General features: G+C 37.9%; 4 protein-coding genes and 1 pseudogene across 6 annotated transcripts; 2 read left to right on the forward strand and 3 right to left on the reverse strand.

Moving 5' to 3' along the window:
- The first annotated feature begins 6,048 nt into the window (after window positions 1-6,048).
- On the forward strand, window positions 6,049-11,425 carry LOC149014235 (ATP binding microtubule motor family protein). 2 transcript variants are annotated; one of them, XM_089156361.1, is made up of 7 exons: window positions 6,049-7,209; window positions 7,442-7,715; window positions 8,177-8,227; window positions 8,319-8,411; window positions 9,281-9,646; window positions 9,728-10,420; window positions 10,882-11,425. In XM_089156361.1, exons 1-7 carry the CDS (start codon window positions 6,401-6,403, stop codon window positions 10,990-10,992), a joined length of 2,397 nt encoding a protein of 798 aa, XP_089012487.1. In that variant the 5' UTR covers window positions 6,049-6,400; the 3' UTR covers window positions 10,993-11,425. The 2 variants fall into 2 exon arrangements, with proteins under 2 accessions (XP_089012487.1, XP_089012488.1); XM_089156362.1 differs by having other exon boundaries at window positions 10,948-11,422.
- An 8,056-nt stretch (window positions 11,426-19,481) lies between these two features.
- LOC149014236 (protein MIZU-KUSSEI 1 pseudogene) lies at window positions 19,482-21,099 on the reverse strand (annotated as a pseudogene).
- A 1,464-nt stretch (window positions 21,100-22,563) lies between these two features.
- On the reverse strand, window positions 22,564-43,914 carry LOC149014237 (uncharacterized). Of its 2 annotated transcripts, none has more exons than XM_089154707.1 (9): window positions 43,784-43,914; window positions 38,729-39,126; window positions 38,418-38,499; window positions 38,174-38,249; window positions 35,457-35,537; window positions 29,317-29,453; window positions 24,614-24,863; window positions 23,827-23,890; window positions 22,564-23,598 (listed from the first exon to the last, which is right to left on the reverse strand). In XM_089154707.1, exons 2-9 carry the CDS (start codon window positions 39,063-39,065, stop codon window positions 22,928-22,930), a joined length of 1,698 nt encoding a protein of 565 aa, XP_089010833.1. In that variant the 5' UTR covers window positions 39,066-39,126; window positions 43,784-43,914; the 3' UTR covers window positions 22,564-22,927. The 2 variants fall into 2 exon arrangements, with proteins under 2 accessions (XP_089010833.1, XP_089010835.1); XM_089154709.1 differs by having other exon boundaries at window positions 43,780-43,914.
- Window positions 43,915-62,032: 18,118 nt separating this feature from the next.
- PPC4 (phosphoenolpyruvate carboxylase 4) lies at window positions 62,033-120,138 on the forward strand. Its single transcript, XM_089156224.1, has 20 exons — window positions 62,033-62,260; window positions 62,471-62,634; window positions 62,793-62,907; window positions 63,009-63,086; window positions 63,206-63,274; window positions 63,364-63,442; window positions 63,587-63,663; window positions 64,011-64,106; window positions 83,042-83,183; window positions 84,571-84,702; window positions 85,913-85,986; window positions 86,080-86,367; window positions 87,009-87,134; window positions 87,238-87,339; window positions 87,426-87,572; window positions 96,492-96,590; window positions 96,729-96,817; window positions 97,818-97,944; window positions 98,031-98,237; window positions 118,839-120,138. The coding sequence occupies exons 1-20, from the start codon at window positions 62,105-62,107 to the stop codon at window positions 119,661-119,663; spliced, it is 3,192 nt and encodes a 1,063-aa protein (XP_089012350.1). The 5' UTR covers window positions 62,033-62,104; the 3' UTR covers window positions 119,664-120,138.
- Window positions 120,139-122,846: 2,708 nt separating this feature from the next.
- Window positions 122,847-142,022, reverse strand: LOC149014239 (protein Dr1 homolog). Its single transcript, XM_089154932.1, has 6 exons — window positions 141,792-142,022; window positions 141,619-141,684; window positions 131,537-131,626; window positions 128,016-128,110; window positions 123,595-123,663; window positions 122,847-123,490 (listed from the first exon to the last, which is right to left on the reverse strand). The coding sequence occupies exons 2-6, from the start codon at window positions 141,671-141,673 to the stop codon at window positions 123,326-123,328; spliced, it is 474 nt and encodes a 157-aa protein (XP_089011058.1). The 5' UTR covers window positions 141,674-141,684; window positions 141,792-142,022; the 3' UTR covers window positions 122,847-123,325.
- Between the last annotated feature and the right edge of the window lie 2,157 nt (window positions 142,023-144,179).

Consider the following 144,179-nt stretch of genomic DNA (forward strand, 5'->3'; position numbering starts at 1 on the left):
GATAAATCTCATATCATTGATAATATATTGAATTATATAAGGAGATTCATATCCAACATATATTCTCAACTTTATTTGGGAACTCATCTTTGTGCACTGTGATGGAGCAATTAGAACATAAGCCGTACATCCAAAAAATTTTAAGATGATAAATATTTTACTTCTGACCATAAGCCAATTGTAATAGGGAGAATTTATGACAACCTTTTGGCCTGATGCATACAAATGATGCTTTGTTCTCATAAACAATGGTTTAGCTATTAATTGTAGATATTTAATAAATAATTTTATCAAACCATTTTGGATATAAACATGAGCAACAGACTATTCAACTGTGATCTCAGTTGTTATACAATAATCATAAAACCTGAGATGTAAATTCACCAGCATTATCAAGATAAACTGTTTTTATCTTATAATCCATAAATTATGCTCTTAATCTCATTATTTGAGCAAACAATCTCGCAAACACCAAATTGCGAGTTCATAATAAACATATATAGATGCATCTACTAAAATCATATATTATCTGAATGGTCCACATGATGGGTGAATGGGCCCATGTATTTCACCATGTATACGTTTCAAAGACGTAGAATGATCAATCTCAACTTTAGCTGGTGAATATCTAATAATAGATTTTCTTTTGAGAACAAGCAACACAAGAAAATTCATTTAATTGAAGAATCTTCTGGTTCTTCAATAGATGACAATTGAATTTTTAATAATTTTTCGCATCATACTTGATTTGAGATGGTCCAACCGGTCATGCCAAATAATAAAATTATTGGAATCAACGTTCATTTGATTTATCCAAGCATGTGTTTCAACCATGCGATATTCGTGTAGTACAAATTGAGAGAAAATATCTAATACCTTTGTATAGATATTCACTTTTACCATTATTTGTAATCTCAATCTGATAATCATTTTGACAAATAGCTTCGAAACTTAATAAGTTTCTTTGAGACTTACTTCGAAATAATGAATTATTCATAGCCAATTTTATCTCCAATATAATAATAGATTATTATTTCTGGAGCTTCCAATCAATGTTGTACTACCAAATTTTTTTTATATAAACATTGGCTTCCGCATCATCAAATAAGAGAAATATGTATATTTTTCTCTCAGTATAATATGCATCACAGCATATAAGAAAATATTTACATTATTTATCTAAATGAAACAAAATACATCAAAAGATATATAGAAATCAATAAAAATAAATTAGAAATGAAAAGTATTAAATTTAAAATAAACTAACACATGAAATGAGATTTGAAGGTAAAAGAATTACAAAGTAACATAATATCAATCTTATTTTTATTTGAACTCCAATAACATAATCAAATCTTCAATTATTATCTTCAAAGGAGTTTGCAGCATCTAGATGTGTAGTATCTGTGAGGCCATCAAAATCATTCATTTTATAGGCAAAAATTGCTCAAGTATCATATTTTAGAAAACCCAATTTATCTCCACATTATTTTTTTTTTAATTAATGCTTGACAAAGCTTAATTAAATATTGTGGAGTACAATAGATACATGTTTAATGGCTTTCATACCATATCGATAACAAATATTATCTTCACTCCTTGAAGAGTTATATAGAGAATCTTTATTATTCTCTTATTTATTTCCACCGTAATGACGGTAATTATTTTTTCTTTTGCTTCATCTACATCTATAGTATGACTATGGACTATAATTTTGCCTTCTTTTAGGCTTATCATGAACTACTGCATTCCTTACAAAAAAAAAAAAAAAAAAACTACTGCATTCACTTCAGGAATGAAGTAAAAATAGGACGAGCTTCATAAATTTTCATTTATAGTCCATTATTTAACTCAGCCATAAAAAAAACATTGTATTATTAAGAGTATTTTTTTTAACTCTTTTTTTCATGTATTGCTATTATAATAGCACATTTGAAGCATAAAAAATCATTTTCATCAATAATATTTTTTCCATATAATTTCACTTGAGAACTAATTTTAAAACTGCAGAACTGTACTTATTTACAGTTTCAAATCTTGCAACTTCATGTGCATTTGCAGAACTGTATTCATTTACATTTTCAAATCTTGCAACTTCATGTGCATCTACAAAACCGTACTAATTTACAGTTTCAAATATTGAAATTTTCATATGCATCTGTAGAACTGTATTCATTTACAGTTTTAAATCTTGCAACTCCAAGTGCATCTGCAGAACTGTATTCATTTACAGTTTCAAATCTTGCAACTTCAAGTGCATTTAACAATATTTGTGGTGCAAAGTTAGCAACCATTATATAGAATAAATAAAACCAATTGTTAATGACAAACCACAATTGTTAAGGCAATCTAATATCTTATTGTTTGTTTGATTCTTAGATTCAATAAAATACATACATTTTTATCATGATGCACTTACATTTCAAGATGGACAAGGTAAACTCCATTGTTTACAAAAACGTGCGAGGATGTCAATCATTCTTTCACTTTGGAATAGAAAACATAATGATACACAGTCTGCTGTCTTTCTTCTCAAAACGCAATACTTCGAGCGGAGTCGTTCACAATTACTTCAAGCGGAATCTTGCTGATAACGTTTTATAAAATAAAGAAGATATTGGATACAAAGAAGAAAGACAAGATGAGTTCAATCAGAACTAGTCCATTCAGTTGAGTCTACAAAGAAATACAATATATGATTCTTACACACAATAAGATATTCTTAATATGGAATGATAGATTACCACCTAAGATAGAAGGTGCATAGAATGGAAATATTGATTGCCAACATTGTGTGTTGAGATCATTGTAATCTTCAATTAAGATGGGAATGTGAATCACCAAGATTGTATGCTGAGGTGGTTGAGATCTTCAATTGGAAGTACAATCTCTTTGGGGGTAATGAACATCCATAAATAAATATTATTTATAACATTTCTTTCAATCTTTTCATTTTTTTTGCAACAAAAACATCGAGAGGGATATCGATATTGATTTGAAAGAGAGAGAGAGAGAGAGAGAGAGAGAGAGAGAGAGAGAGAGAGAGAGAGAGAGAGAGAGAGAGATTGAGTTTTATCAAGAGATGGTCACTCACTATTGCCATTTTTACTGGTTTGGTGTCGTCTACTTCTTACTAATTAATTAATTAATTCAATTTAGAGACGTTCAAAAAGCCTCAAACCTGGGCTGAGATGCAACTGTCAGTTGTGGGCAATCACAACCATAACCTTCTATTTCCTCCCTAATCGATGGTACAACCATTACGATTTCTCCATCACCACCGACAGAAGAAGATGTTGAATTTCACCATCGACCAAGGAAGCAACATCCCAAGATACATAGGGTAATTCAGTGCCCTTCAATCACTGAACTCCCTTTTCATTCATTGCATATTGCTACATGGATAAGAAAACCGATCAAAATTGTAGGTGGAAACTTATCAATCCATTTGTCTATAAGTCCACTCCAGAAGGAGTTTGCAAGTTGAATTATATAATCATGACTTAACAGAATTTTCTAAGAGAGTGTACCATTGTGCCATTTTAAGAGACGTTTTGGGGTGTCTCTCTGTGAACGTGATATATTTTTTGGATTGCCTGTGATTTTTGCTATACATTTTGGGTGTTACTCAAAAATTTCTCAAAAATTAAATCGAATTCATATTTCATAATCGAATTTCAAAGATGACTTGGATTTGATGCAATGTTTAGACCTAGCTGCTTTGACAAGGAATTTGCCAAAGAGTTAGAATCCCTTGAATAGAATTAAACACAAGTGATTTAAAAACATTCTTGAGGTGAATGCGTCCAAGAAGATCCACTCGGATGCAAACTTAGGGCAAGTAGAGGACATAATATGCTAAATAACCTCTTCGGCATTAGATTCAACACTAAATTATCGAGCGCTTATTCTTTTTCACTTGAAGAAGACTTGCACGTATTGCATCAGCCTTGGCTACAATAGTTGAATTATAAAGAACCTACACAAATAGGCAATGATTAGACCTCTACAACCGTTCCTTATGATATTGCCATTACCCCCCCCCCCCTTTTTTTTAAGTCTGAACGTAAAAAAAAATCACAACTAACCTTAAACCAGTTTTGGGGAAGAAGATACCGTAAAGAATTACTAGTCAGAAAGGAACAAGAAAATCTGAATAAATCTGCACTTTTTTTCTTGAAATGATATTGGCAATTGAGAACTCTTCAAATGCTTTATTAGCCACTCTAATCACCTCATAATTCCACTACAGGCTTTTAGAAACAAGAACATTTCTTAACTTTCATATATGCTTTGAGCACAAGGTTTTTTTTTTTTTCAATGAATCCTTTTAGGAAGAAAATAAAAGTAGGATATGATGCCCCTATACTTAAATGGCTCAGTGGTAGACCATAGAGGAGATTATTATTGGTCATGTTAATTTTTCAGCTTTAGTTGTAGCTTAGAAGTTAATTTAATAGGTTATAGTTCATGCACCACAGCACCAAGGTGTAATCATGTCATGGACTTCACAAGAGAAGGGGGGAGGGGAGAAGAAAAGAAAAGATAAGAAAAGAAGAGAAGAATTTCAGGGAGGGAAATGATGGGAGAAATATTTGGGTCACAATACATAAGCATAGATGGTCATGATGAGATTTAACATTACATAATAGGAGAGAGACCCTTAATCATCATTAAATGAGATGATTGTGTCTTCACTCAACAGATTTCCCACCAACATTCTATATTTCTTTCTTCAATACTAAGAGTATGTGTTCATAAGCCAAACCACAAACAGGATTCAACTTCAAAGAAGCTTTCTTGTTTTTATTATATAAAAAATCGTATCAAGAACATCACACATTTTTGGGTTTGATTGATTGATACATGACTATACATATATTGAGAAACCTAACCTGATCATTTTGAATATCTAATAAATGAATTTCAATCTTAATTAGAAAAATAAATCTTAATTTTCTATTATAATTATAAGGATTCATGTTCGCCAAAATCTCTCCTAACTAACTAAAGTAGCCTTTGTGCAGTAAAATATCGAAGATATTTTTTTACAAAGACAAAAATACCCCTCCAATGGTGCGAGGTATCCATTATATGCTTTAACTTAACAAATGAATTACAGTTCCAGATGATATTAATCTTAAAATCAATTAATGTTATGGCAATGTTTTATTTATCAATTTCTTAGTAAATTGATTTCATGTTCTTTTGATTGATTTTTCTTAAATAAAAGGATACAATAGATACTTTACATTATTTGAAAGATATTATTTTTGGGGTATTTGAATAGAATCAAAGAGTCAACAAAAGACAAAGAAAGTAACCAAGTGGGGTTGGTCCAAGTGGTAAGCAGTTTGGTTCGCTTAAGCAAGGTTTCGGTATGAAATCCTTGTGGATGCAAAAAATCCCTACTGGGAGACTCACCCATCTCAGTCAGGTATGCGACTCGGGTCGAACCACCGGTTTATAAAACCAGGGTTGGCAAACCAAAAAAAAAGAAACAAAGAAAGTACACGTAATGAAAGTCATGAAAATCCATTTGAAGGTTGGAAGGGTATTTTTGTAACTTGTTAATAGGTATTTTGATTTGTTTTAAAAAATATAATGAAGGGTTTGGTTGACCATATAGAAGGCATTTTTTTTAAGAAATATAGAAAGCATAAAGCAAGATAAGTTTTTTTTTTTTTTTTTTTTTTTTTTTTGGGTAACCCAGATAAGTTTTTCTTTACCAAAAACAAAAGAGAAGCAAGACAGGTTTTTGGATATAGGCAAGCCATGGGGTCCACCATCACTTTCGGGTGCTCAGCCAATGAGGAGAAGTCAGGATTAAAGAATCAAAATATCCTAATTTTAATAGGAGTTTATCACCAGATCAACCAGAAAAAGCCAATTTATAACTTTCTTTAATAAAAAAAATGATTATGAAAAGAATAGATAGTGGGGACCACATACAAAATAAATTTGACCGTTTGGCACTGACACGTTTTGACCGTTATAAACACCTTCCAGGATTTCAAAATGTCTCTTCCCTCCCTTCGTTACCAGCCGTCAATTTCACCTTATCATCCTACGGCCCACCTTTCCTCTGAAACTAACTTCCCCATTTCCCTTCAACCTCCTCTCTTTCTCACCCGTTTGACCTCCGTTGCTGCTGCTGCTTTGCTACTACTTCCAGTGCGGGGTTCTCTCTTCTTTGACCTCTCGAAATCAAATTCTTGACTTGTTTTCCTGGTTTTACCTGAGAGATCTTTCATTTCTTGGCATTTTTTTATATTATTCTGTCAGTTTGGCCATCTGAGTCTTGAGCAGAAATCCATGGCTTCTGTTGTAGAGGATGTTTGAACAAATTAGCTTTCTTTTGTGTACATAGGTGTTTCTTTAGTTTTTCTTTCTTTCTAGAATGCCCGTTTCAACACGTTCACAGATCTTCAGTAATGAAGATGATTCGACTGCAACAACCCAGCGAGCACGATCCAGGACCCATCAAGAAGATCCATCTCCGCTGAGGAACCCACATCATAGGTTGAAGGAGAAGATGAAAGCTCTCACACTCTTGTACGAGCAGCACAAAGCGGCTGCTACTTTACAGAAGACCCAATCTGAGAGAACAGAAGACAACCGCTTCTTATCCCATCCAGGCGTCAATCTTTTAGGTTCTGATAAAGACCAGAAAGAGCAGAAAGAACAGAAACCCTGTTCAGCAATGAGAGAGAACATGATACTACCCAATTCAACTGTCACAAGGACTTTCGTGTTGCCACCGCCGAATGTCTCCAACATTTCTGAAGATTCCAAAGAGAATATGGCGATGGGAGGTACTGATCGGATTGTGGGTTTTACTTGCCCTAGGAAGGAGATGGATTCGACAACTAAAGTGGTGAGAAAGCTTTCCATGGGAGGTTTGGCTCCTCAATCGGAACCGAGAGACCTTGGAAGGACTAAAACAGCTCAAGAATTAGAGACCATTTCTGCGAAATCTGGGATTGGTAGCCGTATTCTTGTTTTTGTTAGGCTTAGACCCATGGCAAAGAAAGAGAAAGAAGCTGGTTCACGGTGTTGTGTTCGGATTGTTAACCAGAGAGATGTTTATCTTACAGAATTTGCATCTGAGGTGGATTACCTCCGGTTGAAGAGACTAAGGGGACGCCATTTTACCTTCGATGCTTCATTCCCAGATTCTACCACCCAACAGGAAGTTTACTCAAAAACGTGAGTTTTCCTTATATGCTCTGTTTGCAATTAATTTTTGCAGAAAGATTAAACCTTTACTATTTGTTGCTTCAGTTCACTGTTACTCTTTCCATATCAAGGGCCAAAATCTCTACGAATATTCAAAAATGCTTCCAACTTCTGCCCTGATCTTCATTTTCATACTCTTGTAATATTTAGGTAAAGCCTGCCAGGAAAATTAATAGAAGTTGTTGCCTATTTGTATGTGCAGGACAGCTGAGCTTGTTGAAGCAGTGTTACAAGGGAGGAATGGGTCAGTATTCTGCTATGGAGCCACAGGAGCTGGAAAGACTTATACGATGCTTGGAACAGTTGAGAACCCAGGGGTGATGGTTTTGGCAATTAAGGATCTTTTTGCTAAAATTCGTCAAAGGAGTTGTGATGGTAACCACGTGGTTCAGCTTTCTTACCTAGAGGTCTATAATGAAACAGTAAGGGATCTGCTCTCCCCTGGAAGGCCTTTGGTTCTTAGAGAAGATAAGCAGGTATTCCTTTTATCTTAATATCACTTTCATTTGAACAAAACAAGTATCACTTTCCTTCGAACAAAACAAGTATCACTTTCCTTGTTAAGTCATGGTTATTTCAGTAAGGCAGTTAAGCATCATATTAGTTTAGTTATCTACTTTAGTGTATTTTGGTGATAGAAGAAGTCTTCATAGGCAAGTGTTTCAAAGCCTGAAGCAATACCAGTAATCTTTGTTTAAGATTTTCGAGCTTATCTTATGATTTGACTATGGATAATTGAAAATGTTGCCAGAAATCTAAATCAAGATACATATCCTCTTTTGTCTTACCAACCCACCCTATGGTTTGGTTTGGATGCCTTGGGATGTCTAAAATCAAGAGAGGCAAAATGGGATTCCCTTTTTTCCCTTGACATGTTGATTTAAAGTCACAGTTTTGGATCATGGACTCTGAAGCAAAACTATTCTTACTGCATCAGGGAATCATGGCAGCAGGACTCACTCAATACCGAGCTTACTCAACAGATGAGGTACTTCTTCCGCTCAAATTTTTCATGTCAATGCTGACTGATCTAATGTCAAAAGTAACAGGATGGAGATTTTTGTGTTGTGTTATGACAGGTAATGGCATTACTTCAGCGTGGAAACCAAAACCGGACAACTGAACCAACTCGAGTGAACGAAACATCTTCTCGTTCTCATGCTATCCTGCAGGTAATTTCAAAGGCTAACCTTGAAGTAAGCCAACTTCTTTGTTCACATTGTACAAGATTTAAGGTTGAAAAAGGGTATACATTCATTATTAAAGAGAGCTACCATTCAAATCGACAACCACCCTGTGGTTTTAGTAAGAAAGGATTTGATGTTACACGTTTGGATCCAAGATCTGCTTCATCAATTCCAAGATCTCATTCCCTCAGAGCCACTATGATATTCAATTGACAAGTACCTAATGTTATTAAAGTCCTGCTTATAGAATATCTTAGTAGTGAAGTTCATAATATGAATTTGTATGTCATCCTGCTGGCACTCTTTTAACTCAGAAGTAATGCTCATACTCTGTGATTTGTAGGTCATCCCTCTGATTATCTTATCAGTTATCGTGTGGTCATTTTGAAATTTTAATAGAATGTGCCTTATGAAAAGAAAAATGGTTTGACAGTTTATCATCTTATGTTGGTTCCCATTATGTGCATCTGGTGTTTGGTTATTTAAGTGAAATAAAACTGTGTTCTAAAAGAGCCAGCCAGCCATTTCCACACAAGAGCTTTGGGTACTTTTATAGTCTTTGCTCCTTACAAAGTAACTCAGCTGAACATCACTTCAAAGTAAACTGAATCTTCAAGTGGATTGGTTGTAAAATGTTGTGATAAACATAATTCTGGTCTTGAATAGCGTATCTAAATGACCAAGAAAATATGTACTGATATGCTGAAAACAAGAAGTTTGTGAAAAGAAATAGAGTGAACATAAAAATATTAGTAGTTGTTTCTCATGGACATATTTTGGTATTTGATAAGGTGGTTTTTGTTTTTTCTCTACTTTGTAAGTTTTACATGTCATCTTGGCTATATGACATTTAGGTCATGGTAGAATACCGAGTGAAAGATGCTGCCATGAACATTGCCAATAGAGTGGGAAAGCTTTCATTGATTGATCTTGCTGGATCCGAGAGAGCTCTTGCAACCGATCAGCGAACTCTGAGGTCCATTGAGGGTGCAAACATAAACCGTTCTCTTCTTGCACTTAGCAGCTGCATCAATGCCCTTGTTGAAGGCAAGAAACATATCCCTTACCGTAATTCTAAGCTTACCCAACTCCTTAAGGACTCTTTAGGGGGAGCATGCAACACTGTCATGATTGCCAATATAAGCCCAAGCAATCTTTCATTTGGTGAGACACAAAACACCCTTCACTGGGCTGATCGTGCCAAGGAGATTCGAACAAAGGTTCTCCTTTTAACCTTCTAGTGTCATTGTATGCTTCATTATTGTGATAATAAAGCAATTGAAAATCGTTCCCTAATGCAGGCATGTCAAGCAAATGAAGAGCCACCTCAAGTACCAGAATTGGAGACTGATCAGACAAAGCTTATACTTCAATTACAGAAAGAGAACCGTGAGCTGAGAGTACTACTGGCCAGCCAACAACAGAAGCTACTAGCTGCCAAAGCACAGTCCTTGGCAGCAAACTCACCTCCAACTCCCTCATCAGTCAATACACTTCTGTCTCCGCCACCGTCTTCAGGTCAACCAAATGAGAAACGACGACCCAGATCCTCCATCTTAGCAGGGAATTGCTTCAGCACCCCAGTGTCTAAAAGGAGAGGAGCTGATGAGCCAGTCCGGGAGCTCCAGAAAACTGTAAAGGCATTGGAGACTGAAATTGAGAGGATGAAGAAGGAGCACCTTCTACAGCTAAAACAGAAAGATGATTTCATCCATGAACTGTCACGGAAGTGCATGCATCCACCACATGGAGCGGGAGTGGATGGAAAGAAGAGGATAGTGACAAGGGCCAGCTTAAAACCAAAGGAATCAAATGAAGGTGAGTTGAAGAGCCCAAGTTACCGTTTTCTATCCCCAGCGCCAGCGGCTAAGAAACGGACCTTCTGGGATATAACCACAGCCAACAGCCCATCAGTTACAAAGTTGAACAGCAGAAAAACTAGAAGCCATATTGCCAGTGGACCTCCACCAGCAGCTCCTTCAATGCTCCTCCAGGTACAGTGAATTCTTTTTTCTCTCCTTTTCCTTCAGTTTCTGGAAAATGCTTGGACAACTAGTATCACAAAATCATCAAGATTGTTTGCTGTAATTATGTGCCTATCCCCTAACATTTAAATTGATTTATGGCCAATCTATTGATCCGACCGGACCCATCAAGATTGTTTGCTCCATTTGTAATGGCTTGCTTCAATGTCCTTACCAGTGTGTCTTTAGAATGTGAACCCAAATTATTTGTGGATGGATGGATGCTTTGGTTCTCTTCAACATGAAGAACAGGACTTGTTTTTATTGTCATTCACAGTGAAAAAAAATACTACAAAGAGAAAACAATATAGCCCATCACACTGTATAAAACAACACCCTCTTCTCCTCCCCCCACCACCAAGCCCAGCTGATATCCCCGAGCACTCTTTTGTCTCTATGTATGTGAATTCTTTTTTCTGCAACTGATGCAGCTTGCGTATCCATGTTTCTGCTTTCTTTTGATGTTTGCACCGCATGTCATCAATTGCATCCTTCAGCCAGGATTTGCGCGCCAATTGCCTGAACCTCAAAAAAAGCGATGAAAGATGACAAAGAGGAAGATGACCAGTGTTTTTGTTTCGTTGTCGTCCTCTTCATGCTCAAGCTGGTGGTCTCAGATGGAAACAGAAAGAATTTCTTCATGCTCAAGCTGCCACCTGACTTTGTATTTCTAATTTGTAAATCCAAGAAACTAAATAAGGGTGTTTATTATTTATTCTCGTGTAATTTTTCTCATTACCATTCAAACTTCAAAGTGCCATTCCATTATTTCTCTGGTATGTTAATTTTCTTCATGAAAATAACCTACTCTATCAAGAGCAGAGAATTTATTATCATCTTTATCAATAAATGATACCCATGAGTTTGGTGGGTAGAATTAAGGACAAGGAGGATTACTGGATTATTTTGAATTTCATCGAGACAATCCAATTTCGTACTTATTCTACTGCAGGAAGTTGAAAGGTTAGCCATTTTCTTGAACCATCCATGCACACATTCACACTATGGCAACCCCCAAGATCCCCTACCTGGTCTGTGAATCCCCAACAGGGAAAGGAACCAAACTCATATTTCCTACACCTTTCTAGGTTTTAGGATGATCTTTGGACTGGGGGTGTGAATGGACCGGATTTGGATAATAATGGGATAGTTGTTTTTTAAGAAGATTATTTTAAATGGGCACGAATACAAATTGCATACAAGTTTTTGACTACCTTTTTACATCTTTACCATTTTATTTGTGAGGGCTAGGTTTGAAATTTAAGAATTTAGCAACTTTGATAACTATTTTAGTAGAATATATAAAAAAATAATCACATATCACGGGTAAAAAATTTATAAAAGAAGAAAAATAAATATAAATAAGTAACTTAATCGGATAATTTTATCGGACGGATAATAATCAATAAGAAATGGATATATCATATCCGCATCCTATTAGTAATTAAATGGATTTGGATACCCCTAAACGAATGCGGATGCAAATTCGGATGTGGATTCCGGTTATCCATTTACACCCCCTACTTTGGACTCCCATAGCATGTTGATACGGACAAATAAGATCAAACCTGGTTGAGCCAAGTTCGGGTCGTGAACCTCAGTTGACTCACAATCGGGACCGGTCTTGACCTGGTCTTAACAATCATAAAGGAAAGAGCCGTTAGACGATTATAAGCCACGAACATGATCCCGAATCTTGCGAGATACGTAACCAAGTTAAAGGAGGCAACTGTCATTAAGACGGAGGGGAGATCGTGCCAAAATTATTAACTAACCATGACCCTGAATATCAAGGATAAAACCCTACAATCGGACGGTCACTAATAAAGATTACAAACGTATCCAACGACCGAAGATCAAAGGTAAAATCTATATAAACAAGTAACCTACTCACACATGAGGTATCTGAATCGTTTTCTTTACATTTACGTTCATTTTATACTCTGCAATTAGCCAGAGTCGTGTGATAAGTCTATTAGCTGACTTAGCCTTTGGAGGTGGCTTCCCGACCCTGCAGTCGGGCCATTCTTAACATTGTTTTGCAGGATCGTTCATAGATCTCAAGGCTCAGCAGATTTTGGACGCATCACATGTTGTAGGTGATTGTTCTCCCCATGGAAGGATCATGGAAGACTGCAACCATGACCTGTTGTATCCGTTCTAATTGTTTTCTCACCCGAATGGATGAACCATGACTTGATGTGATCAGTATCACTAGCACCAGCTTAACTTGGAGACCAGACTAGTAACCCACCTTTATCTTGATCTAGTCCAAGAGTTTTCACAGCGATTTTTGTTTGAACTTAAAGAGTTAGAATAGGATAGTTGAAGCAAGAGGGATAAGTTTAGACCTTAATAAGAGAAATCTCGACTGATGTTGCTTTTTTTGGTAATTTCATTGGCCGAAGAATAATTTTGTGCTCTCCACTCTAATAGGTTTTGGTTACTTATTTTCATGGTCTTTGTGGTTCCTCCACTATCATTATCAAGATTGATGCTTAGTTTTATGGCCTTTATGTTAGACCTTTTAGGGTTTTCCTCAAAATTTTAATCAATAATAAAACCATGTAGGAACTAGAATTCGATATAATATATTATGAAGTATTAAGCATACCTTACAGCAGTCGTATATTGAAGAAGATTGATGCAAACTCTAAATGCCAAATTTGCAAAGTGACGAAGCCTTCTCCAATCTCCTTGTCTTTCTACCGTACATATTTCTTGTGGAGAGAGAAGAGAACAAAAGAACTTGAGAGATTTGAGGGACCCATCATAGCTATTTATAATAGCAATCCCAAACTTTAGTCAACTTCCACAATGTACCGGTTTGGCCCATCTCAAACTTAATGGTAGTGCATCGGCCCGATGTGTTGAGACCCCCATCAATTATTGATCCTAGTTATTAATCCAAGCCCATATATTGCCTAGGATAAACCTAACACTTTATACTAGTATGGGAGCAAATGAGGACAAAAGACAAGGATTTCAAAATGCTTGGGAATTTAGGATATATATTTGGAAAAAAAATTTTCATTAATAAAAATTCATTAACGAGCAAAGGGGGAAGGAACAAAATTACAAGAAAAGGGCAGATCCACACAAAAGCCAACAAGGCCCCAAAGCAAAGAAAAGATAAGCATTGACGATCAAAGCCGAAGAGCTTAGCGTGGCTACTCCTCTTATGACCCCAAAGCTGAGGAGACAGGGTTTCGAAATTAAAAGAACACTCAAGCTTGACATTGCAAGCAAGGTTTAAAGTATCCCACGATACCATACGATACTAGCCGATACGTATCCATAATTGACCCAACCGATACGATACATCTCGATATGTCTCTCTATTGATTTACACTAAAATACATTAGTTAGAGCAATACAATACTCGATACAGGACGATACGTCTCTTAAAAACACGTTACCGATACGATACTCGATACCGATATTTTAAACCTTGGTTGCAAGAAGCAGCTTGCTCGCTGTAATCAATGCCATCCTCAATCACAGGAATTGGAGCTAAGAGAAGAATTTTGGACAGCAAGTAAAGGGATGAAGTGAGGGAAGGGTAGGAATGGGAAAATAAGAAAGGAATCAAGCCTCCTACCCAAAAAAAACGAAAGAAATCAAGCCCATTTGGAAATTACCTAGATATACTAGATCAGAAAATAATTTACAAAACTAACAGGTTGGCTTTGTTTTACGCTTACTTTTCTTGTAAATTTACTTGTTTTGTAAATATTTTCTTGATCTTGATCTGCTACATCTTTCTTTCTTTTTTTTATTTATTTTTTATTTAAGGATAATTGGATGATAATATTGGTTGCAACTTTGACAACATGGATGAGTCGTGCAACGCCTTTCTTTTTCCTTGCCATTATTTACGACAAGAGATCACTTTCCATTTTATCGCAAGGCAAATTCCAATGGTTTGGCAGATTCCCTAGCTAGGAAGGCTCTGTCTATTCCGAGTAAAACAGTTTGGTCGTTATCCGATCCCTGATTGTGTAGTGTGTTGCCAACTAGGTGATTTCCTCGGTAGTTCTTTTGTTGTCTAATAAAATATTTATTTACCAAAAAGAAAAATTCAAAAAAAAAACATACACCAAAAGACATATTGACTCAATAGGAATTTAGGATTTTTTTTTTTATAGAGGATTTTTCTTTTTGGGGTTCACTAGGTGCTAAGTGCTAGTTTTCCATGGTGGTATCTTTTTTTCTTTTCTTTGGTAATTGTCCTATCTCTAAGTGGAAACCATCCCCTAATACATAAACCACAGGATCTGACATTGCATTGTTCTTGGTTCTAAATAGAAAATCCAAATTCTTTTAAATCATTTTGGGTCCATATTTAATTATTTATGACTTGTTGTGTGTTAGGTCCACCGGTGAAGAAATTTGAACTGAAAGGGACTAAAGTGGGTTGGATGAGGCTTTTTAAAACCCTAATTCAACATTAAACCCCCTTTAATTAAACCTAATCTGGCTTTGACCTGTTGTTATAACCAGCTGACCATGGGTTAGGTGGGCCATGCCGGGGAGAAGAAAAAGAAGGACATGAGAGTTGGGCTGGGCCTGGCTGAGCCCAAAGACTCAAACCCTGTTAAAGCTCAGGACAAATGTAAATAGTTGTGTTTCTAAAATTAAAAAAAAAAAAAATACTAATGCAAATAGCATGACTACATAGAACCCTGAAACACAGCAAGACTATAGAATCATTCCTTGATCATCTCTTTGCAAGTTGAATTCATCTTGGTTTGATTTGTTCTTTTAATTAAGAAAAATTTTTAACACCACACCTAAGTTACTCCCTAAAATTTATGCAATTTCCTGAATTATCTAATTTTTATCAATTAAACTCCCTATAGATGAAAAATATATTAGTGACACCCCTTACTATCATAATTAAATGCTGATGTAAGTAAGCTAAGCTTTCAAAAAGACAAAAATACCCTTCAATGAAAAACCCTATGCTCCACTTGTTTGCAACCACACCTTTTCTTCCATTGTAGCATCTTCATGATTTATATCAAACGAATATATTTTTCTGTTTCCCTCTCTTTTGCCATCTTCTTTCCTCAGAAAGTAGGGATGATATTACAATAAAATAAAAATAAAAAGTAAAAAGAACTAACGAGACTAACGGTGTTAGTAATAAGGGGCTTTGATTAGTTGATTGTTAAACTAAATAACTCTGGGGTGCCATGAAAATTTTTCCTATAATTGCAAGCGTATAAGGGCATTCTTGTCTTTTTTAAACAAATGAGTTCGGATATCTCACACTTTCCAGTAATTAAGTTTAGCGTATCCCATATTTCATAAATGTTATGTTTGCAATACCATCTCTTATTTTTCTTTTCTTTTCTTTTTTTCCCCTTTTATATTTCTAGTTCTACCTATGGGGATGTTATGTTTTGTCACACTCTTTTTTCTCTCCCCATTTCTACTTGATTTCTCTGACTAGTTTGCAAAGCATCCACTACAATGGATAGGGGAGTGGAGGAAAAGAGGATGGAAAAACATGTAGAGTGACCTTGGGGAGAAATATGAAGAGAAAAGCGGAACCACTCATTAGGGCATCTGAATATATGACCCTCTTTGTCCTAACATGAAGCCCATTACAACTTTTGTAGGGGAAAACTTTGTGAAAAAAAACACTAAGGCACCTTAACATGAGGCATCTCAGCCAAGAGTAAATCCCCTTGTGTAATGATACTATTTTCTTTTAAGAAACCTTTTTTTACATGATTCATCATATGAGCAAGAGATTGTTTTCCAAACACAGCTCCTGCACTATCATGGGCAACAATGAGAATGTATATACCGGCATCAATACGAATGAGATGCTTTATTCTATCATTAGGATGTTCTTTATTTCTAATAAAGCAAGTTAAAGAAGTATTATGTGACATATGATGTAATCAGGATTCTCGAATATCACTAATCTGACACCCCTTCCATTACATATTTAGGAGAAAAACTTACCTCTGAATACTGACAAAGGACCCCCTTTGAATGGTGACCGAGGGTCAAGGTCGATGGGAGAGGAACCAAAGTCCATGTGATGTAAGTGATATCCTAGGGACATAGAGCACCCTTAGGCCGCCTCATATGGTGTAATGAAGTGACCAGCCTATTCCCTATTCGCTTTGGCCCAATGCTACTAATAGGACCATAACAACCAAGCAACAAACCGTTGCCGCCTTCCTATATAATATTATTAGAAGAGATAACAATAATGTCCAACTAGGTGTCATAGGGGAGTTTGGATCACCTCCCTGTCACAATAGCACAATATGCACCCCTGACATTTTTTAACCACACATATTACGTGGGACCCACACTAAATATTGATAAAATAATCTAAATGTAGGGCTCCCAGTGGGTCCTACATAGACCTCACACAGTATCTAAGGAGTATATTGTGCTCCCCTGTCAGGAAGTGATTTTGATTCATCATAGGGTTGCAAACTTGTCCACTCTCTTAAGTTGGGATCTTTTACCCTATGCTCTTCTCATACTCCTCTACCACATGTATAAGAGACCTCATTTCTAGTCCACTTTGATAGTATTTAGAGGTATACCCCTTTCCTAAATGTATAGTGGAAAGGTGTAAAATGAGCACAGTCCTAATTTCTAAACTTGCAAAGAGAGGATTTAGACTCCTCTCGTCACCCACAATAGGGGGCAAATGAATCATTCTTGAGTGACGATACACATCTCAATGATCCAAGGACTTCTATGGGGATATTCATGCTTGATTAGGTCACACACATCTAAGAACTTATTCAATTAGCTATCTAACATGTATACTGACAACATAATCACATGATGAAACTTCCTAGAGGCTAGGCTTCTTGGAGTTTTCCTATAAACAGGGTAAACAATAAGGATTTTTATTTCTTCTTTTCTTTTTTAAAAGCACACAATAAAGATGGTCAAAATAAGTCTGTCACCTTATCACCCCTTAAATGTTCCAATTTAGATAAAAATAGTGTAACTTGCTTGTCCTCAGATTGTAGATGAAGGTTGGATTCTACCAAAAAAAAAAAAAAAAAAAAAAAAGATGAAGGTTGGATAAAGTTATAAGCTGGGTAATGGGTCTTCATTTCCATCCCTGTTAAGTAGGAACATTTTTGTTTCTATGTACACAAGGCTCCTCTGATGTAATAAATAACATATAAACACAGGGGGTACAGATGATTTAAGTGGAAAATTAAAGGGAAAAAGACCAAAGAAGTACTTTTCCCAGGTTGTGCTACTATGGAACTAAGAAGATCTGAAATTAACTCACAAACCAACAAAAGAGAAAAGTGTGAAATTGGGAATGGAGTAGAGATTAGAGAAAGGATTGCCTTAGAAAAGATAAGATATGTAGTGGTCCTTCCACTTACATTAACAAATCATTTCTTAGTTAACACATGTTCTTTTAAGATTTGTTAGCTCACTAACCTTAGATCTCAACTTTTTGGCTTTTAATATTACAAACCCACCAGATTACAAAACCCTAATCTTAAGCACAATGAAAAAACCAAACCAAAATAAATGCTTGGTTTAATCTTAAACTCAGATGGACCATTTTGGTCTAAATGAATCAATGGAAGTACACCAGAGAGAGGAATATGTCCTGTATGGGTTTTAGTACTATTGCCCATTTTGTTGTCTCATTTTAGCATCAGAAGCTGTAGGGTGGACATGACATATGACACTCAGAAACCTTCTCCACACCTGAAAATGACAATTTATGCACAGTGTTGGATGACTGGCCACAAAATCTGGGTTTTCTTTTGTTTCGCACTTTCGCTCTGGCTAGTGCCTAGGGCATTTAATGAAGCAATAATATATTTGATATGAATTGATAAAGCTGTGGTGCAGCCTGAAGCCTAAAATCTCCTTCAGCCAACAAACTTTGAATCTTTTGAAAATCATGAGTTCAATCAGAGTCTTGAAAGCAGTGAAAGTAATCCCAATAAGATTTGAATGTCTAAGCTGTCACCAACAGCCTCTGTGTGCTCTCTGCTTTTCGCCCTTTCTTCTCTTTCATTTTTCTCCCTATCCCTGCAGATCGGCAGCCCACAGCAGAGAATTTTGAAATATGATTGATTAAAGCCATGAAACAAGGAGAAGGTGTGGGACTATGTTCCCCAGTCCTCTTTTTGGTTTTTCTCTTTCTCACTATGAAACTCAGTAGAACAACAGAAGAGAGAATAAAATTTATTAAGTAATTGGAATTTGGAATTTTCAAAGGTTGAAAGTTCGGCTTTAAGTACCCTTTTAATCATTTAAACATCTTGAGCTTCACAAAAGAAGCCTTAAAAAGCAAGTATATGGGACCTGAAGTCATGTGGATGAGTCCAACTTGAATGGGTGGATCCAAGGCCAGGGTCTTTAAAAAGGTCTAGAATTTAATGAACTGGGCCAGGGTCTACAGGCAACAACATAGACTGCCCCAAAAAGTCCATTGATTTGGAATCTCTCTTAAAGATCATGCAAGATCATAAGATCAGAATCTTTCCCCAATCCCATGGTGGAGTTTTTCTAACTTTCATGATTGTTCTATTCTCTCAAAAATATCAGCAGTGGGGTTTGCTTGATGACCCATTTTCAATTTATATGATTTCAGAAATGATGAATGACTCTTCTTTTTCCAGTTGAGTGCTCATAATGCTATCTTTATTCATCAAATAAGGCTAGGTGCTAATAATGCAGCTTTGAATGTTTAATGATTCTTCCTTTTCTTATTCCTCCTCCACCCCTCTTTAACCAAGTTTATCACTACACTAATTTATGTATTAAACATTGTTTATACACTTGTACAAACAAAAGAAATACTTATGAAAAAAGACATGGCCTCCAAGCTCTCTGATGCTCAATGTCTAACTTGTAATTGTACATGTATTCTGTTTGGTAAATTGTGATAGTTATGTGGATTAACCTTGTTTGTGATAACTTGATGATCGATCAATCATCCATGAACACATAATAATTTAAAGCTTAAATGAGCCAGTAGTTACAAAGGTAATACTTAAAAGCTATAGAAAAAATGAGTGTAAATGACCAGTTGTTCTATGTTTTTAACTTGCTACAGAGAAAAGAGCAGAATAACCAAGGGAAATTGTGTAATAAAAGATCAAAAATGGAGAGGACAATGATCTTGCAATTACTCTGTTCTCTCTTTCAGAGGACAAGAAAAGGAAAGACCAGCTATACATTGATTGATGATATACCCCACAACCCACTTATGATAATCCCATGATGCTACTGCTCTTTAACCAAGCAACTGCAGTACACTACCTAAGACAGACAAACCCCAAAACAGAAAAAAAAGAAAAGAATCAAAAACATGGTCTCTGCACTGGGTAGAGAACCAAACCACCATCTCCATGGCTTCTGAAGGTAAATACTAAAACTAATATAATCACATCATATTACTTAGATTTTGAGACTACCCAGTCTAGATGGCTCAACTGATTAGACTCTAAGCAGGTAGATACTGAGCTCAGGACCTCCAGTGCCATCTGGGTTCATCATGTAGAAAGCTTCAGAGTCTCTGGAACCAACAACTCTCTCAAACTTGGCTCTCATATACATCAACTCACCTTCAGACCCAGAAGCTCCATTCCCAGGCAAAACACCAGCACCCATAGAAATGGGTTCCACAGATTTCAACACCTTCCAATCCTCTACTCCACATTCACGCCTCACTGCAGAACCACACTTCTTGCCATTACAGTATGTCCTCCACAGAGGCTCTTCCAGAAGCTTTACACCTCCTTTCTTCTCCTCCACTTTCTTATCACACTCCAAAGCTATACGGACCAGCCCTGATGCCATTTCCCTAACTAGACCACTTGTCGGAGTTGCGAGTTCGATCAAGAAAGCTGGTTGCGACTTCGGATCCTCTTGGAATGCGAAATGTACGTGGCCCCTTCGGTAGCCAAAGAGAGTACCCACCACTCGACTTCCGAGCCCAGATGAAAACCGTGAGCGGTTCTTGCCGAGGGCGTTGAGGACTGAACGGAACCTAGCTACTGTCACTACCGGCATCTGCCTCTTCCTGGTTGTTGGTGCTGAAGCCGCAACTGTCGATGCCACTGGTGGTGCTGAGACCTTGGGTTCTGAAACTGGTGTGGGTAGTGAGATCTTTGGGTCTCCTTCTTTGTCTTCTTCAGAATAACGATGGGAAGAAGCGTTGATGGTTAAAATTTCTTCTTCACCATCTTCGTCTTCAACCTTTCTTCTCCAGTGGAAGTGTCTTCTGGAGAAGGAAAAGGAGAAGGAGGAGTCATGAGGGGTCTTGGCCATGATTGTCCTCATCTGAGAAAGCTAATCAGAGAAACCCAACTCTTTAAGATAGTGGTGAGAGAGAAAGAAAGAAAGAGAGCGAGGAAGAAAAAGAGAAAGACAAAGATAAAGAAGAAGAAGAGAATGAAGATTTGGAGATTCTGTTTCCTTCTCATTTGCTTTGTGGATTATGTAGGAGGAGGGTTCATTTATTCTTTGCTTCTAGTCCTTTTTGTCAGGCCCTGTGGAACTGTGAGATTGCTAGAGAATCCTGACAAAAGGAAGGTGAGCAGACCCACCTAACTATATTGGGAAAATAAAGAAGAAAAAAAAACAAATAAAACAAGGCAAAATCAGATTACACTGCGACAAAGAAAGAGAGAGAGAGACACACAGAACTACAGAACTACAGAAGTAGCAGAGAGAGAGAGAGACAAAGAGAGAAGATAAGTGGAATCTGAGGAGACAATATTTGTGTCATTTCTTTATCAAATGTGGGGAGTGTGGGACAGGGAAGGGGGGAGTGGGGCAGGGAGAGAAAGAGAACCTTGACTGACTAGCCTGAGCTGCATTGGAAACAGTTACGAGCAGGTAAAGCTACACCAAACCGTACCCAACAGGGTCTACCACCACACCTCTCACTCTCTCTCTCTCTTTAACCCTTTTATTTATGGGTCCTACTCCGCCCTCTTTCGTTTCTACATCTCCAGTCCCAAGTCCCCACCATCATACAATTGTACTGTTTCTGGCTACTTCTCTCTGCTACCTGAATTCATATTCAAAACCCACATTCCACTTAAGAACTCAACTTAGGAGGAGTTCTTCTTACTGCCCACTTCTTACAAATCAAGGTTTCATCAAGCACTGCTCCTACCCACCACAGTTTCAGGCATTGATACTGACCTGGGTTGCCCATATCGGTTTGGATAGAACAGTACATTCTACCTTTCTTTATCATTTAAATTTCATTTCATGTTGAGATATGATACGTCCGTGATTTCCTAGCAAGGGTGTCCCTGTCAGTTGTCTGACAAGAAGAATCCATTCCCTGACTCCATACACTCTGTAGATGAAGCCATGGCTTTTGTATGCACAACTTTAATATTCAGTAAATTTCACTCTAAACAAAAACAGAGAAAAAAATATATCCGTTGGAAGTTGGAAGAGAGACCTTCTCCCAACCAAATGGATGGGTTAGGTTTGGTAGCTAAGATGATCTTAGCTTATTGACCTTTGCATCAACTTTCCAAAAATTGCTTACTGACCTGTATACCTGTCTACACGTTAACAAGCCCCAAGCCCAAAGGCCCAGAACCACCAACCTCTGTTTTTTTTATTTTTGTCGGTAAACCTAACAGAATTCTTCGAGTCTGTCCATGTCAAGTTAACAAAACCCAGACCTAGAGAAAGCTTACTTGATTGTGTGGCTCCTGCACCACAATGAATTTACTATCCCAACAATGTTGATGTTGATGTTGATGCTGATGCAAGCACTGTCATTGGTTCCCCATACTAATGCATTACTGCCTGCCTAGACAGTGATCTATCATCCATTATAGAAATATATTATTTTGTATCACCACCACAAGGATTCATACATCAACAACCCCAGAGTCACAAATCAACATCACCGACCTAGATTCACAGATCAACTAACATAACGTTAACAATCTAACACTGACGAAAGAAGAAAATTGTCTCAAGGACATGAGAGTTTCAGAATGTCATCCAATATAGCCACGTCGGATGCCTGACCCAAAAAATTAATGTTGCCTAAGGTAACAACAGTAACACTGCATCTAAAACAACTTTTTTTTGGGTAAACAAAACAACTACAATCAAAACATGCTCTACTAGCACAGACGTTTGTTAAGATACCGATACAAGGCCATATTCCAAGCAGAAGTAAGAAACAACACATGCCTGCAAAGGTAAAAGGAGGGACCATCTCAATTCTACACCCATTTGATACAATAACCATCCACAAATATGAAATGTGAATTTAAGAAAAGAAGAAAAAAAATCACGGAAGTACCACTTACAAGTTCATCTTTCGATGGTACAGAGATAGACTACATTTTTGTTTGGTATTCAACAAATAATCCAAATTCAGTGCTTAATAAAATGAGATCGAGTACAAATGAACTACAAGCTACATCTGCAAGCTGACTCTATCTAGGGTAAAAATGAAACTGGCTTTCATTGACGATAATTTTGATGATGACGGTTATACCTTTCCCTCCCATGTGAGGAAGAGTTAAAGCTGGAGTATTGACTTTCGTTATTCCTACTCTCAAAAGGAGGGGTGCCGTAATCACGCGGTGACAACATTAGATTGGGGGATGAATATGCCAAAGGACTATGATCAGGGGAACCTTCATAAAGCAAAGGGTTCCTTCTGCCGCTTTCAGACAGAGACCTTCCGAACAATGGGCTTCTTGGTATTGAAATACCTCCAGGGTTCTGAAACTCACTTGTACTACCAGATATAGAGGGAGTGTCACAGCCGAGGGGGCCATCATCTCTATGATCCCTGGACCATTCTTGATCATGGATCTGCCCTCTTCTGAAGCCATGATGTGAACGATATGACCTGTGGTGCAATCTGTTCCTAGAAAAATCAAGACTTGAACCCTCTGGAGGACCTGTCCAACGTCGTTCCTCTGCATTCACAGGTATTGGAGCATTTATTCCTGGAAATTCAACAGTCTTCTCCAACTTTACCCGTGGTGCAATTGGCTCTTGATCCTCCTGTCTTTCAAGGATTTCCCCGTCCTCCTGTTCCAGCTTAATTTCCCCATCAGCAGATATTTTGATTTCTTCATCAGCATATATTTCAATCCCTGACGACTGGTCATCATCTACTGGCTCTAAAAAAGGTCAACCAAGAGAAAAAACTAATTTAAGAACATATAAGAGAAGAAATACAGTAGAGTATTGATGAAGAGGAGGATGGCATAAAATCCAAAACCAAAAATATCCAGCATATGTATTCCTGAAGAATAGCATTAATGCTTTCTAACAGTGTTACTCGTAATATTACTACTAGAGAATAAGGTAAAAATAAACAAAGCCTGAAGTGAAATTGACACACTTACCAAGATATCCTGGTGGATACCCCAGCTCACGCATTCTGAACAGCCATGGAGGTGGATCAAACTCCTGTATAAAAGCAACCAGAGATCTAAAATGATGGAGCAGAGCAAGAGAAATGCTACAAAGTATTTTCCTTGATAACTTAGTTATACAATCATCTCAGGTTTGTCAGAAGTAAAATATGATCTTCATACTGATTATCTTCAGTGAACATACAGATACTTCCCTTCCCAATGAAGGTCTAATAATTGCTAACCCAGTTTTGTTCCTCAACATAAGATACCCCTAAAAGTAGGATATGAACCCAAATACAATACATGAGTCATTTATTTTGTCAGCTAGTACATACAAGACATAGTTGGCTGATCTGGGCACACACTGGAACAAAATCTCCAAGGTGGAAGTAATTGACCTCAGCTCCCCCAAAAGACGTCATGGTTGGCAAAGTGATGGTTTCTCTGGACACAAAACGTCCATTTATGTTCATAGTAATCTTCTAGGAAACATGAAAAAGAAGATGAGCCAGCCATTTTGGGTAACTTTTAACCCAAAATTTAACAAAATACTTACAACCAACTATTTGACCAGGTCTTAATGTCACCATATGTGGCTAAGCGACATTTAGAAGGATTTGCCAAATAAGAAGGGGAAATCTAAACCCAGCTATCCCGGGTGCTTCATATACCTGATGCTAAAATACCTAAATATAGCCAAATTCATGGAGACCAAAAACTACAGAAAATTCAAAACAATAAACAGTTTTCACCAAGAAAGGATGAGTTAACTTACCTCAATACCCAGAGCTTTTCTTGCTGATGCACTGAGAATACCTGGTCTCAGACCGTCATACTTCCCACCAGGAGTATCTTGATAATACCGGGTCAACTGACGAGGACCACCAGTCTGATTCCGTTTGGAGTTGTGCTTCTGGCGAGCACTATTGACAGCATTGTTGTCACGGGGCTTTGAGCACTCCTTCATAGAGTGATTGTAGGACCCACAATTGAAACAGCGTGGGGTCTCAAATGTTTCCAATCCACTACAAGATAAATAGAAAAATGTGTAACCAATTTGTTGAATATAAGATTAGGGATACGACCTTAGGCCACCCTGGGTTGAAATTTGGATTTCAGCCCTGGGTTCCGTATCAGCCAAGGGCCAAAACAAGACAACTCAGATTTCAGTCAGTGATGACTGAGATTTAATTCCTAGCTTTACTTTATAGGTTGGTACTACAAGTAATCATTTGATACACAATTTGGAAATACAAAAGCAATGGTGGACTAAGTCTGTTTCATGTGATTAACGCAAAAAAACTTGGAAAAAGGATAACAAACGTGAAGGGCGAAGAATTAAAAACAATTTAAGTGGTTTGGTAAACACTGAAATGAGTCTCAGTGTCCAGCAAAGATACAGGATCAAGAGCTTGCCGTGAAAGTATATCAAATACGTGCGTGTCTGACAATTAGCTGGAAATGTCAACACTAAGAGATCAAGTGAACTTTGATTATAGCATGTACAATTACATAACTAGCACAAACATATGGACTTCAGTGAAAAGAATGCCAGAAAATCTTTTGGGTTCGCTTAAGATTTTAATTGGAAACTGAAAACGATAAGAAAATACTAATCACTCAATATTGCATCAAATTGCAATCACCTGTAAGGTGAACAGGAATTAGCACTGCCACATCACAGAATGGCATTGGTTCAAGTAATGATGGCTGCATTCCACTCCATGTGTTATACGTGGTGATCCACGTAACTAATAGGATCCCCCTCCCCGAAGTTGGAATACCAAAAATAAAATAAAATCTGCATTAGATGAAGACTCTGACCCTTCAAAGGAGAGTGACATGAACTATGAGAAATCATGTGATGCCATTCAGAAGGTACAGTGGATCAATGCGGCAAAAAATACTTAATGTTGGCCTGTCGGTGGGTTCTATAGACATTAGGCTTCTATTTTTGGTTTATTGATGTAAGGAACCTAATTTATAAGCCATTGAAGTGAGGGCAATGCTAGTCCATGGAATTAGTAGTTTAATTCGGTATTTAAGCTAGTGTTTGAGTTAGATTAGGATACTAAATAGTCAGATAGAATTCTTCTTGATTATATGCACTTTTTTTAGTCTTTCAGAATAAAAGAGTCCGTTGAGCGCCTCAGCGCTATGTCATAATAGATCCGAACATTTGCCCCGGATTGACATCCATATCATGATTGCCAGGAGTATTTAGCCTTGCAAGGTGGTCCTTGCTGATTCACACGGGATTCCACGTGCCCCATGCTACTCGGGTCAGAGCGTAGCTAGTGATGCTTTCGGCTACTAGACTCTCGCCATCTAGGCTGCAGTACTCCACCGCTTTGCCTAGCAGCACATCTTCTAGTAAAGAATAAAGAAAGAGCTTCTTACGAATTCCCGAAGGATTCGTTACAATTCGATCCAACAGGGTTTTAATAAAGTCAAAATGAGACATTCATAAATCGCTCTACCATAGTTCTTAGCAGATAACCCCAATTTTGGTTTAATAGTACATCCCAATAGGGGTCGACCATATCTGTTCAATTTATCCCTCTCAACTTGGATACCACAAGGCGGGCCTTGGAAAGTTTTAGGGCCGAGTTGAATTGCAATTCAATTAAGCAACAAAGAGTAACTGGATTACAAAGTATCCACTATCGGGAATTCGAATTTGACCTCCCTTCCATACCTCACCAGCAGCCGCTAGCACTATACGTCAACTAAATTGCATCTTCCTCTCCGAGGCTACGAAAAGGAAATTTTGGAACACCAATAGGCAATAAATGAAAGAAAAGGGGGTTAAGTATCATACTTCACTTTAAATTGGAAATGTAAGAATGTATTGTCTTCATAATATTGCCGCTTGTGGTGGAACAAAATATCTCTCATTTCCCCTTCAAATATATTTTTCTTTTTAATTTTCGAAGGAATGTTGTTATGTTCCCTTGAATGGCACACCAATCCTATGAATCCAGTACTATAGTCTAGCGTACCTACCTATCTATATCTATAGAATATATGTACATGGCGACTCATTCAGGAAGAAAAAGAGTGACTTAGCAAGTCTAGGGTAAGGTAAAATGGTTAATGGGATTGTTTGAGCAATTCACGCAATCGTTGACCTCTTGCCAATTGATTCTAAGTAGCTTTATCGAGATCAGAAGCGAATTGTGCAAAGGCCTCTAACTCGGCAAATTGAGCTAGTTCTGACTTTCGTCCCTACTCGATGGGTGGGTCTTGCAGTAAAGCTCCCTTTTGCCTTTGTACTCAAGGGCCAATCTCCGTCCGGCCCGAGGAAACCTTTGCAGGCCTCCGTTACCTTTTAGGAGGCCTATGCCCCAAAGAAACTGTCTACCTGAGACTATCCCTTGGCCCTGCTCAAAACTCTTATTTTTTTTATTCTGGGCCACGAGAACTCTTTGTTGCAATCTCTATCTTTCTACCTATAATAGGTATTGGTATGGATTTACCTGGGCAAATGCATGATTTCCTTTTAGTATTTATGGGATCAGGTCTTATACTAGGAGGTCTGGGAGTAGTATTACTTACCAATCCCATTTTTTCCGCCTTTTCGTTGGGATTGGTTCTTGTTTGTATATCCTTTGGGAATAATTGTTGGAGACTCAAATGATGGATATGCAAGCATGACAACTTATATGTTGTTCTATATCCCCATGAATCTAGGAACTTTTGCTCGCATTGTATCATTTGGTCTACGTACCGGAACTAATAACATTCGAGATTATGCATGATTATACACGAAAGATCTTTTTTGGCCCTCTCTTCAGCTCTATATCTCTTATCCCCAGGAAGTCGGGCTCCTTCCCCTTCTTCAAACTCCGATTCATATTTTTCATATAGAAATCTCTGATCAACAATAGAACAAGATCCATTTTGCATCATATCTAAGAGATTCCTTGGTTCGGACTGAAGAAGCAATGTCACTCAATCATTATCAAACTGACTGCAATCTTTTTCTGTCCGTGAAGATCCCATCCCAGAGCCAATCAAAAATTTTGTTGAATTTTGCATTCTTTTCTATTGATTTTCATTATACAATCATCTGATGGGGTATCGTCCGACTTGTATTACAAATAATCGCTGGAAAATCCTTTGATAAAACTGATTCCTATTTCTCAATGATATCCCACGATCGAGACAATTGGCTGAATCCCATGAAACCATTTCATAGAAGTTCATTTGATCTCTTCTTTTTATAAAGCAAATCGACTTCAATTCTTGAATAATCCACATCACTTTTGGTTCTATTGTAAGAAAAGATTAGTAGATCTGTTCCGCCCAAAATGGAAATGGGCTGGGTTTATGAACTTAGAATCTAATGATCGAGTCGATTCCTTGATTATAAGTCAATTCCTTGATTATAAGTTCATTCCATACCGGACCAGACCGGAATAGGGTTATGTACATTCTCATTATGAGAAGGGGTCATTCGAGCGTATGTAAATAGAGACTATGTTAACATATAAATCCCTACGTCGTTACATGCCATTTAGGAAGGATTTAGGAGTCTATTTATGAGTCAAAGTAGGATTTTTGAATGTTTATACATGCAATGCCCATCAAATAGGGAAGACTTGATTAAGAAGTATTAATTTTGTAGAGTTTTGGTGCTCCTGAGCAGTGCATATAGGATTGCTATCCCTTCTCTGATTTCTTCTCTTTTCCTTCCGAAGAGTCTCTTCTATCATTCAAGTTGCTGTCCTAGAAGATCTTCAACGAGCATAAGTTGAACTATATTCTTCTTCTTCCGCAATGCCCATCAAATAGGGAAGACTTGATTAAGAAGTATTAATTTTGTAGAGTTTTGGTGCTCCTGAGCAGTGAATATAGGATTGCTATCCCTTCTCTGATTTCTTCTCTTTTCCTTCCGAAGAGTCTCTTCTATCATTCAAGTTGCAGTCCTAGAAGATCTTCAACGAGCATAAGTTGAACTATAACCAGTTTTCGAGTTACTAAACTACAAGTTCTACTTTCCTTTTTCCTCTTTGTTTCCATACTACCCCAAGACCCCAAATTTCAAACTTAGTTTTACACCAATCTAATTGCTAAAGTGTCTCAAACTTTAGGGATCATCTCCATACATCATTGCCTAAGTCCCTTCCAAGTTTCATCCTCATCAAACCACTATAACCTATGATCTTGCGTACCTCAATCAAAACTACGTCAAATCCTAAAACCCAAACTTTTGAATTTAGATCATATTTAATCTAGTCACTCCAACCACACACTCCATCGAGTGATGCATGTTCAACAATATGGTTAGCAGAGTTCCTAAGGTGGCTGCGCCAATCAAGCCTTCGTAAATTGTAAAAATGTAAACACATTTTGCATATACCAGATTACAATTCTTTTAGCATCAAAGCGTTGTAAAGGAAGTTTCTAAACAATGCACCTCACATATAGAACTGCACCATTTTACATGAATTTATATTAAAGCAAATCATGTACCTCTCCAAGTTAGTTGAGCCATCTGTAGAAGTCAAGAGAAGTGTGTATCCACGGTCATAAAGCGGTACGGTACCCTCATCCAATGGCCTGAACTCCTTTCTTTGAGTTTTAGTTCCAGGGTTCTCAATCCGATAAGACTTGTGCATGTAAAAGATGATATAGATAAGTAAATGCCAGGTAAGATGCCATCAAAAAACTTTGCAATCTACTTTTGAGTCCTCATGATGCAAACACAATATTGAGTCATATCTTGCATTTTAATTATCAACAGAACATAATTATAACAAATAAAGTCAAGATCAAAAACCCCATATACCCAATCATTATGATTTATGAACATGTCAGGCTCTAGAAAAACAATACAACTAGAGTTTTATTTCTGTGGAATTTCGTGATTGATTAGGTATTTTAGGGAAGTTCCAATTTAGTAGGATTCCTATTTTAGGGAATTTTATTCCTACAGCTAAATTGATTTCTATTTGGGTTTAGTTTGTCGTTTTTTGAAGAGTCCTAAATTGTTGAAGCCTAGTTTGTTGGGGATAATATCTATGAACCAGTAATTCTCTTGACGAAAATAAGAGTGATTGTTTTCCTAATCAACTACATCGTACAGGAGCAATAGAGATGAACCATGGTGTCTCACTCTCCAAACTCTCATGGCTACCGAAGGAAAAATCTCTTCCTCATCAGAAATCACATCGACTTCTGAAAATCATGGTGCCAACAATCATTAGTGCAGACAATATGAAACTTCCAATCATTGGACACAAACTCAATGGCAACAATTACATACAGCGGTCACAATCAGTCATGATGTACATCTTTGGGAAAGGAAAAGATGAATAACTCACAAGTGGAGTCACTCCTCCAAAGGTCGAAGATCCAAAATTCAGAAATTGGAAGATGGAAAACATGGTCATGTCCTAGCTGATCAACTCAACGACCAATGAAAATGGTGAGAATTCTTACTCTATGGCTTAGCTCATGAGGATCTGGGAAGCAGCTAAAGAGTTCTATCGATCAAGGAGAATACCTCAGAGATTTTCGAGATAGAATCAAAACTCCATGATCTTCGACAACATAGATCTCTCAGTCACTCAATACTACAATACCGTCACTCGATATTGGCGAAGATTGGATGTGAAGAACATCAATGGCGTTGCTCAGATGATGCAAAAAAAATTCCTTAAGATTATTGAGAGATAGCAGATATTTAAGTTTCTAATGGGACTCTAAGAATCTTGATGATGTTAGACAACGAATTCCAGGAATGAAGCCTCAACCAAAATCAGAGAAGTATTTTCTAAGGCTCGCCAAGAAGAAAGCAAGAAAAAGGTAATGCTTAGAGAATCCACCATAGTTTCAGCCAGTGCAAACTCTGCCCAGCTGCACGTGGAACACATCCTGAGAACAACGACAATATACAAAGGGAAGGGAAGACCATGGTATGATTATTGCAAGAAACCAGGTCATTCACGTGGCACCTGCTGCAAAATCCATGGCAAACCAGCGGATTGGAAGCCTTCAAGACCTGCCATAGACAAAGAAAGTCGAGGAAACCATGTCTCTGTAGATGATCAACCTCCTTCTACCGATGCAAATCCTATCAGCAAAGAACAACTTGAAATGCTGCGAAAGATGCTCAAACAGAATTCTGCAATCGGAACAAGATCCTTAGCACAAAACGGTAACTTTTCAAGTGCACTAATTGCAAATTCAGAAAAACAAGACTTGTGGATTGTAGACTCAAGGGCATCGGACCATATGATGGTAGATGCAAACAGCTTCCATGGGTACAGCCCATGCCAAGAGAATCTTACAATAAAATTAGCAGATGGGTCTATCTCTAAAGTGGCACGAATAGGTTCTATCAATTCTCAAATGACCTCACTCTACATTCTGTTCTTCATGTTCCAGAATTGGACTGAAATCTTTTACCATTTAGCAGGCTTACTCAAGATCCTAATTGAGTTGCTAAATTTTTCCCAGATACTTGCAAATTTCAGGTTTTGGATTTGGGGAGGACGATTGGCAGTGCTAGGATATGCTCAAGTCTTTTTCTTCTACAAGTCAAGGAAACTTCTAGAGGGCAAACACACAATGCAGTGTGTGTCGATTCTACATACCAAAACAGTAAAAATCTCTTTCCCTTTTTAAGAATGGTGAAATTATGTTATGGCGTTATCATTTAGGTCATCCTAATTTCATGTATCTTCAAAAGGTATTTCCCTCTTTATTCAGAAATATTAGTCCTTGACTTTTTCCAATGTAAAGTGTGTCAATTCTCAAAACATACTCAAAGTTCCTATCCTAGCCTTCCATATAGCATCACATCTTTTTTCTATGACACACAGTGATGTATGGGGACCTTATAGAGTCAAAAATGTCACTGGTAATAGATGGTTTGTATCTTTTGTTGATGATAACACTAGTCACATGGCTGTTTCTAATCAAAGAAAAATCTGAACTCAGTTCTATATTTCAGCAGTTTAACACTATGATTAAAACTCATTTCAAACCAGATTTCAAAAGGGGCAATGCAAAAGAGTATTTTGACAGCATTCTGGGGAATACCTTACAAGCCAAGGGATTATACATGTGAGTTTTTGTGTTGACACACCCCCAACAAAATGGGTTCGCAGAGAGAGAACAGACACCTTGAAGTGGCTCGATCACTAATATATAATTGTTTACAACAAATGTTCCTAAATTTTATTGGGGTGAAGCCATTAAACTGCTGCCTATCTCATAAATATGATGCCTTCTAGAGTCTTGAAATTCCAAAAACCGTGCCAAGTTCTTCAATCCTATATGAACACCCATATTCTTTCTACTCTTCCTATAAGAATATTTGTTCTATTATATTTGTTCACATTCATACACAAGCAAACTTGATCCAAGAGCAGTCAAATGCATTTTTGTTGGGTACTCCTCAAACCAAAAAAGGTATGAATGTTATTCCCCAATCACAGGAAAGTTTTACAATTCTATGGATGTCTCTTTCTTCGAACAAACGCCATTCAACAAAGCTGATATTCAAGGGGAGAATACTAATCAGGAATATCAGCTTTGGGATACTGAGTCCAGTAAGTCACCATCTCTGTGAAATTCAAGTCCATCTCTTATCTATATCCAAAACTTCCGAATCCAAGTGTTCCTATGGTTCAAAGTGAATCTGAAACATCAGCTCAAACTGAGTCAAACACCCCAACAATCAGAACCTGCAGCTATTAATGAGTTTCGTGCCAACTCTAGGAAAGACCAGGCCCAAGAAGGGAAAGAACTGCAGATATCTGATCAACGTCATGAACCCAATCCGGTTCCAGAACCACAAAATTTATCAGCAAACAGTGGTGCAGAATGTGTTCAAGTCAGTTCTCCTATTGATAATAGGGCTATTGCTTTGAGAAAAGGAAAAGGATGTGTACTAAACATCCTATTCAGAATTTTGTTTCTTATGGAGGTCTGTCACATAGTTACCATGCCTTTATCAGTAGTTTTGACAAATACAGATTCCAAGTTCAATCCATGAACTCTAAAGTACCAGAATGGAAGGCCGTTATCTGGGGAAAAATTCATGCATTAGAAAAGAATGGAACCGGGGAGAAATCTGATTTACCATCAGCAAAAAACAGTCAGTTGAAAGTGGATTTTCAGTCAAACAAAATGCAGATTGGAGTATCAACAGATTTAAAGCGAGATTAATGGCTAAGGGATTCATTCAATCCTATGGGATTGACCACCAGGAAACTTTTGCCCCTGTAGCCAAACTAAATACTGTCAGAATGTTCTGTACACTCGCTGGCAAACTTGACTGGCCATTATGTCAACTAGATACAAAGAATACATTTCTTAATGGAGATCTAGAGGAAGAAATATACATGGAGACACCACCTGGGTTTGAAACTCAAGCATCCACCAACAAAGACTGCAAACTCAAGAAGTCGTTGTATGGGTTAAAGCAGTCACCAAAGGCTTGGTTTGCCAGGTTCTCAACAGCAGTGAAAAGATTTGTGTATAATTAATCTCAGACAGATAACACTATGTTTGTTAAGCATTCATTTGGAGGAAAAAGTGCAATAGTTATTGTATATGTCGATGATATTGTCCCAACTGGAGATCATGATAACGAACGACAACAACTCAAAAGCTTTCTAGCAAAAGAGTTTGAAATCAAAGATTTAGGCAACCACAAGTACTTCCTTGGCATGGAGATAGCATGGTCAAAAAGAGGAATCTCAGTCTCATAATGCAAGTATGTATTAGATCTTGTAAAAGAAACGAGGAAGCTCAAATGAAAGCCACCTGATACTCCTATTGGCTTCAGTTCAACCCTGGGAAGCAAAGGTGGAAGTGCACCCATTGACAAAGGCAGGTACCAAAGGTTGGTTGCAAAACTCATTTATCTCTCAAATACCACGCCAGATATATGTTTTGTTGTAAGCATGGCAAGTCAATCCATGAACAAACCAAGTAGCATAAGGAGGCCATGTACAGGATATTGAAGTACTCAAAGATGACACTTGGTCTCGGATTGTTTTTCAAGAAGACAAAAGACAGAGATGTCAAAATCTTTACTGATGTAGATTGAGCAGGAACTGTAAATGATAAGATGATCAGCCTCAGGACATTGCACATATGTTTGGGGAAATCTGATCACTTTGGCAAAGCAAGAAGCAACCATTGGTGTCTCGAAATAGGGCAGAAGCAAAATTAGAAGCATTGGCCCATGGAACATGTGAAGGATTATGGCATAAGAGGATATTAACTAACATAAAAATCTAGATGGCAGAACCAATAAAAAATGTTGTGTCAATCCACGATCAGAATTGCAAAGAATCCAGTGCTTCATGATAGGACAAAACATGCGGAGATCAACCAGCATTTTGTGAAAGAGAAGATAGAGACAAGCATGATATCACTCATGTACATCCCACCCAATCAACAAGTTGCAAACATTTTAACTAAGGCCATACATAGGAAAATATTCAAGATATTTAATTGCAAGCTAGATTTACTTAACATCTATACCTAGTTTGTTGGGAAAAAATATCTCACCTTTCCTTATATATGAACTTGTAATCTCTCTTGACAAAAATAAGAGTGCTTTTTTCCCTAATTAATTAAATTTTTCCAAGGACCTTAATGTTCTTGAAATGACAAGGCTCTAAAGTACTGTTCATTAACCCTAAAACATTAGTATCCAATTCTTGCCCATAACAACCACGGGTCGGGTACTCCATAATTAGAGGGGTCTTTCTATCTAAATCCAAGCCTCTAATATTTGCCACCATTTGGTTTGTAAGAACTGTCGAAGAAGGTAGCAAACATGTCTAGATGCATTGGCTTCAAATCTGACTTTTTGGTGAACCCAGAGCCATAAGAGATTCACTGGTACTTCTATATCCAAAACATTATCATCGTACAGTGTGGAGCCGGATAACTATTACACTTGGGAATATACCCTTCATAGCTTTCTTTACCTAAGATTGGCAAAGCATCTTTGAACATGTCTTCAAGAAGAGGAACAAAGTGGTCAATGGTTTATCAAAATGTGGCCATAATATTCAAAAGATGTCAAAATTGAACTACATTATATGACAAGTTCTGTGACATCATTACATCCATAAGATGTTATTGATATGTGGTTAAGATTTTACATGATAAAAGAGACATACACACACCCGCAACAACCATTTAAAGAGACTTGGGAATCCACCAATTTCAATCCCAGCTTCTATAACAAGTTCTGTGACATCATTACATCCATAAGACGTTATTGATATGTGGTTAAGATTTTACATGATAAAAGAGAGACACACACCCGCAACAACCATTTAAAGAGACTTGGGAATCCACCAATTTCAATCCCAGCTTCTATAACAAGTTCTGTGACATCATTACATCCATAAGACGTTATTGATATGTGGTTAAGATTTTACATGATAAAAGAGACATACACACACCCGCAACAACCATTTAAAGAGACTTAGGAAATCCACCAATTTCAATCCCAGCTTTTCACAATCGAACTAACTTCATAAAAATTAATTCAATCACTCAACTTCCACCCCTAAAAAAGAAGTTTCAGTCACTCAAGCAAGAAAATTCAAATTGACTGCACAGAAACAGGACGATACCACTGCAGTAGATTTATGTGCACCAAAATTCATTGCTGGAAAGTACGTCTCTTCACCAGATTCCAACGCATCATTCATGTCCTGGCATAACAGCATTATATGTGTCATTCAACTATAAATTGTGATTATGCGAAATTATCTGGAAAGAGACATCATAGCCAAGTGAACACGCGCAATAAATTGCTAGTGAGCAGAAATAACTCAACTCTATAGCTTCCATAGGTTGTGAGTCATGGAGCAGGTCATCTAATATTGTCAAACATTTTCTTCTGGAATATGAGCACTCCTCCAGGAAGACCAATAAGGATGTAATACTAACTGCTTTACAGTATTCACAAGAAGCCAAATTAAAACCCAAGGAGTAATTATCCTCACCAACCTCCCCATTACCTAGAAACACAAGTCGAACACCCACCGCGGACCAAGACAACATAAATAAGAAAAGAAAATTACACCTGATGTAGCCTCAATTATATGAGGGTTAGTTCTTCCAAGATCTTATTAGAACCAGCCTGAGTTCAAACTAGGGTTTGGCTGGTAAGAATAAGTTGAAACTTGCAGGGAAAGTTGATGATGTAGAGGGATATGACCCTCCAAATTTGGTTGGGTTTGGATGGCTAAATTGGAAGCTATGGGGTGTCTAGTTTTTATTGGTTCAGGAATTCCAAAAAACCAAGAAAACTTCTAACCAAAGTGAGAAGGAGGGGGCATGAGATATGCTGGCTGCCACTTACATAGATGTAGGAGCCTCATCAGTGCACTGAAGGAGATGGAATGACCAGAGTGAAGGATGAATCCACAGCTGTAAAGGAATCCCAGCTTGGCTTCACAAGAGACCCTAATCCCATGCACTCGGAGGTTCCTTACCAATGTGGAGATCATATTCCCAATGAAATAGCAAAGCAAGAACAAGCCTGAGCTTAAAACTGAATTTTATTAATCTCAATATGGGTTTCTAATGATACATGGTGGGCGGCTTTCAGTCTTGCCAAAAAAAATCCTAAAGAAAATAGAAGTCCTTAGTAGACTTGGAATCTAACTAACTAAACTGAAATTAGAAATTTTCTCAAAATAGAAGTTCTAATTGGACTTGGGTCTTATAATTCAACGCTTCCAAGGACTCCCCATCAACTATAATAAGGAGTAATTAAATAACATGCATTAGTTCTAATTAGGAGTAATTAAATAATATGTATCAACTCCATAAGGGCATTGAAAAAAACTATGGAACTTTCATACTTCAACCAATCTGCCATGTTTTAGGTCCATTAAGTTGGTCTATTAAAAAAGGAACCCATCTAATGAAGGCTCAATACCTATATGACCCAACCCTAGGACTATTCCTAGGAAAAAGAACCTGAATTTGGGGCAGGAATAGCATCACCACCAACCAGCAGAACCTCCAATACTAGGATAAAATGGAAAAAGAAGAAACATTAAATGAATGTCATGCACGACGGTCCCTTCATCCCAGGTTGCTGTCATGCAAACCCAAGGCAGAACATTATCGGCCCACTTTTCTTCTTCCTGATGCCCTACTTGTTCAGCTTCTTATTGGATGATGGTAACCACTACAGTTTCATATTATCCTTCAACCTGATCTCTCTAAATTCCACAATCTTGCTGCCATTCTAAATTGCCTTGAAAACTATAGTTCATGTTGCCCACATCTTCTTTTTCTACAGGGTGTTTACTCCTGCATACAAATATGTAACTCTCCCTGCAGACCACTGTTAGCTCCCTCGTAATGTTCATGCTCTTTCCTTCTATGGATGATGCTTGACTCTCATCATGAGAAATTTCATTCCTTGGGCCTTTTTCTACAGGAAGAGATAGTGATGTAGATCAAAGCATGAGAAACAAAAGGCACAGCAAAATCCAGTAAAATTCACATAGCACCGTTGAAGTGGCACTATTCATGATCTTTTGTGGGCCCATGTGGACAGCTGGCATGGATGAGAGTTGCTGCCAGTATTATTTAGGACTTACATCTTAGTTTTACTTTCCATAGTAACTAATTTGTGTTACTTAAGCGAACGACAGAAATATTGCATTTTATTTGGTTTCTTTTTTTTATTTTTTCTTGGTCAGCAAGTAGTTCTATGTGAACCAGATCCAGGGCCAAAACAGGGCCTAGGGTAGCTTACCCAACCCCTAAGCCCTCTAGTACCAACAGGGGTATTATAGTAATTTTGTCATTTTTCAATTGAGTCAACTTAGGGTTAGTACAAACACCTGACATGTAAGGAGAAGAGGATGAAAGATGGTGAAAACGAACCAGCCTCCCAATTAGTGGCTTGGTCTGTCTCTCATAAACTTTGGTCTCTTACCAAAGCCTGTCTCTTACAGCAAGCATAAGCCATTCATCAATTTTCAAATATCAAACTGTGGCCATTGTATTGGCCTCTCATTTTATTTATAATGAGTAATAAACTAAGACAATTGCAAGAAAAATAGCAACTCCCAATGGCTATTGGAGAAGAGTTTACAATCTCCCTGTAGAATCAGGTGAAGCCTAGCCATTATACATTACGGCCTTACACCCTGCTTCGCAGGAGTTGTTCCAAAAGCCTTGTCCCAATTACTTAGGGTAGGCAATAAGAATAAGAATCCAGTTCTACCACCAACAAACAAGGCTTAAAGGATGTTAGACATAGATGCTCAACTAAATATACGATAGTCTATCATGTATAATGGCACTGATGAATGAAGCTTACATTGGAGGAAGAGTCGTGCCGAGGATGCCATTCTGACCACTTTTGTAACAGTTCCTCAAGCTTCCTTTTGCTGTCTCTGGAAAGAGACATGATACGATGGAAAACAGGTAAATCTTATCAAATAGTAAGTGGGGAAAACAAAAAAAGAATCAAAATTTCTTTCTTTGTAACCATCAGAATCTTTCAATCAAAATAAAATTTAAATATTCAATATTTTAGTGAACAAAGATTATTAAGTCACTACCTTGTTAAAGATTTGTATATGACATGTACCGATGGTTGGTGTTCATCACATGTCAATCGAGCTCTCTTGACACCTGATATAGCTAGACGACAGCAATTATGGAAAACAAGAGATAACATATGACAAATGCTGGACAAATGCAGAATACCACCTACATATAAGTTTAGGTACATATAGCTAAAATTGGAAGTGATATAGATTAGTAACTAAAAAGTCTGAAAACTCATAAAAGCAAGGTTCAAGAGCAACTGAAGAGTCTAAAAACTCATAAAAGCAAGGTTCAAGGAAAGCAAAAATTTCCCAAAGGATACAGCTATCATCTGTTCTATGGCTGTTAATGGTATTCAAATTTTGTTCAGACCTCTCCTCACAATGTACTTTGACTTTAGTCATCTCAGCTACAGAAACAGTTTCAGTCAACTCCCCTTCCTCTTGCAATTCAGGAGTTCCTAAGTCCATATCTTCTTCAGGTTGCCCATATTTTTCGCTGCCGTCAGCCTCAATTTGATCCAAGTTTCCCCTGTTCACAGTGTCTACTTCAGCCAGGAACTCAGCTTCAATTGATCTTCCGTTATGGTCACGCAATTCATTTTTCTCACCATCACTAGCACTACTTGTGCCGAGGGCAATAAAATCCTCTTCACCCATTCTCTAAATGAAAAACAAATTTGTAGTTGTAGAAAACCCAGCCACCATATGACCAAGTACACTGCATTACAGAACCCTTGTCAGTACACATACAAATCAAAGTTGTTCAACCATTACTGTATATCTAGCACACCTTCCATGGCTTCCAAAATGAAAGGCATTCACAGGTACTGCACTAATACTCAACAAGAATTAATGAAACAATTACACCAAAACTATCTGAGATTTAGTGATACAGACAAAAACTAGTGATTCATGAATTCACTTTCCCATACCAGGGAAAAGTGTCAGTACTCAATCATTAGGATAGTCTATCTAATAAAACAGTTACACCAAAACTATCCGAAATTTTAGCAACACAAATCACAAACTAGTAATTCACGAAACCAGGAGGAAGTTTCAGTGCTCAATCGTTAGGGTTGTCTATTTCTCAAAACACACTACTGGGAATGGATCATACAAAACACATACACCCCAAGGATATGATGATGATGATGATGCTCTTGTTGGCCTCTAGGTATGAATCACTCTACGCCATTAATTTCATCAACTGATTAGACAATAAAAGAACTATAACTCAATGAAGTTCTGAACTACTTATAACGAAATACAGTATCCTGTTTCTTGTTTTGCCCTTTCCAAGAGCAACATCCTCCCTAATAACATGAATCTCAAGTATTTTGTCACTAGCCAAAGTATCATCCCTCCTGTGTGACCCTCCACTTGCTCATTTAGATTTTCTAATTGCACAGTATCCCCATTCTCACTGGCCTAATAGTGGCTAAATATGAGATACACAAAGAATTAGTTGGTCTGGGTTAGAGGCCTCAACCAAGGGTGACCTATCCTGAAAGACTGGTTCTTGCAGCACAAGTTACAAGGCTAATTCAAAACATCAGGTGACATGTTTGGATGGCTGGTGTAATGTTCAAAAGAAATAGTGCATTATATCATTGTAATTCTTTTATTGATTGCACTTATGTGGTATGAGTAAAGTTAATATTCTTCCTAAGCCATTTGGTGTCCTATAGATCCACCAAGGCATTTGAGCTATGAAACCAGTCAAGAGGGTTTAAAATGCAGTACGAAAACATACCTAGCACCCAATATGTTAACATAAAACAGTTTATGCAACAAGAAACCACAAACAGTAGCAAATAGTATGTGAATGTAAAATTGTAAAGACCTTCTTCATTCTTAGTAGCGGACTAAAATAATCAAGGCCCAATTACACTGTTTAGAAGCTTAACTACTAGAGAAATCTAGGGTTTCCATTGATTAATTTGCATAAACCATGACCCAGTAAGAATTTTAACATTTGGTTCTATTTCGCATTTAGGTATAAAAAAGACAATACCCAGTCACAAGCTACCGATGTTTAGCAGAATCTGGGGAGGGTCAAACATATGCAGTGTTGCCCTTATTTCCAGAGCGAATAATTAACATATGGTTGTTTCCAGGGAATTGGAACTCATGACCAAGCATTCAACAAGTGAATAATTAACAAATGTACCAAGCACAATTTTCCTTTTGTATTCATGAAGCAGGTCAGGCACCAAATGGCCAATTTCCCTTTGAAATCAACTGAGGGTTGATAGAAATGGGTGTTGGGCCTCTGTTCAGCAGGTTTACAGGGTCATTGGCCTATTCTATAGCCCATAAGTTTAGTATTTAGGCAAAGTACGAAAAATGGTTTTTATTTTGTTTAAATTAGGTCACGTCAATCAAGAGTAATGTACCTTAACAAAATAGACCTTATCAAGCCCTGATACGACTTCATTAATAATCCTTATCAAGGGCCTGATGCACATGAGTAAATGATCCTTATTAGGCTAGTATGTTAGTAATGGACGCTAGTACTTGGAATGTCAATTCAAGGCTATACATAAAAGGCCTATGCATCTAACAGATTCAGATTTCAGATTAATAAGAATTTAGATTTCAGAATATAATTAATAAAGCATGTGTTGCTGCCTAAAAGCAAGGTATTAGTAGAGCTTATCATCAGCCGTAAGGGACCTCCATGTAATCAAGTAAGCAACCTAGGACTTTCTATTTGAAGGAATCTCTTTCAGCAATGCTTGCAGCCTGCCTTCACTACTCCACCACCATTCCAGCCCATCACTAGACTTGTGTTACAAGTCAGTAACAAGTCAGCCATTGATTCCATTCACCTTCCATATTTTAAATGTTGTTTTACAAACCCTAGCCCATCTGTCTCTGTACTTTTCTCCATAAACCCTAGAATACAAAATTCTCAAACCCTTCATCACAACCCTACCCCCATTGCAGATCCCTTGACTCCCTACCTTTATTGGTACTCGATCCCAATTGCAGCCCTATTCACTCCCCCAAAACCCTAGTTCCTTGCTGCCCTAGAGTCCTAGACTCCCATTCCCTAAAACCTAACAATAAAACTGTGAAAACCTAACCCAACATACCTAGAACACTAACTCTAGAACTCTAAAACCCTAGCCTAGATCTTCAAAACCCTAATCCTAATCCTAAATATATAAATTTAACCCTTGACCCCTTACAGCCTTAACCTGAGGCCTCTAAAACCATAATACAAGAGCTACCCAGACACTCAAGAGTCTTGATGCCTAACCCAAATTCCAACACTCACAGGAGTCCAAACCTAATAAACCAGACCTGAATTATATCAGTGTTTTCACCCTAAATAGGGGGCTGAGTCGGTTCTTGCTGAAACCCCTCAAATCCTTTATTTCGAAACAGTAACCTAAACCCTAGACCTTTTAAAATCCTACCTCCATAACTACTTACTTTCCCTTCTAGAACCCTAACCCAAACCTATCCTGTTACACCCCACCTGAGACTTCTCAAAACGCCAAAACAAAGGCCCCATCGAGACCCCTTTAAACCCTAACCCTAATTTCCAAATTGGAGAAGTTCAGGTCAGCAATTTGTAAACAGTTTGAAACAAAGAATCAAATTGGAAAATCAGTTCTGGTTTATAAATCAGAAAAGAAGGCTTAGTTTGAGAGTCCAATTTCAAAGTGAGAATTATATTTTAGCCTTAAACAGCAACTTGAATCAATCAACCCTAGTTTATTCACTGCTGATCATCTGAAGATCTTGGAAGAACTCTCATTCACTTGAGGCTACATCAATTTAGGTATAAAAAGACCAAGAACTCAGCTTCTCATATCCTAGAATTTGATAGCAGATAAAAAAAAATCAATTGAAAAATTGATAGTCCTTACATATCTGATTTATTAAGACCAATAAATAACATGCCAATGATTCAGCTACTCCCAGAACAAAGTCAGTAGCTAACCACAGTACTAAATAGAATGTCAAAATTCATCTATGATGGAAACAGGGAGGATTTAAGCAGAAAATATCAAAGAGTATCCGAAGAACACCAGAAGAAGTAAATTCATTATATGCAAAAAGAAAAATTATTCTCCAATGTTGTAATTTTAGCTGTTAACAAAAAGAGCTCATGAAGCAGGTAATTTTGGGAAGAGGAGAACTGGAGGAGTAAGACCTCGTCCAACATAAGCTGAAGCAAACAGAATAAGGCATGAGAGAAGGCATGGATGTTGGAGTCAAAGTCAGAGTGAAAGTTCAAAAGGAAGTCATTTAATTAACTGTTCACTGAGACAGCTGAAAAAACATGAGCTCTATGATTCACCATTGTGGAAACCCATAGTCCTTGGTCATTCTTTTATTTTGGTAACAAAGGATAAGCACACCACCCCATCCAGTGTGCATCCAGCTACTGGAGGAAGTTCCTCCAGCTGTTGGATGCCAGAGAGGATTTATTTCCCAACAAATAATTATATCGCAATAACATTCTTTCTTCTTTTGTTCGTTGGGGTTAGGATGCAGGAAAAAAAAAATCTATCCAGCAGAAGAAATTAAGGTACTGGAATCTGAAATAACATTTCCAGGTAAACAGGGTCACAAAGGAGCCAAACCATCAGAGCCTTCCAAGCAAGAGAATGTGCAATTGAATTATTACCACTAAGAAGTATTCTGTTTTGTTCAAAAGGAAGAATAGCGTAACTGTCAACCATTTACAGGAGAAAGTCCGAAGACATAAGCTATTCATGATTCTGTAGTACAAGAATAGAGAATACACCGACCAGCCTTGATCAATAATTACGCAAATTTTGCCAGACAGATTTTCTCGAATAAAGTAGAGAGGAAAAGCCCCAAGAGGGCTAGGGAAAAGCTAAGGGCCAAGTTCAACTTCTTGACAAAGATGAACCCAATTTCACGCAAATGAGACACAAAAAACGCATAGCTCTTATGCCCTTTGAAATAAAGCTTAGAACTAAAAATTGAGCATGATAGAGACTTCCAGCTAAGAAGAACCAGAACAAGTAAGAGATGAAATGGCATTAAGCACTCGAAGTATTGCAACAACAGCTTGGACAGAGAAGTATACAAGTACAAGTGTCTTTGAGAAACCAAGTAATCTTAAAACAATAGTTCAAGATCTTGCCGAGATCTCATAAAACTCAAAATTCTTGTTGAGGCCGAGACGAGATTGCATGCGAATACCAGAAATGCAATATCTCGTCGACTTCGAGATTATTCACATGCCTTAGATGATCCGGCAATAACCCAAGTCCTTCAGTTTGAAATTTCGATAGAAAAAACTCAAAAAGGACCAGAAGCTGCTAATTTCTATAGAGAAGATTTCATCTTTTAGTTCGAATAAGAAAGTCTGAGAAAAACGCACCTACCTATAAATGTTGAAGACGTCCAAGTTTACCCTAACAGCACGAAGAAGAGTTGAGACTGCAAGAGAACAGGTCGAGACTCGAGAGGTCGCAGTGCAGCAAACACAACTTTTGCGAGGGAAGGGTTCTTTTATCAGCAAATTCAAGGATAGATTTTAGTCGCTCTTTTCATTAATTTATTTGTTATTATTTCGCTTGCTCTTGCTTTTCTTTTTTCTTTTTCTTTTTCTTTTCTTTTTCTTTTTCTTTTTCCTTTTTTTTTTTTTTTTATTTTAAACACGTACAAGATTTATCAGTCATTGACTTATAGGGGAAAAAATGGTCCGGTAAATTGGCAGAGATTCATGCTTCTCGATGGAGAGGTAGTTGGTTCGACCCTTACAAACGGCGTCTCCTTTTGAGAATGTAATCAAGATGCACACAAGCTAGATGAACCTCAACTTCTAAAAAAAAACAGAAATCCTATTCCTTACCCTCAAAACAAGTATCCGAGGTAACATCATTGTTTGGTCGAATATTATTTATAAGTTAAAATATTCAATTAATTTGCATTTTTTTATCTGTTTTCTTAATTTTATTTGTTTTTTACTTGAAATAATTCAATACTTTTCTGAATTTTCTACTAATTTACAAAAAATAGCACAAATTTAAGAAAATCAAAGCCTAAAATTAGAAGAGAAAATGAAAGTTTTTTAATTCTTGAATTTCAAACCTATCCCTCATAAATAAAATGGTCAAAATATTCTTACATATTTAAAACTTATATTTAATGATTTCAATGTATATTCATATCCAATTTAATGATTTCAATCTATATTCATATTCATTTAGAATAATCTATGTTCAAAAAATAATTATCTAAATCTCATTGAATACATTTGAGAATCAATAGAATATTATCTGAATTTGTTCGAATGTAGTAAGATACAAATATCGTATTGTCACTATTTGATCCGAATCCGATCCATTTACATCCCTACTTTGTGGGGGCAGAGGAGAACACCAGAAACTAAAAAGGCACGGCTGAGAAAGTTGAGCCCTGATATGAATCAACCCTAAATCCAAACAAGGTCTAGGCTCGAAGTATTGATCCTAAGGGTCATTTTGAACCAGTTAGGGGGTTGACTTAGGCATCATTTTTTATTTTTTTTGGTAGAAGGGCTAGGGTATTAAGTGTCTAATATGCCCTAAGCCTGGTCTAGGTTTGTAGGATTGAAGTCAGGTTTATGGCCAAGCTAGGTATTTAGGGTCAACCTTAGGTTTTAAACGCCCCCACTCCCACATATTAGCGTCATTGGAGCCCAACTAGAGATGTCACGAGGAATGCAAACGGACCTATACCACCAGGCTGTATAAACATAATCTATTAATCATTTTAGATTACAAACCCGTAAAACAACACGTTAGTAGCACTAAAATTCATGGATAATTCTATTACAATAAGATGGGCTAATTACTATTTTCCTTTGTATTCTAGTTTAATTACTAGTTGAATCTTAATCTTTATGAAATTACTAACACCCCATCACTTCTAATAATGTTAAATAACAATTAAGATTTGATCTGTAATGTCCATTTGATCCTTTGTTAAATGTAATTAGAAGCCTAAAAATGACATTACCTTCATTCATAAAAAAAATCTCATGGAATACCAATTTTCTACCCTTTATATTCTTGCTATTCTCGGTTTCAAAGAGTTGGATCCTAATGAGATAAATACACAATTATAAATCTCAAGGCTATTCTAGGGTTTGAAAAATGTAAAATTGCCACATAATCAGTTAACTAATGAGTTTGCGAAAGGGAGACATCAATAATTTCAGTCAAATTCTATGCTTCAACTAGTAATTTCAAAATCTATAAAGAATAAAGTAGTAGTTAAGCTATAGTACAAAGGCCAATAGTAATTATCCTTAGTTTATATAACATATGGTAGCTTCCATAATTTTATTTTTTTTAATTTGACTTATCGAATTTCCTTAATTTCGAGATGTATCTCCAAGAACATACTTTATCTGCAAGAGAATAAAAATAGTCGTAGACTAGCTAGACAACCAGCAAAATACCATCAAGTGTTGAAACTGGATATAAAGTCTCTCTCTTTTTTCTTTTTTAGGGGGTCAAAATCTTAAATTTAAAAAAAGAAAGAAAAAATAAATAAGCTTCATTGAAAATGAGCCCTAAGAAACTCTCCTGAAATATCAACCGAGGAAACAATTAAGGAGCCAAATCCAACAACCATGGTAGAGCACTGTTCATAGGCAAAGCTTATAAACAAAAATTGAACACCCAGTTTCCTAATTTCTAACAACCTCTTTGCTAACCAATCTTTCTACTTGTGCACTTCATTAAGACAATCAACTGCAACTTTGCAATCAGAAAAAGAAGAAGAAGAAAAAAGCATCAAAATGGGTACATTGCAAGAGCGTGCCAGCAACAAGCCATCTTTATTTGGAATATACAAATGGTTGGTAAGCCTACCTGAGGTCTAGCCTCATCTGATTCAAGATCAAAATTAACACAGTATGCAAAATGGATGTGGTAAATACCATAGATTATGACGACCGCATGGAATGTTCTCATTCAATGACTAGGATAAATCTAATGAGTGCCATTGGATTAGAATATTATACATGCCTACATTCTATAACTCATTGGGTGCTCATTGGAACATTCTATTCTCATTCTTCTCGCTACTTGTGTTTCCTCTCTTGCCCTGTTCAGTTAGTAATTTTTTTCTGTTTGTTTTGCTTGCTTGTTTGCTTGCTTGTTTGAGCTGCCCTGCTTATTGTCAGCGTTCCATTTCTTCCCTTTTCCTTGAAATTTCTGTTTGTTGCATTATGAATGTCCTTGCATGGAATGGGAGGGGTATACACTCATCTCTTACCTTTAATTGCCTTATTAATCATGTTAAAAGATATCATCTTGATCTGCTTATTCTTTGTGAAACTAAATGCAGTAATATTTCTTCAGTTAGATTGTCTAGTTCCATGAAGCATTTTTCTACTTTTGGTTGGATTTCCAGTAGGGGGTCTAAAGGCCTCAAGGGAGGATTGTGGATATTAGCAAGCCAAATTTGATCACTTTGGAATTAGTGGTTATGAAGCATTGGATTGGCATCAAATTTAAACATCTTGTGTTTGGCAAGCTTTGGATTGTTGGCATTTATGCCCCTCCTAAGGCCAATAACATAATTGATACTTGGAAGGAACTCAAGTCCTTCTTATCTTGCTTGATGGACCCCTTTCTTATAATTGGAGATTTCAATGAGGTTCTTAATGCCTCAAGAGAAAAAGGAGGGGCTCCATTCTTCTTGTCTAAATCTGCTTTATCCCCTAAGAACCTCTATTTTGATATGGCTCTACACGAAATTTGCTCTTCAACATCTTGCTTAACTTGGTCGAATAAACAAGCAGGGTGGTATTCCATTCAAGAAAAAATTTGGATAGGGCCTTAGTGTTTGATTCCTAGACTAAGTCCTTCTCTAACACGTGTTTGAAAAAATTGTCGGCTCTTGGGTTAGACCACAATCCAACTCTTCTTAGCATCCCCAATCCCTACACCCATTTTCATAAACTTTTTCATTACCAATATGGGTGGGCTTCCCATCCTCAATTTTTTCTTTTAGCTCTTTTACTTGGAATTCCCTCAATAGTTCTTCCCTTCCCACTAAGCGAGCTAGCATGAGTGTTTTATTGAAAAACTGGAATTAGAAGGTCTTTGGTTGATTTGAGAACCTTAAAGCTTCTCTCTTTAATGATTATCTTGATGAGGAAGATGTTTTTGATGGTAGATTGTGTCCGCCGGTCTCCCATCTTTCCTGAATTCTGGGTCTAAGGAAATCACGGCACTCTCACTTCCCATTTTCTTGATGCCGTTACATCTTAGCCTATTGAACATAAATCCCTAACCCAACTCTTGGAAACTGTCCAACCTATGATCACCCAAGACATGAATGATATGTTATCCCAACCTTAAGAAGAGGAAATCAAAAGTGTTATTTTTTCTATGGGCCCCCTAAAGGCCCCTGGCCCAGATGGCTTCCCCCCCCCCCCTCTACTTTCAAAACTTGTGGGAATGTATCAGATGTGATCTTGTTGCTTTCATAAATAAACTTTATTCTTTCAGGTTACATGAGTCCAAACATGAATTGCTTTTACATTTGCCTCATTCTGAAATTACAAAATCCATAATCAGCAGATCAATATAGGCCAAAAGCTTAGGTAATGTAGCTTTCAAGGCAACTTCAAAGGTCATGGCGAATAGACTATAGACCATTCTACATCAAGTGGTGGCTCCTACACAATCGGCTTTTATCCCATCCAGGGCAATGTCGGATAATATCTTCATGGCACAGGAGATATTTTACTACACCCAAAAAACGAAGAAATGGAAGAAAAGATTCATGGGAATCAAATATGACATGAAGAAGGATTACGACAGGTTAGAGTGGCCATACATTGGCCAATGCAGAGTTGTTCTAGTGGTTGAAACCAACACCTCTTAGTGAAGAGGTTGTGGGTTCAACTCTCGTTGAGGCATATTAATATCCCCATCCCCCGACTTAATAAAGCCCCTTTGTACCAAAAAAAGAAAAAAAGAGTGGCCATACATTAAAGCTATTCTATTGAAATTGGGATTTGATAGGAAATGGGTATATCTGATTTTGAATTATATTAGTTCCATTTCATACAAACTCCTTATCAATGGAAACATCTCAAGTGACATAAAACCCACTAGAGGTATAAGATATGGAGACCCCTCTTCCCAGCTTTATTCATATTATGTGCACATGGTTTGAGCTCTATCTTGTAGATAGCAGAGAATGAAGGCTTAATTAAAGGAATCAAAGTCAGGAATAGGGGCCCTTATGTTTCTCATCTCCTTTTTGCAAATGATACCCTATTGTTCTCAAATTAAGCTCGATTCTATATGGAATCTAAAGGCAGCCTTGGAGATGTATTGCAAAAGTAGTGGACAAACAATAAATTTAAAAAAATCTAGTCTTGTGTTCAACCCAAATACCCAATCAAAATTCAAGAGGTGGATGTCTAGAATCTTAAAAGTGACATATACAAAGGAGCCATACAAATACTCGGGTCTCCCACCCGAGATTGGAGTGTTTAAGGTTCAAGCTTTCTCACATGTCAAGGACAGGTTATTTTTGCCCTACCTCATTTTGCCAGTGCACATTTTAAACTCCCAAAAGCCATACATGAAAATATGAAGAAAAACTTAGCCAATTTCTATTGGGGGAACAACGGAGATAAAAATAAGCTTCATTGGGTTTCATGGGAAAGATTGTGCCTCAAAAAAGAAAGGGGGGACTTTGCTTTAGGGATACTTCCCTCCAAAATCTTTTTTTTTTTCGGGTAAATTCCCTCCAAAATCTAGCTATACTTGCAAAGGTAGCCAGTAGATTATGGAGAGATAAGGAATCTTTGTGGGCTAGATTTATGAAGGTAGTATACTGCCCAAATGTGGATTTCCTAAATCCTAAAGTGGGAAATCAGCCCTCATGGGCTTGGAGAAGCATAATGGCTGGTAAAACAAGTTCTCAAAGATCACCTTATATGGCAAGTGGGCCTTGGTACAAAAATAAGAATATGAGCTAATAAGTGGGTTCAAACTCTTCCCAATTACTCTTTAAAATATCCAAAACCCACTTCTTGTGACTTAGAATTTGTACTTGATCTTATTGAACCTCAAACCCATACTTGGAAAGAGGAGCTGTTGGATTGATACTTTCACCCCTCATAAGTCTTTGCTATCAAGAATGTGAAACTTAGCCTCTTCCTTGGTGAAGATAAACTAATATGGAGTGCAGCAAATGATGGACGTTTTTCAATGAAATCAACTTACCATGCACAAAAAAAATGCTCAAGAGGCAAGTGAACACTTAAATGGGTGCTCTTCAAGGGGTCAAAATTGGAAGCAGGTGAAGAAAGAGGTATGGAAAGGCATATGGAGAACTACATCTCTCCCCAAAATAAAACAACTCATATGGAGAGCATGTGCAGATGGTTTAGCTACCGGAGAGGCATTGGCAAAGAGGAGAGTCACATTGGACCCAAGTTGTAATAGATGTGGCATGCAGATGGAAGACATTAGTCACATTCTCCTAGATTGCAATTTTGCTAGAGCGCTATGGTTCTCAAGCCCTTTAAATTTTATTCCCCACCACCTCACTAACTCCATAATTTCATGAATGGCTTTATCACATTTTCACAGTGCCTTTCAAATCAAAAGCGGAATCGAAATGCTTTATAAGTGGGTGTCTGTTCACTTGTTGGCATATATGGTTAGCAATAAATGCCACCATCTTTAACAAAAGTGGCTTATCTCCAGAGCTGGTAGCATCACAAGCTTGGAAAGCGCATGAAGAGCTCTTTGAGATTTCAGGATAAGGAAAAGAAAAGGAAAAAGCCCAACAAACAGCCCAAAGGAAAGCCCAAAAGCTAAGTGAAGCCCGACCCAAAATGGTTGGTTTTAGCTAAACTCAGATGCTTCATTTAACCCAAAGAACCATAGAATGGGCTTGAGTTTCATAATTAAAGGAGCCCAAAATCAAGTAGTAAATGTTGTTTCCGATTTTCTCTTCACCGTTGATGGGTGAGGCTCTAGCAATGCGAATTCGGCTACTTTATGGGATTGTGGAGTGTGTTGACAAACTAGTAGTAGAAAGCGATTGTCTTTATCTTGTAAAGTTTGTGACTAGTACTCCCTCCTTTCACCCTCTAGATGTAGCACCCATTATTGTAGATGTTATAAGCATAATGACCTGGTTTGAGTCGTGCATTGTTGCACATATCCCTAGGCAGATCAACATTGTGGCGGATCACCTAGCTAGGAAGGCCCAGTTGGTTGCATGCACCACTGTTTGGCCATCTTCCACTCCTTGGTTGGTGGATCTTTGTCCCCCCTCCATGGCTTTGCCGCTTGAATGAATAATCCTTTACCAGAAAAGAAAAAATGGAAGACAAGAACCATCAGACGGCAGGAGTCAATTAAGTAAAATAAGACTCAAATCTTGTTAATTAATTTATTTTTTGGGTAACCAAATCTTGTTAATCAAAGCACTGTTAAATCCAAAAATTTAAATTTTGTTTATCGCCCTTGAATCTAAGTTTGTTTTCCAAAATCAAAGGAAACTTGGTTCCAAAATCAATCCAACTATATCTAATCTTTATATTGTCAATATAAGTTGTTCAGATTGAACAAGCATCGACGAACTAAGAGAAGCGTTGACATGGGTAGCCATGATAATGAAAGCGCGTAGATGATGAACGATTTTGCTTGGGTCATGTGCATTTAATGCGCATGACCGTCAAACAGAGATTTCGGACCGTCAGATCCGAAATCTCGTTGAACTTGAATCTTAAATTTCAATGGTCGAGATTGAAACTTCGACCGAAATTCCAATATGACGGCCCATGGTGTTTGGTTTGACGGTCCTGCACATTAAATGCACAGGACCCAAGCAAAATCCGATGATGAATGCTTTTTTTTACCAAAAAGAAGAGTTTTGACATTTACTTTTCTTTCCAAAGCACTCATAGAGAAATCACAATCATTTAGTTGTCTACCATTGAAAATTCAAATATGTCACAATGAAGGGAACTGCCAAATTGCAAATCTATTTAGTTGAAGAAATTAGTTTGCCCATAGAATGCAACTCTAGAATGCAACTCTAGACATGGATTGTGCTTCTTTTTGCATCTCCATCTTTGAAATGACTCGTTTGAGAAGGAAAAGAAGAAGAGCAAGAGAGAGTTTCAACGGTTTGGCATGGGGCCACTTGTCAATAGGATCCAACACAAGAAAAAGGAATTAGTGGCCAAAACTTGCAGATGAAGATGGTAAAGAAAGGTTTGGCATTTTGCTTCAATTAATGTGCAGGACTATTCAACGAACTATTGAATCAAGATCTCGATTTCAACCACTGATTTTCAATGGTCGAGATCTAGATTTCGGTCGAAATCTCGACAACCGACGGTCTTGCTAAACGTGTCATGTGCATTAACACAAGCAAGGTCCAAAGGTTTGAAGTGAAGGAAAACGGGTGAAAAATAAGTCAACTAGGAAATGATAGATGAAATCATTTCACCTTATCATATACAAGGGTACAATGGTCGTTACAATTGTTCAATTAACTATATTAATGAAATAAGACCTATGTGTTTTTCAAATATAAAATGGAAAAAAAATCCTATGTTGTGCACAACTGATGAGCACATTCATGTGTGAAATCTTAAGGCATAAAGCATGCATTTTACACACTTTGAGTGGAGCTACCTTGGGTTTTATGTTGTTTTTGCAGATTTTATGAATTTTCAGGACTTGAGCGAATATTTGGAGTTTTGGGTATTAAACATGCGATTTTACACGTCAAGAGGTCCGTTCAAGTTCTCAAATGCGAAAATGGGCTTCACTTGGAGCATGATGGGCCAGAGATGTGATTATGGGCCAACTCCAAAGTATTTTAGAGATAAAGAAGCAAATTTTGATCTACGGCTGAGATTAGAATTTATTAATCAAATCTACAGAGATATTATTGAGAGAGTCCTAATGGAGAAAAAGAGTCCTTGCACACCTCAATATCTTATTTCCTCTTTTTTCTTTCTTTGACCAAGTCCCAAATAGGAAATAAGATATTGAGGGCTTGATCGAAACTGTCATCCGGTGTTCGATTGAGTTGATTTTTGGAGGAGAGCTTTACGACTTTTTAAACCTAAAATCCAACGGTGGAATTATGTATTTGATATCTCTAAGTCTGTCCGATTGGTACGCAAAAACCCTAATTGGTTGAGTCAGATAAGAACTTTAAGTTTTATTCAAATTCAGCGGTGCCTCATATCCCATGTAAACTCTTTAAAAGGAGAGCATACTCCATCAAGGGAAAATGTGTTTTTAGAGCTTAGTAGAAGCACTCTTTCTTCTCTCTTCAGTTTATTTAGGCTTTCTCTAGTTTTCTTTGTTTGCATTTTGTGAGATTTTAATTTCTAGATTGAATGTTTAGGTTTAATTTTTTTATGTAATGCAATTCAAGTTCAAGTTTCAAGTTTTTAGATTCGTTTTTCTCTGGGTCTAGCAATTGCAAATTTAGATCATTATAGATCTAGATCTGGTTGTTAGGGTTGGTTGAGATTCGAATTGTTTGTTCAATTCGCAAGTAAGTAACCTTCTTTATTAATCTTCTCTCCTCCCTCCATTCCTGCTTCTATCTACCCCTCCATATTCTTAATTTAGGATTTACTTTCAGCATTTATTTATTGTTCTCCCTTCCCCTGGATCCTTGATCAGAGATGCCTACGGTCGTGCCTCTCTTTGGTTAAGTCTTCATTTTCCTTTTATTGCTTTGTTATTTACTTTCTGTTATTTACTTTCTGTTATTTACTTTTTGCACTTTTTTTTCTTCTTTAATATCCGTTCCCTCGATCGGTGGACTGTAAGCTATGGCTAAGGGCCCACGGTCAAAGTCATTATTATTATATTCCCCTTCACTCGATCCAGAACTGACACTCGGATCACTTCCCTTTTCCTTTTATTTTTATTGTTTGCATTTTTTTCCTGTTTTTTATTTATGCATTGATTGTGTTTACTTTATTTTTCGTTTCAATTCGATTGCATTAGATGTATGGATTATGATCGTTTAGTTTAGTTAATTAGTTTAACAAAATTTGAATCATTCCACTCTCACATTATTATTAAGAAGTTGAATTCTAAGTGGCATATCTCCCTGAGATCAACCCGTTAGCTACATGATACTGTGCGCTTGCGATTACTTTTAATTTTACAAATAACAGAGGTGCACATTTAATGCCAAATAACGGCTGAGATTTAAAGATTGATTTCAAATTTGAAAAGTCCAAAATAACCTTGTTTTGAAAAGTCCAAAATAGCCTTGTAATTTCTTTACTTTCTCAGCCAGTTATTTGGCATAAATGTGCATAGTTACTGTGCACAATAGAGATTTTTTTTTTCCATATAAAAATGGGGCGTCAATGTTTAAATGACTCCATTTTGAGATGACTAAACAATTTGCTCTTTTATATTTTAAGGTGATTAAAACTACGAATGCCAAATACAAAATTCTTAGAGTTCAAGATTCATTCTTTTCTTAGAAAAGCGAAGTATGAGAGGGTAATATGAAAGTTTCGGAAATACAATAGATGTTAAGACATTATTTAACCCCATTTCTAATTGTAGGAGTATGGTTGATATATAATTGGAAACACAGGGGTATAAACTTAATAGAAACATTCAAAAGGGTGTAAACACAATAATGAACAAACCCGATATGCTTCTATATAATTTGCTTAAAACAATGAAATCTTCGTTCCCTGAGTCAATGTCAATTCCACCTGTAGTGGGGCTTCTTTTTCTTCGTTATTAAGTGACTGTCCCCTAAACCTAATTATTTTTTTTACGAATTAACATATAAATGTCTGATCCATTAATGCATGAAAGGAAACTTTGAAGTATTAATGATCTGTTGATCTGTTGGGTCGGTAGCAACTACTGGGGGTGAAAATGCAAATTTTGATTTAGGATCAAGGTCTCAATTAGGGAAGACAAGTTTATTAGCAAAAAGATGTCTATTTGAAAATGATGATGAAAAGAACTGGGTGGATGGTAGGATTTTTTTTGGATGTTCAAGTTATTTATATGAAGCAGATAGATTTTGACAATTTTTTACTTTCTCTTGCGTGAATGGTGGAAAAGTTGTTGAAAGTAAAGACAATGGGTAAATATGTTATTATCAATCATTATCTAATGTTTACCCTTAAAGTTCAAATTTTTAATGGAAAAACAATTAAAATTATAAATTGAATATTACAAATTCCTAAAATTACTCCCAATTTTTCCAATCTCTTAAAGTTCTCCAAACTTTTTCTTTCTTCCTCTTTCCTTACATGTGGCTTGGGCTTAAGAATTACTTGAAAAAAAAAAAAAAGAAAAACTTAGGCTTATGAATCCCTAAACTCTTTTCCAAATTCTTTTTCTCTTCATTTTATTTTTATTTACGGATTAGGCTCCTGAATCCTTAAAGTTTCTCTCAATTTTTTCTTCTCTCCTCTTTCCTCACAAATGGTTATATTCATGAATCCTAAGATTTCTCCTATTTCTTTCTTCTCTCCTCCACATGATGGGTTAGGCTCAATCCTAAAAATTTTTCACAATTTCTTTTCTCATCTTTCCTCACACACGCATTAGGAATATACTTTTGCTAATCTACATCTACTCCTTTGTAGGAATCGCTCAATCGCAGATATCATTTTTCTCTCAACTTTTATTTGGAATATTTTTATTTTGATGTTTATATTGTGAATGGAGCTTGTTTGCTAGGGTAACTAACTAACTAATATCATTCTTTCATTCGTTTGATTTGTATTTATTAAGCATGTTATTGTTCAAATTGTTTACTTCTTCATTCATGTTTTTTTTAATTGTAATGCTGAGTTAATATCTTAGAGCTTCAGCCTATACATGTATTGGATCATATTTTCTATGGTTGTTGAATCAGGCTTCCATGTAATGACTTATTTATAAATATTAGTAGGACTATTAAGTGAGAGCTTTTTATTTTTATTTTTTATTCAACTTCTTATATTTGACAATCAACCAATTAAATGGAAATGAGATTGAGACTTTGAAAGACTTTGAGAGAATGAGCTATTTTTACAATTTGTTTGGGAGTGAACTCAGTGGTGCAGTTTCTTTAAGATTCAACCTCCCAATGTTGAATCCTGACTTGATATTTTACCTAAAACTTGGCTTATGTAGTCATCGAATCATCATTATTAAGACTAATGAATCGTGTCTTGGACCTTCAGAAATCCCTTCATGTTGAAATGGTTTAGGTTATCCTTTTTGTACATGGAAATAGAAATAGGGATTTGGAAAAATGTATCTTTGGCAGCTGTATGTACATTTGTTAATTAATGAATTTCCTCATTTCATTGGAAAAGAAAAAGAACTATTGAAAAAGTATTGAGAATCTACTAAACTTCATAGATTATCAATTTTCATCTATAGAATAATTTGGGATGAATGGTGAAAGTTAGAAGGTGAGACAGAGGAATTCATTCAAAAAGGAATAAAAAAGATTAACTTATTCATTTTTAATATTTATTTTATTTAATATTTTATTTTTTGTGAAGAGATTAACTTATTCAAAAGAATGGCAAGTTAAAACCAAGGAATCCAGATCTAGTATTGATTGGATCCAAGGAGAGGAAATAAGCGAAACTACCTCGCTTGTCAAAGATAATTCCTTCCAGGCTACGGATTCAACATGTTGTTACTTTATCCAAAAATATTGTTATGTTTGATTGTCATATAAAAGATAGATGATGATAAGATATTAGAGATGTATCATCTAACTCCAGTTCACTCACTTATTTTTATGTTTTTTTGAGTAAGAAGTTCAGTCACTTGAAGGGGAAGGATTTACTTCCTTGCATTTCAAATAAACCTTGGAGCCCCCCCTTTCATGAAACAACACCGATGATTAAAGATGTAAAATGACTTGCAAATTATTTTTGTTTATATTCAATGATCAAGGAAATCCATGTCTATCATGTGTATGATAGTTAGGCACCTTTTCATATTATTGGTTAAGGAGTTTTGTGATTTTTGATGGTCATCATCAAACCAGTTACAAGGACTAAAGGCCTATAGTCTAGAGGATGGAAGAGGGGTAGACAGTGTCAAGGAGCAAATATTCAAACTCAAAACCTCATTGATCTTAGTGTCTCTACATAAGAATCAGCTACCATTGTGCCAGAAGCACTTACATATTTTTTGTAATTCAAATTTATATGATTCCACCCTTTTTGACACCTAATTTTTGGCCATATAAGAACACATTCATTAACTTTTGGTAACCAATCCAAGTGCTAAGCCCCTTAGCTTAAGTGGACTTCAAAAACCAACTCCAAAGCTAGCCCAAACACTTTCCCTAGCTCTACTCACCCATGATATATTTATCCAACAAAAAAATTAATAATAATAAAATAATGAAAAGAAAAAAAAAAAACATAAAACCAAAACCTAATCCATGATAGCTTTATTCTTGATGTCTATGGGAAATCATTCAAGGCAAATATTCTTATATCAAAGTGGGCTCCATTTTTTTTGTTTAAAAAAATAGAAGACTAGATAATAAATGTGAAGAACATAGCTCTAGTGAGTAAATCTTTTATGTATAAAAAATAGATGGAGCCCGCTTTCTTTTTTATATATAATAAAATTAATAATCACAATAACTATCTTTTATGTATTTTAAAAATAGCAACCTACCTAAATATTCCCATGTCATTATCAAGATAAAGCACTAGGTCTCAAAGTGGGCTCCCTTTAGGTTTAATTTATTTAGATTTGCTATAGTTGCACTGGCATATGCTAAACTAATAAGAACTTCAAAGATTCTTTTTTGCGTGAATAGTGACATGCTTGTATGGTTGCATGACCTTTTAATATGTTAATCCGACCGCCTTGGTTTTGTTTGATTGTTTCTTAATGGTGTAACGTGGCCATATTTCCCACACACTACAGTCTTAACATAACACCGCAAATTTTGTGATCCATTGTCAATCTCTTTCGTTATGTTTGGAAGGCAAGAAAGTGTAATACAAAATTATATCTAAAAGATAAAAAGTAAAGATACGTTATAAGACAAAAGATAATTTGTAAAAAGCTTGGAAGATCATACACATTATCTAAGATGCACTGGTAGTCCTGAGGTGAGAGACTTCTTTGGTCTTATTGCTTTTGTAGAAGAAGTTGCCACCACTATAATAAAAGCACACCGACAGCCAAGTGGTTTTGATGCATGTTTGATAATTAGTACATTGCTTTTTTCAGCAGGATTTCATTGGGTGTAAATTTTAAATCTTGCATTGAGTTTATACTCCAACGATTTGATGGATGCCAAAACACTTGGTGGTCTTATAATTGAAAACAACATATTTGGCCGCTCAACTCTATGTTGTAAGGATTCAGATCCAAATTTACTTCTTCCCTTGTAGGGAAAAGTAAAGAGTGGGAGCTACTAGCCAACCCCAACTCTTGGGTAAGGGTGTTGATCTGTTAACAAACCAATATTTAGTAAGTATTTGGTTGGTCTAATGTTGAATGTATTTGATACAACATTTATACAATTTTTCCATGTTGATAGCATATCTAGGTGGAGCCAGGATTTAACACTGGGAGGGGCTGAATGATGGTTACAAATTTTCCACCATTAATATTATGAAGAAAAAAAAATACTATGTATTAATTTAACTTTTATATCTATTTACCCTATATCTTTATCCTTCAAAAATTTCTCCAATAGGGGCTAAGTGTTGGTATTTAACAAATGGAAAGAGGGTTAGACTCTATTCCAAAATTTCAAAAAATTAGGAGAGAAAAGGGAATGTTCAAAAAATTTGGAAGGAGGGGCAGAGCTCCATCTTTGAGCATATCGACTATTGACATAACATATGTACAACATGATATACCATACCAAATTTATCCAATACAACATCGTATAATATAAGTTATATGCTTATGACTTTAGTAAGTAGTGCATAATATGCCCATGTCTATCAAGAATCTAAATCTCCTTAATCCTAAAAAAAATAGTTTAAATCTTTTGGGACTATATACAAAGCCCCAAGCCTCGTATATATAATGTAGGGCAAATTACATACAGACCCCTTGTATTTACAATCAATTATAAGTATTACCCTTGAAAAAAATTAATTACAAATGTCCCCTTAGTGTTTTAGCAGAATCTTTTATTTATAACTTTCAATTCTTAACAGTACAAGGCCATTGTGATTGATTTTTTTTTCTTTCAAAGGTAGTAAATTTAATTGATTACAAACACAGGGTCTATATGTAATTTGCTCTATAATATAATTATCCGTCATGACATAATGTTATCCATTCAGAGGGAATTTTTTTTTGTTAACAACACAAAATATTTATTTCTTAAAAGAATTTAATTTTGATTTTTGACTAAAACTGTCTAAAACCTATTTTTTTTAAAAGAAAATTTGTCTAATATAGGCCAACCAGCAAGTACCCTGCAAGTGGTACTTTTTCACGGGCCTCATTTCTGTGTTTATATTTTGTTTTATTCTTTTTGTTTTTTGTGCAATATTTTGTTTTACTCGGCTGCATGTGCTTCTAAATCTTGTATCTACTTTGTCTGGCTTTTTCAAGGTTTCTCTTTTCTTGAAACTTTCCCCTACAGCTGATGGAGTGTCTCTTAGAACTGATTTAAGAACAAAGACATCAAAAACATCTAGTGAATCAATCATAGAAATTTTCATGACACTCATAGTGGAGTGGTTTTTTATTCATAACATAATAAATATTGTGGTGAAAATCAACTTTCACCATGAAGTGTTGAGAGGGATAAAAGAAATGGCTAGATTGTAATTTTGTCCATCTTCTTCTTAGTTAAACATCATATATTTGCTTGATTGTGAACATAACTTTCAGATGAACCATATAAAATTTCGTGATGTATGTGTGCTTATGTTCTATTTTTCTAACAACAGGTTTTGAACACTCGGTTTCTAATGAATCTTGAATGTCATTGTACAAATATAGGATTTAGACTCTAATCGCTACCAATATCAATGAAATAGAATTTAGACTCTAGTCTCCACCAATACCAGTCCAGTTGATTTTAGAAAAAAGAAAGAAAAAAAAACAATATTCATAGATATTTGGAATCTATGTTCTTATTATCTTTATGCAAGAAAGATTTTGGCATATCATTGAGTTTGTAATTGAATATGATATTTGTAATTTATATTTCTTTTTTGGAAGCTAAGGTTCATCCGGGCCAGCTTACATGCACCTTGATTACACCCATATGGTTTAAATTGTAAGACCCACTGTTAGATTATTTTATTATATTTTAATTCAATTACTTTAATATATTTTTAATATGCCTCAGTGAGAGTCAAACCCACTTTCACTAAGAGGTGTTGGTTTTAACCACTAGAACAACTCTACGTTGGCTCAATAATTAAAAAAATAATGAATTTAATAATAAAATAAAAAAAATCAATTAGGTTGTTTTCCAAAAAGAATAAAAAAGAAAAAAAAAAAGGAGAGAAATATAAATAAAGAAAGAGTAATTAGTTCAATATAATGTTAGAAAAAAATTAATTTAATAATTAAATTGAATTGATTCATGCCTTTGTGATTTTCTAAGTTTTTCTGAAAAAAATACTAAAAAATTTGAGAGAGAGAGAGAGAATTGAGAAAGAGATAATGAATACCTGATAATTGTGAAGACGATTTAAGAAAATTCTAACGTGTGGTAGTTTTTCTAAATTTTCTTAACGATCTAAGTTGTTTGTGAGACTTGCTGAAAGAATAAAGAAAAAATAAAGAATAAAAAATGAGAGTCAAGAAGAGAAAAAAAAGGGAGAAATTAATGAATATTAAGTTAATTTTTAATTTTTTTGTTTCTTAAAAGTAAGAATTTAGGTAACAATTTGATAATGATTAAGAATAACATCTATCATCTTTACCTTAAAATTTTACTTTTAATATTTAAGGGAAACAAATAGTGATATTTCATAAGTAGAGTGGAAAATAGTGATATTTCATAAGTAGAGTGGAAAAAAAAAAAGAAAAAGACCTCAGACCCCTATGTGGCTCCACCATTGAACATATTCTCTAATATTGGGGTTAGGTAATGATTTAACATCCATTGTATTTTCAAAATCTTGGGGGGGGGGGGGGGGGGGGGTCCGGGGGTTTTTATTGGTGGGGGGGGGGGGGGGTTTCTGGTGTTTTTTTTTTTTTTTTTTTGTTTTGCCCCCCCCCCCCCCCCCCTCCTCTCCCCCCCCCCCCCACAAACCGGGGGGTTTTGGTGTTTTCCCCCCCCGGGTTCCTCGCCCCCGTTACCCTTCCCCCCCCCTAAATTGCTCTCTTCTAGCCTTAAACTTCATTTAGCTTTTAAAAAAGATAGAGGGAAAAATAAATAAATAAATAAAGAAATGAGAGGGGAGGGACGGGGCTTAAACATCCGTAAGATAAAAATGTCTTTTCCTTACCAGAAAAAAGATAAACATCTTTTCCTATCCAAAACTAGGTGTTAGGCACAATGGAACCTTCGTAACATTAAATACACTAATAATAACATACAATATTCAAGAGCATTTTGAAATGAAGATATTTTTTTGAATTGAGGTGTCCGGATCAATTTATGTGCGCCTCGATTAATTTTATTTTCAGGGGAGTTCGTTCACAGGAAAGTAATTTTAGCCCGAAGAGCCAATGATGGGTTAGTAAAGCGGTTAAATACTCTACCTCTGATGGGGAGGTATTGGGTTCACAACCATTCGGCAGCATTAATTTGAGGATGTAATCGTGGTGACGCAAGCTGGCCCGATGAACCTTATAAAAAATATATATATATAAAAAAAAAGAAGTTAATTTTGGCCAAAAAAACTTTAGCCTGAAAAGAACATTAGAATTCTAGAGATTGGGATCATTTATCTTTCAGGTAAAAAATTGTGTTCTTTTTTTACATATCTTGAGATATTTTATTTATTATATTTTTTTGTGTCTGAGAATTTTTTTTGTCAAATTTAACTTTTTTTTTTTACATTTTTTTTATGAGGTTCATCCGGACCAGCTTGCGCTTACCGATTACTAACCCATCATTAATGCCGAATGGGTGCGAACCCGAGACCTCCCCGTGGGAGAGAGAGTCTTTAACCGCATTACTAACCCATCATTGACATGTCTGAGATTCATCAAAGCCAGCTTGCATGCACTTCAATTATATCTTCAGAAAGAGTTTTATAATCTACAAGGCTTAATCCCATGACCCCTCCACTGAAAAATATAAGACCTTCCTAAATATACGGTGGAAAAATGTCAATGGAGCACAATCTTCTCCATCAAAGTATCGTTAGTTGGTAACCATGGATAAATATTCGGATCAATCGTTGAAAGAAAATGGCCCATCCGTGAAAATCAGTGTATGGTGGCGTATGCTTAGCATAAATGATAAATCTGTGCGCGTATATCGGTGATCCATGCAAGGCTATGCACGTAGACCCACCTGAGTGGAAGAAAACCTCCACTATCCTCGGTTTATTTTAACACGTGTCATTTTATCCATGGTTGATGACACGGTAAAAACATTTATAAGAAACAAATAGGGCCCACCTTTTAACTCTTAGCTCGTTTCCTTCTCCATCCAACTTGTCTTCTCATACACCTCTCTCTCTCTCTCTCTCTACTCTCTTCTTCTCCTCCTCTGTTTCTGCTTCCCAATCTCCCTGGCTTTCTGCAACAATGACGGACATAACAGACGATATTGCTGAGGAAATCTCTTTCCAGACCTTTGAGGATGATTTTAGATTACTTGGAAGCCTTCTCAACGATGTTCTTCAACGAGAGGTTGGTACTCAAGTCATGGAGAAGGTCGAACGAATGCGGGTCCTTGCTCAGGTACCCTCTTTTTGGATTATCAGGTTACTCGTATGTATGTATATCTTCATTTTGGCTTCTGCAGCTTGTTTATAGATTTTTAGTTCTTGGTGTAAGCATGTTTTGGTAGATTTTCCCTTTTATATAGTTCGATCTTCAATGTACTGTTCTGGGTTTCTCCGTTTTCTGGAGTGTTGAATGTGTTGATTATGTTTCTATTGTGTGTTTCAGAGTGGTTGTAATATGAGAATGGCGGGAATTGAGGACACAGCCGAGCTGCTTGAGAAGCAGCTAGCGTCGGAGATATCTAAGATGACTCTAGAAGAAGCCTTGACTCTTGCTCGAGCATTCAGCCATAATCTTAATCTGATGGGTATAGCTGAGACCCATCACAGGTGATCTCTTGGTTCTGATCGCTTCAAGTCCTTCTCTTCTTCCCCTGATTCAACTGTTTATATGCTTATATATAAATTTATTCATGTATCTGAATCTATTTATAGGATTCTCAACAGTTTGATGGTTTTACCTTCTGTGAGTCTATTTCTTCATGCAGGGTGCGTAAGACACGCAGCGTTCCCCATTTATCGAAATCTTGTGATGACACATTCAACCAATTAATACAGGGTGGATTTTCTCCGGATAAGCTCTACGACAATGTCTGCAAGCAGGTGTTTTTGTTGTTGTTATTGTTATCTTGTCCGTTTTTGTTTTCTATGGGTAAGAAATGGCATGATATGGTTGAATGGAAATTGATTACTTGTTGCTGCAGGAAGTTGAGATTGTTCTTACTGCTCATCCCACACAAATTAACCGGCGAACCTTGCAGTACAAACACATTAGAATTGCTGTAAGATATTAAGATAGAAATGACTGATACTTTCTGTTTTGAGCCTACGGTTGTATATGTAGTTTTATGAAGTTTTGAATTGGGTTGTGTCTGAGTGTGAACCTACTCTGTTCTTGTAGCATCTCCTGGAGTATAATGATCGCCCTGATCTTAGCCATGAAGATCGAGAGATGTTCATTGAAGATCTGGTACTTGACAGTGCCTGAACAATTTAAGAAAATCTTGTTTGACAGATGATTTTGTACTAAATGTCTACATTCAATTATGATTTTGTTAGGCGAGGGAGATTTCTGCAATATGGCTGACAGATGAACTGAGACGCCACAAGCCTACACCAGTAGATGAAGCTCGGGCTGGTATAACACTTGTTTATCCATATAAGACTCTCTCTCTCTCTATCTATCTACACACACACTCTCACACAACATATCTTATTTTATTTTCTTTTTCTTTGTGGATTGGTTTTCTATTTATCAACTGATGTTTCTCATTCCTACAAGGTTTACACATTGTGGAGCAGTCCCTTTGGAAAGCCGTACCTCATTATTTACGTCGTGTCAGCACTGCCCTAAAGAAGGTCCGCATCATTATTATATGATTTTCTGGTTCTTTTTCATTCCACTTACAGTTTTGTTTCTGTTAATTTAAGAAATATCCCCTGACTTGGGGTTTATAGTTTATGTGTCGTCACAAATTTGTGTTTCAGTTATTTGTGTCGTTTAAGTTGTTATTGAACACATATGACATATCCATGAAATCCCTTCAATTGGTGTTGTGCTACTGTATTGGGATGCTACCTGTTTTCCTTTGCTGGTTCTCTCATGTCAGTTGCGATTGTGATGTGATCTATTGCGTCATTGCACTGCTTCTAATATCTGATAGGTTTCTCAACTCATGCAATTGTTGTGTATTTTGTTTCCACAGCATACGGGTAAAGCACTACCGCTGACCTGCACACCAATAAAATTTGGGTCTTGGATGGGAGGTGATAGAGATGGAAATCCCAATGTGACAGCAAAGGTGAGTAATGTACTGTCAAATATTTGTAGGAAATCCCCATGTGACAGCAAAGGGGAGTTTTAACCATGACCATTGGCTATTTTGAAAATTATAGCTTCAGGTTTCTGTAAAGATTAGACCTTCCCCAGTACTTTGATGGATCTTCATGAGTCCACACATTCTAGGGAAGAACCTTGCTATAAGTTGGAACAAATTGTCTTTAAATGTGTAACTATATAGTTCTGTATGCCAGAAGATCTACAAAATGGAAGAATAAAGTTCAAACTATAAGGATCAATATACTTCTAATGTTCTTCTCATGCTGAAGTATAACACTCCATGCTGTAAAATTCTTTGTCATGCAGATCAATTTCTTTGTTAGGATTTCGGTAAGAATAGCTGCCAGATTGTTTTAACTTAGAAATGACATCTCTTATGTCAATGACACTAAAAAGATATAAAATGGATGGAGTTGGGATGTGAATGGAATTGATGTAGATTGAGGGAGTTTGTAGCTGGAGCAAGCCCAAATCCTAGTCTAATTGGTTATATTGGCCATGGGATTAGCATTTTTTATGTTTTCTATTCTAATGGGCTTATTTTGAAAGCCCTAAATGAGGGATAAAGTTGTATCTAGTCCTCCAAAGTTGTGAAGTCTTGGGATATCTATATATATATTTTTTCAGAATGTTAATAGGTTAGTTTCATCGTTTAGATATGAGTGACCATGAAAATTTAAAGCTCATTTATTATAAAAATGGACCCAATTTAGGTCCTTGGGAATGTAAGGGCCATTAAGTCTAGAAAGAAACACCCATGAAGGTTTACAACACTTCAATCCACTCTATATAAGGACCTTCCTGTAAGCTACTGGAACAAATAGAATTTGGTTGAAATCTTGGTTCTGGGTTTTCCGAAAAAGAAGTTAGGGGAGAATTTATGTGAATGAGCGGCCTAGGTGATGTAGATCACAAGTCCATATGTACTTGCAGGAACAAGCCCCAAAACCAGACCAGCAGGTTTGTAGGATTCAACTGCTGTGAGAGACATCCTGGTCTAATGATGTGGCAAGTTTTGTGGGTTTGATGGAGCATCACCTAAGGAAGCCCCACTCCAAATAGAAGCATGAAGGAAGAGAAGAGACCAAGTCAAACCTTTTATTGTTTTTATATGAAGCAGTAGTTACTTTCCACATAAATAATAAATGAGTTGGTGTTCACATGAGTAGTGATTCAGGGATATCTTGCGTGGAGTATAAGATATGAACAACTTCGTTCTTTAGCTATGTTAGTTTACCTTGTTTCTTTCTTTGGTTGAATTAGGTGAACAGACAGTTGTTGAATCCAGTTTTAGCAAGTTAGCGAGTAGTAGTTTCCTCAGATTTAGAAAGTAGGCCCAGCTTTTATTAGAAACCTCTGTTTTCTTAAGGTTCTAGATTGCTCATTTGTTTTGTTTTTGTTGGATTTAGTTTCTATTTTTTGAGACTTTCTATTTTGTGAAGCCTAGGCCAAGCTATAAACAGGCTTCATTTGTTAGTCCTTGAATTGAGACTTGATAAATGGAATTTCTATTGCTTGCTTGCTAGTTGGTCTGAGAAGGAATTGCTTTCAACAGATGAGATAACTGCAGGTAAGTGACCCATGGTTGAGATAGCATAAACCCTCCTATCCTTGTATGGTTATTATGTTTTGCAAGTTCTTCTTTCATACATAAACAGAAAAAACAATAAAAGTTTTAGTGGCAAAACTAGGAAGGATATGATAAGGAAGGATCATATTAGAGTTGGTCTAGGAGTAACTTCGGTAGGTGATAAGCTACGCAAAAGTCATTTAAGGTGGCACAACCACATTCAACGGAGGCTTGTAAATGCTCCTGTACGGAGAAGTGATATAATCCAGATTGAAGGAATTGGAAGAGCTAAGGGCAGCCCTAAGATAACCTTTAGAGAAGTGGTGAGAAAGGATATGCGTTGCTTAGGCCTTGTATCTAACATGACCTCAAACAGAGCTGATTGGAAATCAAGAATCCATGTAGCTGACCCCATTTAGTTGGGACATGACTTGATGATGATGATGAATTTGTTCATACTCAGTTTGTTGATCCTGGCTGCAATTGATATCCTGCTGGTTTCCTGGTTTGGCGTCAACTTTAGCATTACTAGAATACTAGGTGTGACTTACTGACTCTACCATCTATTCCATATTCTTTCCCTGCCCTTTGAACCTATACCCTTGTTTTTATATTCTGTTCCCTCTTCCCTTTGATCTTATCTAGTAAGGATTCTGATTCTGTCACAAGAACTGGACCAAGATCTCATCATTTGGTTTCAGAATATGGAAGGAAATTCAAATAACCCCAAAATAGTACCTGAGAATCTTCAACTTGCTGATCTCATGAAGCTGATAACTCGGTTCAGGGAACTGTCTGATTGCATGACTACTATTGAGTACAAGTTTTTGAAGGCAAATGTGGGCACCTGACAAAATTATGCCCCAAATGCTAAAAGATTGCTATCAATGGCAGGCAGTGATGCCAACCCAGAACTGTAGCTCTTTGATAGACTTTCAACTTAAGGAGGTAGTTTTAGGAACAACCTATTGATGATCATGGTACAGTGAACCATGGCACTCATGTCTTATGTTTGGTTCTGTCAACAGAGGTTACCAGTGATGACAGTTGTGGGGTATTTAAATGTATGCTTCTACAATGGAAGCTAAAGTGGAGCATAATGAAGTTGATTATTCTGTTACATGACACTACTTGGGTACATCCTTTATCCTTGATGATGTTTTCTATGTTGTACAACTCAAGGTCATAATCCCACTGGAATACTTCGAAGAGAAGGCTCCTAAGGATGAGCACTCCATCCTAAAGTTCCTACATCACCAGAATTTTGTTTGGAACTGGTCAAATCCATTATTCACTTCTTACCCTGTTATCTATTCAAATCTTGTAAGTCAAGTTTCAACACAAGTATTGCTGCCAGAGCAAACCCAATCCTAGTCAAATGGGTAGCCCCCCCCCCCCCCCCACAAAAAAAAAAAAAAAAAAAAACTCTTGGTGAGGTAAAATTTAGGATTGTTAGAGCCCTATGTGAGGTGGGAAACTTAGAGGGTATAGGCATAGGAGTGGGAGATACCATCTAATATGTCTTCTTCCTGTTGATGTAAAGCCAGCTTTAGGGCTAGGGGTAGTTGTGGGATTTCCTAGAACTAAGGGCTGCCCAGGTACTCCAGAAAAGTGAAAGGTTGCTCTAGAACTTATAAGGTATTCTGCAGCTCTAGAATCCCTGCTGTAATACTTAGCAGAGATCTGATTTTTAACAAAAACTGGAAAACTAGGTTTTTTTTTTTTTTTTTTTGGGGGGGGGTTGGAGTGTTTGGATAGGGTGGGAGAGGGGCTGCACTTGCTGTTCTGTAATTTCAGAACTTGTTTGCAATGGTCTGGAATTTAGGGGCTGGTCAGAAGTTCAAGTAGGTTCAGATTTCAGAAGTTCAAAAATAATTTGCAGAAAATTCAGAGGAAGATGATGATGTGCAGGAACTTTTTAGAACTAGGGAAGCCACGGTCAATTAGGAAATTAATAGTAGAACTAAGTTCTGGGTGAAGGTGTGATCCTAGGGAGAGAGGAAGGAAGGCGAGAGGGCTGGGGAAAAGAAACTACAGGAAGGGGTGGGGTTTTGAAGCTACCACATGGGAGAAGAGGGAATAGGGGAGTCATGGGGTTGGGGGAAATGTGGGGGAGTGGTAGGGGTGCTGTTGCAGGAAGTAGAGAGTGGAATAAGGGTACTGTTGGGGGGGGGGTTGGAGGAGGCTGAGAGGTTCTGTGATGGAGGGAGGGGATATCCTAGGCCTTGTGCAAAACAGGGGAAGGGTGGGGGATGGCTGTGGGTGAGAGAGGAGGTGGTGGCTGCTGAACTTATTTGTGTACTGTTGTATCTCTTGAAGGAGGCTGCTTCATTGCTTGAAGATTGCTGGAATGAAGAAGAAAAAGCTGAATTTGATGGAAGATATGCTGATCCTTGAACAAAACTCTTACTCAACCATGGCCCTCAACTAGGAAACCATGATCCTCAAACTCAATCAATTTTATTCAATCATCAAAATTGAAAACTTACAAAGAAATAATAGGCTTATCTATAGCCTTTTAAAAGACACTATGTGGGAATCCTTAGCAGAAAAGGACCCCAACACCTAACTTGGACTCTTGATTTGGGGTCTAAATAACTAGTTAAGTTAAATAAGCACATCCTTGAATTCCTTTTAATCAAAACTCTAAGGCTCATATGCTAAATTTAAGATAGCCAAGGACTCAACAACTGAATCATAACAAGTTCAAATCAAAACACAACGCCTAAGACCAACTTAAACACAAGTCAATTTAAGAATTTAAACTCAGATAAAACTCTAAAAATAAATTTGGAAATAATTCCAGCACTGAATAGGGGGCCAAAATGCCCCAAATATCCCTACAAGGGGGTTCGGCCAGCTCAAGGGGGCTTCTTGGATCCATCTAGTGGGCCCCACTTAGGGTTCGGTCAAGGGGGTTGTGTGTTCAAGTCACCTCTATTCTTCCAATATATACCTGTTTGTTTATTTACTGTTCTTAATTCTCTATGTTCTTATCTAGTAACTATTTCGATTTTGTCCCCAGGATCAAACTAGGATATCATTAGAATACAAAATAGAAGAAAGGACTCCCTCAACCTGCTAGCAATAGTGCAAGTTTGAGGAGAGTCCTAATTAGAATAGGAGTCTCCCCTCCTTAAGTCCAGGACTTTTTAGTTATATTTTCTGTTCTTATTTCTTTCCCAATCTGTTCTGTACTCCTATGCCCTCTCAAAGTTGGTTTTAGCCTATGATTTGTAAATCTATAAAAACCTTGTAAGGGAATGAATGAAATCAACACTGGGAGCTGTTTACTCTTAATCTGCAACATGGTATCAGAGCAGGCAATTAGGAAATTGTGACTGCAGTTTGACTGCCTGCCACTTCACTGTGTGCTGGTGACCTAGCCAGTAATTTTTTGATTGCTGCTGCTGCAACTGAACAGTTTGATGAGAGTCTCTCTCTCTGAGCGTCTCCCTCCCGTTTCTGGCGAGTGAATCTGCAAATTAAATTCCTGATTATCTTAGTTGTTGACTGCTGTAAAAAAAGTGAACAGAAAGGAATTTTTTCTGTCCTGGTGAATGCGGTAAAATCCTCCAGCTCTGGTGCTTCTGCTCCCACTGAAAGATTAAGAAAAAGGTTGCCGGTCTTGGAGTTGCCAACATATATGAGAAGGCTCCTATAGATGATTCTAGGGTTTCTTTTTGGCGATTGGTGATCCAGCCCTTTCGATTTGGTTCCAGTTCTATTCTCCTTTTTTTTTTTTGGGTTTTTGTCTTTTGTGAAAGCTCTCTGCGATCTTCTTGACTGCCTTCTCCGTACAGATAAGTTTCTGACTCTATTTTGAAACATTCTGAGTTTTTTGGTTTTTTCTTTCTCATTAAGTGTGGTTAGTGTAAAAAAAAAAAGGTCGACGTAACATTGAGATTTCTTGAAAAGAAGAAAAGGGGCTGATGGTAGGTGTCAAAAGGAAATAAAAATGGGTATTGGTTGATGAGCTTTCCCCCTAAAAATAAATCTCCCCTCAGACCTGTGCAGAATTTGGTCTTCTTTTATACCTTAAGATCTATCATTTTTCTTGGAAATCTTCCCTTTGAAGACCTAACCTGGCGGCAGATTGAAGTTTCATTTTCCTGCTCTATCCTAGCAGTGAATATCCTATTACAATCTTTTTCAGGGCTGTATTATGAATTGAAGTTGGTAGACAGTTTAGATTTATGAGGTTGTAAGTCCCCCCTCCCCCCCAAGTTGCTTACTCTAAATTGGTTGTTACTCTAGTTGTGTTACACAAATAGCTCAGTTGGTTTGATACCCTAATTATTATCCAAAAGCTCAGTAGGGTTTGCAACCCTAAAATTGAGAAGAAGATGACGACATTAGAATCAACTATGACCACAGAACCTATATCTACTGCAACTAAAAGCACTGAAAGACTAATTACCAGCCCCTTGGTTCTCCACTTAAAATCCTTGATGTTCAAATTACTTGATGTGGTCAATGTTTGCGTATGTTACCATCACCCATTGAGGACTGTTAGGACATGTCACAGGAACTACTGGAAAACCAAAAAACCCTATCAGCACAGGATTGTTGGCTTGCACATGATTCTCTCGTAATAGCATTCTAATTAGATCCATGAAACTAGAGTTGCGCTAAACCTTCCTTCTATTGGACATTGTTGTTCATATTTGGACTGTTGCTTAGAAGACTTATGGTAAAGATGGAGTAGAGCTCAAGTCAATGAACTTCTTAAATAAGTTCATGAGACCAAACAGAAGGATATGCCACTCTCTCCATACAATAACATACTTGGTGCATTATGGCAGAAAATTGACCATTACAACACATTCCAACCAAATAATGCTGAAATGTCAAACTAGAGTTGCACTAAACCTTCCTTCTATTGGACATTGTTGTTCATATTTGGACTGTTGCTTAGAAGACTTATGGTAAAGTTGGAGTAGAGCTCAAGTCACTGAACTTCGTAAATAAGTTCATGAGACCAAACAGAAGGATATGTCACTCTCTCCGTACTATAACATACTTGGGGCATTATGGCAGAAAATTGACCATTACAACACATTCCAACCAAATAATGTTGATGACATTTCAGCTTATTGCAATCACCTTAGTGAGACCTGGATATGTGATTTCCAAGCAGGGTTTAATGTTAGTATGATCCTATTCGGTTTCAGATTCTCAGTTGAGATTTATTTCCTTCCTTAGGGGAATCATATGCTTTTGCTCATATCAAAGACAGTCGTCGTCTGCAATACTACTTCTGCACCTGATAGGTCAGCCCTTTTCAAACCAGAAATAGTAAAGAGGCACCAAAAGAAGTTATAAAATGTGAGCACTTTGGTAAACCATGGCATACAAAAGAGAAGTGTTGGAAACTGGATGAGAAGGCTGTAGACTTATGAGCAAAAATAAAGGTTGGTTGTGGAAAAATAGAGGAAAGAATCAGGCAAATTGAAGCTAGTCCACACCTTCTACTGAAGCTGACACATTCTCGAAGCTCTCCATTGATGAACTACAAGCTGGTGCCTTATCACTGCATCTACAATTGCCTTCGCTACTTTCGGTAATCATCAAGTGCCACCCAGTTATTGCTAGCCTACCTTTTTGTGCTTTGACTACATCTACCTCTTGTGGCAAGGGCAAAGCAGCATTGAAGGAAGAACCAAATTACATTAAATGATGCCAATGCTGAGCATCGCCTCGAACTATGATCATCATGTCGTTGATGCAATAGATGCGATTCACCCACCCTAGTTACAGCACCGATTCGACCATAATCATTATGTCTCGTATTGCCCATCCATCCCTATGCCCACCTTGGGTTGCGGATCACATGACTGGTCCTTCAATTCAATTCCATCAATTTATCCCTTTGTCAGGAAAAGTCACAGTCCGTGTGGAAAATGGATCCCTCTCCTCTATTTCTAGGAAAAAGACCATTTGCTGCTCTCCCACTTTAACTTCGTCTTCTGTCTTGCATATTCCCTCATTCTCTACTAATCTCTTATCTATTAGTAGTCTTACTAAGGATTTAACTGCAAAGCACCTTTCTTCCTTCTCATTCTGTTGTACAAGGTCTGGTGTTAAAGAGTATGATTGGATATGGTATGGTGCAAAATGGTCTCTATTTTCTCATGATGTGGCTTCTCTCACTGCTGCAACTTCTTCAGTAAAAACATAGATTCACTCAGTCTCATTAGGTTTTGACATCCTCCATTAGAACCTTGGTCACCCTCTTGTCAAAACCATGTTTTCCCTTTTTCTAGATTTAGTTAAGCATTGTAACAAAGATTTTTTTTAATGAAATGTGTATTTATGCTAAATAAACATGCTCTACTTATTACCTATCTGATAAAAAAAGTGATCATCCCCTTGATTTAGTTCATTCTAAGATATGAGGCCATACTCATTGTAATTCTACTTCTGGTCATTGGTGGTTTGTAACCTTTATTGACTGTCACATTCATGTCACTTGGGTATATCTAATGCGGCAAAAGAGTGAAGTCTTCCTATTCTTCCAAGTATTCCACACAATGATACAAATTGAGTTTGACGGCAAGATCAAAACACTTTGCATTGATAATGGTAGTGAATGTATGGAGTATACTTTGAGGTATGCTTAACTTGACAAATCAAGGTATTCACCATCGGACCAGTTGTGTTAATACTTGGCTCAGAATGTTGTAGCAGAAACAAAAGACCAACAACACTTGTCTGAAGTTGCTTGTGCTTTGATGTCTGCACGAAGTGTTCTATCCTCATATTGGAGTGATGCTGTTCTCATCGCTACCTATCTGATCTACCATATGCCCTCTTGCATTCTTGATTTACAATCCTGTGGAGGTGAATTTCTTGGAAAGAACCCTTTTCTAATAACACCAAGAGTATTCGGTTATATCTACCATAGTTTGCAATCATTATTCTCTTGGCAAACTTGATCCACAAAGCATCAAATGTATCTTTGTAGGCTACTCTCCTTCCTAGAAGTGCTACCATTGCTATCATCCTCTATCCCATAAGTACTTTGTTTCCATGGTTGTCATCTTTCATGAAGCCTTTTCCTATTATACCTCAACAACTCTTCTGGGGGAAGGATATTTCTAATAGTGAAGATGTGTCCATCGACTTGGATGTTTTCCCAATAATCTAAGATGAGATGGAACGACAACCAGAAGTTGATGAGATGGAACAATAACAAAAAATGGTCTTTTCCACCAGGATAACCAGGCATATATGGTGAGGGGTAGCCACAAACTCCTAACTGACGTACCTTACAGGCACATGAATGGCAAACTCCTGGTGATGGTATTTTGAAGTCCTATGTTCGCAGATGTCTATAAGGGACCATTACCAAGCACCCTTACCATTACAGGAATTGACTCCAGAACTAGAGCCTAGATCTCCACCTGCTTCACTTTCCAGTAAGAACTTCTCTTGAACAACCTATAGCTACACACTTGCCCCATATCTTATATTATCTCTGTTGATTCTCTTTCACCTTTCTATTGTAGTTTTGTGTCTTCCCTTTCTTCTATACCTATCCCACAGAAGTGCCAAGAGGCTTATGCAAATCCTAAGTGGAAGGCAACAATGTTAGAAAAGATGAAAGCACTTGATAAGAATGGGACTTGGAGACTTGTAGTTCTTCCTCCGGGCAAGAGACCTATTGGTTGCAGACGGGTGTTTATGGTGAAGCAAAATAGCGACGGATCTTTCGATTGATATAAAGCCAGGTTGGCTGCTAAAGGATTCACCCTATCCTTTGGGATTGATTACTAGGAGACTTTTGCACATACTGTTAAACTAAACACAATCATGGTATTAGTTGCTTGTGTCATCAACTTAGGTTGGGATCTTCAATAGTTAGCTGTGAAGAATGCCTTCTTACATGGAGAACTAGAAGAACTAATCTACATAGAAATTCCTCCTTGGTTCTTTAATGATAAAAGGAAAAGTTGGTACTTTGTAGGCTCCAACGTGCACTGAATTGTATAGTCTCCCTGGGCTTAGTTCGGTAGGTTCTATAAGCAATGGTGTCAGTTGGGTACAAACAAGGTAATGCTGATTTCTTTTCATCAAAAGTACAGGTCTCCAAGTTATTCTTCCTAATTGTCTATGTAGATGATATAGTTGTGATAGGTAATGATGGTCAAGAAGAACTTATGCAGACTGAGGAGGTTCACATGATTGAAAATCCACCGCAAGGTACTGCACCTTCATTGGTGGGAATTTGTTGGCGAAGCAAGAAGCAGAATGCTGATGCAAAACCTAGTGCTGTAGGCTCAAAGGGTTTTGAATTGTTATGGTTAGGTGGTTTACTTGAAGAGCTTGACGTGCTAGTGCCACACCCCCTTGATGCTTTATTGTGACAACAAAGCTGCCATAAACATTGCCTATAATCCATTACAATATGATAGGACAAAGCATGTGGAAGTTGGCAGGCATTTTATGAAGAAAAAATTGGAAAGTGCTATAATCTGTATGGCATTTCTGAAGTCTATAGATCAAGTAGCTATGTCTTTGCCAAAAGCTTTCCTGGATGGATGTTTCATCCAGTGGCAGAGCTAGGATTGAACATCGGGAGGGGTTGAATACTAATATTTCACATAGAATGAATTTTCTACCCATTATCTTTATCTTCAAAAATTTTCTCCAATCAGGGGCCCAAGTACTGCTATTTCACACATAGAAAGAGGTTCAGAGGGGAATTTCAAAATTTTGAGAAGGGAATTGGAGAAATTTCAAAAATGGGGGGGGGGGGGGGGTCGCCCTTCCTTGGCCCTAATGTAGCTCCGCCCAGGTTCTCATCCTATCTTTAACAAGTTGGGCACGTGTGATATCGATGCCCCAACTTGAGGGGGAGTGTTGTGAAAGGGGCTCCCTCGAGCTAGCCCTAGCTCACGCTAGTGTAAGTTTGAGGAGAGTCCTAATTAGAACTAAAATCCTCCCTCCCTAAGTCTTTAGGTCTTTTTAGTTCTATTCTCTGTTCTTGTTTGTTTCCGAATTTGTTTTATACTCCTATTCCTTCACTAAGTTGGATCTAGTGTATGATTTGTAATTTATGAATACCCTATTTGGTTGAATGAATGAAATCAACAGTGGAGAGCAATTTACTCTTAATCTGTGACAAATATTTTTTTGTCTAGTTGTGCACATTTACCTATCATATTATCTTGGCCAATGTTGTGCCTAGTTGTATTGGAAACATAATAGTTGTCAAGGCATTGTGATGTAACTAGATCCAACAAGCATAGGGCCTCTTAGAATTTGGTGGACCCAAAATAAAGCCCTAGTAGCACACCAAGGAGCTGGCCAAAATCTCAGAAGGGCAATTTGGTCATTTCTCCACCCCCTTGAGCAGCAAAAGGGTCCACTTAATTCCAGAATTATTTTAGCATCCAGTGTCTACTCTGCTTTTCAATTGGATTAGTGGTTAGAGTCCTTGCCTGAGTAGGAGTCCCAGTTGGAATCAATTTTGAAGTAGGATTCCTTTTGGAAGTTGGTTGGCTAACTTTGCTAGTTGTCTTTGTTTAGGCATTCTCTAGAAGACTCCTATTTAGTTGTCTTATTCAAGTTGTTGATTTGTAAAGGAATTCCATCCGATGTGGATTCCCTAGTTTGAGTTCAAGGAAATCCTTGTTATATTTATTCAATGTAATGAGGTTGTAAAAAGCCCCACACGCCTTGTAAACAATGCAGACTGGATTAATAAAAATTGAAGAGTAATTGAAGGATTTTTGGAGTTGTGGGTTCCAGGAGGAACTCCTTGATTTGAGTGCTTGAAGTTTTCTGCAATTCTCTCATTCTCCTTCTTCTAAAGCCTGCGGCAGCCTTGTTACAGCATCTTTATCGATGTGGAGTGAACCAGTCCACTGTCCTACAAGGGACTACAATCCCCTTGCCCTTTCCCAACTCAATTCCCCTCCCTACCCCAATCACAATCCTCCCCAGCTCCCTCTTCTTCTTATGGCAGCAGCACCCCCCTTTCATTGAGTCCTAAACCCCCTTCTCCTTAGTACCCTCCCCCTAGGATTGCACCTCTCCTCTCTCTTCTCCTACTTCTAAGACCCTCTTCAGCCCTTCCACCTTAGTTGCAGAATATTCGTGCAGTTGGTCTACATAAACCCTAAACCCTAATATCATTAAACAACCCATATATCCCTATCCCCTAAGTCCTGAGACTAAACCCTTTTAGGATTGTACCTATCACTCCCCCTCTACCTTCGACTCCCATCCCTACCCTAACCCAGCAAACCCTATTATTTTAAAAAACCCTAATAATTGCCAGTCCGGAACCTCCACCCATATGGAGGGAAAAATTTCAATCCACATGGTTGCATGCTTGAACCGTGTCCAATCTAAACACAATATCCTTCTTTTTAGGAAAATTTTCCGAAATTTAGGAATCCAAATCTTCTCTCTTCTTTCCTATAGAAGAGGATTTTCTGTTTACATCGGACACATGTCAAGTATCCAACCATGTGGTTTGGAAATTTTCCTCTCCATTTAGGTAGAGGATCTAGATTCAAAAATACATAACCCTAGCTTCTAAAATTCTGCAAATGCAGTTCTTAGAAAACAGAGAATTTCCTTTTAATCTCGGACCTACTTTCAAGCTGGCCAAACCCTAAATCCTACCCAATTAACCCTAGACCTACCCTGTACCTAGATCTTAGATTTAAGATTCAATTCAGCCTACTGCTACTCATTAAAATTCTGACTTGAACAGCAAGGATTCAAACCCTAATTGACGTTTTGTGAGAAAAATAAGAAGATCAGCTTCTGTCCTTCAATTCCAGACCTGAACAGTGTTGCAGGTATATCAAAAGATCTTTTTTCCTACATTGCTTTGTTGAAGCAACTTTCTTGAGCTTATATTGAGTTATGTATCATGGGCCTATTGAGGACATGTGAGTGGAGAACACTATGAATGAGGCATGTGTTAATCCGAATTTATTTTTTTCCTTTCTTGACTAAAAATCTCACCAAATTTTTACAAAACAGTTACTCCTCACTCAACCCTTAAATATATTTTTCTTTTGTTTACAAAACAATTACTCCTCAATCAACTCTTGAATTATTTTTCCTTTCTTGAAAATAGAAATCAACTCAATCAATCAGCTATTAATTTGAGATTATTGCCATTAAAGTTTATTACCGTTATTATTGATTCACTCAAAGATTACTTCCTTAATTAATATGAGATTATTACCATTATGGTTGATTCATTCAAAGATTTCTCCCTTATTCTTCTATTACTGTTTTAGAGAAATCTCTATAAATTGAGGGGCTGAAATGACGGCCTTTGAAACCCCCTTACTCTTTATCACTCCACTTTATGCGGGTTTTCTCCCCTTCCCCCCGGACCCGGTTCCTTTGATCTTGTGCTTGAATCCGATAGGCTATTGCTGTTGAATTCTGGAGGTTGTTTCCGATGAGACCTGGTAGCATTGATTTAAGGATCGAGGGGCCGAAATGTTTCCTTAAAGACAGTGAATTTGTGATTATTCACGCCTTAACATTATAAGATAAGTCATTCCAACACTATGTTTAAATTACTTAGTTTTTGTTGCATCTATGATTTGTTTAAGAGGTGTTCTACTACTTTTTTTGTAATAATTTTTTATGTTTAGATTGTTATCATTAAGCAAATTTAAATCATGGTTAATATATTTGTAACAACAAACAACAAAGTTTCAAGCCCTAAATAGCTGCTATTCTTGGAGAGTTAGACCCTAGCAACAGATAATTGAACCTTAGATTGCCTGTTGCTTTCTTAGAAAGGATCATACTTCTGGCCCTTTAATCCAGGGTTACATCCAAGGTTTGCAATTTTGGTCATCTCGGTATTGACCGAGATGACTGATATCGATATTTTGTCAAAATTTCGAAATCTTTTTAAAAATTTTAACCCTTCATCTTGGTGGGTTTTTGGGGTTATCTTGCCCTGATTTTGGTGCCTAGCCTAATTTAAGGTGAATAAACACACTAGGGGTAGACGTGTAAATGGATAGCCGAAATCCGCCTTCAAATTCGCATTTCGTATTCTTTTAAGAGTATCTGTATCTGGAATTTTTCTTACCGGAAAATATCCATATCCGTCCGCTAAGCAATTGGATTTGGATTCGGATAATTGCTTATCGGATCGGACAATATCCGGATAAAAATTTATCCGGATAGAGTAAAGTATTCAACATTTTTTTTCTAAAAATGGATGATAATCGGATTCGGATACCGGTAATTGGCAATTGAAAATTATCCGGTTAAAGTAAAGTATTGAACACTTTTTTTTCTAAAAAATTGGCTAATAATCGGATTCGAAAACCAATAATCGGTAATCAAAAATTGGAAATGGAAAAAAAAAATGACAATCACCAATCAATAATCGGATAGTTTATCGGATCAGATTATTATCGGATATCCGATAAAGTTTCGGATTCGAATTCGGATGCCTTCTCTAAATTTCTACCGGATTCAGATTCGGATTCGGATAGAGGTTTTGCTAATCGGATTTGGATTCGGGTACTAGTGTATCCGAGCCAAATCCAATCCATTTACAAGTCTACTGGGGGTGCTTTTTGCCTAAAACTTAACCCAAAGTGGTGTTCTTGATTAGCACATGCTCGGCTACATGCGTGCAAAAATTGGCACATGAATTTCAACCAATGTAATAATAGATATGATGCAAGAGAATACTAAGGTCTTCATTAAAATGCAACAAAAAGGACAACAACTAGAATTCAATATACAAGTACTCAAGTACAAGTGTAGAAGTTAGTCATTAGTAGTTATGGTTAAAATAGTGTAAGTGTATAACATAATAGTATATAAATGAATTACAAATTACAGATTTACAATACACATCATACTTATGAATAACTTGATAATAGTTGTTGTGTCGTGGTGGCTTCATCATCTCAACCCCATAGGCCTGCCTTTGTGAATGGTGGACATACTCAGCTCATGTCATCGAACCCATGTAGTGCTCCATACAGTCGGACACTGTCCTTATGTAATTAGCGTCATCCTCATAAAACAGCAAACCCATTTTATGGTGTTGTTGACATACAAAAAAATTCAAGGGAAACTCAAGTTTTGACCAGCTGAAAATGGGAAACCTAGGTGGGAAACTGAGAAATTTTGAGGAAACTTAGGACTTTTTTGTGCAAGTTTTGACAGATTTTAGGGTGGGACTATGCATGTAAGCTAATTAGAATATAAAGAACACATTAGCACATTTTGCTAAAAAAATCAATGTAGATGTCATTCAATGTACATAACATCAATGTAGAGTTGTTTGAGAAGTACACCATAAACTTAAGTACATAACATTTAATATATAACTTCTAATTTCAAAACATCAAATACAAAGTAATTGACAATAAAATGAAAGTACAACTCAGTGACAAGAGGAGTGCCTCGGTGGATCCATCCCTTGCACTGAATAGTCTTGTGCCTGTAACATCCTCTCCTCCAACCAACGAACATTGACATCCCATGACATTTTATACCTATGGTTGTCAAGGTAATCGACAACTACATCTTTATAAGTTTGGTCATCAACATGCCTAAGATAACAAATTTGAGGGAATACGCAATTTGGATAGGAAAGTCCTGATGGAGGGGGTATTTCTCGTGGTATTTGGGGAAATGAAAGAAAAAAAAAAAAAAAAATCGAAAATTTGGGGAAAAAAATACGAAACTTGTAGGAAAAAGACCCAGGTTTCCACAAAATCTCCCGTGTTTCCCACAAAATTTGGGAATTTTTTTTTTTCTTATAAACCAGTTGGGTTGAACCAGGTTTTGAAGTTTTGATGAAATTTTGACGGTTTTGGTCGAAACTTGATATTTCTTTTGGTCACCCAAAGTTTCATTTCGAGGGTTCCAAAAGTGCGAAATTTCGTATGTTTCGATAGAAGTTTGTACAGTGGTTGTTGAAGTATATGTAGGAACAATGGACTGTTTTATTGTTCACATAAATAGTAAGGTGAACAGTTTTATGCCAATGATGCTTGTTTCCTTTTTACATATGCTACTCTACTTTTTATTTATATTGTAGGAATCTTGTTACACAAGTTTTGGGAGTTCTTATAAAGCATAGTTTCTATTTTTTGTTAGTTTATAATTTCAAAACTTTTCTTTTTTAGTACTTTCTATTTTGGACAGGTTTTAGGAGTTAGAAAACTAGAAAATTTTGTCCATAAGTTGTATTCTTTATTTCCGTTTTTAGAAGGCAAGATGGCAAGATGGCTTGCTTCTCAAGTTGTAATCTAGACTATTGATATCTATAAATAAGAGGCTGCGATTCTAGGAGTGCGAATCTAGAATCGCAGGCTTATATGATTCCTATCAATTCTTCTTCTTTCTTCTTTTTTTCTTCTTCTTCTCAGTGTTTCTTTTTATCACACTGTGCTTTGGTTTATTAAAGTTTATTTTCGAACATGGTATCAGAGCTTTTTCGAATCAAAATGGTGCTGTTCTCAGTATTTTCTTCTGAAGTTCTCTTTCGGTGTCCCTCTCTTTGGTGCGCAGCCACCTACTTACTTATTTATCGTTAGATCAGATGATAATATAACTAATCTCTTATATCTTTTATTCTCTAATATCCCGGAACTTTATTTATTGTTCTTAATTCTACTATTCTGCACACTAGCCTACAATTACAAATTCTAATTCTACACACTATAGATTTTTCCCCCTACTCCATTCGGTTCTGCATTCTAATTTATTTTGTGATTCTTCTTCAAGTTTTGGGCTGCTGGTTCGTGAGTTTATACTATAGATCGTGGGATCTATGGTTTCTGAAGATTTATTTGGGATGGCTACTGGTTTACATGGTTTGCTTCTTTGGTGACTCTTAAAGGACTCAAATAATACCTATCCATGCTACAAACAACCTAGGGAATCCAAATGAAATTTGGTGTTGTTTCAGATTAGACTCACTTCATGTGATAGATTTCTGGGCATGTTTTTTTTTTGGATGTTCTCCAAGATGAAGACTGGTTGTATGTTTCGGATTGCAATCCTTTACGTGATGGTTCCTACACAAGCTTTTTTGGGGTCTTCTCTAAGATGCGATCTACCTAGTATTGGATCCCTGGGCAACTGTTCCCTTTTTATATGATAAGGGTTGCGATTTACTTATCTGACTGTGTTTGCATCTCAACTACTGGTTATAACCTACGATGCAATGTTATGTTTCTTGCGAATCCTTGGGCAGTTGTTTCACTCAGGTTTTGGTTAATTAATCTAATTTAAAATTATTCTTCCTGATGGGCATTATTACCCTTGTCCTATCTTTGATTTCACCTTCTGTATCCCTATTTTCATGATTTGGCTGCTTGTTGCATACTTACATCCTTCAGATTTAATTTATTTGTTTTTTATTTAATTTATTTTTTTATAATGTGTATCAATACCTTCCTTTAATGGTTACCCATCTCCCTCATACTATATTAGAATCTTGCCATTAAGAATTTTCCTTCCAAGTCTGTCATCCATTTATAAATCTAGTTCCTTTAATGTCCATCACTTCTTTATTTACAAATAGCCTCTTGAAAAATCTGGTTTATTACAATTTTGCCATTATCTTAATCTACCATAGGGAGAGTTTGGAAGTTGTTTCTTGGATTTCGACTTGCTTGACAAATGAAGATTATATCTATCATAAAGGTCTCATTGGAAATTGTTGCTTGGGATCTTTTTATACTAGATAATTAGTTAGAATTAATTGTCCACGTGTAATGCTACATGTGAGGGGGAGAATGGTTCCTTACTCTATATCTACTTAGGGTGTGCTAAAGGATATTATTTGTGAAAATCTTTGTCCTCCCAAGATGGGATTCTACAACAATACCTTTACCAACCCACCATTACCTATCTACATGGTTTGTAATAACCTATATTGCTTTTACCTACTTATTTGTGGTCCATAGTAACCTATATTACCTCCTATCTACTTAGTCCACAGTAACCTATATTGTCTTTTACCTATCTTCTTGGTCCGCAGTAACTTATACTGTCTTTTACCTATCTACTTGGTCCACAGTAACCAATACTGCTTTTTACCTGCCTACTTTCTCTATAGTAACCAATATTGTCTTTTACCTACCCATACTTTACCAACTACTTACCTTCTTGCGAAGCGCTTATATGAACATTGGAACTGCAATTTTGAAGAATTAGTGTGGATATTCCTCTCTACTATTGGCATTATTTGGATAGTGCCTTTGATACTGCTATATTTATGGATCGCTGATTGTTCTCATTATTGGTGGTTTGTTCGATATGAAGAGTTAAAGTTTTTTTGGTGTTGATTATCTCCTGGGTGAAGTTCTCTCAATGTTTATCAATGTTTGCTATTGCTACATGATTCAAGATCGGTGCTAGCTTTCGAGTTTATTCTTATTGTGCAAGCTATAGTTTTCTTTACATATACTCCAGCTTAAGGGGGAGTGTTGAAGTATATGCAGAAACAATGGGCTTTTTTACTATTCACATGAACAGTATTATGCCAGTGATGCTTGTTTCCATTTTAGATACGCTACTCTACTTTCTATTTCTAATGTAGCAATCTTGCTATACAAGTTTTGGGAGTTTCTATAAATCATAGTTTCTATTTTCTATTAGTTACTAATTTCATAGCTTTCCTTTTTTAGTACTTTTCTATTTTGGACAAATTTTAGGAGTTAGAAGACTAGAAAATTATGTCCATAAGTTGTACTCTTTATTTCCTTTTTTAGAAGGCAAGATGGCTTGCTTCTCAAGTTGTAATCTAGACTATTGATATCTATAAATAAGAGGCTGCGATTCTAGGAGTGCGAAGCTAGAATCACAGGCTTATGTGATTACTATCAATTCTTCTTCTTAGTTTTTCTAGTTATTGCACTGTTTTGGTTGATTAAAGTTTATTTTCTTAAAATTGTCACAAGGGTAAGAACTGCTGTGATGAAATTTCGGTCAGATTTCTGAAATTCTGCTGACATTCCGGCTGCAATATAGACTTTTTCATCTTGAAAGCAGATCTAAGTTTGGTGTTCACCAAAACACAGAAATCTTGGCAAAATTTCTCTGAAATTTCGTGAAATTTAAAACATTGGTTGCATCACATTGCCTAGGCATCTGGGTGCTTTGATGGTGCCTTGTTGTGCAGGCAACAACATATTACCTTGATTTCCCCCCCCCTCTTGGATGCCTGGCTTACATAGACATCGTGAGTCGTGACAACTATGATTGGGAATTTTTGTGTAAGTTGCAAAAGTAGCTGCTTAACATTTTTCTCTAATTCCTTGGATCTTGCCATGTCATACTTATGTTTGTCGATACAGGTGACAAGAGATGTAGCTCTTTTGTCTCGTTGGATGGCAATTGATCTCTACATTCGGGAAGTTGACAACCTCAGATTTGAACTTTCCATTAATAGATGCAGTGATCAGCTGGCGGATCTTGCCCATGAAATTCTACAGAAAGGTGGAGATCAAAGTTTCTTTGGCATTAAATATTCATTCTTTATCCATAAGATCAAATTCTTGAATCAGCAACAAGAATTCAGAATCCTGCATATTATTTACTCATCTCTGTTAGGGTGATTATATCATTCCTCATTGTTTGTTCCTGAAGATTTGAATCAATGAATAAAATCATTGGCAAAAAGGTTACCATGACTTGATATCAGAAATAGATAATCATAATCTTTCACTTTATATGGTCATTGATACGCCCAATTTATGAATAACTAGGCTATGCTAAATTCCCTACATGATCATGTGATACTGATTCACTATAACTAGATGCCCATTAAAGAGCCACATGCTCTGTTCAGTCTACTTGCTCCCTAATCCCTATATTGCATTATTGCATGGGTCATATATTCGCCATTCTGTGTGAAGGATGTTTTGGGGTACTCAGCATTCTAATAATTTTTTTTCAGCATGCTATTTACTATGAATCACATTATTGACTGGGTGAAGACTGAAAGTGTTCCCCCCCCCCCCCCCCCGGTCAAAATGGTACTGCTAAGTCTAGTATCCAACTTTTTGGATTAATGGTGAAGATTTTAATTTGGATGGTTTTACTTTTATGTAGCGTCTGGTGCATCCGTCCATCCAGTCATTCATTTTTTGACAAAGGAAGTTATTTACTTTCAGCAGTTTGCTGCGGTCATCCTTTCTGATCCATGGCCCAACAAATTACTTTCTGATAGAAACTATATATTTTGCTGCTGATATAAGAGGTTTTTGGTTTTTATAAACTTATGGCTGCTTGAGGTGTGAATTTTGTTTCTGAAATGGTCCAACTTGCTCAAGATCTTTATGTGTTTCGTCCTGAATCATGACTTATTTTTTCAGTATTGAAAACATGTGGAGGTAGTGCTGCCTAAATTGTCTTCCCAGTTTGGAAGGGGTCTATAATTGTTCTTTCTAATTAACAAAGCAAAACAGAAAAGAAGAGGACAAAAAAGAGAAATAGGCTGCAAACCAGGGGAGGTCTCACTTTAGTTGTGAAGCTCCACCCAATTTCATATTAATAAAAACCAGTACAAGGAGGAGTAGAGTTCCCCCAAAAAAAAGATAAAGAAAAAAAGGAACCACCCAAAACCCTCAACAAATCCCTCTTGGAATCTTGGGATTGGTGCCTAGCGCTATTCGTAAGACTTTTCTCCCAGGTTTTGCACTTTATAACCTTATTATTGTAATACTCCTGCTTCAGCTAGAACATAGATATCAACCATGTGCAACTTGTTGCAAGTATAATCACCTTTCACTGTCCAAATAAATCAACACACCAGCAAGGGTTGTACAAATTGTTCTATGGATTAGGCTCATCAGATCTAAGGGTTGTACAAATTGTTCTGCAGAAACAGAATCAGAGGATCGGCATGAGACTTGGATCCAATCACTAAATAGAAATCAGTCAAAGCCTTACAGCCAACAGGCTCGGGCATTGCCAACACAACTTCCAGTTGGCGCAGATCTACCCTCTTGCACAGGTACTTCTTTAAGTTTTGCCACTGGTAAGAATTAGTGGAAAACTTATGTTATTTTTTCTTTTATGGACAAAAGATTCTTTTTTATTTATTTGGGTTTTAATAGATGGTTGTATTTATCTCATATGGGAACTCCATGGTTGAACTAACCCAGCTACTTAATTCTCCATTAAAATGCCTGGTAAGTATCACCCCACCTCAGCCCAAATATTTTCCATAGTTGTGAGGTTTCTAAACCCGTAATTCACATTTGCCAATAATGCACCTGTCCTGGCTATGGTGGACAAACGGAATTTTTTACATGTGAGAATGTGGTTTAAGTGCACCGCTGTTATGAGATTTGCTGGTTAGTAATTATTCAATTTAGACTTTTCTCAACTCAAACTCAGCATTTTCCTAATTGAATGGGGATGGTACATGGATCCTTTCCCTCCAATCAGGTTGGTTACTCATCCCAAGCCCAGATAAAGGAGGATGGTATTTTTGTCAGGTTGGCATCTGACACAAAAAACATTAGCCAAACTCTTTTGAGAAATGTGCTTGATACTTGATTCTTTGTTTTCATGAAATCAAACGGAAACAGTTTCAGCAAAAGTAATTTGTCATGAAAGGTAGACAATTTCAGAGGGTCAGCCTTGGTGCAATGGTAAGGTTGTTCCATTGCGACCTAGTGGTCACGGGTTTCAGTCTAGGAACAGCCTTTCTGCTAAAATGGGATTAGGATGTGTACATTATGACCCTCCCAAGACCCCTATGCCATTTCTAGTTAGACCTAAAGTCAAACTATTTTGCAAAATGACATACCAAGATTCCAAGATTGATTTATTTCCATAAAATTAGTTCAAGATGTTTTCTAATTAATAATATATTATCTATATGTCATCCATGAAGTGATAGGGGTTATTGGATGTTATCCAACCCCTGGCTTTATGGAATGTTTTCAATATTTATAGAACAAATGGAGTCCTATATTCTTTCTATTTGGTCGGATTGCACTGGTGCCAATACCCGGTGTTTTATCTACTGAATAATATTTTAAGGATGAAAAGGGGGCTTCAAGCCTCCAATTTCTCTACCACCGTTTGAATTTTCTTCTTGTTCTCAATTTCTCATTGTTCATTTGATGTGAAACTCAGTGTTAGACATAGTACTTGAGCAAGACCCAATGTTAATCTTGGATCAGAATTCCTTATGGACTTTGTTCTTTGTATAGACTGCAGAGATGGAGAATCTCAGTTTCTCAGACTGGAGATTCCACGCACTGATTATATGGCACCGAGTCAGCAGGTAGGGTAATATCCTTGGGATATGAGATTTATAGTTTCAATGTCCAATGTCATCGTATTATGGCTGATATTAATTATATTTGCAAATCTCTAGGGTCAGGATTCCCCACGTTCAGATATTTCACCGATTCAAAACTCACATAAGGCGTCTGGAAATGGATTTGTAGCCACAATCAGAAACTCATCATCTTCTAATAGTCTCCAGACGGTTATGACACCAAGGAGTCCATCATTTAGCTCCAGTCAGCTCCTTGCCCAAAGGAAGCTATTTTCGGAATCTCAGATTGGAAGGTCCAGCTTCCAGAAGCTTCTAGAACCAAGCCTACCTCAACGACCTGGAATTGCACCTTACAGAGTTGTTTTAGGAAATGTTAAAGATAAGGTATTTCTCTTCTCTTACAAACTGCTGAAGGTTAGGACTGCCTCCAGTCTGCTTCTTCTGTGACCATGTGGAAGGGAGAACATTTACAGTTTTCAGCATTTTTTTTTTTTTTTTTTGGTTGAAGATCAGTTTACAACCTTTTATTTAGTTAGATGTTACTTGGGAGAAGTAAGAATGAAACTTTTAAAAATCCATATTCATGGCATACTTCTGCCATTACCTATTATGGAGAGTCACAATTTCATTTATTTTGTTTTTTGATTGTCCTCATCAAATACAGCCCCCAGAAGCATGATTGACTTGGCTGTTCACCATCTTACAGTCACGTGGATGGCTCTTGTTGTCAAGCTAATCCTTCGATGGGGAGTGTTACCATGTCAGTGTTTGCATGCCATCTCTACCATATGCCCAGCATGTACAACTGTTACCCTTGCATTTAAGGATGCTCAACCAACCTTGGCAAAATTGAATTTTCAGCTTAGATTTATGTACTCTGCTATAGGTGCACTCTTCCATTGACACTGAGTTGAGAAAACATTTAACTGACATACATGTCCACCACCAGGTTTCTATTATAACAGCTAAATAAAGTTTGTCCATCCATATATGATTAGATGTTTTTCTGTGCTCCTTGATTTTAGCTCATGAAATCACGAAGGCGGCTGGAGCTTCTCCTGGAAGGTCTTCCTTGTGATCACGAACCATGGGATTACTATGAAACATCGCAACAACTTCTGGAGCCTTTACTTCTTTGCTATGAGTCCCTGGTATTTAGATGGCTTTCTCTTTTCTTTTCTTTGTTTTTCTACTTCCTGCTTCTCCCATCAGAAAATCTTTAATCTTCTGATGCATGATTGTCAATGTCTTCAGCAATCATGTGGGTCTGGAGTTCTTGCTGATGGGCGTCTCGCTGACTTGATCCGAAGAGTTGCTACCTTTGGAATGATATTAATGAAGCTTGATTTGCGCCAGGTCTGTTTGGTATCCCATTCTATGTTTGACATCGAGTTTATGAATTTTGTCTAGGCTCACCATCTCCCCACCCCCTACTGTGCCAGGAATCTAGTAGACATTCTGACACTTTGGACGCAATTACTAAATACCTGGATATGGGAGTCTATAGTGAATGGGATGAAGAAAAGAGACTTCAGTTCCTAACTAGAGAGCTCAAAGGCAAGAGACCTTTAGTTCCTCCGACCATAGAGGTAATCTGATGTTGTCGATACTTTTCTGGATATTTATTCTGTGTTTATGATTCTTGTATTCATTGTCTTAAGTGTTTTCATACAGGTAGACAGTTATGTGTTTATGTTCATATGAGTGGATGGTTATGGATATATATTTTTGTAAATGCATGTGTGCTCTTATAAGTTCATATAGATGGATATGAAGTTGGAAGCTGAAGCTATGTAAGAACACGAGAACAAGGGAGATGCTAAGTTAAAAAAAAGTGGCAATAGAACATGTGGAAAGTACTCCACTGCACTCCCCTTATTAATTCACTTGGTCAATAATGCTCAGTTGCTGATAAACTAGAAATGCCATTCCCTTAGATGCTCCTTTATGTGTGGATTTCATATATATTTTGTGAAGATAACACGTTGAATAGAGTAGCGTTGGAGAAGAGGGAAGGTGACGATAAACTCACAAGAATTGAAGTTGTGACATAATGAATGGAGTTCAGTGGTGACGGAGCTTGCAAAGACTAAAAGAGGGTCGCATACCTCTCCACTTGATTTTACTACAACTTTCTTTTATTTGATGAGAACTTTCTGCATCGATTTTACTACAACTTTCTATTGCTGTCACCACTAAAAATTCAAATGTTTGATTTTTGAGTATAACCAAAATATGGGATAAGAAATATGTGTTGCATGAGTTGAGAAATCCTGAACTTATGTTTGAGTGACATAGCAGGCCTTTATTTATATTAGTAGCTTGTGAAGAAAGAAAGAACTATTCCTGATGTGGGACTATTACAATGTAATAAGCTAACAGACAATACTACCAACTATTGCCTTACAACAATATGCCATAAGACTCAACACTAACAATCTAGTAACAACTATGAGGGCACATCTAGTGATGTAGCCTAGATTTTAGGGTTTTTAGATGTGCAATTTTCTCCCTAAAATTAGGGTTATTCCAGGATCCTCTCCTTGTGAACCAGCAAATGAGGAACCAAGGTTTTGAAATCTGGGACTCATCCAATCCAAGATGAGATGATATTTGGGAATTTAAGGTTTTTACAAATCTGGATGGGTTGGAAGAAATTGGGAAGAAGGTAAAATTAGGGTTTAAAAAAGAAATATGTGATGTGTTAGAGATACCTAGACTTACCCTAGGATGGTAAGGGAAGCCAGCGGTTGAGCCTAGGAATGATTAGGGTTGGATTGAGGAAAGATGTGGGCCATTATAAGGTTGGGTTGACCTTGGTTAAGTTTTTTGGGTTTCTTGGAAGGATCTTGGGCTCTTTTCTCTCTTCTTGATCTTTCTTTCTTTCTTTACTTCTTCTTTTCTCTCTCTCTCCTCTTTTCTTTCTTTCTTTTCTGTTCTGAAAATTTCAGAACTGCCGCAAAGGAAGGGGGAAAAATAGGGGTGGAAGGGAAAGAAAGAGCTGGGGAGGCTTCTCGGGAATTCTGCAGGTTTTGAGAAGGGTGGGGGAGGGAACTGTGGGCTAGGGGAAGGGAGAGGAGGGTTGGAGTGGGGAGGAGAGGGGGCTGGGATTGCTGTAAGCCTGTAACCTGGAGATGATTGGTTGCTGCTAGGCTTGCTGAGTTAATGCTGGAAATTGAGAACAAGGGCTGAACTTGAATAAGAAGATCACTCAAATCTCCGTGGCCCTCCCAAGAAGACCATGGCATTTTCCCCCTCCAAACCCATAATTTTTCTTGCCTCCAAACCCATAATTTATATTCATCAATTTCATCTTGTTTAATTACATATGAAGTGGGGCTATAAATAGTCTTACACTTGGAGGGAAAAGACTTGGACTTAAACTTGGAAACCTAACTTGACTCAACTAGGGAATCCTTCATAGACTAGGACTTGCTTTACTAATCAATAAATAATAACCATTGAAAAAAAAAAAATGCAAAATAACAAGTAATTATCCAAAAGGAATCTCACTTTAAAATTGATTCCAATTGGGACAATCACTGACTAGGACTCTTGATACTAACTCAATTAAGAAAATAAAATTAGATTTGTGTTGAATGATCTGAGAACTTCGACTTGTGTTTGAACAGACACAATTAATCTTTTTGTACAACACTTGCCCTTAAGTTGGTGCATAGATATCTATCAATGCCCAACTTGCTAGAAATGTTTCCTAAAATCTTAATACTCATATTCTTATTGAAGATATCAGCCTTCTAGTTTTTTGACTAGACAAAGAAAATGTTGATCAGTCGGTCTTTTCCTTAATACAATGTTTGTCAATCTCTACATGCTTGGTCCAATAATGCTGAACTGGATTATGAACTAATTTGATTGTTGATTTGCTATCTGAAAACAATTGTGTAGGAGCTTTTGACTCTATACGAGTATACTCATATCATGAAGAAGCCTTTTAACCACAACATTTCATAGATCCCTTGTGCCATTGCTCTATAATCTGCTTTGGCATTGGACCTAGCAACAACTTCCTATTTCTTACTCCTCCAAGTCACTAAGTTTCGTCCGGCATAGGCGCAATACCTAGAGGTAGATTTCCTGTCATCTAGACATCCAACCCAATTCGCATTTGTGTATGCTTCATTGTTCAAGTTCCCATGAGGAGAAATCAAAATTCCTTTTCCTGGGGCTGCCTCTAGATATCTTAGGATCCGATAAATAGCATCTAGATGTGAGGAGTAAGGATCGTGCATGTATTGATTCACCAAGCTAATAGCATAAGTGATGTATGGTTTAGTATAAGACAAATAAATCAGCTTTCCGACCAATCTTTGATAGCTGGCTTTATCCATAGGTTTCCCTTATTTAGCCTTCAAGTGTAGGTTAGGCTCCATAGGAGTCTCAGTGGGCTTGCATCCAAACATCCCTGTTTCTGTCAATAAATCCAGAGTATATTTCCTCTTAGAAAGAGAGAGACCATTATCCGAGTATGCCAGTTCAATGCCCAAAAAATATCTTAGTTTTCCTATGTCTTTGATTTCAAATTAAGCCCCTGAAAATGCCTTTAGAGCTGAAATCTCTGCTCTACTACTACCTGTGATGATAATGCCATCCACATATACTATGAGTATTGTTATATGAGCACTAGTCTTCTCGATATACAAGGTATGGTCAACATTACTCTTGTCTATAACTCAAAGACACCATGGCTCTATGAAAGCTGCCAAACTATGCTCTTGAGGACTATTTCAACATGTTAGAGCATGTTTTAATTTTGTATACCTTCCCATGAGCCTCAGTAGAAATATACCCTAGTGGCACATTCATGTACACCTCCTCTTGAATCTCGCAATGGAGGAAGGCATTCTTCACATTAAGTTGCTAAAGATCCGATCCCTGATTCATTGCACATGAGAGCACCACACTCATTGTGTTCATCTTCACAACTAGAGCAAAAGTCTTCTGATAATCAATCCGATAGGTCTGAGTGAACCATTTGGCTTTGTATCTTTAAATAGTGCCATTAGCTTTGTGTTTTATGATAAACACCCATTTACACCCAACAATCCTTTTTCTTGCAAGTAGAGTCATTAGATCCCATGTCTTCCCCCCCCAAAAAAAAATAAAAATGGTTGCATCTCTTCATCCATGGCTTCTTTGCAGTGCGAATGAATTAAATGCTTCTTGCTAGGTGTCAAGAACAAAAGCAATAGATAGGGAAGAAGCAAAGCATTGAAAAGCTGGAGATAATGATTGATATGAGACAAAGTTAGAGGAATGGTCCTTAGTGCATGCGTGTGATTGTTTCTAAGTGCAATTGGTATGTCTAATAAAGGATTAGAAATTGACATAGGGATAGAATTACTAGGACTAGTCTCTGCAGGACCAGGAAGTGAAACATCACTAGGCACGGTAGAGGGAACTTCCTCCACTGCTTCTTTGATAAGTTTTTAGGGAAGGCTCTCCGCGTACGTCACTATCCTTGTCCATCGGCCATTGTTTGTGTTCGGTTACTCCATCTTCCAAGTGGGCATCATCCGCAGGAATATTGGGAAGGATAGCCATCGGAGGATGAGGAGAATCGAAACCCCTTCACTAGATTCCATGGTAAAACATTTCGGCAAATTTCGCCCAAAATATGGTGAAATTCGCCTAGTTCGACAGACAACGATACGAAACTCACATTGAAAATGGAATTCCTAAAATTCGCCAGAATATGATTTTCCGTCGAACCAGTGAAGTAGTGGCTATCGTCGGATGTTCTTCCGTTTGCAACCTTGCAGTTCAAAGAAATGAAAAATCCAACCACATACCCGATATTTGCTGATCCTCTGCAAACTCGCAACTCAAACCCAAGGTTCAAAAAATCCAACTTTGCGAACTCTACAACTCAAACCCAAGTCCCAAGCTGCGAAAAATCAAACTCTACAACTTTGCAACTCAAACTTTAGCAACGAAATCTAGCTTTAGAAGGTGCGAAATATGCCCTGAAATTGAAACCCTTCCATCTTCTATTGTTCTTCTCTTCTCTCAGCTTTGAATCTTCGTTGCAACCACCACTCAATGGCAGAGCAGCGCCCATCATTTGGTAAGAAGACACCGCACACGCAGAGATGAGAGACCTAAATCTTCGCCGAAACCACCACCTCTCTCAATGTTTCTCCTCTTTTTATTCCTTTTAAAACCTCATTGAAGTTTGAAGAGAGAAGAAATTTCTTCTCTTTTCAGAGTGGGTGGGGTTGCATGACAACTGACACGATGGGATAATTTTGGAGAGAGAAGAAATTTCTTCTCTTTTCAAAGTGGGTGGGGTTACGTGACTGACAGGATGGTAATCATGGGATAATGGGAAATTTGAAGTTTGAAAGTGGGTGGGGTTGTGTGACATCGTGTCATGATAATAGGAAATTGGGAATTGGGAAAATGAAATTGAGGAAATATCAGCAAAATCTCAGTGGCCGATTTGCTAGTTTCGGCAACCAGCGAAATGCGAAATCTTGGTGAGATTTCGTACTTTGCTAGATCCACTCTCTCCGTGAAGAGGTGCAAGATGAAAAATAGGGAACTGGCAAGAAGGTGGATTATAACACTTGTACCCCTTTTTAGTGGCAAAATACCTAAGGAAAATACAGTGTAAACTCGAGGATCAAGCTTACCATGAATGTGATGGTTTTGAGCAAAGGCAAAGCACCCAAGGACCTTAGGTGGGATTATGAAGGAGGTAGAACCCAAAGAACCTTAAGAGGGCAGCATTGTTGTAGGACATGGGATGGCATCCAGTTGATAAGATAGGCTGCAGCAAGGACGATATCACTCCAAAAATGAGGGGACATGCATGGTGAATGTCAATGATTTAGCAAGTTCAAGGAGGTGCCTATTTTTGCATTTGGCCACTCCACTTTGAGGTGGGGAGTCAATGCAACTAGTTTGGCGGATCCATTTTGAGGTGGGGAGTCAATGCAACTAGTTTGCGGATGATGCCATGAGTAGCCAAAAAGTTTGGAATTCCCCAACTGTACCCTTAGTCCCATTATTGCTGCAAAGAATTTTCACTGATGCCTGAAATTGGGTTGAACCATTTTGTGAAAAAATTGAAAGCAAAAAACACTTCACTTTCTTGTTGAATTGCAACACTCAATAAAAGTAACAAACCATCTATAACTAGAAGAGAGAACAACATGGGAAGATCCCCAAATATTTGAGTGAATAACATAAAAAGTTGTAGTACTACGATTATCATAAATAGGATAAATATGTTTGGTTTACTTTGGTTAAAATCCAAGCATCACTATGGAAAGAATTTAAATTACAAAGTTTAGCTAAATCTAAAAAAGGCTTAGGTAAAGTAGATAAAGCGGGGTAGCCAAGATGGCGATGCCACTGAAGCAAAGTAAACAAAACATGAGAAGAGGAATTGGACACTGTAGTCAACGTCAATGGAGAATTGTCCAGCAAGTAAAGTGCCCCCTGGCCGTTTACCACTGGCAATCGTACGTCCATTTTCCAAATCATGAAAAACACAATGAGAAGGAAAGAAAATTATTTTGCAATTTAAGTCCTGAGTGATACTACTAATAAATAGAAGGTTAGTAGAAAATTTTGAAATATGCAATACTAAAGATAACTGTAAGGATGAGGAACAAACGACAAATCCTTTTCCGAAACTGGGGAAAGGGACCCATCAGCTATATGAATAATATAGTTAGAAGGAACATGAGAATATGAATAAAACAAAGAGGATGATCTAGTCACGTGATTGGTTGCCCCAAAGTCAATTATCTACAAGGAAGAGCTTGGGGAGACATTATGGCAATTGAAAATACCTAAGGTGGAAGGAGGCTCAGAAGGAGTCACCATGGCAGAGGCAACATTAGCACTATAAATTGGCATGGAAGAAGACATCTCGAGTTTGGTCATTAACTGATGGAGATGATGGAGCTCATCTGAGGGGAGAGGAGTTAGGGCACCAATGTCTTCCAGATGGGCTTGATTTGTGGCTGCTTGGGAAGTTCCACCATGATTGGCATTCCGTCCTCCTCCATGGGAATTGGGTGGTTGGCCATGTAATTTCTAGCATTTATCCTTTGTATGATGTCCCCAACCACAATTTATTCACACTTGACTGGAGTGAGGGAAGGGTCCACCAATATGAGTTTAAGAGTTTCCTATACTGACAATCAATGCAGATCTCTTTGGTGTATGAACATGAACCATAGCAGTTCGATGGCTATCCTTTGTGTCAACCATGGCATATGCCTGCTCCAAGGAGGGAAAAGGTTCATGTGGAAGGATGTCTGCACATATTTGATGATATTCTATATTTAGACTAGTAAGAAAATCATACATGTGAAGCTTGTCTTCCCACTTCTGATGAGCAGCAACATCATCGGCACACTTCGAGGTAAACCGCCTGTAGAAATCAAGTGTCTGTTAGTACCATTGAAGAGTATTGTAGTACTGAAAGAGGGTGAGATATTTTTGCTGTAACTGATGAATCCTTCTTCATATTGCAAAGCATTGTGCATCATTACCAACCTTAAGAGTATGTTTTTTTTTTCTTTTTCGGGCAACTTTACTGTCTGTAGTAGTATTAGGAAGGAGGAGGTAAGTTTCAGCAATACTAGGTTCAATGGAATTAAGTAAAAATTTCATAACAAGACATTCATCATTTCCCACTTATCTTGAGCCAAACCAAGTGTTGTTGGTTTCATTGTCGTACCGTGGAGATGTCTGGTAAAACCTTGAGCATCTACTGCAATAGCAACTGAATGTGACCATTGAAGATAATCTCTCCCATTTGGTTTAATTGAGTTCATCTGGAATGGGGGAAAATCTCTATCACGAATAACAGGAGCATCCTTTGCAGCAGACAAACCAGAAGAGGTGGTGATACCAGATTCAACAGACATCACTTTGATTTGAGGAATAACATATGTGAAATTAAATTTACAGACCTTCAAGGAATTATGTCATGGATGAAAGGAGGCCCTTGGCATGAGAAAAGTGCTCACCACAAAGGGAGTAGAGACATATAGGGAGGTGGAAGCTCAAAACAAGGTCAAGGGAGGTGGTGGAAGGCCCTAGAAGGGACTAGACAGGGAGGCGAGGTCCCAAGAGGGATCACAGGGGTAAGGCAATACTCCTAGGGGCCTCGTAGGATGGTTAGAGAGGCCGGTGGCAGGTGGCGGTTGGTCCTAGGGACCTCATGCTGTCTTGTGAAGGTCCTTAGGATGAGGCGGAAGAGGGGTGGTATGGTGGCGGTGGTGGCTGTGAGGGAAAGGGCTAGCAGCGATGGCTTTAAGGTTTCCCAGAAACTCTCAAATCTTGTGGCTTAGATTTTTGGTTCTAATACCATGTTGAATGGTCCAAACTTTTGACTTGTGTTAGAGAGACACAATCAGTCTTTATTTATAATAATGTAAGAGTACAATTAGAAAGAAAATACTTGATGTGGGATATTATGAAATAATACTCCGGGGACAACTCTACCCTTTATTTTTCAGACTCACAAAAATTTAACAATATTTACTGGACTAAATTAATAACCAATAGTAGTGGGAAAATGACCAGACTACCCCTGGTAGGGTTTGACCTGCCAACTTGATGTGCCAATGGGCCTGGTCCTGGGGTCCAGTTTGCTGGTTTGTCTAGGGGGATGGTCTTGCTTTCATCATCTAGTTTCTTAGGACATGTTTAATGCAATCTGAAAATCCATTTAATGGATTCAAATTCTGGCAGGCCAAATGGCTGGATCTTGTGATCAAATTGGGAAGGAAGGAAAGATGAGGTTGATCTGCTTCTGGGGCAAAGGAGAAGGGAGCGAGAGAGGAGAGGGCAGAAAGAGAACTGGGGGGGGGGGGCGGAGCTTTTACACATTACTTTTCAAATCATAATGTTAGCATGTTCAATTAAATTGATGGGGAATGTTTTTACAATCTTTAAATGAGAATAACAAGCTAGAGCTTTAGTCAATCTAAACTTCCTCAAGTATTTACCTGAAAAATACTAAAATAAGACTCTTAGAAATAATGAACTACTCCCTAACTCTTAATTTAGGGCCAGATTGGCTTCACATCTATTTACAGCTATCTAAAAATGTTTCAAAATAAAATACAATACTAACTAATAAATGATGGGTTTAGGCCCCCAAATATGGGCTCATGAAAAGTTCCATTACAAGAAAAAACTCAAGACTAAGAAGCTTGAAGTCTCCCACCTTGGGCCCAATAAAGCCTTTTTAGGATCAATGGCAATTTAACGGCAAGAACATTTGCTTGGGATAGAATTAGATTATTATCCTGGTTTTAGATCAGAAGCTAGTTCTGAATTATTATATTAGTGTCCAAGTTTGAGAGCTTTTCTTAATGAATAACCATGTTTTAGATATTTGTTTAGAGGTATAAAATAGTTCTCAGATGATAGATATCTTTCCTTGACTTCCCATCATTAGATGTGTCATTATGGAGTTTATTATTTTTTATCCTGACTCCTTTTTTGGAAATTTTCAGGTTGTTCCTGATGTGAAAGAAGTCCTTGATACTTTCCGTGTTGCTGCTGAACTAGGAACTGATACACTTGGAGCTTATGTTATTTCTATGGCATCCAATGTATGTGTTAACCATATGTGTCGAAATCTGGGTATATGATTTGACATTCTACAGTTATGTAGTTAAAGCCAAAGCTTCTGTTTGTTTTTTTTTGTTGAATCAACAGTAACAATTGCTGTAATTCTTTATCACTGGTAGGCAAGTGATGTTCTTGCTGTCGAGCTCTTACAGAAGGATGCACGACTTGCCCTGAGCGGTGAGCTTGGAAGACCATGCCCGGGGGGAACGTAAGTGACGTGGATCTGTATATTTTAACCTCTAGTGGCTGAGAAACTGTGGGGAACAGAAAAATTAAATCCAGTAATTACTGATAAATGATCATGTCAATGGTTTAATCAAAACAAATTAAGTTTCTATGATAGCCTGAATGAATATGTTTGATTTGTATTCACCCAAAAAGAAAATCTGTTATATCTGTCCTCCACACTAAATGTAATGGAACCAGTCTTCCACTAATGTGCTTGATAATTATTATTATTTTTTTTTTTTTTTGGTGGGGGTGGGGGGGGGGGTTTGAATGGTGTGCTTAGTTATTTCATTTACATTAGGAAAGATAGATACAACAACTTATAATTCCTAATTTCTCGGTAATTCTAACCTGTTTTACTAGGCCCTAGAATTATATTAACAGTACTCATAACTAAAGGTCTTCTATTTGGGTTAGCAACTAAACCCCCCCCCCACCCCCCCCCCCAAAAATAAAAAAAAAAAAAAAAAAGGGGGGGGGGGGGGGAAAGCATGCAAACTAAAGATCTTTGAATTTTGAGGCTGCAGAATATTCAGCAAACCAACTGTTGACCGTTGAGAGAGATGGACTAATCTCTGTGTGTCCTTGGGCCTGTATTTCCTCTTCTATACATTGTCGTTGACACTTGGACCTGTTGTAGTATAATCTAGAGTTTCTAGTTGACCTATTTGAACCATATGGTGAGGCTTGATTATAAGATTGGTAAGCTTGTTCTTCCAATACAAGTTACTAGTTATTTCTCTGGAATGTGTTGCATGTTATACTCTGAAAATATTATTAGTCCTTCTGAACATAACCTCTGACCATCTAGGGTATTAATTAAATTATGCTTGAGCAAGGTCTAAATTAGTGAGAAAGACATAGAAGGAAGAATGCCCAAACAAAATTGATCATATATTTAACTAGTGCATCTTGTTCAATTAACATTAAGGAATGGAAAAAAATTATTCTCAAATTTCTTGGTTTCCTCTTTAATGCAGATTGCGAGTAGTTCCTCTATTTGAAACAATGGAAGACTTGAGAGGTGCTGGTCCAGCAATCAGGAAGTTGTTATCAATCGATTGGTATAGAGAGCACATAATAAAAAACCACAATGGACACCAAGAGGTGTGTGTTTGAGTAGCTTTTAAAGCTGAATGTGTTTCATCAAATCCTAGAGCAAGTTGTGGATTTTAATCCTTCATTTTGCATAGGTCATGGTTGGTTATTCAGATTCTGGTAAAGATGCTGGGCGCTTCACTGCAGCGTGGGAACTTTATAAAGCCCAAGAGAGTGTTGTAGCTGCCTGCAATGAGTTTGGAATAAAAGTAACCCTTTTCCATGGGCGTGGTGGGAGTATTGGGCGTGGTGGTGGGCCTACTTATCTTGCCATACAATCCCAACCACCCGGTTCTGTGATGGTATGTGCTCCAACCTATTCAGTTCAGAATTTAGATACGAACATATTTGATCATTAGTGCTCTATTATAATCTACTTGGGAGAGGAGAGGCAAGGGAGGGAAGAACCTAGATTGCTCTTAATTATAATTAAAGGGAAAAAGAAAAAACAGACCTCTAATACTAAGCTATTAGACATAGAAAATTAAGCTAATAGACAAAATCCTATCACACACTACTGCCACATGAAGCACCATCAAGCTCCACACACTAACACTCCCCCTCAAGCTGGAGTGTTTCTTGATATCCCATACCCAACTTGGAATAACCACAGGGAAAGCAGGTAGACCAATGCCTTTGAGAACATATCACCAAGTTGATTGCTGCAGTTGACAAAATGAATTGAAATATGCTTTTGCAGCTGTATTCCTCACAAAATGACAATCTACCTTGATATGTTTGTCCTTCCATGAACAACCATTTACTGACAATATAGATCAAAACTTGATTTTCTCATTATGCCTTGTTATGTTATGCAATTGAGGAAGAGATTTCAACTACATCATTTCCATACAGCCTCACCACTACACCAACCAACAATAATCTGTTTCTTACTTCTCCAAGTTATGAGGTTACTGCCAACAAATGTGCAATATCCGGTAGCTGATTGGCGATCAACTGTAGAAGCCTACTCAGCAACAGAACAACCCCCAATTTCTGTACGACTGTGAAGTTGATAGCCAAAATCTTTGCCCGGGGCCTCCTTAAAATGTCTTTATTAACAGCACATCCTAGTAAGCCTGTTTAGGATTCTGTATAATCTGACCAGTAACATCATCAATAAAGGATTTCAGGATGAGTGCCAGGCAAATAAATAATCTTCCTCACCAGTCTTATGTTCTGATGTTTATGTAGGAAATCGTAGTTACCACAGCATCTCTTAAGCGACACCAAGGCATCAAGGCATTTTGGAAGGCCTAAGTGTTGGGACACTTTATGTGCATGCAGAAACCTATTCTCTGTGTCTCTAGAGATTTCAAGGCAATGCCTTGGATGCCATATGATGCTATAGCAGCTAGGCGGTCGTTTTTTGGACAATTTGGGTTTACTTTTTATTTTTTTGGTTTTTGACAAAAAGTTATTCCATGATTCAACACATTACTGATTGTTTCGGTTGGAAACCATGAAACAAGAATGGGATGAATCTAGGATGAAAGTATATGGAAGAAAACCCGTAAAACATGATTGTAAAATAGATTGGGTTGATTGGGGTCTTAGAATAGAAAAGAGGTAAATATAATTACCAGTTTCCTATTTATATAATATCATATGTTATTATGGTAAGTTCTATTTTATTATAAAGAGCTGTACTTACCTATTTATTTGATGAATATCTTGCATTATTACAAGTTAGGACTCTTTAATATTTGTTTAACTTATAAGTAGAAATACAAGTTTTAATCTGCTATTTGTGCCACATAAAATAGTTATATAAAACAAAAATGAAAAATAGAAATCGACTCTTTAGATATAAGACCAAGAACATGTTGCCTCTTGAGATAAAATGACACCCTTCTTATGAACAATTTCAATTCCCAAAATAATCTTGCAGCAGATCGGGCAACAATGCTCTTTCTTAGAATCCAACTTACCGTTGATAGGCATATGGCTTGGGCCTCATAGGTTGGATTTCCCTTGTGGTTGGCCAGCTTTATGTATCTACAACATTGGTGCATGAATTGAGGACGAAATCTCCATATTTAGTCTTTTTTCTGCCTAGTCCTTAAAGTTTATTTGAGCCAATAAACATTGTTTAATTTTTCCCTTTTTAAAAGCTAAGTTGTGGTTATGATTAAGTAAGAATTAGTTAAAGATGGTTCACGACTCCCCTTGCTTTCACATGAAAGAGTCCTTTTCCTTTTTTATTCCAGTTTCAAAGTCCATAGAGGACTCTTTGTAGTTTATATGGCTCTATTCAGCCCCTTTTTAGTACCTCATGCGAAAGAATTAGTTAAAGATGGTTCAGGACTCTCCTTGCTTTCAAATGAAAAAGACTCACCTTTTCCATTTTAATTCCAGTTTCAAAGTCCATGGAGGACTCTCTGTAGTTTGCACGGCTCTATTCAGCTCCTTTCTAGTACTTCATGTGAAAGAATAAAGCAGACAGAACTTATTGTAGGACTGAATTGTTTTGTGAGATTAGAAGCTGGTCAGGGACCTCCTCTTCCTCATTGATGCTGCTCGGCAGTGCGTATCATTTACTATTAAGCAGGTTTGGGTCCTAGGCAGGAGTTTACACTAGGTCTGGACCCAACGGCATTCACCAATAGCTGCTGGGCAATGTTCTACAGACTCGCCAAGCAGGTCAAGGACCTTCGCATGGCATTCTCATCTGTCACCCCTCCCAAGGTCAGGGACTTTTTTTCTAGGCCTGCTTCTTTAATTCTTATTCTCAGATTTAGGAGAATTCCACCAAACCTGCAACTTTGCTGCAGATATCATTGCAAATAGAAGCAAGGTGTCCTTTTTAGAGATTTCTGCAAAAGCCCATACAAGCATTAGATCAGTCTCATCTTTAGGAGTGGAACTTCTCCAATATATCAAATACTCTGGACATGTATTTGTCCTGGGAGGAACTCTCTTTGAGTTTGTCCCAAACACCCTTGGCTGTGGTATGAATCGAAACATTAGTAACCAGACAGATCAATGCAGTTCAACGGCATGCAAAGTACAGTGCCATTGCCTTCTATCTATTCAGGAGTTTCAATGGCTCTCACAGAAGGTGGTTGCTATGGTTTCGTCAAATACTCAATTTCTTGTATGGCGGTGATATAGACTCCAACTACCTGAGCCCAGAGAAGACAGCTGGATACTTTTCTAAGCTTTTGATAGATGTGATCGAAACAGTAATAGTGGCTGCTGGACGGTTTTCAATCATCATGATGAAAAGGATACAGTAAAAAATAGTGTTGAGAAACGATTATGGTAGAATAGCTTGGATTGATCAGTGTGATCCCAAGCCCCTTATTTATAATGAAGAGGAAAGAGCACTATTACACACATAGCCTTACTTGGGTAAGAAATAGAAAATTACACGAGTCAAAACTCCTAATGTAACTTAACCAACACTCCCTCAAGTTGAGGCATAGATGTTAGTCATGCCCAACTTGCCTATCATAGGAAGGAAGTCTCCTTCCTTCAAACCCTTAGTGAAAATATCAGCCACTTGTTTCCCAGACCTCTCAGAAGGCATGCAGATCACCCCTTGTTTCAGCATTCCTTTGACAAAAAACCTGTCAATTTTGATGTGTTTAGTCGATCATGTTGCACTGGATTATTGGCAGTACTAATGGCATCCTTGTTTTCACAACACCATCATATGGTTTGGAACTTGAACACCAATATTTTCTAGCAAACCCTTCAACCATAGTAGCTCACAGACTCCATGAACTATAGCTCTATATTCAACTTTTATACTAGATAAAGCTACCACATTCTATTTCTTACTCCCACAAGTAACTAGATTACCTCCAACAAAGATACAATAACCTAAAATTTATTTTCTATTAGGAGACCCAGTCCAGTCTACATCAGTGTAAAAAAATGCTTCTACCCTTATATTATCAGTGAGTGACAAAAGTATTCATCTTCCAAGAGTTTCCCTTCAAATATTGCAGTATTTTGGTAACAACTTTCATATGAGTTGAATATGGAACATGTATGAACTGGCTCACTATCCCCATTGCATAAGCAATGTTTGGCCTGGTGTGGAACAAGTAAATAAGCTTCCCTACTAGCCTTTGATATCTTCCTTTGTCCATGGGTTCTCCCTCTCTCTCCTTGAGTTTAGCTCCAGCCTCAATATGGGCATCCACTGCTTTGAACCCCAACATCCCACTTTTGATAATAAATCTAGATCAAACTTCCTCTGGGATAGGTATATACCCTTCTTTGATCGAGCCACCTTAATTCCTAGGAAGTATTGTAACTTCCCGAGTCCTTATGATGACAATATTGTCCACATAAATGATGAGAAGTATGATATTTGTACCCGACTTCCTGACAAACAATGTATAATCAGCGTTGCTTTGCTTTGCTTATACCCAATAATGACTGGAGGTGTCCAAACCAACATTTAGGAGATTGTTTACCGATAACTTTCTTTGCAGTATTATCATCAGAGAAACCATGTGGGATCTCCGTATAGACTTCTTTATCCAACTCCCCATGCAAGAAGGCATTCTTTACATCTAGTTGGTGCAAGTTCCAGTCTTTGCCCATGGCTATAGGATGTTAAGTGCAAGGTCTAACTCCTTTTCTAACAACAATAGGAAGATTAGAAGAAGATACCTCAGGGGGAATACATTAACAAGGATGTTGCCCCTTTCACAATGATTTGGAGCAAGGGTCAAGTGGCCAAGTGGTAACATGTCACCTTTCTCCACTTGCTTTGGTTGATTGTAATTCTTTCTCTGATAAGTGTGCACCTCCTTATTCTGGTCAATCTTATTTTTGAAAGACCTCAATAGTGTGCCTCACAGGAGTGGTCTCCCCTTAACTAGGTTCTTCACATGATTAAAAAAATGGAGGGGGAGAATCAAAGTCCTCATGCATACTGGTGAAAGTCTCCCCTGCTCAAGAAACTGTTCTTGAGCTTCTAAGTTGTGTTGTGGTGGTGTGTGGGAGTCTATGTGTATAATAGGAAGGTCCAGAGTTGGAAAAAACACCTCTCCTCTAGCACTCTCCCTCAGAGAGGTGAAGGGTAAGACTCATTAAAAACTACATCCATAGACACAATTTTTTTTGGAAGTAGGATGATAACATTTGTACCCCTTATGAGTGGCAGAATACCCCAAAAATATGTAGTGTAGGCTGTGGGGAGCCAGCTCACTCCGATGGGCTGTGATTCTGGTATAACACACAACCAAAAACCTTTGGGGGAATAACAAAGAAAGAGTCACCTTGGAGAATCTCATCAGGACATTTAAAACCAAATATCCTATTGGGCATCCCTATTCATAAGGTAAGAGGCAATGAGTATAGCATCACTCAAGTATTGATCAGGGACATTCATAGCAATCATAATAGAACGAATTATTTCATAGATGCTGGTTCTTCCTTGAGGCAACCTTGTTTTGGGCAGCCGTATCAATACAACTGGTTTGGTATATTATGCTAGAGTCAGAGAGATCTCTAAAATTCACCATCAATATACTTTGTGCCATTATCACTGCGAAGGATCTTCACAGTGACATTTAACTAAGTTTTAGTCATATTATGAAAATCATGAAACATCGGAAATTTTTTTTTTTTTAAATCCATATAGATCGAGAGTGACAATCAATAAAAATAACAAAATATCTATGGCTAGTAATAGACACATGTTGGAAGGGCCCCCAGACATAAGTATGAATTAACACAAAATTAATAGATTTTCTATTATGAGGAGAAGGTAAATAAGTAGAACCAATCTGTTTCCCAAAAATGTTGGCTTCACAAAAAATTCGTTCCTATTACAAGAAGAAACTAAATACGAAAATACTTTCTTAAGAGTTCCTAGGGGGGGGGGTAACCAAGCCTACGATGCCACTGATGAAGATCAAACATTGTTGAATGGACCTAATGAGAAGATGCAGCCGGAGCAAAAGTAGATCCTCCAATTGGCTCACATAGATAAAGTCCATTGTCTAATTTACCACGTCCAATCTCCTTGTTTGTTACTAGATCCTAGAAAGCACAGTAGGGTGGAAAAAATGTCACTTTACAATTCCAGTCAAGTGTAAGACAATTGATAGAAAGTAAATTAGTAGAGAAGGAAGGAACGTGAGATGGAGCATGCTAAATGGCCCTTTTTCAGCAATAGAAGAATAAGAGCCATTAACAATTCAAACTTTATCTTTCCTGAAAGTTGAAGATAATTTAAGAAAAAAAAGGATGAACTTGTTATATAATCTATGGCTCCTGTATCAATGATCCAAGGAGCAGAAACCGAAGAAACATAGAAGCGTGTAAAGTTTTACCTAAAGTAGCAAGGTAGGAGTTGGAATGGAGTGGAGGAAACAGTAGTAGAGGCTGCACTAGTAGTAGAAGACTGCAGAATACGTTGTGGAGTAGCTATTTTCTCCATTGAAAAACCAATGTCTATAAAGGATGTAGTGGAAATAGTTTTAGAAAATTTAGCCTTCGGTTTTTCCTTCTTTGTGCCCTTTTATGCTCAAAATCAGCAGGCTTCCCAAGGAGCTTTCAACAGTTGGCCTTGGTATGATATGGTTTGTGACAGTTGTTCACACTTAACAATCTCCTTTGATTAATAAGATTTGGTACTAATAGACTGTAGGGATGATTTCTTCACAATAGGAGCATGAAGCATGGCTAATCGATGGCTTTCTTCACACTGAACAAGGGCATAAGATTGTTCTAGCATAGGAAAGGGATAATGACTCAATATTTGTACCCTGATCTAATCATAATCCACATTCAAACCAGCCAAAAAGTAATATGTCCCGAATCTTATCAATGTGCTTCCTATAAGTAGCCACAACATCTATATTCGTGGGTTGATAATCCCCATAATGATCCAACTCCTGTCAAAGAGGTTGCAATTCAGCATAATACTGGGCCACAGTCAGTTCCTTCTAGGTAGTCTTATGAAGCTTCTTCCGTAGCTCATAAACTTGTGCATCATTTGCCAACTGTCTATATGTTTATGTAGTAGCCTTCCAGATTTGGGTTGTAGTATCAAGTAATAGGTATCCATGGGCAATATTTGGATTCATGGAATTCAAAAAAGGAACGACATGATAAGGGAGTCATTCGAGACCCATTTATCTTGAGAAATACTTGTGGTGGTAGGTTTGATAATGGTGCTCGTAATGTGTCCAACAAGTCCTCTTCCGACAATATTTAGGTATGCAAATCGAGACCAGATCAAATAATTTGTTTCATCAAATCTTACCAAAAGAGGACGAAGAGTGGGGTAATGATCGGAGCCAGTGGAAGCTGGTGGCCATGCCAAAAATTGTCCGTATTTCTTCAGTCTTCACCCTTTCAAAACAACTGAAATGTCGCAGAATGGAATAGCTGGACCACCCATACAAATCTAAAGAGTTATAGGATTCAAAGGTTTTATAGGGTAGGTAACACCGTCATTTTTTTTTTGGGGGGGGGGGGGTAGTGTGTGATTACAAGTTGGAAGAAGGCTTAAATGGTTATAAAAAAAAAGAGGTTTGAGAATGTAATAAACCAAAAGCCGATTCTTAAAAAAGGAATGGATGGTTACTCTCTCGAAGGTGGAAGGCTTGATGGGATTTCTCTGGCAAAAGGCTTCCTAGTTCATGATGGGATTTCTCTGGGTGAGGGTTTGATGGTGGAAAGTTTCTCTATTTCACGATGGGGTCTTCAACGGTGGAGTTGCAACTCTTCGATGGAGGTCAAGCGATGGAGGTGCAACGATCATGGAGATAAACATCTTCTCCTCCGTTCCCTTCTTTCTCTCTCTCTCTCTCTCTCTCTCTCTCTCTCTCTCTCCTTTCTCTTTCCTTAATTGAATTTTGGCTTTGATACCATGTTGAGAAACGATTCACGTAAAGAGAAGATAAAGAGCACACGACACATAGAGATTTCTTATTCCCTTCAAACTTGAAACTATTACACACCGGTAGCCTCCTTTTATAGACAAACGAGCTCAGATGTAATGCAGATACAACTCAAACAAACATGAAATGCACATGAATTGAAAATGGAAGTCACTCAATAATGCAAGGATGACATCAGCATTTGCATCATTATTACATCACACTTGTACAATACCTTGTGGGTATACTATACCGTAGAAATACAATCTACAATACCATAAAAGTATAAAGCATAAATACTCAATCAGAATTTAAATCCCATTTATAATGTGCATCATCTAGTTGGCTATCCAAGAAGTCTTCATAGTGATCAATCTGATAGTCATGCTATACATAAAGTATGTATGCAACATTAAGGTCATTAATGACATGATTTAATTCCCATGCATCATCAAGGCCTATTAAATGCTCTGGGATACTGTTGAGATCTATGTTGTTGTACCTAATCATATCAACTTGAAATTGATGCCATTCTTCAAGATAATTTTGATCACGCTGGTGTGAGTACTAATCATGGTCTATAATGGCGTAAATAAAATGGTTAGCATGATAAGCAAGATAATGCTTGCGATTAGGGGGAGTTGGTTCCATGAAGTTTGGATGAATATGGTTTGGGTCACAATGGAATATGATGATTGCATTTTTTCCATAATGGGACTGGAAGAAGGTAAGCCATTATTCAAGTGGTTGGAATTTTCCAAGAAGTTTGGCAAGATACCCTTCTTGAGGTTTGGGAGAAAGAGTTCCATAATACGGAGGGCCTTGGTAAGCTGGTGGAAATGGATGAGTATCTTGGAGGCAGTATTGAAGGTAATGTGTAACGGCAAGGCAAGGGAAAGAAAGGGCTATTTTGTGCACAATAAAGAGATTTTAAAAGAACACATATATTTCTTGGGGAATGACCAAGTATGATAGATAGTGAATAGGGTGAGATAAGGAAAAGCCGGATGGCACTTGAACCAATCATCCCTTATGCCATATTTAGAGACGAGAACTGCCAAAGTATTTTGATAAGTGGTTATGCATTGGCTGATGATAGTGCAACAAGAGATGTCACTATAAATTGGTGGAGGTAGGTTAGAGAGATGAAGTGGTGCAATGTCATCATTAGAAGGAGACTTGCCATTTGGGGAATTTGGAGGTGGCCTTGAGGATGAAGCACCAGGTGTGAACGGAAAACAGAGAGGGAGTGCAGATTGAATGCTTGGAGGGGGCTTCAAGGGTCTGGGTAAGAAATCAGCTAGCATTGTATGTTTACCTTTGACATGTTTTACGGTAAATGACCATTTATTGAACCATTGCGCCCGCCTGAGTAGTTAGGAATTTGGAAGCATTTTTGGCTTGAATTGGAGCATGCGAGGGAATGTTGTCATATCAATTTCAATTTGAAATGTATGACTAATGAGGTGGAATTGGAAAATTTTAATGCCTTATTTGACAGCAAGGATTTCTTTGAATGTGCTATGGTATGATTGTTCAGCATGGAGTGAAGAGGCCGCTTTTATAGTCACAAACCTGTCTTTTCCCATGGAGTTCTTCTAAGAGGACTGCTGCCCATAACTTGTCACTGATCATTTGTCTATAAAATATGAGTACCTGTAGAGGGGATTGCCAATGGAGGGAGGTTTTGGGCAATTTGCTTAATCTTCTTTATTGCCTGGGTGTGTTGTTTTGTCCATCTGGGAGCATTTTTCTTGAACTGATCATACAATAGCTGGGTGTATTTGGCCTTACGGGGAATAAATTTTGTCATGTAATTCACAATGCCAAGAAACTTGTGAAGTTGGGGAATTGTGAGGGTGTCAGGGAAGTCAAGGAAAGACTTGCCAATTTGGGGTTGAAGAGCATAAGAACCATTGCTGATGGTGACACCTAGGAAGTTAATGGGGGATGTAGCCATATTGAACTTTGTGGGAGATAGCATCACGCCTGCTTCTTTAGTGATCTTGTAAAATTGTTCCAACAACTGTTTATGGTCTTTAAGTGTATTCGAGAACAACAAAATGTCTTCAATGTTGATTAAAGCCTGATTTTCAGTGGAAGCATATAGTCGTAACATGGCCTTTTGGAAGAGAGAAGGAGCTATCTTAAGACCAAAGGGTATGACTATCCATTGGAGATGGTGACTAGGGATGCAAAATGCCATTTTGTGCCTTTCATCGGGATGAATGCCAAGTTGCCAAAATAGTCAAATTTGCTAAAAATCTGGGCAAAAGACAACTGTGCCTAAAGTGTTGGCCTGTGGGCAGAGGAAATTTATCATCTGCAAGGAAAGCATTTAAAAGTTGGTAATTAATGACAATGTGAAGTTTGCCTCATATCTATTTTGCTCTCTTGTTTACATAAAATGCCTCACAAGCCCACTGGGAAGGTGTGGGTTCGATCAATTGCTGGGCCAATAGTTGCTAGATTTCTTGTCGGGCTATGGCAAGGTGTGCACGGGTTCATTCCGAATGACTCGCTTTGGTTGGATTGACATCCTCATTTTTCTTAAAGGGGAGCTAGATAAAAAATGCAGAATTATGCCAAAGGGGATGTGCACACTTATGGAGGAGTTCTATATGATTGGAACCACAACAATCCCTTAAAGACCTTTGGCGAAGGTCATCAAAGGGGAGAGTGATGAAAAGCCGTGGAATGGTGGTCCATGGAAGAAATTGTTTTTTGTAATAAGACTTGTTTGTCCCCAATGGAGTGATGACAACCTTTTAAGGATATCAAATCCTATGAGAAGATCTTTTCCTAGAAGATGAGAGCCCAATACAATATGGTGGAGGACCAATATAGGGAAGATTTTGATTTTGATGGGATTCTTGGTTACGAGATTTATAGAGAAATATTCTTCATTTGTAGCTAAAATGGGTTGATGGCAAGATTTCCACGAATCGGAGGGTGAATGTCAAAGGATAGCATGGTGAAGGAGGGGCCAAGTATAAAAATATGCATTAACTTTGATTGGTCTTGTCCATGAGGTTTCTTGAATGGTTACGGGGGCTAAGGGGAGAATGATAGGAGCTAATTTGTAGGCTGGTTTGGATTGGGAAGGGAGAGAAGGTAAAACATCAGGTTGAGTTACCTGGTATATGAGGCCAGTATCTTCATCAGAAGTAGAGGATTCTTGCTTTGAGTGATCTTCTGGTATATCAATCATGAAGAGAGTCGCATCATCTTCATCATTACAAAGACTATAGAGAGATTCAACATCAATATCAATATCATCCAAAGATGTGAATTCCAGAAGGAACTGATGAGCCATTTGGATAAGTTTCTCTTTCTTCTGCTTAAGATCTATTCTGGGGCAATTTTTGGCAAAATGACCTTTCGGCCCACAAACATAGCATTTTTCAAAACTCTTTCCTCTAGACTTTTTTCGTCTAAGAAACTTCCAATTCCTTGCGGGGTTCTGTTTGAAAGCAGATATAGCCTTGGATTTCTTTGCACTAATCTTCTAAGGTTTAGAGGATTTTGAGAACACCTTCTTGAAGTGGGATTTCTTCTTAGTAGGACACATACAATTGGAGTCTTTGCATTTGATCTGGAGGTGGAATGTATTGCAAGAAGTACCAAGTTTGACTTAGGTCTTTTCCCATTGTTGTAGGAATGTGTGTTGATGGCATAGCTTTTCCAAAGAGGATAAGATGGCTTGATAAAGTTGGCTAACAAAACTTGAATCAATAGTCTGTCCTTTGGTTGCAAGATCTTTGAGAGGATTAGTGCTAAGGGGTTCAGGGAAGGAGTTGACAAAGACTTGCTTAAGATTCCGATCATCAAGTCCAACAAGAACAAAGAACTTGGGTAACATGCGCTTGTAGTGTTTTTGGAGGTCTATTCTATCCAAAGAACAACATTTCATTTTGAGAAAATCCGCTCGTTCTTGAACATTACGTTCAACTAAGTCTCAAAGAAATTGACTGTATAGAGCAAAAATGAACTGAGACAGAGGAAGTTGAGTCTATTGCAATTGTCAGTATGCTCCAAGACCAATATACCATTCTCTTAAGGTACCAATAGCATAAGCTAGAAATTTATAGATGGTTGTGCTATCAGTGGAACCTTCATGTAAGCATTCTGCTATAAGCCAACCATGAAATTCTTGAAATCTAGCTGGCCATTCAGTAATTGGAATATCATCCAGGGTGAAGAAGTGCTTAGGCACATAATTGCCAAAGGGAGCATAAGCAGGTGTGAATGGTGCTTGCGGAAGAATTAGAGGAATTGATTCTTCTGCCACAGGATCCTCTACATCATCCACAATAGGAGGATCTGGTGTAGAAACATTTGGATTGGCTGAAAAAAAATGTTTTAAGAATAAAGGTTTGAGACTCGATGTCAAATTCAGGCTCAGATGAATTAGGGGATACGGCTTTACAGGGAAGTACCAGGGGTTTTGGTGTTTGAACAAGAGTGTGGAGAAAGGAAGTTGACACATTTGAATTTGTCGGAGGCTCAAGGGATCCACACAAAGGAGGTGTAGAAGATGTGGGTGGAGGCTTTCTTTTTGCTAGGTTTTGTTGCTGTTCACATAATTCTAAGAAGAGGTCTGTGGGAAACTCTCTATCATTAGAAGAAGAAATTAACGTTGGAAAATCGGAGACTGGTGGAACTGAAGCCGGAGAGGACTGTTGGGCAAAATCCTGAAGGAGGTCAAAAGAAGGGTAGGAAGGTTTGGGAAGTGATGGCAGAACATACTGATACAGTGTTTGAACCTTCTTAGGCATATACTGAGGAACTGTAGGAACAAAAGAGGAGGCAATTGCCTGAAGTTTTTGTAATTGTTGTTGCCTTTGCTGGAGTGGAGATTCATAAAACCGTTTCTCCTTTTCTTTAGCCACCATAGTGGAAGAAACTGCTAGGACATTGGGATTCATGGCTAACTGCATGAGTTCATTGAGTAAATGTTCAACTTTGCCACGTAAGAAACGAAGATCAGCACTGACTTGCATCAGTTGCATGGAGTTATTTTCTTGATAAACAACAATCTTCTATAGGTACTGATTCTGAATAAGAGCATTTTTTGCTTGCCAATCAGAGCTGCTTCAAGAGTAGAATTCTCAATCTTGTGGCCAGCTAGGGTAATAGTATTGGGAGGAGTAATTTTCCAAACATGCTTTAGGTGTTGTTCATCTTCAAAAGTTTCAGCAGCTGGGAAAGACTTGCTAATGGAGGAGGAACTTCCATGCATCATGAAGGATGGATGAGAAGATGAATATCTGGTAAAGATTCTTCTGGAGCTTGGCAACAACCAAGGAGGCATGGTTTATTGGATCCATATTCAACAATAAACTGGTATTTACTGGGTGTATCTCCAAGAGGACCCACATTAGGGCATCCTGCACAATAATGAGCCCAAAGAGGATCACGAGCTCGATGTGAAAGTGACTTCTTCTTCAATCTTGGAGAGAGTAAAAGAAGCATCTTCTTCGCAAAGGCAGTCTTGGCAATCGGAGATATAAAAAAACTTGTGTCCGGAAGAAGATTTAAAGGCATAAATAGGAGACCCATCTGGAGAAAAGAACTTTATCGGTACCTGAGATAGCTACGGTTGTTGTGGGAATTCCAAAGGAAGAATCATGAAAGCAGTTGGCTTGGGGAACCGGATCTCAATTTGTCCTTCTTTAAGCTGCCTATACGTTGGATTTGTAGAAGTTAAGGCTGGAGACTGCTCTGGTTCAACATGAATAGCCTCATAATTGGGGATCCATGACTTAAGAAGAAGTTGTACAAGTTCTTCACGAGGTATTTGCCTTGAGTTGCAATTACTGACTGGTTGGCATCTACCTTGATGAAAAGAGCATCTTTGGTATGTCTGGTATCCAAATCAAGAGAGTGATTCTGAAGTCTCTAACACATCTGGTAATGGAGAGTTGCTGCAATGCAATGGACCCTGTTGCCTGAGGAGCACCAGTAATATGTTCCAGAAGCTTTCAAGCTTAAGGAAGTAATGGATCTGCCAGCGGAATATTGTAGTTGGGAAAGATAGTGAAGAACACTGTGTCAGCATTTAAAGTAGTCTGAAGATGACTGATAATAGCATGTTGGTACTTGAGAAATCTTGAATTGAGAACATCAACATGATAAACTGTTGGAATTCCTCTTCTTCCATGAAAAGTGATAGAGAGACGGAGAGCACCAAGATGAAGGTGTGTATAACCTTGATAAGCCATTGCTTGATGAGATCTGGAGACATCAATAATAAAGTACTGTTCTTTGCTTGACGAATCCACATGAAACTGCGAAAAACTACTTGCTTGAACAATCTCCTTAATGGTCGGTGTCTTGCAAGGCTTGAGCAAGGTTTTGATAGTTTTGGATTCTAAGATTTTTGGAAAAATAGAATAGGGGTTTAAAAGAAGGAAATTAGTGGGATGGATTTGATTTGCTGAAGGTACTTTTTCTTGATCAGGAACATAGTTAATCTCATAAAGGAGATCAACCTTAGGGTTTGAGGAAAGAGTGACTGGTGTTAAACCATGTTGAGAAATATGAAATTGGTAGAATGGCTTATTGATCAATGATCTCAAGCCCTCTATTTATAATTTGGAAAGTAGACTATTACAAGGATATTTACTGATGCACTCAATTTAACTCCTATCTAACTCTTTTGCTCTATTCCACCTCCCCCTCTGGGCTGGTATCCCTGTCCCTTCTCTAACTCTCCGTCTCTTTTTCTTAACTTATGATTTTTTGCCTTTGCTTCTTTGCTTTGTCCTCTCTTTCGCTTTTGTCTCGCCCCGAGGTTCTTTTTGGCTTTTCTCCTCGGGTTTTTTTGGGTCTTCTGGTCCGTCTTTTGATTTGTGTGTTGATCTTGGGTTTGCGTCTCGGTGGTTTTCTTGCTCTCCGGTTGATCTTCTGGTCTCTTTTGCGGTTAGATCTCGGTTCTTGGCTCTCCGTTCGTCTTCTCGGTCGATCTCTTGCTTTTCTCCGTTTCGGGTGGACCTTTCGGTACATCATTCTCTGAGTCTCTGGGCATTGTTGTTTTTCTCCCCTCCGTGTGCTTTCCGTGGGCTGGATCCCTTGATATGGTCCTGGTCCACGTGTATGCTTGCAATTCGCCTGGGCTTGGGTTGTATGGTAGATAAGTATCATCAATCTATCTTTGGTTGCCGAGCCTCGGTGCCGTGTGTTTGATATTACCTTGGCCGGTTGATGTAGTCGCGTGATCCTCCATCGGCTCGGCTAGTCCATTTACCCGTCCAATCTCCTTCCCGTCTGGTAGCTGGTGGGTTGTGTTGCGTGTCGGCTGTCCGACTGTCGTCGCGGTGCACTCCTCGTGCCACTCTCGGTGTGGACTGTCTCTTCTCTTTGTGCTCGTTTTTGCTCAATCGGCTTCCTGCTTTCAACATTTCCTTGTTGTTGGTTTTCGGTGCTCACCTTGCTTTCCTTGCCGTGTTTGTGTGCTCGTGCTGTTTCTCCATTAGTTGCTGCTTCGCGACTTTCCTCCCTGACGAGCTAGCTGTTCTAGTGTAGGGCCTTACTTGCACTCGATCGATCGTATTCCCGTTCAACCTGCCGGTCATATCTCGAATCTTATCTGTCTTCTTATATGTCGCCCTCATCTGGATTGTGGGGTGATATCCCTTGTCCAACTCTTGCCAGTCGCCTCGCTTGTGGCCCTGTTCCTTTGGGTATCTCGTGGCTTCTTTCGTAGCTCGTCCGTGCATCATTCCCCCTGTCCATATGTTTCTGTAGCCTTCGTTTGGGCTGCGTGTCGTTGGTCCCCGGCAATATTTGGATGCTGGTTCGGTACATAATGAATCATTTGATATCCATTTATCTTGTAACACCTGCGGTTGGGTTTGATAGTGGTGCTCGTATGTATCCAACTAGTCCTCTTCCGGCATGTCGGTCAGACCGATCAAGTAATTTGTGCCGTCAATCTTCCAAGAGTATGAAGGTAGGATATTCGGATCCGTGGCGTGTTCTTTGTGGCTGCCATGTTGTGAATTGTCTCGGTTCTTTAGTCTTCACCCCTTCGTGCTGATGTCGCAGTGCCGCCACCACCTGGTTATATCCCCCCTTTTATCTTTTTTTTTGTTTAAATTACGACAAGTCCCTAGAGCTGAATTACAAATAGGTCCCTATAACTATTTGAAATCACAAATAAGCCCCCGGATTATCTGTTTACAACCAAACCCCTAAAAATATGGGAATTTGCATGTAGGTCCCGGGAAGTAAATTTATCAAAAAGTCCCTCACCATCGTATTCTGTTTCTTCCTCTTTTTTCGGGGCATAGAGCGGTAGCTAGGGAGATAGCTAGGTATGATTCGATCGTTGGGGCTTGTTCGATTCAGGTAGGACTTGATTCAAGGTTGGGAATCAGATGAAATTTGACGGAGCGAAGTTTCGAAGAGCTAGAACTCACTGTGATTACGATCGATATTCTGCGATTTGGGTGTGATTAGGCGCGATATGCTGCAATTCAGACAAGTGATGGGCCAGCTGTTTGTATTCTGCGATTCAGCGTTCGAGGAAACTGTGTTGGCTGCGAGTATATTCTTGGCTGAGCAGCAGTTGCAGAGCAGGCAGCACCACAGCTGTGAATCTGTTCTTGACGCAGGAAGCAGCAGCAGTAGTGCAGCAAAGCAGGAGCAGCTTTTTCTCTTCTGGTTTCCTCTGTTTTCTGTTACTGCTCTTCCCTTGAGACGGTAAGTCCCTAGAAGCTAGAAGCAGATTGATTCTTTCTCTTCCTTACTTTTTCTTTTTTTGTTTCTTTGGTCGATGGCAGAAGCAGCGATGAGAGCAGCACAGCAGCACAGCAGCACCAGTAGCAGCAACGATAGCAGTACCAGTAGCAGCGGTGGTAGCAGCAGGGTTCTTGACGATAGCAGCGGCTGTAGCAGCGGTGGTATCAGCAGGGTTCCTCTTCTCTTGTTCTTTCCTTTCCCTCCTTCTGGTTTTGGAGATCGATAATTGCAGCAAATTTCTAAATTTGAGTTTCTGCGATAGTTGCAGAAAAAAAAACCTGCGATGGGTTTGAAAGAGAGAAAAAAGAAAGAAGAGAGAAAAGAAAAAATCCTAATCGAATTGAGGCTCTGATGCCATGTTGAGAAATATGAAATTGGTAGAATGGCTTATTGATCAATGATCTCAAGCCCTCTATTTAATATTAAGTGGAAAGTAGACTATTACAAGGAATAGAAGTTTACATGAATGCAAACTCGAATTTAACTCCTATACAAACTCTTATTAGACTCCTAATAGAATCCAACTAACCAGATACAGAGGATGAAGAAGAGGTAGAATTTCTTGGGGGTTGAACACAACCTTAAGATAGGGGATGCAGATAAGAGATTGCAGGCATAAAGATCAACAATAGCTAAAAGAGTAGTTAGATGTGTTGCTTGTGGAAACCGAAGGTCTAGATAAACCTTTATCTAAGATTCCAACTCATTCTAAGCTTAACCAGGGCGACAGGCATCAACAGAAGAGAAGCCCTCCTTTGCTCAAGGACCTTTTACGGAAGAACCATAGATAAGTAGATCAGGCACCTGGTTCTGAAAGAAACACATGAAGAGACTCTAGAAGCCATAAAAGATCTAAAATGTCATAGATCTAAACACTGCAACCTCTATCTTAAGAGTTGCAAATGAAATTAGAACATAGTAGAAGAAGAAGAATGCGTGCAACACCACCCGTCACCTTGGTTGATCAGTGTGATCCCAAGTCCTTTATTTTTAATGAAGTGGAAAGAGCACTATTACACAAATATCCTTGGGTGAGAAACAGAAAATTACACGAATCAAAACTCCTAATAAAACTCAACCAACAAATAATATAGCATCATATTATCAAAGCCACAAAGAATTCAATTTTCCAAAATCTCAAATGTACTTAGAAATGAATAAATATTGCAGGAGGAAGCAGAACTCTGATGATCCTGATATTAGCATCACCCTAGAATATCGATTCAGGATATACTAGGAGCCCCACCATAAGGTGGTTTAGTCAAATACTCCATTTCCTTAGCAGTGATATAAACCTAAGCTCTTGTAGCCGAGAGAAGATAGCTGGATGCTTGCCCAAGCTTTTGATAAACATGATCTGAACAGTAATATTGTCCACTGGAGGTTTTCAATCATCCATGATGCATAGGATGCTCTAAACAATAGTATATCACCATATATTAAGCAGCCACAAAGAACACAAATTTACCAATATCTCGAATATACTCACGGAGGAGTAAATGTAGAGGGAGGAAGCAAGAATCTGATCAGCCTGATATTAGCAATTTAGTACTGAGGAACCTTAGAATAGGGACCAACAGTTCCTCACACAGCTCCCTCAGTCACCACCACCTTGCCCCTCCCCCTCTCCTTCAGAAAGTTAAATATTAAAGAAACAAGCCTCCAAATCACCACCCCCCCCCCCCAAAAAAAAAAAAAAAAAAAAAAAAAAAGAGGAGTCTTGATTCCAATGCTCAGATCAAAGGTAATTGAGAGAAAAATGCTGCCAGGATAAATTCTCTACCATAGGAAAATATGACTGGTGACTGTCTGAAATTAAGGGGAAAAAAAAGCTCAAATTTTCAATTTAATCCAATTGCTGGAACAAGATTAAGCATGGAAAAACAGAGTATTGCTGGGAGACTTCTCCAGTATTAGATGGCAGTATCCAAAGGCCTGAATCAATCTCAATCTTGTGCATAAGATTCTTCTGATGTGAAACCCAATTTTAGGGGTTAGTGTTTTCTTTGAAGGTTCCCTAAAATTTAGGGTTTGCCTAGAATCTTCCAGCGATAAACCAACAATTTTTTGGGAAGTCTTTGGGTTTGCTCTAAAATAGACGGGGTTGGAGGGAAGCACTAGGGAATATGAGATGGGTTCTTATGAGATGATGGGAAAAACCTAAATAGTTAATGAATAATGGAGAAAGGATATTAACGATGGAGATCCAACTATAGAGGTTGTGGGTAAAGTATAGGTTTAACAAAATTATATGGGAGGAATAGGCAAAAGTTTTAGGCTTAACAAATTCTTATGGGTTGACAAGTAACTTTTCTATCTCTTTTAGATCTTCCTTTTCTTTTCTTTTTTTCTTCTTTCTTCTTCTTCTTCTTCCTCCCTCCCCCTTTTTGCAGTTTCCTTTTTTCTTCTTTCTTCATCTTTTTTTTTTTTTCTTCCTGTTTTTCTGTTGCTGCAAGGAAGAGGAGACACAGAGAGGGGCCCACAGAGTTAGGACGGAATGGAGGGTGCCGTAGGGGAGGGGAGGGGTGGTTGTAGGGGATAGGGGATAGGGCATAGGGGAAGGGGTTGGGGGTGTCATAGGGTCCTTAGGGAGGCTGCTGCCTGGAAGGGGCAGGGGAAGGTTGGGGGGTGGGGAGGGTGCTGCGGTTGCTAAGACAGAAGGAGAAGGGGAGGGGATGGCCTGCGATGGTAGGGGGAATTGCTTTGGTCCTAGGTAATTAATGCACAGGACAGTCCTAAAGCCGTTGGATGGTCGCCACATGGTCAGGTTTGAAATCCCAACCACTTAAGTGAAAAAATATGCAACAAGTGGTTAGGATTTTAACCCTGACCACGTGGCGACCATCCAACGGCCGCAGGACAGTCCTACAGATTAATTATGCAGTACCGAGGCAAAACCCAATGGTAGGGGAGAGAGGGATAGAGGGCTGGGGGTTGTTTATTTGTAAATTGTAATCTTGCTGGAATTTCTGGAAGAAGATAGAGTACTGGAAGAAGAGTGCTAGACATATTGTTGTTGCTGATCTTTGAAGAAGAAACTTGACTCTCAATTGTGGCCCCCTCAACCGGAACCACGATCCTCAACTCAAATAATCTTATTCAAATAATCAGACTTAAGAAACTTATAAAGAAAGAACAGGCTATTTATAGCCTACTAAAAGACTCCAAACAAATGGGGTTTCCTTTATAGATTAGGATCCCCTATACGAAAGATCTAATGGACTCTAATTGACCTATGCTGAATAAGACCGTAATTATTGAAAGACTCTGACACGTACTGGAATTAAAAGAACTAAGACTCCCATGCTGAAATTAATACTTAATTATCCAAAAACAGGTGCTGAAATTAGTCTGGGGAGAACAAGGACAAAATTGTACCCACCCCCCAATGTTTTGGCCAGCCTGGGGAGGCTTCCCCCTAGGTGACAGTTTTGGGCCCCACTTAGGGTTTCAGCCAAGGGGAGGGTTTTGGTTCACATCACCTTCTTTTTTCGCTAGAGGTGTATAAGATCCTTACTGATAAGGTTAACAATCCAATGGAAAAATCAGAACCAATAGATTGCCTTGGGATTAAAATTTATTTTAATTGATTTTAGCAAAACTTACTCCAAAAATAATGGTACCACAGGGATGATAAACCAGTAACTATTCTTCAAGTTCTAGATAAAACTGCTCCATGAAATTGTTGTAGTAGATCAACTCTTTATGTAGGTAGCATAAACAAGAGAGAACCTAATTAATATTTATACAGGTTATAACTAGGATATCGTATGTAGGTATATTGCATAGTTTGCTGTAAACCAAGGAAAAAGTTCATAGAAGGCTATTGGAACAAGTGTTGAAGGGATTGCTGATGAACCTTGCTCTGATACCATGGGATTATATCAGAGATGATACAACCAACAAGGAGGGAGGGAGGGTCTTAGTGTGATCCTAGTCTAATTACAAAAAGAAATACTAGAAAAGTGAAAGTTAAAGACAATATGGCTAAGCTATTAGATACTGGCTAAACTAAGCTAATAAACACAATCCCATTCTACACTGTTATATGGAGGACCATGGAGTTCCACTGCATTATTCACGCTCTAACCTGATCTGTGTGCATAGCTATTTAATCTACACCATTTTATGTTGTTGAGCTTCCATAAATTACTTTAAAAAAAATTGCCCCTTGGGTTTCTTGTGTCAACGTCTAAACTAAAGGTTTTTATCTTCCAAATTTCTGCTCCTCTGTTTGCTGTTGTATTTGTTGAAGGTTGAAAACTACTAGTAATTTTGTTCTTCATTAATTACTGGTATTGGCAGGGTACACTCCGCTCAACAGAGCAGGGAGAGATGGTGCAAGCTAAATTTGGACTGCCCCAGACGGCTGTGAGACAGATGGAGATCTACACAACAGCTGTGCTGCTTGCAACCCTTCGGCCCCCACAGCCCCCTAGAGAAGAGAAATGGCGTAATCTTATGGAGGAGATATCGGCAGCCAGTTGTCGCCATTACAGGAGTACTGTATATGAGAATCCAGAGTTCCTTGCCTACTTCCAGGAAGCTACCCCACAGTCTGAGCTTGGTTTTCTTAACATAGGTAGTCGACCTGCAAGAAGGAAAAATTCGATTGGAATTGGACAACTTCGGGCGATACCATGGGTATTTGCATGGACCCAGACACGGTTTGTACTCCCTGCTTGGCTTGGTGTGGGTGCTGGTCTTGAAGCGGTATGTGATCATGGATGTACAGAGGACTTGAAAGCCATGTATCAAGAATGGCCTTTCTTTCAGTCCACCATAGACCTCATAGAGATGGTATTGGGGAAAGCTGACATCCCTATAGCCAAGCACTATGATGAAGTGCTAGTGTCACCAAGCAGGAGGGAGCTTGGTGCTCAGCTAAGGAGGGATCTAGTAACAACAGAAAAGTATGTGCTGGTGGTTAGTGGCCATGAGAAACTCTCTGAGAACAATCGGATTTTGAAACGACTTTTTGAAAGCAGACTCCCATATCTCAACCCAATCAACATGTTTCAGGTCGAGATACTGAGGAGGTTAAGATCTGATGATGATAACCGTAAACTTCGAGATGCATTACTTATTACCATAAATGGGATAGCTGCTGGCATGAGGAACACAGGTTAACTGCTATATACATGTCCAGCTTCAAAGACCGAACATAGATAGCCTGGTAAGCTGGTCAGAGACTCAGAGTTAGTGTCTTCCATTTGCTCATTTTCTGTTAAGTTGATCAATATGGAGTTTGTATTTGAAGTTGATTAAAGATGTTCTATTAGGTTTGACCAAAAAGTTCTGGTCCTTGTATGGATGATAAAGGTTTATCAATACTGTTATGACATGCTACATGCAAACCTGTGAAGCAGGACGAAACAAAACCTAGAACAACTTCCTTTACTTGGAGCCAGATGGCCTTTGTATAACAATGTGTTTAATAGTTGAATGAGAAGTTTCATTTTCTCTGGACATTATGGATGCAAATTTCTTAATATTTGATATGTTGAAGTAAGAGAGATGTTTCATATAGAACATTTCCTACTTGCTTACTATCAGTAGACAAATGATGTTGCCATTTTCTCCGTCCGATAAAAGAGGTCATGGTCTCAAAGAGCCATTTGTGAAATTTCAGAGCTTAATTCATTCAAATACCCTGCTGAATATTAGCATGCACCCCCATATATGCTTTCCATGCTTAGAACTCCATTCTCTGAATTCTCATAATTGTGGAAACTTCAGATGTAAACTGGATCCTGGGGTTCATCTGTCTTGCAAAATTGGGCTCTATCCAATCTGTGATGCTGTTGTGGTTTTTTTTTTGGTTGCCCCCGGCCGCCCGTGTCCGCTGGGGGCCCGGGTTTGCTCCCGGCCCTCCGCCCCCGCCCCGGTGGCGTGGGGTGCTTGTCCGGGTGTGTTGTTCTGCTCTCTCCTCCCCCCTTTTTTTGTTTTGGGTCTTTCCTCGGTCCATCAAATGGTTGAGATTAAATTAAAATAAAATTTTTTCTATCTTCTAAATCTAACCTCAATTTTTTTATGTGACTTATGAAATATATCAGTCATCCATAAGGAAATGAATAGTCCATTTCCGACAGACAAGATGAAAATCCATTCAAAGTGCCAATGGTTATATATCCAAACTAGCAATTATGCTTATTGAGAAAAGTAAGATGTGATGCAAATTTGAGATTCTAATATGGACAAAACCATCTTTTGGCCACCGTTGCAACAAGCCAACAACTATTGTACCTTGTGCAACAAAACCCTCTATATGCATTAGAGTGAGCAGAAACAAAGTCATTGTTTGGTGCTTTCAACTATTTTTGGTGAAAATTGAATGGTTTTCATCCAATTCCTATATGAATTGATTTATATTGTTGCGGGGTTAATAGCGGCCTGGGAATTCATCATTATCTGGGGTAAAGGCTTTAAGGGAATTAACTTAAGATATCGTTCATGGATATACCTGATAGAGCTTGGGAATCAATTTCAAAACCTGATGATCTCCTAATACCATAGAACAACAACAAAGAAAGCATGAATTCCAGATTTTTCATTATTCTGAAAAATTGGACTGACTAGGTCAGAGATCACGTTCCTAACAAACAATAAATGCTTCATAGTATGAAGTCAAGAGGAATCTCCTTAGACTATCACTAGAGGAGAAATCCAACCATATATTTAAATTATACATATAAAAACTACTTAGAGATGGTCAAAGTGTGTGTAATGAACCTCAGATCCGAATAGTGGAAGAGGATCCAAACATCTTCGAAAGGAATGTTTCAATTTGGGTAATAAATTCAATATCCAAATAGATTTTCATGATGGAATTTCTTGAGAACTGCATGACAGGTTCTTTAAGTAGTGTTCAACAAAGTAATAATCTGATCTCAGTCATCTAACTGTAAAATTCCAGTACTAGAAATGCTCCACTCCCAGAACTCTCAGGTCCAGAAATAGCTGATATTAATTTAACACCAACATCTGCAACAGAAATTGTCCACGTAGCATAATTCACATCCCGGGCCAAACCCATGAACAATTATTATTAAGGGAACTATTGAGGAAATTTGATTGAAGAATATATTTCTCCTTTCAAAATCCCAACCCACAAAGCGTTAGGTTTCCCTTTTTTTTTGTTGATAAACAGGATCTTTGTTAATTAAGATAACAGATACATAAGTGCGTTGGATATTGGGATTTTCCTTGACTCCAACTTGTGCAGGGGTACATAATGCAGAACTAGACAGCACAAGTTGGAGTGTGGGAATAGTGCATGAAGGACAGTTAAAGCTTCTAAGCACAAGAGGTCTAGGGAAGGGAAACATCATTGAGGCACTCTTGATTGGATTAAAGGAAGGGATAGATTTAGCACTGCACCACAATATTCAAATAAGTTAGTGATCTACTCATGCCACTTAATCACATCAAGTAGCCGATATCTCATGTCCCAATTTTGATAAAAATAGTAACTCACTTTAAGGATGCAAATCTTAATAGTTTTTGTGATACCATACTCTACCAATGGCTCATGTATTTAGCATTTCAGTCCTCTATAGACTTTAATAGTTGAAGCGTTATGTTTCTCTAGTGACCTTATCATGGACAAGTTGGAGTCAAGGAAAATCCCAGTATCCAACGCCCCAATATTCATGCTTAAATAGCTTTCCTTCTGATTCAAGTAATCAAATGTTTAATATTTGATGGGAGTAGGAAAGACTGAGATAGATATAATAATTGTTAGGGATAATAGATGCACAACCACAAACAAAGAAGAACACAAGCAAAGCACACAAGAGGGATTTAACGTGGTTCGGCAAAACCATGCCTACATCCACCAGAGAAAAAAGGAGTTCCACTATTTCAAAAAAACCTCACACCACTCTCGCACCCACAAAGTATTACCCTTTGCTTGCCCCCAATCCTTATCCTCAGGATGGGTTTCCCACAAAGACTGATTTCAATCTCCTATATAGGCTAAACGTATCAATCTAAAACTCTAATCCCAATGTAATTACAATTTTACCCCAGTACCCCTATTTCAATTACAAATACAACCAAACCATAATTATATGGACCCACAGAATACAAGACACCCAAACCCAACAATAATAGTATGATCCATGTACCAAATGCTATATAGTGAAACATTAAATTGAACCAGGCATTACACCTTGAACACCAATAAATTTATGAAGAGACCCGTACAATGGAAGTTACTGAGGAGACCCAAGGAAAAACCAATCTTTCCTTCAAAGTGAGATGGCAAAAAGGTAGGTAGGCTGGGTAGCGATAGGTGGGTATGAGCATAGGTTGATGAGATTTTGTTCTTGTAGATAAGCTTAAAACCTAACTAGAGCTTTAATAAAAAGAAATAAAGAAAGAAAAATGAACATTTCACATCATTTTGCTTGTGGATGCTCTCTTTGTAGTACTCTCTGTACAGATTTATCTCCTTGAAGCAAACTTACAAAAGAAGTGCAATTTATCTAAAAGACGATCTGTATCATTTATAAGTGATAATCTTCCGGCATCCCTCTTTTTCTTTTCCTTCCCTTTCCTGGCAAAACTCTGAATATAAAATTGACCTAAAAAAGAGAGAAATTTCAGATCTACAATGAGTTGTTCCATTTAACTCCAAATTCCAAACACTGATAACTTGTCAGATTTTCATAACCCTAGCCACGTACAGAGCAGAGTTGAACTCTAAACTGGCTGGTGCACCCTGGTCTTATGTACAATACTAAAGGATGCTAGCCAAATTGTTCTTTAAAACAAAAGTGCATCAAAGTTTAGCTCTCCAAGCTCCGGTCAGAGTCAGATTGCTTGGGGGCAGTTGTCGTACTCCCACCATTCATTCTAGCGCGTGCCTCTGCAAACATCCTCTGCTGCTCTGCCAAAGCTTCTTCCTCCGTCATCTCAGCTCCACTGCCCCACTTACCACCTTTTGGTGAGTCCTGTTCATGAGAATTTCGAACAAGATCACGGAGAAAAATCAATGAATAAATTAACTGTAATATAGTAAAGCTTCGGGGAAGAAAATATCATAAAAGAAACAAACCAGGGTCTCAAGTCTATGTTGCTCGTATGCAGCATAAACTTCCTCAATGTACTCCCCGAAGCCAAGAACCTGATTCCATCATACCATTAATCAACTTTAAGGGTTAGTTACAGTCAGAAATGTAGAATACAGGCAATAGATGGTCCACCAGCTTTATTAGAGGGGCAGAAAAACATGTAAATTAGCCAGAATGTCAAATTTTTACTACAGAGATAATTTGAAGAAATGTTAGGATGTATTGACATATATATTAATTAAATTAGAGTTTGAAATTTGATCTGCGGCTAATCCAAAAGGTGTGCAACAAATCCAGCAATTAGTTGGGAAAAACATACAATCCAAATGATTCAAATTGTGAACTGTTTGAATAATCTAATCCAGACTGGCTGTGTGAACGAAATTTTGCCTAAATGAAATTAGACCTACCAATAGGCTGTTCTAGATCCCATGACCAGGCAGCACCGCATTACCAAAAGAAGAACAAAGCAGCATTGAACCAGGTCCCTATTAGAACAGAACGAGACCAGCTCAAGGCCAGCCAGCCAACCTGCAGCCCCAATATTTTGAAATAGTAGTGGTCTTTGACCAGTCAATCCTGATACCTACTCAATCTATTAGTTTGTATTTGATTATTCTTACATGAGCCTGGACTACAAAGCCTAGGAGTTTCTAATTCTAGTCAGTTTCCACTTTAAGTTTAGGGTCCAAATTAAACCAGCCCCCAAATTGCTTGTATTTTAGTGAAGGTCTGCTGCAAGTTTCACTTCAATCCAACGGTTGGGATGGAGGTTATTAGGATGGTCACCACATTAAAAACTATTCTCAGATCAGTGGCACCTTTGTTTCATTGGATGTTTTAGCTGTAGCAGTTACACAGCAGCTTGATGGGATGGATGACCAATGACACTTTCAATGTCTTCCCGACAGCATCAAAACGCAACTCAATACCTGGGGGATTCCTCTTCAGCAGCAGAAAGTTTTAGTCTTCAGCACAGGCAGATATCAAACAAAAGAAAAGGTTAAGGATGGATGCTAGGTTCCTTCAGCCCTAGGACTTTGCAGTTAATGGCATTATTCACTAGACCCCAGGTGCACAGAAAGGCCCAAGTCCTTTTGATCACTCATGTAAGTGACAAGAGAATAAACTTGAAACAAAGTTCTCAGCTACCCAATTACATATTTATAGAGCAAAGGATTCCTCAGGAAAATAGGAACCTCTAATTACTAAAACAGAAACTAGACATTGTAAATTAGAATAACTTATATAGTTCACTACTAGGCTTTATGATTCAGCCACATGCATGAAAAACTAAAATAGAAACTACCTTTTAGAAGCTGGAAGTGACAAAAAGACAATAACCAGATAAGATATTCAGTTTTTTAAAAAGATGCAACCAAATTCTTCATGTGAACAATGTTTTGGCCTCCATTGGCCCTTCTAGAAGACCAGCTGGACTGGTTTGACCTAGTCCTGTTGGTCCATTTGAAGATGGCTCTGCCCAAATTCTATATTGTAAAACACAAAAGTAGCTTTCCAATGAATCCAAGATTTGCTTAAATCTAATTTATATTTACAGAGATGTATTCAAGTAAAACCTTATTTGGCATGCACGGATGCAATCAATATCGTGCTGAATGAAAATACCTATTTTAGATATCATGTAAATGAATATTTATTATACTTTTAGTCTGTCACAATTTTTTTACCATCCAAAGATTTATGAAATTTTTAGATTTGAGAAAAGACCCACCAATATTCAGTGGAAATTTCATGTGTGGATGAAAATCAGTTTTTATTCTCTAACTGGGTTTGATTTTTCTTTCCCTTTCCAGAAAAATTTTAAGCCACTTTTATAGAACTTATTTTTTTGGGTAGGGGCTGGGTGGGAGGGTTGGGGGTATTGGCTTATCTATGAATACCATTTAAAGTAAATGAAATTCAAAATATAAAACCATTATTTAGATGATATTAGGCAAGGGCCAATACAGGATTCCACACTAATAAAAACCAGCATCGGGCACCTTGCAATAAAGTGCAATGGCAAGGTCCAAGGGGAAAAACAAAAACATCTCAGCACTTGGGCAATGTTAAGATAACTATGGGCAAGTTTTAAAGTTTCCTCGGAAGAAACTAAGGTGGGGATTGCTAGGGTTCCAACGGATGACTGGGGCTGCAAATTGGATCCGTCCCTCCAAGGTAGATGGAGAGTGTTTGATCAAAATTTGAGGTTTCATGGATGGCTGGAATGGCTAGAACAAGATTTCATGTTGGGAAAATTGAAGAAACAAAAGGGGGAGACTTAGGGTTGAAGACTGAAGGATTTGAAGAACAGGGGTTGGGGAATGATTCAACTTGATGAACATGTCAAATACTTGGAAGATATCCTCCAGTCCTCGTAGAAAATTTCCAGCAATAGGAGGGTGCTTCAAGATAATCGAATGAGGCAGCTAGGGGAATTGCAGCAGTCAATGGAGGGGCTGGGGACTGAATAGCTGTAGGAGGCTAAGCAGATTCTCAAAATAAAAACTCCTATTCATCAAATCATGGGCTCAACTGAGCAATTACATGCATATTTATAGCCACTTTGGCTACTTAGCTTTCAAAGTTCAAAACCGTTGAAAAATAGAGACTAGAAACAGACTAGGATTACAGTACATGTGAAGAATAACTTTAGAAGCCATCGGAATTACAATTCAAGCAAACTTTTAATTAAGGACTAACTGAAAATTAATGCACACAATACTATATTGGTGATTTTTAGTGCTGATATAGGGAAGATCCTTACACATAATGATTCTGGTGTAAGGAAAAATCCCAAGACCTAAGGCTGATTTAAGACGGCCAAACTGCATAAGCCCTTTTTGTAATAGATGGTCAATTAGTGCTAGAATTTTGAGTGAAATTGCTGAACTCAAATATGGGAGGGGTCACGATCAGTTAAACAGCTGGGATAGCTGTGAAGAAGCCCATACTATCCTTTTTATGTTTTCTATTACCTACCTCTATTCTGAATTTCCTTTTCCTTCATTTCTCCTGTCTTCGTTGTTGTTGAAGATTTCTGCCCCTTGATAGAGAGTTCTGCAAGCTCCTATTGCTGTAGAAGAAGGTTCCATAGAGGTGATGTTGAAGATCTCTCAACCCTGCTTGGACCATTCAAGCTTTGCTGAATCAGGGGTTCTTCAGCACTACTCAATCCTATATGGAATCTTATCTTAGGCTTAGCGAAAGATGGTTGATCCCTATTGAGGCCTTATCTCCCACCTTATTCTATACTGAGCGAAAGATGGTCGATCCCTATTGAGGCCTTATCTCCCACCCCTCCGTTGCCTCTATGCTACATCCCTCCACTCAAGCCTGAATTGGTTCCCTTTTGTGCTGCAATTATTCCTTCTTCAATTTGCCAATGACGGACTAAGGGTTTTCTACTGCAGCCCTTGATCAAGTCATTCTAATAGCTGATGCTATTTGATAACCCATGTTGGGTTACCCTAATTTGCCCATCTGATTAATGATTTTATCAGATTTGATTGCTTACTTCCCTACCGAAGTCGTAAATATGAAGTTTCTCACCTGGATTTATTGGAACTCAAGGACTTTTACCCTCAGCATAGATTCTCAAATTAATGCCCCTGATGGCCTGATTACGCAACCCTTCCTCAATAAGTTCTTTTAGCAAAGTCATAAACTACCAATCAAAAGTTGACTTAACACTGGGAAACTGAAATGGTCAACAATGAGGGCAATGTCCATGAACTAAATGAACCACTTAGGTATCATTTGTTTGAAAGAATTTGAAGTGGGGGTGGGGAAAAGTAAGATTTTCTACAAAATTCAAATCATGGCTTGTTTGGTCAATGGAGTGGCAAAGTCAGCAAAGAGGCTTCCTTGATTTAAAGAACCTTGTCTACTAACATGGCACCCTACTTTTCCTACCCCCACCCCCTTATAAAGTCCCACCAAATTAGTGGGACTTTGTGAAAAAGTGAGGGCTATGACAAATGTGGGCCCACATTTGCAGCTTTTCCACAAAATCTTTTCCTTTCCTTTTCTACTCCCCCACCCCACTCCTTTTTACTAACAAACAAACGATGCTTTAACGAGAGCCTGATATAGGAGTATAGCATTTGACAGTGTTTGGCGAGGGTCAAACATATGCTGCCTTACCACTGTTTCCAGAATAACAGTTTCGTGCACAGTCAACTGTATCTGTATGTCACAACTAGCATGATTATCAAGTTCATCCAGTGGATCATGTGGTTAAGAACCCTTGAGTTCACAAACTGTAAGACATGTAACTGGAACGTAATTGGGAATTAATGATTCATCCACTCAAAAATATGCTAGATAATACATAATCATGCATGTAATAAGACAACACCAAACATAAAATGGAAGATAAAATGAGGATTGACTCAAGAACCTCTAAAGCCTTGAGAACATGCTCAGGTGCAATTGTTCTCTTCTCTTCTCGACTGCATACTTCATTAGACTCTGAAGAAATGAGGTTGATAAATTCTGCAAGCATGAAAGTGAACCAAAAATTCTTCTTCAGTAACAAGGAGAATGCAAAAAATGTCAGACATCAAAGATCATCAGAAACTAGAAGCTTCTTGTTACAACAAGTTAAAAATGCCAAGAACAAACAGTAATTGTTTTATTAACTGCTGCACTTACATAAAATATATTATGAGAATAGATCAGTCAGGAAAGACAAGCAAAAGATTTGTAAGAATGTCAAATCATTCCATTTATTTCTAATTCAACTGACATAATGGTTAATCTCTGGACAACCAATTAACTTCTTTCCTCTTCAATCAAATATGAAAACGAATTAAGTGTACTATACCATACCATTTTCGTACCCATATTTGCATGCCAAAACCATACTAGTACTATACAGTTTTGGTACAAAAAACGACATAAAAATGGTGTGGTATGGCTTTGGTATGTAGACAGTATGAGAATGGTATGGTATGATTCAGTATTAAAACGGGATTATTTGATATGGTTCGGTACGTAGCGTCTATATGACACCTAAAACCAATATTGTACCATGCCGAATCAAAACCACTTTTTGAAAATCGTACTGCATCATTTTCTGAAACGGTTCGATAAGCTACAGTTTTATACAGTCGATTTCAGTATTATATACGGTTTCAGTACCAAATTCACACCCTAACCGAGAGCTGTGCCCTCACCAGAAAGCACAGCTTGCCCTCTCTTCTTGCCTGCCCTCTCTCTCTTCCTCCCCTTCCTAATATACCTGTAGCAATCCTAACTAACCCCCTTTTCCACGTAAGTCACATCCTCTGAAAAGCCCAAGCCCTGCAGTTGTGTGCATAGGTATGGTTGCTCCCAAATGATAGTTTGCCACCTATCCACTTAAAGGATTCTGTCCCGAACATTCCCAGCTGAAATTGATCCCATGCTGCCACTCCCTTTCTTGTGGGTGTATACCTTAGCATCTCTGGTGTTATTTGTAATTTCAACTTGGGACAAGAAAGAATAAGATGGAAAACTTCATTGTTGCAACCTATGGATAAAGAGGTCCAGTGTAATGTGGTTGGAGTCCTAGAGTGGGATTTCAAGAACAGGAAAGTGATTAAGATAAGTTAGACAGGAGAAGAAAGCTCAAAGGAGAAGAGTGACTAACAACAACAAGCCCTTGTACAGTTGTACCAACTAAATGGGGTACATGGATTCTTGCCTTCCAATCAGCTCTGCTTGGAAGAGTGACTAAGACAATGAAAAATCTAAAAGAGACAGGGAGATTCACCCCGCTTGGGGGCAGATACAAAATAGTGGGATGGATAGCAAACTGAAGAAGACTTTGGGGGGGGGGGGGGGGAGGGGAAACTTGAGAAGAAATAGAGTTGTAAGGGAAGGGACAAAAGAAATCACATACAAAGAAGGAGAAGAAAGGAAGGGGGTTTGTGTTGTTCATTTTTTTTTTTTTTTTTTTTTTTGGGGGGGGGGGTGTGTGTGTGTGCGTTATACACATGCACACTAAGCTCAATTCATCTTTCTATTTTATCATTCATTTTCCTTAGAAAGGCTGCAGTAGCACTTTTAAAGAAAACAAATGTCTATATACTTGCTGCAGGGTGGTTATAACCATAGAACTATATTTCGGCGAATATCGGCGAAATTTGCCCAGTTCGCCGGTGGGCGAAATAAAAAAGGGATCGAAATTGAAATTTCAGGATTTTCCGGCGAAACTATGATTTTTCGGCAAGATTTGTCGATTTTCCGGCAAAATTTTGGATTTTTTTTTTTTTTTTACTTTACTGCGTCAAACCCTTTTAACTTCGTTGCTGCCGGATCGTTGAAGTAGAAAACAAGCAGCAGCGGCTGCTGCTACTTTCGCCGGAAAGGAGAAGAAGAAGAAAGAAAGAAAGAGAGAAAGAGAAAGAAACAGAAGTAGCACTGTAGCAGCCGCTGCTAGATTCGCCGGAAAGGAGAAGAAGAAGAATAAGAAAGAAAAAAAGACAGAAAGAGAAAGAAACAGAATGAGCAGCTGCTGCTATTTCGCCGGAAAGGAGAAGAAGAAGAAGAATAAGAAAGAGATAAAGAGAAAGAAACAGCCGGTCGGCGAAATCTGGTAGCAGCGGCGTCGGCTAGATTCCAGTTCGCCGGGTAGCGAACCGGTGACTTCCGGCGAAATGTCGTTCCTTGGTTATAACTATCCACCATGGCACCAAAAAAAAAAAAATTAAAAGACATGTAAAAATGTAAGTGCTACTATAACTAAACTGAAATAACTAAATAAAAGCCAAGGGCTTGGGCTTGGCCAGAGATGGTAATATGTAACTAGGCATATGCTAAGACTAGTAGGAGTAGCCCTATATCTTGTATCACCAATACTTGCCCACTGTGGCTCAGAACGCTTAGCTGTTATGGCAACCCAATTTAAGTGATACTGTGCCGAGAACTTACCAAGCCATGAGAGATACTCCGATCCCATCTTTAGGGAGAGCTAATCTTGAAGTAAAGAGTTGCTGCTTTGGATGTTGAGTAGGAACGCATCTCCCTCGCCATAGTTTAGGTGTTCGTACCCTATTTGTTTGGCTTGATTTTTGAATCCTACAAAGGAGTAGGCACCATCCAGGGACAGCTTTGTGAAAAACCTTGCTTTTTCTCTCATTTTTTTCTTCTTATTTTGAGGATTTTAATGTGCCAAGATACCCTATCTGGTTAGTCTTGTTAATTTGATGTCATCTTGGATTCAAATTTGACCTAGGATTATAAAGGTTAGAGAATGAGATTTATGGGTCTGATTTTTCCCTATTTGTACTCAACTAGTTGGGGGGTTTCAAGTTTAGTCAATGAATGAATTAGAATTAGCTTCGACGGACAATTTTGATTTGGTGTATAAACCTAAAACCATGGGAGTCTCACTTGTGTTGAAGATCTTCATCTTTACCTCTCGCATTTTTCCTTCTTTCTTGTGCTTGTTTTTCAGGTTGTATGCCAAGAATAATGTGCGCACCCCACTCATTGCTTCCACCAAGGCTGCATGGGAACTCCATATTCCCCCTCTCTAAAGCATGGCAGTCTGAATTTCTAAACATATTTATTTAAAGCAAACCACTTTTTAAGGCTGAGATGGTCATGAATGGAAGCAGGCGAATATTTTGTTACACATTTTATAGACCTAACGAGGGGCATGTGGCACAATTCAGTATGAGAGAGAGATATACCATCATTTACAAAGTGAATGAAAAACGCAGTAAGTATGTGCAAATCCAAAACTTTCACAAACTAAAGATGCCAAAGTAACTAATTTTGGTTTCCATTTTTCAAAACAAAATATAATAGAAACAGAATAAAAAAATTGCTCATATAGGGCAATAAAGTAGAGGCTGTTTACATAGAGGGAAAAACAATAAATGATATGCTTCACCATCAAAACAGTCACAGTTTGCAGCTATTTTAACTCACCAACGCAACACTCAACAAGGAGATCTTGGGCATCCCTTGCAACACGAACATCTGGTGGTAGCATCTCCTTAATGATCTTAAACATAGTTGCTGGAATGAAGCAAGATTTTCACATGAGCAACCTCAAATACAATGAGACTGAGTAAAAATTGATGTCAATACTGATTATCAATGCCCTCTTATATCCCCCATCACATACCAAAAGTAGTCAAAATATCACAGAGGAAAGAATGCAATGCTGGTTTGTACCATCCCAAGAGACCTTACAATTAGGTGTTCAATACCTTTTCTCTTGTTTGTGGGTGCTCTTTTTCTTCTTTTTTTTCCCTCTCAAAAAAAATTAATTTTGAAATTTGATTCAAGGGTAGAGGGAAAAGGTACGGTTAGGGTCCAAGGAAGCAAAGGTTGGATTTGATCAAAGGATGTAGCAACAACATGCAACCATGGTTCAAAATATCGCCGCCGTAGGGGGTGTTGGTGGCTGGCGAAACCATCGACACCCCGAGATGTTGGCAATATTTCGCCGACATCTAGATTGAGTGTCAGCAGTTTTAATGGTTGTTTATATTTTTATTATCCAAAGTAATATATTAATAAACCACTCATATGCTTCAAGCATGCACTTTTATGTGAATGATATAATAGCGGGACCCACAATGTCATTCCTTTTCCAATTTTAACTTTTAGTGGTACTAAATCAACTTAATAAAACAAATGAACCATCGATTCTTACGCCAGATTCTTACGCCTTTCATCTTTTCAGTTTTCACAGCCCATGTCTATCGCAAAGAGCAAGACGGTGAAGATAGTGAGCGGTGAAGATAGTGAGCGATTGGAAATATCGAGAGAACTGAGAAGATGGAGAGAGTGAGACTGAGAAGTCGGTGAGCAATTGGGAGAGACGGAGAGATCTGAGAAGTTGGAGAGACAAAGAAAACGATGTGCAGCAGTGCGGCCTGCATCCTGCGAGAGATAGAGAAGACGGAGAAAGTCGAGAGAAAGATCAGAGAAGACAGAGAGCAAGGCTACGTCTTGCGAGCTGGTTTGGAGTTCCCTTTTTCTCTTCTGGCATCCAATGGCACTAGCAGTTACCGCCGGTGGAGAAATCGTTGATTTTTCCAATATTTCGTGGGTTTGGCGAAAAATGGTCGATTTTTCGGCAAATTTTTGCCGACTTTTGGTTGCTGTCGTTTCGACGGTCGGTTTCGTGTTGCCGTTGAGCGACATGGCAATTTTTCGCCGAAATGTCGCGACATTTCGGCGACATAATTTACATTGCATGCAACTACTATCAACAATTGTCGGCACATTCAATGTTTCGTTAGTTATTACTCCCCCAAAAAAAGAAAAAAACCTCTTTTATTTTATATAAAATATAATAATCAGTTCTTCCTTCTACATTAACAACCACTAGAAACGACCCTTTGTAATATTAATGGACAATATCAATGGAACAACCATCAATGCTACACTTGTGTTAGGGGCTTAGTAGAACTCATCGTCCAAAGCTAGCCATTAAGGAAAGGGTGTGCAAGTATCAATAAGTCCCCACCTCAGGCTATCCACATTCGATGTGAGATTATTACTTCTAACACTATTAGAATCCCAACAATCATCCTCTCCATTCAAGAACTTAACTAACCAATGTTTTCCCCATTTACCAATCCATTGTAGCAGCAATTGTTTGTTATCCGACTTCATCCTCAGAGGCAAATTAGGTTTCCCAAATAGAACCTGTAAGTCTTCCATATCTGGCTACTCACATTCGAAGCAGAACTATTACTTCTGCCTATCATGTTGAACCCATGGTAAGAAAAGTTAGCAATATATTGCCATGTCGATAGGTATCGACATGAAACCAAGAACCAATATTGGAATTGCCAAATATCAATGATATATTGCCGGACGGTAGAATTCTTTTTATGGTGAGAATTTCGCCAACATTTAAGCGACTCACGGTTGAATTTTTGGCAAATTTTCCACATTCTCTCTCTTCTCTAAAGCTTCTCTCTCGTGTTTCTTGCATTCTTACCCTCATTTTTCTCCGATCTTCAACGTCTACTACTAGATCTTGCTTCGTTCTTGCTAGCTATCATGTTGTTTGTGTTGATCAACTAGGATTTCACAAAGATCTGCGACTTTTTTCATCTCACATGTAACCATTGTTCTCCAACTAATTTTTGACAAAATGAATGCCATAATGTTGTTTGATGGTTATGAAATTAAAGTATGTTGAATATTGTGAGCCAATCTACGAACTCATGGTTTTGGAATTTTTCCGCAAAATAATTTTTTTTTATATTTTTGGGCGTAAAAATTGTATTTTTTCCACATCGAAAATGCTTAATTTTTACATTTTAAATATATTGTATGGTGATGAAAAAAATATATGTGGAACTTCATGGGCTAATCTACAAACTCACGGAATCAAAATATTTTTCCATTCAAAAAATAATTATTTTATTTTTTAAAAATTATTAAAATATTAATAAAAATATAACTAATTATGAAGAAATGGGGGAAAAGGTTTTGAAAATTATAGAAAATTATGGTATAGCTATGTAAATGTTTTTCAAGTGCTTCCCAAGTGGTTTAATTTCTGCTAGTGGGATTCAAAGGAGAGTTGCTTCACAGGGTGGACAGCCACAGACGCAACCACGGGAAAGCCACAAAGACAGGCAGTAAGAGGATGAGTTGACCTGACCCAGCATGGCAGTACTGTGTGGCTATTAATGTAAATAAAAATAGATCATAATGTAATTTTTGTGGGAAGAGATTGAACTCATGTGGTATTAACAGATTTTAAGGGTCACATCACTGGGAGTTCAAAGGATGTGATGCATAGAGGCACTCCCTCGCACCGCATCATCTAGTTCTTTGTTCATTCTCCTCTTATCCTCTTTCTTCTTCCCCTTTGCTAACTCTAAATCCCTAAGAGAAAGACTTGAGGCGGGCCATGGCAAAGAGCAGGGAGATGCACTATCAGGAGCAGGATAGGGCTTGAGCTACAACTTTAGGAGATGGAGCAATCTAGATTTGGGGCTAAAGCATCTGGACCAAGGGGGAGGGATGGTATTTTTGGCATGTTTAGCAGATCATAGAGTCAGAGGGCCGGTCATACAATAGATCCAGCACCATGTGATTATCCATGCCGTGGGGACCCGATCCTAGAGCAGTATCCTAAAGTTTTCAAGAGGAAGGGGGCCAAGCAGCCCAAGATAACTAGTTCATGGAAAGGTATGGCTAAGAAGGTTTAAAAGGCACTATCAAAGTGGATGTTATACAATTCAATTCTAGCAAACACAGCATAAGGTCCATACAACAGACACATTATTGATACTATTGCAGATGCAAGTCTTGGATATGAGGGTCCCACCTCTAAAGAGTAGGTGACCCCCTTCCTTTAGGAGAAGAAGTTGCAACAGTACATAGACAATATGAGACCCTTCTAGAATACGAACGGATGCACCATCATGTCTGATGGATGGACCGGTCTAATGAAAAAGTCCATCATCAACTTTATGGTGTACTATAATAGGAGGACAATTTTCTTAAGATCTATGGATGCTATTGGTCATATAAAAGACCACAAATATATTTGGCTTCCTACATGATGTGATAGATGAGGTTGGGAAGAAGAATGTGGTGCAAATGTCACTGACAATGGCTCCAACTTTAAGAAGTCGAGTGAGGTGTTGATGAGTTCACCCGACTATCATTTTTTTTGAACACCCTATGCAGCTCATTTCATGGACCTTATATGCTGAAGGACATTGGGAAGATCAACATTGTCCAAAGCACATTGGAAAGGGCTATACAGGTAACAAATTTCATTTACAATCATAACATTGCTCTAGACATGATGAGGAGATAATGTAGAGGTGAGTTGGTGCGACTTGGTCCAACGAGATTTATGACGAATTTTGTTGCCTTTCGTAGTATGCAAGACTATAAGAGAAGAAGTCAAGCTTCAAATCCATGTTTACATCCCAAGAGTGGTTTAATTGGGTTGGATCCAAGTAAAAAAAATATCTATTATTTCATTTTACAAATTGTTATACTATGATTATCTAATATATCTACAATCTACTGACTTAATGTGTTTGTGATAATTTAGTATGAACAGCAAGCGCAAAGCACAGAACACGATATCATTTGATGAGTTCTGGAGAAATGTAATTGTGGTGTTACAGACCTTAGAGCCCATTATAAAGGTCATGCGTATGGTGGACTCCTCCTTATAGGACCCACTATGGCCCACTTGTATGCAGCCCTTCAGCGAATGAAGGTCGCCATACGAGAGCAAAACCCAAGGGGCACCAGGTTTTATTGCATATTGTGCATAAACAATGGACTACTCATCTGATGCATTCACTGCATAGGGCCGATAAGTACATATTGTGGGTTGTTGACTCATAGCTATTGTAATTCATTCAATCCTAACTCTAACTTCTACCTTTGAGTTGTTTAATTATGCAGCATATTATCTCAACCCAAAATATCAGTGTAGTGAACATTTGGGGTTGGACACAAACCTGTTGGACGTGTTGTAGGTGATTTCAGGGTTGGAGCCGGACTCGATGGTTGCCACAACGAGGTGAGATATCAAGGATTTTGACTGGCTAGAACTTATATTTTATTCTTTAAAGAATTTACCTAACTATCAATACAAATGATTATAGATCAAGTTATTTAGGGATGCACTTGGGTCTTTCAATTCAAAAGCTACTATACGGGGTTGAGAAAACATAGATCCAGGTTAGATCTTAGATGCATGAATGCATTATTACAATTTATAGATAAGTTGATTTTATGTTAAGTATTAAAGTTTAAACTTAGTGCATCCAACCTCTGAAGACTGGCAATCAAGATCCTCTCTTAAACTTGCGCAGCCTCTAGGTGCAAGAAGAAATGGAAGTACATTTAACATAATCCACTCCAAGAGGAGGAACCCAAGGCCAGTGCCTAAACGATCTAGTGTCTTGCCACTACACATAAGATTAAAGATACAACATGTTAGGGAACAAGCTGAGAGTAGTCGACGAACATCAACCTTGAATGATATATTTGAGGTGGGTGTAGAGGAGCAAGATCCCCTCACTCAGTAATTGATAGACATGGGTGAGCCAATGTTGGAGCAGCCTGGAGGGAGGCTTGACCAAGAGCTAGCTCAACCTGCAGGGGTTGATGTGGATGAGTTTATGGCATCTTAGGATGGGCAGGCACATGCACCAAAGGCAGCTACTATTGTGGATGAGGATTGGATGGTGGCACTTGGCACACAGCATGACGATCCATATGACACACTCGCTCAAGTCTAACTCAAAGGGATTCAGATGATGATGATGATGTGGTGGTGGTGGTGGCGGCGGCAGTGGTGGCGGTGGTGGTGGAGAGCTTGAGGAGCATTTGTAGGTTCCATTACCAAACACACAACAACCCCCAACTGAGTACATTGGGGAGACTCAGTTCACACATGCCACCCAGGATCAGGATCATGGTGGTGACCATAAGCGTGGTCGTATTATGACCTACAGCCGGAACGGAAAGCGCCATGGGAAGCAAAACCAGCATGAAGATGGTTATGATGATGTCACCTTTACGCATGAATTTTATAGATCGTACGGTTCTTACGCAAATCCTTCAGGATTAGATATGGAGGACAACTTAACGAGAGCAATAGGATCCATGAGCTTGGATGAGTCTGTAGGCTTTACGTATGCTTATAGGGCTATCAGTCTTTATGGTGTCCCTCCTCTTTATGGACATTATGGTATCGATATAGGTATCCCCTCTTGTGGTTCGTACTATGGGCACGATGATGGTTATTATGAGCTTCGTCTCTTGGGGTCAGAGTCAATTGTGGAGTCCATATTTGGGTGGCAGATAAGCCCACCATCTTGCACAATCACTAGCAGCACTATTATCATCATCCTCACTGCAGCACCTTCCTTGGCCTTATTCTCACTTCCCTCACATGGGAGTTCTCTTGGAGGCGGATGATGACCACTATAGAGCTGTAGTTTAGGACTATCTGAACAACTATCAACATCAAATGGGATGGAATGAGTATGTAACATGGTTGGGGGAGAGGATGCTATCCACTATGGTTTTGACATTGGAGAGTCAAGCACAATATTTGGTATTGAGATGACTGGATCACTCTATGTACTTGCTTACAATGTTAAACTTAAGTAGTTCCGTTGAATCTTGTCCCTGTACATCTGACTTCACTAATTGTCTATTTATACAATAAATTCTAGACTTTAGTAATTTTCTTCACTAGCTGTGTACTTGTGTTCTCTTTGCATGTTTATATTGGTTTACATGAGTTTTTCAACCTTCCAATTTCGCCCACATACAACCAGGCATATGCCGATCATCAACATTAGTTTAGGTTTGTTTTAGGCCAAAATAATGCTCCCATTATGTTTATTGGCCTCAAACTAGGCTAGATAACAAAATTTAAGACAAAATGACCCTAAATACCCACAAAACTGGAGATCAATTTTTCACTAAAACCCTTCCAAATTTCGGCAATTTCACCAGCCACAGACACCCCTAACGTCAGCGACATTTCGTACCTTGGTTGAACCCCAAAAACCTCCCCCCTGAAGCAAAATGTCTGATCTACCTGAGAGAACCAAAACCTTGACACAAGCAAAGGAGATCACTCGGTGAGGTGGATGGCGGTGTAGAGAGTTTTTTAGGAAATGAGAAAATTTCCTAGTTCTCTTGGGTGATGTAGACATTCATGCCAAACCATGTAAAGTTCCTAGCATTGTGTGTACTCAAAACAATGATGGTGAGATCTCAAATCTAAATTCACTATTAGCAAAGGAGATTGAACAAAAAACCCCTCCGATACTTTCTCGGGATTCAAGGTGTAGGTTCATTTCGCAATAAAAACACGTCTTCTATTCCTCAATGAGACAGATATGCTTGGATGTAAACCTATAGATTCTCTCAATGAGGTTAATCACCGACTTTGCAGTGCCACCAATGATCAAGTCGACCAGAAGTAGTATCAAAGAAATGTTTGTTGGTTGATCTATTAGTCCAGTACTAGACCTGATATTGCCTACATTGTGGGCGCTGTTGGTTCCTCCATGTGCGTAGGACATCTCAAATCGATCATACACCATATATTGAGGTAATTGAAGTCTTCCCTTACGAAAGATATTATCTTCTCTAGCAATGGAAATTTAGGATTGGAAGAAGTTAGTAATGCTGCTTGGGCTAGGTCCATTGATGATCAAGATTGATGCAGGCCTGAAGACCTATAGCCACAAGAAGAAGCCCAAGCAGAGCCATTGAAGCTGCCGTCCAGCCAGTATAGCATTAGTAGTAGTATTAGTATTATTAGCATAGTTGTCAAATCATCGTGTAGGCGACGCAAAAGTATTGCTTATGCTACAAAGTGGTTTTTGAGGACAAAGCAGTTATATGATTCTTTTAAACCGAAAAGCATCCATTCTCATGTCCTAAGCAGCTCCCTTGTATGCCTGAAACTAAAGTAGTACACTTCTTAATTATCTTCAAAATTTATTCTCCATAATCTGTATTATGTTTTTCTTTCTTGATCCTCTTCCCCCCCAACCCCACTGTCTTCCACACTTTTTTTCTTTTTTCCCTAAGCCAAGATCATATATAGAATCGTTTATCATAAGGAGGATAAAAGAGGGAATGAGTATGGAGATAAATCATGCAATGCTAGCACCATGGAAGAGTCCTAGAATGATGATTGATATATAAAAGATCCCTACTTTATCAGGTGTGAATACTTCAAATTGAAATTCAGATTCTAGTTGTGCATTTCATTCATGTTCAATTAAGCATCATTTGCTAAATATCATGGATCAGAAAATGGTATCGTGAAAAGGTAAATAATGAGAAAATCAATATCAGATCAGAAAAAGGGTTCCCATGTTTGATGAGGTCCTGCAAACTTTACTAGGTATGACGTGCTAGATTTAAGGATTAAAGAACCTAATTTCACCAGGAAGAATGGAATCGAGAGATTGTGGTTGCTTATCAAGGTGGATCTTTCAGTGATTTGAAAGGGACCATAGTTTGTGATGCAAGGATTGAAAAATTATACAGACTTGTAGGGAGTGTCAAAAAGGTAGAGCTCTGATGAAATTAGAAAAGAGAGATAGGTGGAAGACAAAGACTGCATATGGTTCAGGCATTGAACAAGTGCAAGTTTGGAAAGAAGCAAGTCTCTTTCCCTTTAGATTTGGTGACTGCCAATGATCTCTTAGAGCATGCTGTAGAAAGACATGAGGTGGAGACCACATCATATTGTGCGACAACAGTAAGTTGTATTTGAAAGCCTAGATTTTTCTTCTAGTGTGTATGCATCTGTGGTTTTTTTTTCTTTCCGGGAGGGGGGGGGGGAATTGCTGGTTTGAAATTAAAAAAAGATACCACTTGAAATAAAGGAAATTTTGGTATTTCAATTGAAATCTCAAAAAATCCGGTAATTCAGTATAATGACCTCCACTTAAAGGGACTTAGTGGATCTTTTGTATAAAACATTCTCTGCAACTAAACCCACCAGCCACATGCTACCAGTGGCTCCACATAACCGGTATCATAGTAGATCAGTGGATGCCATTGTGGGTTTTGTCTGCTGAGTTTAGGTGGGTTTGAGGCCAAATTAAGGCATGGAAGTTTATGGAAATCTTATTTTAGGTTGTATGACCTCATTTAAATGTGTTCTTTTGGCCAAAAAAAGAACTCCTTTGAATGATCATATTGCAAAACTATGAAAAAATCCATACCTTTAGTATGTCGATGATGCGATGTAAATGCAAAGTATGGATTTCTTCATAGTTTGCAATATGATCATTCAAATGAGCTCTTTTTTGGCTAAAAGAACACATTTAAATGAGTTCATACAACCTAAAATAAGATTTTCATAAACTTCCATGCCTTAATTTGGCCTCAAACCCACCTAAACTCAGCAGACAAGACACACATTTCAATGTTCAACACTTCAGTCTAACAAAACACAAAATGGAATGAGATTTAAAACCTTGAGGATAGGTAATAAAGTGAAGGAGTTTGTAGACTCAGTATCAACAGCACTCTTCTTCATAATCAAGCCACGTTGGAGATTGTAGGGATTAAGAGTGTCTTGTATTCTCTGAGTTCACATAATTATTATTGAGCTGATATTTGTAATTAGATCGACTTCCAAGTCCATTATATGTACAAGGGAAATTGTGTGTGGCTTAGGATTTGGGGTTCTATAGGGGGGAAAAAACCTAAATACAAGCAAAAGAGATCATTTAGTGAGGTGAAGAGTGATGTAGAGACTTCTTCAGGTTTAGCAGCAGATCTTAGGCTCTCTCAGGTGGATGTAAGCATTCATGCTGAACCAGGTTATACTCATTTTGTCTATCTGATTTTACTTGATTTTTTCCCTTGTATTTGTGTTCATGCCAACACTGTGAACAAGGTGATCTTACATTTAAAGGACACAACCAGAGTTATTATGAAGTTCTGTTAAAGAGTTTAGAATAAGATGGGGATATAAAGGGTTTTGAAAGCACTAGTGAGTAGTCATAACAAACTCCTTGCTCAGACATTAGATGACAATCAATCTCAAGTGTAATAATTTTCAAAAGAATTCCAGTTTAAAACTAGAGGAACCAAAGACATTCCCAAACACATGCAACCTTGGAGATTCCAATGGATACAGCTGAACCAATAAGGATGTATATGACTTTACAATGCATCCTTGTCAGGGAGTGAGTAATAAAAAATAATTATCTATAAAACCCATTTTAACCCAGTATTATACGGTAAACGAAACGAACATAGAACCTCTAAGTTCCTACTTCCACAACCCCCACCCCCACCCAAAAAAAAAAAAAAAAAAAAAAATAAAAAATAAAAAAAATTGCCCTGCAGTATTTCCCAACTGTGCATCAGTTTCTGAACTAAAACTATAGGTTGACCTGGCTATCAGTTATTCACAATGTAATGAAGGGAATCTTCTACTCTAATACAGAATACAACGAGTCAAAGGATGATTTCTGAAACTAGGGCTACAAGGAGGAGGAAAATTTCACCTTTTGGAAGCGAAACATCCTCTTTCGATTTGCCAACGATGTCCATCGGTTCCATGTTTCGAAAACCTTCAATCGAAGAAATCACACATAATTAAGAAAGAAAGAAAAAAACAACAACAACAACAACAGATTAACCAACCAGAAAGTAGAGATCGATTTGATTTTCGTCTTACCCGAACAAGAACTCGCGAGAGAACAGAACACAGAAAATAAGAGTTGGAGATCGAAATCAATCAATCGAAGAAAAAATCAGACAGACGAGAAAGATTCATCGCATTTCCACTGCTTATAATCTTGAAAGTATTAACACCGATTTACTCGTAGCCTTCGCCCTTTGCTCCATATCCAATTGGACTTCGTAGCGTTATTTCCGTGGAAAGTTTTTGCACTTTAGACTTTGTACTTTCGAGCGTTACTGACGTCAGTTTCGTGGAAGTTTCCTTCACTCTCTAAAAGAAATTGGTTTGAATTATCAAATTATATTTTTAAGTATTTCATTAATCATTAATAATCATATTTGTCGTCGGGAGGATTCTTTTATAATATTGCATCAATAAGAAGTTTGTTTTTTTTTTGGTACTAAGCACCAATAAGGAGTTGGAAAATGGTATTGATATAAAATAATCCTGAACCGGGTTCAATCACGGTCAGGCCGATGATCCTAGTCGAGATTGGCTCGATGATTGAACCATCAAGTAACATAAGGAAGAAGGAACCTAAACAATTATAGAAGGAGACGTAATCTCTATAAATTCAAGATAAACTATCGTGCCCAATAAGGAAACAATAACTGACTCCAAATAATGGGTGAAACATAATGGGTGAAACTTTCGATCAAGTGGCTAAAAAGGAAGGTCACAGATTGATTCAATGGTCAAGGAAGGGAGGTAAATCCAATATAAACTAAAGGTTAACACACAATGAAGGTATCTAAGTCGTTTCCTTCCATTAATGTTATTCAATTAAGCTCTGTAACTAGCCAAAATGTTATGGTAATTCATTGCTAACTTAACTTTCGAAGGTAGTTTTCCGACCGTGTGGTTGGCCCACATTTAACTTAGTTTTACAGGCTAACATTGAAGAATCCGAGGACTAAAATGGTTTTTGGATGCATTAGATATAATTCTTGGATCGGAAAGAACAACCAAGTTAAGAGAGAGAATATCAATATGGACTATATGGTTCAGTGTCTTTCAAAGGGAAGAAGATATTGAGAATATGTACAATGGTAGCTAGGGGTGTCAATTCTAAGCCTAACCACTGAACCTAAACTGAGTCAACCAGTTAGAACTTAAATTGAAACACATTGAGGCTAATTGGATGGGGGTAGAAATTAGGTATTGAAAAACCTAATAGTTTAATGTTGGTTTAGTCCGACCGAATAGTGGCCCATTAATCTGGACCACTGATCAAACCAAACAATTAAAAATCCTAACCCGTCATGACCCGATTTTAAAGAGGTTGGCTTATTTAGGCAAGATCTAAGGCTGAAATACAAGGTTCATTTGATAACTCATCAAGTGATTTTGTTTCAAGAAACATCAAAACCAATTTTGATTGTTTCTAGAAGTAAAAACAATTTTGTTGGAGTTAGATAAAACTTACTTTTATTAACAGGTGTCAGGGCTGAATAGTCAAAAGCAAACATCAAACACAATAATATAAAGATAAGGATCCCTTCTAGAAAGACAAGGGTTAGGGTTTTACTAGAGATAGAGAAGATGACTATGAAACTTTGGTTACCGAAGATAGAGATGATCAAGAATTGAACAATTCCTAGCCGTCAGTGTTGAAGAAGCAATGAATGCTCTATTGTAATATGACTTATGAGAAGGATTTAGCAGGGATTTTATGCTTAGGATGCCAAAATTTCATGAATACCTTCCCTAAAATTGTTTCATTTAAACTCATCTTGCACCCAAACTTTTGCTTCGAAAACTGAACATTTTGTTGTTGCACCAAAAGTGCTTCTTACCAAACGGTTTTCAACCATGCCATTTTTTTTTTTTTTTGGTTTCTCAAAGCCCAAAGAACTCGATGTGTTAGTAATGATTTATAACAAGATGGTAATGGTTTCAAAAGCAATTCGGCCAAAACCCAAATTGCACCAACCCAAAACCAAATTGAAACCAAATTTGTTAGTAGTTTGTGTTGCTTTCAATCTGAAATTGGAACTGGCCTTGACTAAACCATTAACACCTCGAGGTAGAGTAGCATTTCATTTGCCAATTTTGCATTAGTCTCAAGGATGCATTAAAAAACTCTAAAGGCGTCCACTATTATTGGTGTAAAACTAGTGATCACCCACTATTCCCATGAAAAATTACAACTTACCACATTAAAGTTTTGTTATTAAATAGAGGGTAAATTACCTAAAAGCCCTTACCATTATTTAAGTCATTTAAAATTTAAAATGCATAATTCAAATTACTCAAATGCCCTATGGGCAGTGAAATTATCCAAATACCCTTATGTGGGTGAAGGGAGATACCATTCCCTTCACCCATCTTCTTCCCCCGCCGGAGCCAACCACCCCACCACCGGCTTTCCCCAGCTGGAAT

This window comes from Hakea prostrata, chromosome 5 (genome assembly GCF_041222555.1).
Source record: "Hakea prostrata isolate BN-2017 chromosome 5, UWA_Hpros_2, whole genome shotgun sequence".
Classification (NCBI taxonomy): Eukaryota; Viridiplantae; Streptophyta; class Magnoliopsida; order Proteales; family Proteaceae; genus Hakea; species Hakea prostrata.

Coding starts and splice junctions, on each gene's coding strand:
- LOC149014237 (XM_089154707.1), bottom strand. CDS start 39,065: ATGGGTGAAGAGGATTTTATTGCCCTCGGCACAAGTAGTGCTAGTGAT. Junction 23,891..24,613: donor GAAAAGCTCTGGGTATTGAG/GTAAGTTAACTC, acceptor GCTTTTATACAG/GAGTTTGATCCACCTCCATG. Junction 23,599..23,826: donor GTATCCACCAGGATATCTTG/GTAAGTGTGTCA, acceptor GACCTTTTTTAG/AGCCAGTAGATGATGACCAG.
- PPC4 (XM_089156224.1), top strand. CDS start 62,105: ATGACGGACATAACAGACGATATTGCTGAGGAAATCTCTTTCCAGACC. Junction 87,340..87,425: donor TGAAGCTTGATTTGCGCCAG/GTCTGTTTGGTA, acceptor CTACTGTGCCAG/GAATCTAGTAGACATTCTGA. Junction 96,818..97,817: donor AGACCATGCCCGGGGGGAAC/GTAAGTGACGTG, acceptor TCTTTAATGCAG/ATTGCGAGTAGTTCCTCTAT.
- LOC149014239 (XM_089154932.1), bottom strand. CDS start 141,673: ATGGAACCGATGGACATCGTTGGCAAATCGAAAGAGGATGTTTCGCTT. Junction 131,627..141,618: donor GGATGTTTCGCTTCCAAAAG/GTGAAATTTTCC, acceptor GCTTCATTCCAG/CAACTATGTTTAAGATCATT. Junction 123,664..128,015: donor ATGTTCTCAAGGCTTTAGAG/GTTCTTGAGTCA, acceptor TGATGGAATCAG/GTTCTTGGCTTCGGGGAGTA.
- LOC149014235 (XM_089156361.1), top strand. CDS start 6,401: ATGCCCGTTTCAACACGTTCACAGATCTTCAGTAATGAAGATGATTCG. Junction 9,647..9,727: donor CCAAGGAGATTCGAACAAAG/GTTCTCCTTTTA, acceptor TCCCTAATGCAG/GCATGTCAAGCAAATGAAGA. Junction 10,421..10,881: donor CTCCTTCAATGCTCCTCCAG/GTACAGTGAATT, acceptor CAACTGATGCAG/CTTGCGTATCCATGTTTCTG.